Source organism: Lygodium microphyllum, chromosome 19 (assembly GCF_053477565.2).
Source record: "Lygodium microphyllum isolate KBCC chromosome 19, Lygodium_microphyllum_v1.1.10, whole genome shotgun sequence".
NCBI classification, from domain to species: domain Eukaryota; kingdom Viridiplantae; phylum Streptophyta; class Polypodiopsida; order Schizaeales; family Lygodiaceae; genus Lygodium; species Lygodium microphyllum.
The window spans coordinates 128,890,974-129,028,510 of NC_141153.1; the positions used below are offsets into that span (position 1 = coordinate 128,890,974).

Sequence of the window (137,537 nt, forward strand, 5' to 3'; positions counted from 1 at the left end):
CAACAAGCTCCATCCTCCATAGCCGCGTGAGACAAGAGAAGAATAGAGAAGAGAAGATGATGAAGAGAGGAGATGGGAAGCTTCTTCTCCTCGATCCCTCACTCTCACACACTCACTCCCTCTCTCAAGCACAAGCAAGAAGGAAAGAAGAAGAGAAGAAGAAGAAGAAGCTTTTTTCCACACACAAGAATGAGCTTCTCATTCACTTTTCAACTTTATATACATGCCCCACTTTCCACGAGTGGTTAACCTTGATTTTTATATGGCCAGCCATGGCCTAGGCCCTTTTTCTCCATTCCTTCACTTCCTAGTTGGGCGGCCCTAGCTGGTCCTACCGCCCTTTTAAGTTAAAAATTTGCACCGGAGGGAGGCTGGCACTCTTTTACAAGGATTTGAGGGCGCCTGCGCATTTAAGGGTGCGCTTTCTTGCTTTTAACTCTTGCAATCTTTACTGGCCAATTCTTTAAAAATCAGAATGGCCTTACCTTCATTCCATTTGCTAGTGTGACATTAAACCTGGTAGTCTCGACGGGAGGGTTTCCTAGGGCCTGCAAGACTGTGTGACTCAAGACACTAACCCCTGCGCATGTGTCTACGATTCCTTTCGCGTCATGTCTCCTAAGGCCAGGATAGGTAGCACCACATGCATCTCGGTGCCCTCCCAAAAAGCATTTACATGTAGAGATTTAGGTACCGAGTGCAACGTCAAGCTTGGTATCTGTGGGACTGCATCGTGCTCATGTAGGTCAACCACAATCTGCTCCGTTGGCTCCTCCACCCAGTGCTTCAGTTCTAGCCAAAGAATCAGATGCTCCCTAAGCAGGTCTCCTAGGCTCAGGGTTACTAGGGTGGTTACTAATGTCATGAGGAGTTTACTCATTGTTTGCCTCCCCTCCATTCCCACACCTCTAGGCCATTGGCTTGGGATGTCTTACTGGCCAGTGGCTCCCAAGGGTGGTGCTACCCATGGCGTGGGTGCATTTGTTGATCTTGGTCGAGAGGGTGAGATTGGGGTGCTCACACTAGAAAAATCCTCAATTCCATTTTCTATGATGGCCTCGGCATCCTTCAGGTTCTCTTGGGCTTCCTTTACCCACTCCTTGACCTTTTCAATCGCTTCTAATTGGCACTTTGGGTGGGGGTACTCCCCTACCTTGGCACTCCCTTTCTCTACTATTTTTGGAGAAGTGGTCTCAGCCTCAACATCAGTTACCTTCCTACCACTCACTAGAGTCGTCTCTCTGTCAGTCTTGAAAGTGATCTTAGTGTCAGTTTTCTTCTTACTCTGCCTACGACTCTTCTTCCCTATCGAGGCAATGTCCGGGTTACTAGACCTAGACAGTGATATGCCAGTTCGTCGCGTTTGTGCACATGTCATGACATGCAGCGGGATGGGTGTATCCTCACTGTCGAATGTCTCAAAGCCAAACAGCTCCAAAGGTACTGATGGTACATTGCATAAGCTTGAGGATGGCTTTTGCCTAGGGCATTCTCTGAAGAGGTGGGTGATGCCACACTCGGCGCACCTAAGGTCAGCTCTCTCCCTATTAGCCCGCTCTTTTTCTGGGCATCATGTCGATATGTGACCAGGGTGGCCACAAGTCCAACACGCGACTGGATCTTGGATTGTGGCCTTGAAAAACCTCTGCCTCTTTCCCTTCCTAACGCCATCACTAGCACTGGCCGATAGTCCATGAGGACTAGATTACCCTCTTCATCATTTGAGATGTAAGGGTTCACATATGACTCCTCGCTATTGGGCTCATCCACGTAGTGGATGGGAGCGTCACTTGACGGATGTGTCACGAAGGGCCCAGGCAGTCTGGGTATGCCAGTGGGATTGATCTCTAATCTAGGAACGGCCGGCTTCACATCATTAGGTGATGGAAGGGCCAATGGGGCTCCTCTTTCGAAGAAATTAGGCGGCCTATTCCCGTAGTACGGTGAGTTATATTGCTATGCGTAAGGAAGCCTTCTTGGCAATCGACAATGCATTGCGTCATGACAAACCTTCCACAATTTGCGCAAGGCCTGGATCTTGGATCCTGGCACTTGGCGGGGATGTGGGTGCCTCCACAGTGCACACACTGGGCATGCGGTCTAATGGGTCTCTTTACTAACTCTTGTAATCGTGCTACCTCCATCCTGACTTCGGCTAGCTCTTGGTCTTGTGTCGTGCTCTTGCCCTTATCCTGCATGTCAAGGGCTGATCTCTCGCTATAGGTTGTGGCTCTCTCTGTGGTTCTTTGGCTAGAGCCATCTCGATTCAAGCTTTTAGTGCTTCTCTCCCTAAGCTAGTCATCTACCCTTATTGCCTCATCAAAAACCCTAGCGAGCACATCTCTCTACAAGCTTGAGTTGCTTGCCAATGCCTTGTAAAGTTCCTCGCTATGGATTCCATTTATAAAGACAGTAGAGACCACTCTCTTGTTTAGTCATTCGGCAGGGATTCTCTTAAACAGGCTACGTATATGAGTGGCGTAGTCTCTAATGTCCTCTTTGTCCTTCTAACTGACGTTCATCAGTCGAACCATGAGGTTGTCCGAGTATCCCGTCTCTGAAAATCTTTTGATGAAGAGATCCTTCAGGCAATTGAAGTATGTTTGCTCTGCTGCTTCTAGACTGCTATACCATCTCCTTCCCTTATCACCCAAGTAGAGCCGGAAAGCATGCGAGCATTGGGCGAGGCCCGTGAAAACATTGGCTTTGTAAACCTGCTCGAACTGCTCCACGAAGCTATAGGGGTCGTTGCTAGGCTAGTACTTGTCCAGCTGCTTGGCCACTACAGGGATTTTGCTGTGGCTTCTTGCCCCTTGTGTGACTCCTAAGCATGTGAGTAAAGAGGTGGCTAGTGTTGTTGCACTCTGTTCTGCAACTGTGTTGTCTATGAGCCGCTTGGTGACAAGCTCGCTCAGCATCAGGTCTGCCTCTAGCTCCCTCTCCCTCTCTGCTTTCGGCCCTATCATGGCCTTACTAGCTAAGGCTAGAATGTGTCGTGTCTTGTGCACCTCTAAGTCTTGCTGCAATTTTCTCATCCTTTCCTCGTAGTTATACATCGTGATACTCTGCAGCGCCTTCCTAGCTACCCTCCTCTCTTCCTCAAGACTGGTAACTACTTCCTCTATCGGTTTGTCGTGGATCACGGTCCTTGTTAGTCGGTCGTATTGATCGACCATATGCTGCAATTCGAGTGGGAATTCTCCCAAGTCCAGTTGGTCATCCTCTTGGTCTGCGTCTGCTTGTGACATTCCTGCAGCCTCTCACTCCACCAAGTTGTCGATCAGTCCAATCAGTTGGGGTAGTGACTTGCCCTCAATCCTGTCATCTTCGAGCTCTTCGGGGGCTCTGTGCCACCTAGCTATGCCTCAGGGTCTGCTCCTACTGGTGGGTTCTTTATATTATTATGATTCTATGTGAGTTCCTTGTTATTGAAAGCAGTTGTTAATTTGATTCATACTTGTGCTTAGTGCTTTCTTGTGCACAGTGCCAGATCACGCTTTCTCCCTTTCAGTGCACTTTAAATGGTGAAATTAGCATGGGGTGTGAATGCAAAGTGACCAATGTAGTTCCCGCTCTTCCCCCTTTTGTTCGTAGCCTAATATGGCTCTAAGTGAATTTCTTGGCTATCCTCTCATATTGTCTAGTTTCTATGTTGCACACTCTACACTCCATCAAGGCCTGATTGGAATTTGAGGGTCACTTTCAGCTCTAAGTCTCACCTATTCTATGGCCCGCTTCTAGAGATTGACTCTACACTGCCCAGGTGTGGTTCCTCCAATCTTTGGCTTCTGAGAGCTGGGTCTAATACTCAAGAATATTTGGGGATGGGTTCAGAGCGGCCTTGGCCTGAGGAGGTGGCTCACTTACTAGTCTACAATGTTCTGCCATGGTGGTCCGACTCTAGGAGTCAGGCCATCCGACTGGAATTGATCCTAGTTCGACTGGCGGATTCGGGCTATCTAGTCGGACCGAGTGGTCCAGGCCTCAAAATGGGTCCTACTCAAAATATGTCTACTACCACGTGGCAAGATCCGAATGGTAGGGTCAGATAGTCATATCGTGTAGTTGGTCCAATCGGACCGGGTGGTCTGACTCTAAGGTGGTGCATCCGAGTCGGAATCCAACTGGTAGATGGTCCGACTCCGAGAGTCGGACAGTCCAAGTGTCCGATAGGGGTCCTAGCACAAGCTCCAACTTTCTAGATCCAACAAGCACAACTCAAAGAAGGTCATGGAATACATGGGATGGCTGGGCAACAACGAAATGACCGGATCAAATCCCTTCTGCACCTGCACTCACAGTCTCTCTCTCACGCTCTCCTTAATCTCTCAAATGTGAAGTGAGGTCTTCCTTGCCACTCCTGGCCTCTTATTGCTCTGCCCAGGTCTGCATTCACCTTAACCTTGCTCTTGTTACCATCATTTAATCCCAGATTTCATTTTTTGCCCTTCTTTTTCATATTTCAGCCTGTTATACAACAACAGAAAATCCTTTTGTTTTTCCATGTTTCCTTGGTCCTAATCCTATCCTAATGCAACAAAAATCAAAAACAATGGCTGAGGTTGATTTACCTACTTGCCTACTCAACAACAAACCAAAATAATTACTTGTTTCAAAAATCAAACCACCTAAATCTCCTATCTATCTCAAGCATTGGTTCGAGCTAAAAACCCTACTTCTATGCCCGATTCAAAGCGGGCGGCACTCAAGGCTCGATTCTGTCTATCCCTACAACGGAACCAAAATGAAGGGAGCTTCAAGCTCAACCCCCAAGACCTACGGACCGCTTATTGGTCAAGCGTTTCAAGCCGAGCAGCCATGGCTACCTCTCACATAGCCAACGCATCCTCCCTACCTATCGGGTGTAGTGAGCTTACCTTAATGCCCGATCAAGTACCCTCCTCTTGCGTGCACGCCAGTAGCTCCACGATCCTTGAGGCAAGCTCAAGCAACCTCAATCCCTCTCCAACAAGCTCCATCCTCCATAGCCACACGAGACAAGAGAAGAATAGAGAAGAGAAGAAGATGAAGAGAGAAGATGGGGAGCTTCTTCTCCTCGATCCCTCACTCTCACACACTCACTCCCTTTCTCAAGCACAAGCAAGAAGGCAAGAAGAAGAGAAGAAGAAGAAGAAGCTTTTTGCCACACACAAGAATGAGCTTCTCATTCACTTTTCAACTTTATATACATGCCCCACTTTCCACAGGTGGTCAACCTTGATTTTTACATGGCCGGCCATGGCCTAGGCCCTTTTTCTCTATTCCTTCACTTCCTAGCTGATCCTACTGCCCTTCTAAGTTCACAATTTGCACAGGAGGGAGCCTAGCACTCTTTTATAAGGATTTGAGGGCGCTTGCACATTTAAGGGTGTGCTTTCTTGCTTTTAACTCCTCTAGGCTTCGGTGGTTGTTCCCTTGCTTTTGTATTTTTCTGAACTTATTATTCTTTTGGGCGCCTTCTCCATGTCTGCCCTACGCCTTTTCCTACTTCTCAAATTTTTCTATTTTCTTGCTTTTTACTGTACTGGTAACAACCATATCTCCTTCTTTGAAGATCCATTCTTGTCTTCTTAGATCAACATATGCTTTTTTTTAATCCTTGACAGCCTGGATATCTTGTCTAGTAGCCTTAACTTCTTCATCCATCTCTTCCAACATCTTCTTGGAAGCTTCTACTTTTAGAATAGAATCAGAAAAGTTTAGTGGGGTTAGGCATTCTTGTCCATCTAAAGCTTAGAATGGGATCATTTGGATGCTTTGATGGTAGGATACATTGTAAGCAAACTCCACCAAAGGTAGGTATTGTATGTACCTCTTAGGTTCCATGCAGTAGTAAGCTCTAAGTGTGTCTACTATGACTTGGTTGACTCATTCAGTTTTCCCATCAGTTTGAGGATAATAGCTCGATAATAGACAGTGTTAAAACAAAGTAAGGTACCAATGGCCTCAGATACACTCTTCCAGAAGATTGAGAAGTGAAAAGAGAACCACAATTGTAGTGGGAGCTCACACTCAACCGCCAAGTCCCACGAACCGCTTATTGCTTCAAGTGTTTCACGATTGTAGTGGGAGCTCACACTCAACCGCCAAGACCCACGAACCGCTTATTGCTTCAAGTGTTTCAAGTGAGCTCTAATGGCTATCTCTCACCTAGCCGACGCGCCGTCGATCCTATGAGTGTAGTGAGCTTACCTTGATGCCGATACAAGTTGCCTCCTCTCTGGCACACCCCGATAGCTCTACGATCCTAGATGCGAGCTCAAGTATCCTCAAGCCTCCTCTCTCGCACACCCCGATAGCTCTACGATCCTAGATGCGAGTTGCCTCCTCTCTCGCACACCCCGATAGCTCTATGATCCTAGATGCGAGCTCAAGCATCCTCAAGCCTCCTCTCTCGCACACCCCGATAGCTCTACGATCCTAGATGTGAGCTCAAGCATCCTCAAGCCTCCTCCATCTCCAAGCTCCATCCTCCATAGCCGCGCACGCGAGAAAAGAGAAGAGAAGAGAAGAAGAGAATAGGAGATAGTGAAGAGCTTCATCCTCTTGATCCCTCACTGTCACACACTCACTCCCTCACACTCTCACACTCCCTCTCTCAAGAGCACACACAAGCAAGAAGATGAGGAGAAGAGAAGAAGAAGAGAGCTCTTGTTAGCCACACACCAAAGAATGAGCTTCCATTCACTTTTTGAACTTTATATATACAAACCCTAAAACCCCATGGGCGCCCATCCCTTTTTTACATGACCGACCATTGTGGCAAGGTCCTTTTTCCATTTTCCTCTTCTAGCCTTATGCCTCTAGCCTACACTCGTCTAATATTTTACAATTGGCACAGGAGGGAGCCTGGCGCTCTTTTACAAGAGTTTTCCAAGTTTTTTGAGGCGCCTTTCGTTTAAAATTGCACTTTTTTCCCCGACTTAGTTTTAGAGGTTACCTGCGTGTCTTTGCTCTTTTTCCATGTTTTTTTCTGCTTTTTCCTTCCTTTTTCCACCATCTCAACTTGGGGTTAATATTACCCCCTCCTAGACAGGTGCCAGTCCCATGGCACTTCATTGTTGTTGTAGGTTGACAAGCAATTGGCCAAGTGGTGTAAAGGTGAGGGCCACTTGGAGACTCAGGTGCTTGTGGAAGCTGTGAAATGATTTTTGTCGAAGAGGCCAAATGGATATTGCGGGGTTGATGGGGGCCTCCGAAGTTGGTGGTTTGTTGCTTTTTGTGATGCCTAAAAGGAGAAGGTGCGGTGATGTTCCTAAGGGGAGTGCCTATCTCATTGTGTTAGTGCATTGTGCTTGTGCTAGTGGAATGGGGAGGTGGGTCTAACCGCAGGCAAGCCTAGGTGATGTCCCACACTTGAGGACCCCATTTGTGCCAAGGGAGGTGCGGTGCAAGTGGCTTAGGGTGATAGGTCTAACCATAGGCGAGTGTTACCTCCCTAGGTATGTCCTGCCCTTGATGTGCCCTAAGCGTGAAGTGGGAGAGCAAAAGGGCTAGGGGGTTAGGAGTGGAGCCGGCCAACCGAAGCCACCGAGCATGCCTAACTTGAGAACCCCTAGGTGCAGTGATCGTGCTTTATGTGGTGGTAAGTGCTTCTGCAAGTGGGCTATGTTGTCCAGTCAGTGGAGAGTGTTTTTCGTGCTTTTCTTTTCATGATGTTCTTTTCTTCGCTTTTACTTTTCTTTTCTTTACTTTTTTTTTTGAAGTTACAGTAGTGGAATGACAGCCAGGGCCTAATTCTCTTCATCTGAATGAGGAGGGGAAGGGGGTTAGATGGACTTGCTCAAAAATTGGTAGCTTTGCATGTATCATTTCAAATTCATGCGGACGTGGAGAGAGGTGGTGGAGAGAAAAGGGTGATTGCATCTAGTAAACTGGCTGTCATTCATGTCTTCTAGGAGGGCTAGGCAAAAAGAGGGGAGGAGACTAGCCCTCATCATTAGACGAGCCATGGCACAGCTATCAATGGCGTTAGGGTCGAAGAAGAGGGGAGGCAGGCTGCACTCTTGTGGAGTCGAGTCTTGCTTAAGTAATAGCTTAAATAATCTAAGGTAGTTACATGTAGTTACAAAGCTGGATCGGGGCATGAAGAGAAATCTGTGAGGAAGCGTATCATAGAGTCATCTAGGCTTTCTGAGTTAAAGAGGAGGGCATGTTCGAAGGATACTACATTGGAGTTATAGATAATGGGAAAGCCGTAATGCCCGTGGAGGGTGGCATCAAAATCCACACCTACCCTTCGAGGGTATGCCATGTATGTGGGGTTGTTCCTCTCGAAGGGCAGCGTGTTACAAAACACCATCCAGGAGAGCATACTAATGTCTCATACTCGCTTCCTCCACAGGGGTTGGCTTTTATAGCCCTGTACTGTATGTGGAACTTCAAAAACTTTGTTTTACCAGTAGTCGGCCTCTTCAGTTCCCCAAGAGGTGGGGGTCTTCTCTCTCTCTTCTAGCCACTTTTGCCCTAGTCGACCACCAATCGCGATCACCTCCTCCGTCACCTTAAGCGGCAAGACCCTCCGCAGGCTGTTGGGCAAGAGAAAGCTAAAGGTGAATGGATCCTTTTCTTTTTCTTGTCTATACCAAACCACTAGCTCTACGTGGAATCCAGCTGGGATGTCATCAGGGCAAGGTGGGAGGGGTGCGGACGGCTGCACAGCTGGCTTGGCCCTTAACTGATTCTTGGCTTCTTCGACTAACTTCCTGTGTCTCTCTTTAAGTGCGGCTTGTCTCTTCACAGATGGGTCCTCCTGTTGTTGCTCTTGAGACTACGGCGAGGGGGGTTGTGGGATCACATCCTCTCTGAATCTGCCCATGTCGAATTCAAGTTTTGCTTCCTCCCCCTACTGGTCTCCTGGTTGTGCTCCCTCTTCAAATCCTATGGCATCTATTTCCTGGGGGGTTAGACCGGCCAGCATTAGGTATTTCCTTTGCTCTTCCAGGCTCAGTTTAACCTCCGCAGGTTGGGGTGGCATCTGCACTCCTGCATGCACGGCTATACGTGCAATGTTAAGCTTCTTTTGTGCCACCTCCAACGATTCTCCCTCCTCTGGGCGAGTGGTGTCCATGATTGTGTTGAGGAAGGCCTTTTGTTGGGTACTGAAGGCCACTTGGGCGGCTTTTGCCTTGTTCTCTGCGCTGATCTTCTCTTTTTCCACCAGAGCAAGGCATCGTGCCAATGTCTTCACCCTTCTTTCATTTTGTGTGGCCCACTCCTCTGCTCTCTTGTTCATCTCTTCTAGGCTCTCTCCTTGCCTTAGAGCCAGGGTCGTGAGCCTTTGTTCTTAGTCTTCCCGTTCTCTGACCAATTTCTCCTGTTCTTCTTTTTTGAAGTTCAACTAATCAATCAGGGACTCGATCTCATTCTACTACTGCTCCATGTTTTGTTTTCTTTCCTCGTCCCTGGCATTGAGCTCAGCCCCATAAGCACTTCGACTTTGGCGATTTTTGCAATGAGCTCCTCATACTGCATGATCAAGAGCTTGTGTTCTCTCTGCATTTTCACAAGTTCCTGTGTTTCATTGTCTAGTAGCTGCCTCCATTGCTCTTCCCTATCGTCCTTAGCCTTCACTTCTTGCTTGAGATCCGAGATCTCCCTTTGCTGCATGGCTATCATTCTAGTTTTGTCGAGTTGGAAGGCAGCTACTGACTCCTTTTCAGCCGCCAACTCAGCCACAGCTATCTTTCGTTCCTCCTTAGCTTTCTCCAATTGGGAGAATAGCTCGGCGACATACTCGCCGCAGTTAGCTTATGGAGTCATCATTGTGTGGATTGGTGATGTCGAGGCTTCCATCTTCTATCGTTTAGGGTCTTGCCTTGATTCTGCATCGACTGCTTAGGGTGCCATTGAAATCTAGGCTATTGGGCGTTAGGTTTTGCTATTGTGGGCTATGATTCATGAAATTTGGGAGGTGGCGGCCGCGCACTACCCCCCTCCTTGAACTTGGTTACAGATATTTCTACCGATGGTGTTGCGGATAGTGATGAGGTCACGCAGCCCTTGCTGAAAGTTGTGACAATGCAAACGTTGCCTATTGCGAGGCGGATGCGCTGCGACTCATAATCAACATTGCAGTGAGTCTGCTTTTTGAAAGTTCGCCCCAGCAGCGACTCCGTGCTTGCATTTTTAGCATTTGCCAACACGTAAAAAATCATTGGGACAGTCTCAGACTCGATAGAAACAGCGGCTCTGCACTTGTTGAGAAGTGCATAGGAATGGGGCCCATATGGGCTTAATTTTGCATTAGTGGGTTGAAGTGGTGGTCTGCCAAGTTGAGTCCAATGATCGTGAGTTAAGACATTGAAGTCTGCTCCCTCGTGGATCAAAGTGTTGAAAGCGCATGTTTGTTTTACAGTGACCGTGATATGGAGGTATGCAAGCTCTACGGTTTCCTCATCCTCATCATCAATCTCAGTGATTGTGGCCACTCGTATCTTGACAGGCGGTTCTAACATCGGGGGCTCGTGCAAAGGATGGGTGGGAGGGTAGTACTTCTTGACATGACTGCCATTGAAGAAGCCTATGCCGTCACCGTCTAAGGTCTCGAGCTCGACATTGCCTATGCGGCTGATCGCACGAACTTTGAAAGGTCCAAGACCTCTAAATTTCATTTTCTGCTTATGCCCCTTAACTGAGTAGAGGAGCACTAAGTCGCCCGGTTCAAAGTCGCGCTGCTTGACATGCTTGTCAAACCAACTCTTGCGTCGGGCCTTCTCACATATAAGCGCATGGGTAGCTAGAAGGCGAGTCTCTAAGAGGCATTTGAGTTCGACCAGGCGTTGCGTCTATGCCTCCTTCCCTTCCCATTGTTCTTGAAGTGCTATTCTCAGGCTAGGAATGAAGAATTCTAATGGTAGAACCGCTTCAGTTCCATAGGTCAGCCTGAAGGGGGTTTGACTGATAACCGTTTTATAAGTTGTGCGGTAAGCCCACAAAGCTGCCATCAGCTTGTTGTCCCAGTTGCTACGTGAGGCTGAGATCACCTTGGTCATGACATTGACAAGCATCTTATTCGTGGATTCTGCCTGACTGTTTGCCTGAGGGTAGTATGGCGAGGATTTGTGATGGATGATGAGAAAGGTGGACAGGAGATGCACTATCACTTCGTTGATGAAGTGCGTGCCTTGGTCACTGACCAGTTCGATGGGGCAGCCGAATCGTGAGATCACTTGCTCCCATAAGAACTTGGCACTCGTCCTAGCGTCATTTTTTCGTGTCGCTCTTGCCTCTGCCCATTTTGTGAGGTAGTCCGGCCACAATGATGTACTTGGCCTGTGAATACTGTGCCACAGGACTGATGGGTCCTATGAAGTCAATTTTCCATTTTTCAAAGGGTTGTCGTGCAATAACTGGAGTCAACTCCATCTGATCCTTGCAAATCGGGACTTTTGTCCATTGGCACTTGTCACAATGCTTGACAAATCGCACTGCATCGCAAAAAAGCGTGGGCCACCACAGTTGAGATTACAACACCTTTCATGATGTCGTATCTCCGCTAAAGTGCCCTCCAACAATGCCGTTGTGTGCCTCTGAGAGCACATCGTGCATCTCATGTTTGCATACGCATCTGCGCAGCAATCCGTCTTGCCCCAGCCTATAGAGTTGGCCTGCGATCAGCTGATAGGGCTGGATCTTAAGGATTAATCGCCTAAGTCGGGCTTTTTCTATCGATCGATCAAGCAGTCCGTGTTCAAGCACTTGGACTATGTCATCCGCCCAATATGGCATTAGATCAACCTTGAATAAATCTCTCTCGCTGGACAGGTTAAATAGATGGGTGTCGAGTAATTCGTCAATAATGCCTTGTCCAGTGGCTTCTCCCGTGGGAATGCGTGACATATGGTCAGCCATGTAGTGTTGTTTTCCTTTTCGTACAACCATGGAGAAGTCGAATTCCAAGAGCAGAAGGAGCCACTGAGCTATGCGTCCTGTAGCGCAAGGTTTGTTTACTAGATAGAGTAGAACTTGATGGTCCACAAAAAAGGTAAAAGGTGTGGCCAATAGATAGTGTCGGAATTTCTTCACAGTAAACACCATGGCTAATCCTTCTCTTTTTGTCGTCGAGTAGTTCATTTCCGTCTCAGTGAGTTGTCTACTAGCAAAGCTCACTGGATAGTCTAAGTTGTGTTCACCAGGTTGGCACAACACTACACCCACGGCAAACTTAGAAGCATCGATATGCACGTAAAGTAGTGGTCCAATCTGGGGCTCGTAGAATTGGTGCTATGGTTAGAGCCTTTTTCAACTCTTCATATGCTCGTTGGCATGCCTCGGTCCATTTGAAGACTATCAACAGCTTGTACAAAGGTCTGGCGATCAAAGCATAGCTCAATACAAACCGCCGATAGTACCCCGTATGGCCTAGGAAGCATTGAACTCCCTTGTAGTCAATTAGGGGTGGAAGGTCAACAATAACCTTGACTTTCGAGAAGTCAGTGGCAATGCCATTCTTTGACACCACGTGCCCTAAGATGCATCCATGCTTTACCCAAAACTGGAACTTTAAGGGGTTCAAGGAGAGACAATATAAGCGACACCACTCAAAGACTACGCGGAGTTTGTCTAAGTGTTCGATCTAGGTCAAGCGGACACAGAGGTCATCGACAAAGACTTCCAACTCCTTGCGAAGCATGTCTTTAAAGATGGTGCACATGAGGTGTTGGAAGGTGGCAGGGGCATTAGTCAACCCGAAGGGCATGACTATGTAAGCAAAGACGCCCCACTCAGTGGCAAAGGCAATCTTGTGCTTGTCCGCAGAATGCACTTGCACCTGGTTGTACCCTGAGAAGCCGTCCAGAAAATTGTAGGCTTCCTTTCCTTCCACTCTCTCAGGCATGTGCTCGGTGTACGGCAATGGATAGTTGTCCCTCTTAGTAGCAGCGTTCACCTTCTTGTAATTGATGCACACTCGGATTTTTCGATTCTTCTTCATCAGGATGACTATGGGCGATACCCAGTCTGTGTGTTCAATTTCATAAATGAATCCCGCTTTCATCAGCTTATCAATCTCCTCTTTGACAGCATGAGCGTGTTTTGGATTCATAGGGTACGATCGCTGCTTGACCGGTGTTGCGTCTGGCGTCATGGGTATGATGTGAGTCACGACACTCGGATCTACCTCCTTAAGCTCTTCTAAGGACCAGGCGAGCACATCTATGTACTCTCGCAAGAGAACGACAAGACTCATTTCTTCTTCCTCAGTCAAGTCATCGGCAATGAAGACTAGTCGGGGTGTTTCTCCTTCCTAGGCTAGGTTCACCTCCTTGACCTTGGCTGGTCCCTCAATCGGTTCGCTCGTTTGCCCTTGATGCTTGGCACCTAACAGAACTACTACCCTATCCTCTTTTTTGAATTTCGTAAATCGTTTAGGGAGGTCATGCGGTTTTCACTATTCTTCCGTTTGTGTATCCCTGGGTTGTTTTGCATTTTTCTACCTTAATCGTCTGCGCCTCAGGTGGACGGGTAGATCCCCCTTGGTGTGTCTGGCCATGGGTGGCCTAGGGATTTCTGGATCACTATCCGAACTAACCTCTGACTCAGAGTCGACCTCCCCGTCCTCGCTAGAAGAGGTGGTCTCCCCTGATGGGCGCAGTTCGGATGGCGACTCTGTCCTAAGCACTAATATCGTTCCTGGCTAGGCTAGGCCTGCTTGCTCAAGGTCTATGGCTCCTACGTGTTCCAACCAGGAACGATCACATTCCATGCGCATGACTCCTCGCTCTATCCTGAAGATACTCTTTTTCTGCGGCTTGGAGTCTGCTCGTATTTGCTCTATTTCTTGTCCTTCAGTGTCGTATTCCACGGTATCTACCTCACCCTCACTTTCGTCACTGAAGGATTGGCAGTCTTCGTATTCATCGTTAGAATCCTCTTTGTCAGACTGCTTGTCATCTCCTAGGGCTTGGTATATCTCTTATCGTTGGTCAAGAACTAGGGCCCAGTTATACATGAGGTTTAAGTCATGCACTCTAGTCCATTGCCATTTGGATTCATCCGAGAGATCCTGGAGTGGTTTGAAGTTTGCAGCTGGATTGCCAACTAGTTTGTCCGTTAAGTATTCCAGTATCTCCTGCAGTTCTTTTTTGTTGGTTGGGACTTGGAAGTTGACAGGCTTAGGTTTCCCACAAAGGGTTCCTGCCATCATGCAGACTAGTACGGAGGGTGTGTCATTAGATTTGCCTATTGTCTTGATGGCTTGCTTATACACCTCATGATCTGAGAATGACAGGTCGATTGTAGCAAGGATGTGCATCCAATCCCGCTCGTCCTCTGGGCATGGGATATACTTGGTCAAGGGTCCATAGGACTTCTTGACCTCGGTGTTGCCCTTGAGCATAGCAGAGATGGCATCTAAGTTGATTGGTGAGGTCTTCCAAGTGTCCATATCTATTCTCATGGCATCCGTTCTATTGCCAAGGAAGATCAAGCCATTACCCCAATCTTCAATGACTCTAGTGTTGCGCATCCAGGGTCGGCCTAATAGGATATCGTAGTCTAGTCCCTTCATGACTATAAAGTCCACAGAGAATTGGACACTTGCGATCTTCACTGGCCAATTCTTAAGTACCCCGAATGGCTTGACTCTCATACTGTTTGCTAATGTGACATTGAACCTAGCAGTTTCGACAGGCGAGTTTCCCCAAGTCTGAAGCACCGCGTGGCTAAGCACACTAACCCCAGCTCCCATGTCCACGATTCCCTTTCTTGTTGATTCCCTTTCTCGTTGTATCACCTAGGGCTAGAACCGATAAGACCGCATGCATCTCGGAACCTTCCTAGAAGGCATTGACGTGTAAGGATTTAGGCATAGGGTGCAGTGTCAAACTCAGTATTTGCGTCTCTGCATCATGGTCATGAGGGTCTGCTGTGACCTACTCTCGTGACCCTTCAACTCACTGCTTAAGATATTGCCATAGGGTGGGATACTACCTAAGCAGATCTCCCAGACTAAGTGTTACAAAGGTAGTCACCAATGTGGATCATGAGATCATTGGGTGCTCGTCTTTCTCCTAACCTAGATTGTCCTAACCAATGGCCGTGAGACTGATCTGTGGCCTTGTAGCATCAAGGCTTGGCCTTAGCGGCACTGCTTGTGGTGCAGTTGCTTCTCCCGACTTTGGTTGAGGAGATGAGATTGGCGTGCTTATGCAAGAGAGATCATCGATCTCGTCCTCTATGATGAGCTCAGTGTCTTTTAGATGCTCTTGAGCCTCCTTCACCCATTCCTTCACTTTTTCTATGGCCTCTAACTGTCGCTTCAAATGTAAGTATTCCGCTACCTTAGCACTTCCCTTTTCGGTTGTCTTAGGGGCCGAAGTCTCTGCCTCTGCGTTAGAGACCTTCTTTCCAGCAGGCAGAGTTGTAGCACTCTCCGTTTTTAGTGCGATTTTAGCTTCCAACCTCTCCTTCTTCCGCGTGCGACTTTTCTTTTCTATCGAAGCTACGTCAAGGTTGCTAGGTCCTGGCAATGATATGCCAGCCTGCTTTGTCTGGGAACGGGTCATGACCTGCAATGGGATAGGTGTAGCCTTCCCATCAAGGTTCTCGACACCAAACAGCTCCAATGGGACAGATGGTATGTTGGCTGAGCTAGAAGATAGCTTTCGCTTTGAGCAATCGACGAAGAGATGAGTGATTCCACACTCAGCACACCTTTGGTCAGCCTTGTCTCTGTTTTGCTACTCCCTTTCTGGGCAGTGTGATGAGACATGACCTGGGTGACCATAAGTCCAACAGGTGATTGGATCTTGCATCTGCCCTCCTAGGCCTCTATCTCGTCCTCTTCCTAACGCCATCACCGGCACGGGGTGATAATCCATGAGGACAGCGTTGCCCTCATCATCATGCGAGACGTAAGGGCGTATGTAAGTTTCTTCCTCATTTGGTTCTTCCACGTAGTGGACTGGAGCATCGCTCGGTGGATGGGTCACATAAGGACCAAGTGGTCTGGGTATGCCAGTAGGGTTTATGTCCATCCTAGAAATAGCTGGCTAAATGTCATTAGGCGCAAGAAGGGCCAATGGGGCTCCCCTTCTGAAGAATGGTTGCAGCCTATTCGCTAGGTAAGGCTGGCCATAGGGTTGCAAGTACGGAAGTCTTCTCTGTAATCTACAATGCGCGACGTCATGACCGAACCTACCGCAGTTAGCACAAGGTCTCAACCTAGGGTCTTGACACTCGGCTGGCAAGTGGTTTCCACCACATTACACGCATTGGACGTGTGGGCACGTTGGTCGTCTCAACATGTCTTGCAACTTCGCTAACTCCATCTTTACATGAGCCAAGTCTTGGTTCGCGTCTTGGTGGCCTTCCCCTTATCTTGGGATGATGGGACTGATCGCTCACTAGAGGCTGACGCTCTCTCTGAGCTTCGTGAGTTGGTCTCTTCTAGGTTCGAGCTCCTGGAGCTCCTCTCTTTCAGTTGATCATCGACTCTGATGGCTTCCTCAAACACTCTAGCTAGTGCATCTCACTGCAAGCTCGAATTGCCTGCCAAAGCCTTATATAACTCCTCGTCTTAAATTGGGCTGATGAATACAGTCGAAACTACTCTTTCAGTCTGTCGCTCACCCATAGGGATTCTCTTGAAGAGACTCCTCACATAGGTTACGTAGTCGCGAATGTCCTCCTTCTCTTTCTACTTGATGTTCATCAAGCATACTAGCAGATTATCGGAGTATCCAGGCTCGGCAAATCTCTTAATGAAGAGATCCTTGACGCCATTGAAGTTGGCTCACTCTGCGGCATCTAGGCTTGTATACCAAGTCCTTCCCTTGTCACCTAACCAGAGCCCGAACGCTTGAGAGCGTTGAGTCAAGTCGTTGAGGTCGTTGGCTTCGCAGACTTGCTCGAACTGCTCTACAAAGCTATATGGATCATCATGGGGTTGGTATTTGTCGAGTTGCTTGGCAACAATAGCGATTTTAGACTGGCTCCTTGAGCCTTGGTTCACTCCTAATCCTGCGAGTAGCAATGTCGCTAGTGCCACGGCACTTTGCTCTGATGTCATGTTATCTAGCAGTTGCTTCATGAGAAGCTCGCTTAACGTCAAGTCTCCTTCTAGGGCTCTCTCGTGATCTGTTCGGTTTCTACCTGCTAAGTTCAGTACTCGCTGTACCTCACGCAACTTCGTGCTTTGCCTTTGGCTCTGAGCCTGTTGGTCCCTATTGTATTCGACTATGCTTTGCAAGGCCTTGTGGGCTAGTTTTCTCTCTTCCTCTAGGTCTGTGATGATAGCGTCTGCTATCCTGCCGTGGTGCTCATACCGGGCGTGTGCATTGTAGCTGCTGACCAGCTGCTGAGTAGCCTCCGGGAAGACGTTCAAGTCGAGTTTCTCATTAGACCTATGGTCTGAACCTCCTTCTGCCATAGTCATATTTTCGTGCTTCACCAAGCTGTCGATCAGGTCTAGTAGATTTGTCAAATCCATGTCGTTGGCGCCACCTGCTTGGTCCTACTTCGCGCGTTGATGGTTTGTCTACGTCTTGGGTCCTCTCCTACTGGTGGGTTCCTTGAGTGGTTTATCTGAGTGAGTTCCTTCAGTTATTGAATACAATCCTCAATTTATGGTCACTCAGTGTGCGTGTCGCTTCTCGTGCACTTGTGCTCAATCAGGCTTTCAACTTTCTTAAGTGCATTCAAGTGCGGAAATTTAAGGTGAGTGCAACAAACAATCTCGAAGCGTCTTACGCACTCTCGCTTTGTTTCGGGCCTGATAGGCTTGTTGGTCAATTTTCTGGCCGCCTTGACAGGGTTCAAGGTTTTTCTAATATGTTGCCTCGTTTGTTTTTGGCCAATCAGGTTTTAACTGCTCAGCACTTTGCGTCTAGGTCTCTGGGTCTCGCTACTGCCTACTTCAAGCTGTTAAGCGGCTGCTCCCTACGATTTCGTATATTCTGTGTGCCAGAATCAAGTTCTAAGCATCAAAAGGACTTTTGACAGTTTGCGCTGCTGAGCTCTAGCCGAGTCAGGTCAAATTTCTGAGAATTTGATAAAAATTTACACTCAGCCCAACTGGTCCGAATTGCAGGGTCCAAGTGGGTCACTCGAACGAGCTGAGGTACATGGGCCGAGGGCCGATGATTTTTCTACTTTTTCCTTCCTTTTTTCTCCATCTCGACTTGGGGTTAACAACGATCATTGATGATCCCTTTAGACAATCCATGCACCCTAAAGATCTCATTCATAAAGGATTTTGCAATATTAGAAGCCTTGTAGTTGGTTTTAACTAGCATAAGGTGGGCAACCTTAGTTAGCATATCCACAATGACTAGGATTGAATTGTATCCCCCTTGGATACTAGGTAATCCCACTACAAAATCTATGCTTATAAATTTCCAATTCATTTATCGAATGTCAAGTGGTTAGAGTGTTCCTAGCATCTTAATGCACTCACATTGGTAGCTCAGGAATTCAATGGCATATTTAAGCACATCTCCTTTAAGCTTTTCCAATGAAAGCTTCTTCTTACAGTGGAGAGTCTTTGCATAGCCCGGATGTCCTAAGAAAGGAGGACCATGGGCTTCCCAAAGCATCTTCTTTTTGAGATCTTGACTTCTTGGGATGCACAACCTCATCTTAAAGTAGACAAGTCCTCCTTTTGTAGAGAAGTTCAAATACTTGAACTTGAACTTAGGGGTCTATCTCCTTGGATAGGACTTCATTCATCATTTGTTGATACCTTGGGTCTTTACTTGCTTCCTCCTCAACCATTTCTATAATTGGATTACTAGGCATTGACACCATTTTTGTTAGAGATCTTGCCTTGGAGGGTTCTTCTAAGATAAGGGCGTTGAGAAATGCTTTGCGGCTTAGGGCATCCATAACGACATTTTCCTTACCTGCTTGATCTTGAAGTCATACTCTTGCAAGACTTCAATCCATTGTCATTGGCTCATGTTTAGGTCTTGTTGAGTAAATATCCATTTAAGACCCATCTCAAGACTAGCTGTGGGCCCTATACAGTCTAACCCCTCTATCCAACATCTTGATCTTACATAACAAGTGAATCTTGGACCATTACATCAGTAGTAGACCTCAACAGAGTTGTCTAATTAGGGCTACATATACTATAACAGGAAGCTCCTCTTGAAAGATCACTTACGTATCTTGATGACATACTCTAGTCTCATATTCATCTTTTTCTCAAGAAATACGACATCATGGCTACGAATAAACTTCTAAGCTTGTGGATCCCAAAGGCAATAGCCCATCTCACTTACATCACCATATCCAAGAAAGATGCCTTTGACAGACTTTGAATCTAGCTTATTGTATTTGTCTTTGGGAATATGGCAAAAAGCCTCATATCCAAAGACACGCAAGTGTGCATGTGAGGGAGGTTTACCAAACCATACCTCCTCTGCAACTCTATTACCAAGAATGGTGCATGGAAATCTATTAATCAAATAAACTACAATAGTAAATACTCAGCCCAAAAGTATTGTGATAAGTCTACCTAACTAACGAACTCTTTCTTGAATAGTCCTATCCATGTACTCTACAATACCATTTTGGGGTGGGGTGTACAGGGCAGTCAATTAATGCTTAATACCCGTCTCAAAATTGCTTAAATCCCTTAAAGACATAGTCATCCCCATTGTTAGATCATAGGCATTTCAACCTATACCTAAATTGGTTCTCAACCATAGCAAGAAAACATTGAAATTGCTTAATAGGATAGCCTCATACCTTATACAAATAATCATCAACAAACGTCACAAAGTACTGAGCACCACCTAATGATTAACAGGGCATGGGACCACAAACACTTGAATGCAAAAGAGCCAGACTTTTTATGCGAGTTGCATGTCTACCTATCATATAAACAATGATCACAAGAGTCAAAACATGAGTAGTCAAGAGGCAAAAAATACTTTAACTGAATGAATACTTTTATTTCTTTAAGGGACATATACCCAAGACTACAATGTCAAAGAGATACATGAGGAAGATCAATCATGGCCAAAACATGATCAATAGAGGCATATATTGTTGGGGGTAAAGGCGCCTCTGCCTAGCCGCACGTTGTCCTACCGCTATACGCACACCGTGTAAAAAAATCTAGAGTGTGGCTTTCTTTTAGATTTAGAGAGCCAATGCCACTTTAGGCATTAGTATTAGTGTCCATGGTTCAAAATATTAGATTTTTTTGGATAAATTTTTAGTCAATTTTTGATATTCTAAATATTATCTCTTGTAAAAATCCATAAAACTATAGACAACTTCTAGATTAGGATTACATGTAAAAGAAAGCATATAGCTTTCAGTCAATTTGAGAGGATTTAATGTAAAAAGAGAGATTGACGAAATCACTCGACGTGCAGTCATCACTGTTTTAGGCAGTGAACAGCACTCCGAAGTGGGAGATGAAGAAGGAGTGATCTGGCTGAATTTTGGCCATGTATCATGGTATTTAATCCCCCTTTCGGAGCTAATGGAGTCATTAGATTGGCAATCTGAGCAGCATAGAGGAAGGTATTATTTTGTACATATTTTTGTCTATTAGAGTTATATCTTCTCATAATGCTGAGAGAAACTAACAGGCTTCATCTCTGCTAGTATTCTTCTACATTTTCTAATTCTTTTTGGGAGTATTCTTCTACGTCTTCAATTTCTTCGAACCCCTTCTCTTCCATCTACTCCTCTCCCTAAATCTACCTTCACCCTGATGTCTCTTATCTTCAAGAACTTGGCTTGAAACCTTAAACCCTTCTCTTATTTGTACCATCTCCGAAGTCTAAGCTGTTGAAACCCCATACATTCTTCTCTTGCCAAACCCCTGAGGTGACCTTCAACCCTATGCATTGTGACATTGGTGAACTCAACGTGAAGGTCGATGTAAGAGAACTCCAAGATGGGGGATTCTTCAAGAGATACTCTACAACAATTGGTGCGCATACTGCAGCAGACTCAGCAACAACAAATCCAAATGTTACAACAACAACAACAACAAAGGCAAGACGAAGAGAAGATTTATTCCATAGCTATGAAGGCCCTAGAGGAAGTTGGGTGGGAATTAAAACAATTTAATGGTCAAAATGTCTCTATTTTTATTTGCTTGTATGTTGAAAAAATGCTCTTCTTTGGTATACCACAATATGCATGGAGTCGCTATTTTGCCAGACTAGCCAAGCATGGTCTTCAAGAGAGAATCAATGGTCTTTTTCAGCAAGATGCGGATTGGGCTGCATTCAAAAAAGTCCTATGTGAAGAATTCTTCTTAGAAGACTCTGGTTTTATGACGAAGAAAAGTTTCACTGAATGGGTTGAAAACCCCAACAAAGGTTTAGCTGCAATAGCTCTATACCATGAGTTTGAAAGTCAATTTGGACAACTTGACGCTGAAGACCAACAAAGTATGGAAGGTTAGAGGATTAAATTATTCCTTAAGGCTGCAGATCCCATTCTACAAGAAAAGCTTACTGATCGGCTAGAAGATGCTACCTCCGAATCAGGAGTCAAGACTGCATGGACAGATGTTACTAATGCAGTTAACATGATTTCTAAAAGAGAGAGGATGTGACTAAGATTGGGCTCTACTTCAACTTCAACAACTCCATTAATGGAGCTTGTTTCACCTTCAAAATCCCCTATTCCTTTGACTAATCAACCAACTCTTTCTTCTTCTGTTCCTTCTAAAAATGATGTAATGGATGAACTCATTAAAAGCATGCGTGACCTTCATCTGAATCTTACAGAAATTAGCTCCAAGGTGGAGAAGTTGGATGTCAAAGTTGAAGAACGAGGACGATCATCAACTCAAAGACCCATGAGAGAAGGCTTTAAGAGGTGTTGTATTTGGTGCGACAACCAATAACATGACAAGAGGGAGTGTTCTGCCTTCTGTGAGGCTGAAGCATAGAAGCTCGTTTTTTGGAAAGATAGAAAAATTCATGCAACTGAAACTGGTCTTCCACTGGAGCCAAATTTCGACAATGGTGGAATGAAGAAAAGATTAGAAGATTTAGATGTAATGAATGCCTACGCAACAATTGATACAACTACCTATGGGCTGCAAATTGAGCCAACTAAATCAAGTTTGAAAGCATATAAAGCTAATGTGCAATCTAAAGTATGGATGCAGGCACTAGATTAAATAGAACGTGGTAAAGCAGCCAAAGAAGATTTGGCTAATGCCAGTCAGTGCATTCAAGGAATACCTGGTTGGAAAGAACCGGTAGATTCTTTTTCCGCCTTTGCACATTTGGCTGACATCAATCATAAAGATGTCTTGATTGAAGAAAATAGAAAAAGAGAAGATGAACTAGCACCTTCCTCTTCTGGCCCTCCAAAACGGGTAACTAGAAGAACGCCTGAACAACCAAAGCTTGCTGAAAATATAACCCCAGATCGAGAGATGGAAGATGCGCCACAAACAAAGAAGACCGAAGGAAAGAAGAAAGGCAAGCAGCCATGCTACAAATTGCAATCTAACATGGAATCTGCAACCGATCTCAAACGAGTCCTAGAAGAACGAATTCTAAGAAGCAAAATTGAATTCACCTTAGGCGAAATTCTTGGAATTGCCAAACGTGACTTCTATGATGTAATTATTAATGTAATCAAAAGGAAAAGACAATATGTTGGTGATGAAGCTGAAGAAACAATGCATGCTTTTTTGCAAGTTTTTCGAGTTTTTGTGCAGAATGAAGAGAAGCTGACTTCATAAGGAATTCATCTTGAAGAAGTTAAAGAATTAATTACTGTAATTGAAGCTGAAGATAAAGAAAGCATGAATGCAAAAATTAAAGAAGTGAAAGCTGAAAATGTAATTGTCGGCTGGTCCAAACCAGTTGGGCAGTCCACCTTCCAAAAAGAAGACCGTCTACAACACATGCATGAGGAGGAAGAGGCTCGATTCATTCCAAGCCGTCACTACTCTTGTATGCATTGGGCAAGAGCAACAACAAAGACAGTCGTCAAAATTGGAGAAAAAGAAACACCATACCATGTATTGCACTCTTAGACCATGGCTCGGAGATAAACGTCATGGCAAGGAGTCTCTATGAAAGTGGCGGATGGTCCATAGATGTTGATCCAGGATGGCAAATGAGAGCTGTAAACAACTCTTCTAAAGAGTTATATGCTGCATGTCCTAATGTGAAGGTAACTATTGGAGACATAAAATACAATTTTCACTTTTTTGTTGTAGTAAACCTATCATTCTTGGGCAACCTTACATTTTTTAAGCCCGCTTGGAAACAAAATCTCTCGATGATGGTTCTTCCTATGCTCGAATCTGAAGCAAGGATAATGAATGAGCTATCCAATTTCTTACTCTATGTGTTAACCATGATCGAAATAGAGATCGATTGCATGATTATGTTGTGCATTCTAATGCTCGAGAATTCAAGGGTTTTCAGACTACACTGCTATAAAAGGAGGCTATGGTAGTGCGTCATGTAAAAAGATTGAACCTCCTTATACTACAGAAATTGTCTCTCTAGCAAATCTGTATGTATGTATAGCCAATAGTATGGGTTGTTATAAGTCTCTTCCAGCCATGACTAAAGTTGAAAGAAAGTACTTATGTCATGTAAAAAGGGAGCTAAAAACTTATGACATGATGGCTGAAAATGAAGATATTTCGAGGTTTTTTTTTGGACTGATTACTACTGACACATTGGCTGAAATATATGCAGCTGCTCATACAAAAAACCAGGTTGAAAATCAGTCCATAGAAGTATATACATTGGATTTTTATCAAAAAATTCAAGAATTTGTTGAGCAGGAAGACATTGGTTTACTCAACAAGGTTGAAGCTCAACTGGAGACAAAATACAAGACGGTGGATAAGAAAGTCAAGCCTGTGGCAGTCTCCCTGCCTCCTAAAAGTGAAGGGTTGGCTGATAGGGTAGCAAATCAGCCAAGTCTTCGTGATCCTTCCAACATTGATCACAAGTTCACATCTGAAAGTATAAAAGAGCTCAAAATAGGTGAAGATTCTTTCCTTTCGCTGGTTGAAAAACACTATTTTATGCAAATGCTAATGAAACATGAAAAAGCTTTTGCATTTTAGCCAAGTGAAATAGGCTGTGTGGATCCAAATATTGTGGCTCCTATGGTCATTTTTACAGTTCCACATGTACCTTGGAACCTCAAATCTATTCATGTTCCAAGGGCACATTTGCCCAAATTACTGGAACTTCTAAATGAAAAGATTAGAATGAAGATTTTGAAACCTTCTTCAGCACCTTACTCAAACCAATGGTTTATTGTGTCTAAGAAAAATGGATCTTTACGATTCATTTAAGATCTACAGCCTGTCAATCGTGTCACAATCTGAAATGTTGATTCGGGTCCAATTGTTGATGGGTTTGCTGAAGCTTTTGCAAATAGAGCAATTTATTCTATGGGTGACCTATATTCAAGATATGACCAATTTCAGATTTTATTAGAAAGCTGAGACATTACCACAATGAAGACACCTCTTGGATTGGTTCGCATGTGCACTCTACCACAAGGTGCAACAAACCCTATAGCCCATATGATGAATGCTATGCACAAAGTCTTAAGGGACTTTATTCCACAACTTACTCTTCCATTTCTTGATGATGTACCTATCAAGGGATGTGAAGTCAATGAAAAGAATGAGGAGCTTGACAAAGATAATTGCAGAACATTTGTAGTTAACCATATTCATGATTGTGACAGGATTTTGACAAGGCTAGAAGAGATACATCTTACTCTTTTTGGAGCTAAGTTGATTTTTGGAGTAGAGAAGTCCTAGTGGTCGGTCATCTATGTGGGCCCTATGGATGCAAACATTTGCCAATCAAGATAGATGCCATCAGCAAAATGCAAGAAAAATGCACAAATACTTTAGAATTAAGAAGATTTCTTGGCGCATGCGTATTCTATCTCATATGGATACCACATTTTGCTCATATATCCGAAAATCTTTATCAATTATTAAGAAAATGCCAAAGATTCTCTTAGGGTAATGAGCATACTCTCACTATGCATAAATTAAATAAGCTGTTAATTTCAGCCCCCACTCTCAAAAGGTCTGATTATTCAAATGGTCAATCCATCATCCTTACTATGGATACAAGTCCCATTGGGATAGGATGGGCTGTTGGCCAAGAGGATCTTAAAGGTAACAGGTATGCAATTCGTTTTGGAGCAAAAGTTCTCAATGAACATCAAAGAAGGTATGCACAAGTAAAAAGGGAATTATGGGGAGTTGTAACAGTATTAAAGTGTGATCCTGGATACTTTATAGGTGCTTCCATAGCAGTAGAAACTGATTGTCTTCCACTCTTGGGCATGATTACTAACTACTCTACACCCAACATTGCTATGCTAAGATGGTTTGCATATATTAAATCTCTCAACCCCGAATTAAAGCATATTGCAAGAAAGGCGAATCCAGTTTGCTGACATGCTATCATGTGTAAGATATGACAATGAAGAAGAGCCGATGGAAGAAGATGAAGCCAAAGAATCTATACTTATTGAATTTCAATTCCATGGCTATTGAAAATACATTTTCGGTTATAGCATATACTGGTCCAAAGCTGAAAACAACAGGGTGGTCAACTAGAAGCTAGCATGCACATTGCATTGCTCAAGTTCTAGTTCATTTCCTTGAAGAGGATTATGAAAAAGATTGGCTAAAGATCGGCCAATATTTGAGCACAATGAAGAAGAATGAGACTTGGACTAATGAGGAGTTCAACATATCAAGAGGAAAGCTTATGGTTTTTTTTCTTAAAGAAGGACATCTATGGAAGCATGCAAAGAATAAGAAAGGAGCACCTGTCCGAGTTGTAGGTAACAAAAGGTTGCAACAACAAATAATGAAGGAATTTCATGAAAGCTTGTGGGCAGGACATAGAGCTATATGGGGAACCTTTATTAAAGTCAAAGAAAAATATTGGTGGCAAAACATGTATTAGGACATAGCACATTTTGTTGAAACATGTTAAGTGTGTCAATGCCTTAACAACCAAATCCACTCAAGCTATTTGTCATTTTTTGCTTCAGGAAGTGTTTTGTAGATATGGTTGTGTGGGTAAAGTAACTGCAGATAGAGGAGAGTTGGATGTTGATGATGCACGCAACTTCTTTGCTCAATTGGGTATTAAGTTGGCTTTAACATCAGCCTACAACCCTGAAGGCAATGGGAAAAGTGAGACATGGCACCATCCTATTCTCAAAGCTCTAGCAAATTCTTGTAGAGGAAAGATCAAAGAATGGCCTAAAATGCTACCTTTTGCATTATGGACTGACCGGACTACTCACAGTACAGTGACTAGCTATATTCCAGCTAAACTTATGCATGGACAATAACCAATTATGCCAATTGAAGAATCTATTCTCACATGGAGTCTTCTACCTTGGGAGGAAGGCATTAGTAGAGAAGAGTTCTTAACTTTGTGCATATGGCAACTAGAAAGAAGGCCTAAAGATGTTCAAGCAACTATTGAGAAGCTAAAGATAGCAAGACTAAAGAACAAAAGAAGATTTGATATGCGACATCAACTTCGGCCAAGAGCAATTCAAGAAAATGACTGGGTGCTTGTCTATGACAACAGCCTAGACAATCGATAGAGTGCTTCTAGGAAGATGGTAAAGCATTGGTTTGGCCCGTATATGGTAAAGGTCATTCATGACAATGCCACATATTCATTGGCTGAATTGGATGGGACCGGCATAAAGATACCCGTAGCTGGAAAAAGAATCAAGCTCTTCAAACGAAGAGAAAGTTCAACATATGAGTTAGAAGACTTGAATATAATTCAAGAGCATGAAGACATAGAGGAAGAAGAATAAGCAAAAGATAAAGACATTGACATGGCAGAAGATACTTCTTCTGACACTGCAAATCTGTAAGACTTTGGCACATGCCAAAGGATGTGCAGGTTAAGAGGGGGTGGATGTCATGCCACTACGTGCACACTATGTAAAAAAATTTAGAGTGTGGCTTCCTTTTAGATTTAGAGAGCCAATTCCACTTTAGGCATTAGTGTTAGTATCCATGGTTCAAAATATTAGATTTTTTTGGACAAGTTTTTAGTCAATTTTTGATATTCTAGATATTATCTCTTGTAAAAATCCATAAAACTATAGACAACTTCTAGATTAGGATTATATGTAAAAGAAAACATGTAGCTTTTAGCCAATTTGAGAGGATTTTATGTAAAAAGAGAGATTGACAAAATTGCACGACGCGCGATCGCTATTTTCAGGCAGTGAACAATACTCCGAAGTGGGAGATCAAGAAGGAGTGATTTGGCTGAATTTTGGCCAGGTGTCCTTGTATTTAACCCCCCTTTCAGAGCCAATGGAAGTATCAGATTGGCAATCTGAGCACCATAGAGGAAGGTATTATTTTGTACACGTTTTTGTCTATTAGAGTTATTTTCTCATAATGTTGAAAGAAACTAACAGGCTTCATCTCTGTTAGTATTCTTCCATATTTTCTATTTCTTTTTGGGAATATTCTTCTACGTCTTGAATCTCTTCGAACCCCTTCTCTTCCGTCTACTCCTCTCCCTAAATCTACCTTCACCCTGCTGTCTCTTATCTTCAAGAACTTGGCTTGAAACCTTCGACCCTTCTCTTATCTCTACCATCTCCGGAGTCTAAGATGTTGAAACCCCATACATTCTTCTCTTGCCAAACCCCTGAGGTGACCTTCAACCCTATGCACTATGACACCATGTATTACTACACTGATAGTACCCGCCACTGCACACTGCAGATGGCGGATGCCCGTCACCATCACTTTATTCTTTATTTTTTTAGTGACAGTTTGAATAAAGGAAGGCTTGGTCACACATTGTGACTATTAAAGTTCCCATTTGTGTCTCTCTCTCTTCTTGCTCTTGCTCTTGCTCTCCGCCATAGCTCACTTCCAAGCAAGCTTTGATCATTCTCACCTTTCAACTAGTATCAAAGCTTTGGATTAGAGCTTAATCATGGAGCTTGGCTTGGCATTACTTCAGCCCGGATTGAAGACCTAGAGCTTGGAGCTTCAATGCCAGCCATGGCTTCTTCCCCACAAGGTAAGATTTCATCTCTTGCCTCTCCTCGACTCTCATAGGCTCTTTACAGGTGTTCCTTGGCTTCATTGGGCACCTTGTATACCCCCATTTACCCCCATCCTTAGCATAACCAGCAGGCCCCATAGTTAGCTCATGTTTTTTTTTTTGCGTCTATTTCAAAATTTGGCTCAAAAATCCCATTTTTTCTCATATCTCCGGCATCTGAAACCTGATTTAGGCAAGGTAAGAGTCTAACTTGAAATTTTGGCACACTCCGGATGCGATGGCCATATCAGATCTGCCAAATTCTGATCACAGCATTTTCTACAATAGATCTGAGTTGATTTACAACAAGAAAATGTCATGTTCTTAGCTTATGTGATGCTCCCGAGGCTTGGTATTTGATGCCCAGATACTTTGGGGATGTTTGCCCAATGTTTTGAGATGCTTTGGGACTTTTTTGAAGATTCCATAGCTTGATTTATGCAAGGATTTATTGCTATACATTGTTTGGGCAGTAAGGTTTTATCAGGGATGGCTTATGCATAATGCTCTTTGTTGACATTCGAGTGTCCTATTGGATGTATTGATGCTTGGTCATCATGGTTTATGCCTAGATATGCTATTTGAGATCTATTGAGCCTTGATTTGGATGCGGACACTTCATTGTTGGTTAGGATTTATGCTACCTTGGTTGATAGGTTATTTTACCTCCAGTTTGGTTATGCCTATTGGTTTTGGGCTATGTCTTTGGGATATGCAATGAAGTATTGACCTTTGGGGTACAACATCGAGCTTGTCTTTAGTTCCGGATCTTCATTTGAGCTTGAGATCGGCTTTGGAATCCATTTGATGCTTCGTCTTGGATATACATATAACATGTATGTTACCTATGTCTGACCGGTCTTGACATGCTTGGCCTATGCCACTACTACATGCTACTTATATTGTTTGGAGCCGATTGCTACTAGTGCCTTGTCTTGGCTTGCATCTGGCTTCCGGGAACTTACTTGGGATATTTATTGGCTTACCAAAGTTGTATTTGGGATAGAGTTGAAGTCTATGGATGCTCTAATTAGAGGCTACAGAGCCCATATGCTCATGATGTCTTATTGATGTCTGGTCTTGGATCTTTCATCACTGGTGCTCTCATATGCCCTTCTTGAGCTTCTTGGCTTGATTCATATGGCTTTTGTACTAGTGGGAGCATCGTTGGATGTTTGACAGACATTGAGCAGGTGGTTTATGCTATTGAGCTTTGAGTCTTCTAAGACTAGGATCTTCTTCACTTGGATGTTGCAGGGTTGATATGGCGTGGTCCGCATACATGTACTTGGGTTGATTTGGGCTTCACACTCCTTGAGCATACACCTCTTTGTGTTAGGTCTTGCTAGTGTTGTGTACACTTTGCCCTATTACACAAGGGGTGTGTCGGCTTACTGACGGATTTGTTTGACATGCTTGGGTGTTTGCTCGATGTTCGTATGACTTTCATATGATGATTTATGCTCGCTTGATGTTGGTTATGCTTTGACAAATCAGTGGTTGACTTGGTGCATTGATTTTGCCTACAGTTTGCTCTCATTGTACCTGGTTGTAATTTATTACAGCAAGTAGTTATGTATGGATTAATGTGGAAATTTCATGCTGAATCATCCTGATTTTATGTACTTTTGATGGTACTTGGTAGACAGCATCATTAAGTATCATTTCGTGGTCATTTTGCCTTGGTTTTGGTGGTATTTTTTGACTGTTTACAATAAAAAACAACAAGCAGTTTTGAACTATCTGCACTGTTTTGGACTGCATTATGGATTCTTCTTCCACTGATAGTACTATCTTCAACATCATTAAGCTTGATGGTACGAATTATGCCTATTGGAAGAGCCAAGTTTGGTAGGTATTGGTGCAGAAATCGCAAATAAAGCCACTAAGGATGCATGGCGAGCATTCTGAAACTATGACTGATGATGAATGGGATGAGCTTGATGAGTTATGCAAGTCCACCCTCATATTGTCTCTCATTGAACAGGTGCATTACAATGTGGTTGAGGAAGCACAGAGTGCTTGGCAGCTTTAGGATAAAATTAAGAACCTCTATGATAAGAAAAGTCCAGCAAGTCAAATATATTGGCTGAAGCAGCTTATGGACCTGCGTATGAAGGAGAATATGACAATGTCTACTCATTTGAGCCAGTTCCATGGTATTCTCAAGAACTTGACTTCACAGGGTATCATCTTTAATGATGAGGTTACTCCATTGTCTTTGCTTGGGACTCTAAGTGAGTCATGGGATGTATTTTGCACTGCCTTATGTGCTGCTGCTACTATTTTGAACTTGCGTGATGTAGAGAGTACTCTTCTGCAAGAGGGCTATGCAGTCTAAGATAGACTCCCTGCACAAGAAAATGACTTGGGATTTGGTTGCACTACCTCGGGGCAAAAAGGCTTTGCCATGCAAATGGGTGTACAAGCTAAATACCCCTGGAAACCCCAAGCTGGCTTATAAGGCAAGACTTGTCGCTAAGGGTTTTAAATAGGAGCATGGAGTTAACTTTGATGAAGTCTTTTCTCATGTGGTCAAGATGGCCACCCTATGCTTGGTTTTGGCCTTAGTCACGCAGCTTGACTTGGACTTGTACCAAATGGATGTCAAGATTGCATTCTTGCATGGGGATTTGCATGATGAGATATACATGGAGCAGGCTAAGGGCTTTGTAGAACCTGGCAGGGAGCACCTAGTGTGCAAGTTGAAGAAAAGTCTTTATGGCTTGAAGCAGGTACCTAGGGAGTGGTACCATAAGTTTGATGCCTTTATGCAGTCACAAGACTACAACAGAAGTGCTATGGATCCGTGTCTTTACACGAAGAAAGCCTGTGATGGCTCATTGCTTATTTTGGTACTTTATGTGGATGATATGTTGATAACAAAGAAAGCTCATGATGAGCTGGATGCTCTTAAATATCAGTTGAAGAAGAGCTTTGAGATGAAGGATTTGGGACAGGCCTCTCACATTCTTAGTATGCGCATTAAGCGCAACAGGCATTAGGGACTACCCTACCTCTCACAAAGGGAGTACATTCATAAAGTCCTTGAGCGTTTCCGCATGCAGGACATAAAGCCTATTGGCTATCCATTACCTTCTTATGTGACGGTTTCACAAGCCGATTGTCCGCAGACGAATGAGCAGAGAGCCGAGATGGTCAAGATCCCTTATGCATCAGCCATGGGCAGTTTAATGTATACCATGATAGCCACTCATCCAAATATTGCCTTTGCAGTTGGTGTTGTGGCACACTATATGGCTACACCTAGCAAAAAGCATTGGGATGTTGTAAAGGGTATCATGAGATACCTGAAGGGCACATCAGATATGTGTATTTACTATGGCAGCCAGGATACAAGAGTTGTGGGCTACATAAACTCCGATTATGCAAGACATGCAGATAGTAAGAAGTCCACTTCCAGTTATGTATTTACCTATGCTGGAGGTGTTGTTTCTTAGATGTCCAGGGTTCAAAAGTGTATGGCTCTCTCTACCACTGAGGCCGAGTATGTTGCGGCCAATGAGGCTTGCAAGGAGACCATATGGTTGGGCCGTTTGGTTCATGACCTTGGGATTGATACTATACCTACACTGCATTCAGATTCTATGGGTGCTATTCAGCTAGCCAAGAATCCGGTCTTCCATGTGAAGACGAAACACATTGAGGTGAGGTATCACTTCATACGTGGGGTTGCAGAGGACAAGTCTATTGACCTTGTCAAGATCTCCACTGACGAAAATCTTGTAGATCTACTCACGAAAAGCCTCACTACTGAGCACTTTGCCTTCCTCAGGAGATTGATGGGCATTGGATGAGATGACGTTTTTCCTCAACCTGTTGTACACATGTACATTGTACTGTCTTTTCTTTTTCTTTTCACTCCTCAATGGGGCAGATTCACCTTTAAGTGGGAGGTTGTTGGGGGTAAAGACGCCTCTACCTAGCCGCCTGTGTATTACTACACTGACAGTATCCGCCATTGCACACTGCAGGTGGTGGGTGCCTGTCACCATCACTTTATTCTTTATTCTTTTAGTGACAGTTTGAATAAAGGAAGGCCCGGTCACACATTGTGATTGTTGGAGTTTCCATTTGTGTCTCTCTCTCTTCTTGCTCTTGCTCTCTGCCATAGCTCACTTTCAAGCAAGCTTCGATCCTTCTCACCTTTCATATACAAGGATTAGAGATTGTCAACCTTCACCTCTAGCAAAAACAAGGCTACCATGAGTAATCTTCCATGAAAAATCACCAAAAGAGATATGGTACCTATTATCATCCAACTATCTAGTGGAAATAAGGCTTTTACTCAAAGTTAGCAGGACATAACATACATCATGCAATGTCATCTCCCGATCTCATTGAATTTGTAATAGTATGGTAGATATAAAACTAATGAACCATGTGAAGCAACATGAAATGAAGCCCTCAAATCAAGAAGCCAACAATGAGAGTAAGAAGATGGAGCATTAATCAACTGAGTAGCATCAAGTGATGAAGCAATAAGTATGTGATCATCTAAGGCATTTATCTCTTCTACCTTAACACTAGATTTAGGAACAATGATGTGATAATCAAAAGATCTGGCATTATCTTACACTTCCTATTCGTGCCTATCATTGTGCATCTTATGGCAATATAGCCATTTATGACCCTTCTATCCACAATAATGACAAGTAAGAGAGGACTTAGGACCATAGGACTTACTGAATGATTCCCCATGAAACTTAGACATGCTCTTGTTGGGGGCTGTGAGTCTCTATCACAATTATTATTCCCATAATCACTAGGTTTGCCTCTCATTGTAAGTGCATAAGAAGTACAAGGTACATGAACATTCTTCTTGTTGACTTCTTCTATTTTTAGATCATCCTCTATATCCTTGAGCTGAAAGCCACCTTTAAGAGGGCTTGCACTCATAGCAATGTGGAATGTATCTAAGGCTCAAGCAATGAAACGAGAAAGAAAAGAGACTTGACATTCTCCTCAAACTTAAGACCCTAAAAAGTAAGTTGACTGAAAATTGAATGAAACTCATTTAAGTGAGAAGACATAGACACCCCTTCATACAAAGATCCATGAGTTTCTTAGACAGTTGTAGGACCTCTGTAGGACTCTACTTATCATAGAGATCACAAATATTTTTCAATAATGCATACTACACTTCTCTCAGTCTCACAATGACACTGAAATATACAGACTTTGATAATGAAAAGTAAGAATAGACTTGCATAGATTGTCAAGCTCTTCCTAATCCTTTGCATTATAAAATTCTAGCTTTATACCCTCTACTTTCAATGGCTTGACTTGCTTCTTTTGCACCAATACCTACAAAATTTAAGTCTTTCAATATTAGAAGTTAATCCTATCCAACTTCTCTATAGTAAAGACAACACTTTCATTGGAAGCATTTGAAGTACTTTCCATTATGTCTGCCCAATAGAGAGTATGGGTTGTTGTAATAATAATAAATCATCCCCAAAACCAAGCCAAAAAAGAGTATAGCAAAGGAAGACTGAGCCAATACATTGTTGCCCACAAGGAGGAAGCACAAGAGTGTTGAATACAAGTGTCTGCTCTCAAAAGAATTGCTAAAAACTAATTTTCAGCATGACTTTCCATTAATAGTAAATCAACATGTAACTATAGGCAAACATGCAAAAGAATAAGCTCCCATAGCTAGGGAAATCCTGGTAGCAACCAAGATATACAATGCAACTAGCAATGTAAAGACAAAGCATGGACCATTGAGTACCAAAGATTGTCAAGACATCCAAGATGTTAGGTACATAGATGTATACACAATGCATGCCAAGCATGTATCCACCATTGACAACCCACTTACAATAAGCAATACAAGGTGTCCAAATCAAAGGCAAATCATCCCATAATTACAAACCTCTATAATGATAATATATGCATAAACCAATAAGGTATAAGAGAGTCTTCCACTGACTCAAAGGAACCAATCTCCACATTGAAAATATTGAGTACTCTGAGTAATTGAAGTATCCAAAGTAGCAAAGGAAGCTCAATGCATAGAGCTCATTAGCATCCAGGTGCCCAAAATACAAGCCTCCAAGTGGAAATCACTAAGGCAAATAGTCACTACCCAAATATAACCAATCGAGCTCAAATCTAAAATGTAGAGCTCAACATAAGCATATCTAGGCATAAATATCAATGCCAAGCATCAACATAACCATATAGCATATCAAAATAGCATGTGGGCATTCAATACATAGACATCCACTATGAATGCTTGTTGTCCAAACTTTGCTACATTAATAAACCTTCAAATGCTGAGCTATTTGAGCTCTAATTGATCCAATAATGTTTTCCAAGCATGAAACCAACATTTGAGAGTTACAAACTTACCCCATATGCATTATGTGAACTAGAGATATTCGAATACATGCTACCACGGTGTATTACAACAAACCTACCCTATTCACACAGTTAATGGATGAGTATATGCACTTGAAATGGTGCTCAAAACCAAGCCTCCAATGCTAGGAGCAATGCCAAATAGTTGAAGCAACACCCAAGAGCCAAAGCATGAGCCAGAGAAGAGGATTGATGTTAAGAACATGGGCAACCAACAAGCGCAATTCACGTTGGTTTGCTGTTGAGAGTTCTACTATTGTCACTGAGCTTAAAGCTCACTAGAGAAGGCTTGTACCAATGTTTTGGAGATCTTTGGCAAGCTTAGAAGGTGTGGAGCTAATCAGAGAAGCAACAAGAATGATGCATACCTCGGTGTGTGGCTGCCATAAAACCTTCAAGTTAATCTCTCTTAAAGAACTCCTCTCCAAGCTATGAAACTCAAGCACTAAAATTTTGGGAAAGGGAATGTCATAATAGAAAATTTTTCATTTTAAATCTCTTAAAGAACTCCTCTCCAAGCTATGAAACCTTGTTAGTACCTTGAAGAAAATCCTAGACCTCACCTTATAGAAGTTAACATCTCTCTCAAGGAGATGGAAGAGAGTCATTAATGTATATTAAGCGAGCACAAAGAAGAAATGAAAAAATAAAGGGCAAACTTTCTACCTTATTATGAGCATATTACGAGGGAAGATTGGACACCTAAAAAGAGGACTGCATATTCAATATGGAGAGTACCTTTTCTATGGAAGAGTATGCCATGTAGAGTAGTACTAATTTTAGAAAATCAGCAAGCAAAAGTGGGAGAAGATATAAAAGAAATATTGTCACCATCACCATTGATAAGCGATTGGGTTGACCAAATCTCTTTTTTTAAAGGTTGGGTCAAATCATATTTGAGTTCACCGAGAATGATGATGATGTGGTTAATAGTCAAGGGAGCAAAACATAGTCCTCTAAGTAGCACAATGTTGATGTAGACTCTAGATAGGAAATGCAAGGGTTGCAAGTTGAAAATGCAATCAAGTTTGGCACTAATGACGACGAAGATCATAACCTCACCTCTTCATCCTTGGTTGTGGTAAGACATTGGCCACATTAGTTTTGATTTGATGATTAAAGCTCCATTTGATGGCGATAACTCTTGATGAAAGTAAATAGATTGAGAAACACTTCCAACAATAGGCAACAACTTTTGGATATGGGCGATAGCTCTTGGTAGTAGGTGTGGTTGGTAGGAGAAGAGAAAGATGACTTATGGATGAGAATAGAAGATGATAATGATGGAATGAGGATGGATGCCCACAAAATGTCCTTATAAGGGGATTTTATTCATTTGTAATACTATTGCAAAATAAACAGCCATTCTAATGGATATCTCTTTTTGGAGCTATTTTTGCGGAGTTAAATTAGGTTGAAATGCATAGAAATTAAGCACTAGTTCATGCATTTAATTTTACTTACTTAGCAAGTGGAGTATGTTGTGATCATATTACTTGTAGTAATAAATGAGAATTATCTAAAATGATTGAAAATGGAGCCTGGGATGTTAGGTGAAAAGTCCCAAATTGATCCCCTTATTCTGATTTGCTTGTTGAATGTAATGGGCTTCAATCCATGATTAAATCAACATTCTTGCTTATATCCTCTCTTTGCTCATGTGTTGAATCATTCTTACATTATGGTTTAACTAGCCAAGTTAACTGATAATTTGAGTTTCTTTATATTGTGAAAGATTTTCTCTCATCATTATCTTCTTCTTGCTTGTTGATTTGTTATGAACTATTCTTTTGACAATTACTTCATCACGAGTTTCATTGAGCTTGTTGAATCAGACTTTTGTTCTAATTAAATGCTTTTCTCTTGTTGTCATTATTCTTCTTATTGTTCATTGCTTTGCCACAAATTGGTGTATTCCTTATGGCCATATGGACATGCATCATTGATGAAAAACCTAGACTTTCTATTCTCCCTTTAATATTGACTAGTGTTCCACATGCACTTTGCATACACAGAACACTAGGCTGTTTCACGGTAGCTTTACCACAAAGCGGCAAGCAAAGTTACCATGTGGTAGCTCGACAATCTATTTCTAATCTTTCTCCCTCCTCTTTTTTTATCTTTGTTTCTAAGTTTTTCATTTTCTCCCTCCCTTCCTCCTTCTCTCTCCCCAATTCCCTATATCTATTTCTCTCTCTCTCTCTCTCTACCTTTTGTTTGAGTTTGTTTTCTCTCATCTGCTTCTCTCTCTCTCTCTCTCTCATCAAACATAAAATTAAAAGTAATTTATAAAATTTGTAATATAAAATGCCATATATACATACAATCTCTTTTATGCATTAAACTTATAAAATTTTATCTATACACAAACTTGGTCTTAATTGGACCTCATAAAGTTTGAAGTTCAAGTCAAACCTTCTTCTCTATCTCTCTCTCTTTCTCTCTCCTCACTTCGCTCTCTATTCTCACCCTTGATTTTTTCCTCTCCCTCCTAATTTTTTCCTCTCTTTCCCTTGATTTTTTTATTTCCTCTCCCTTTTCATGTTTTTTCCACTTTCCTCTCTCTCCCTCGATTTTTTTCTTTTCTCTCCCTTTTCATATTTTTCTCTCTTACACTCTCTTTCTCAAGTCTTTTTCTCTTGCTCTCTCTCTTCTCATCTCTCTCTCATCTTTTTTCCCCTCTTTCCTCCTTTTTCTCTCTCCTCTTTTCCCTCCCCCTCCCCCTCTCTTTTTTCTTTTCTCTCTCCTACTATTTCCTTCTCTCTTTGCTATCTCTCTCTCTCTCCTCTTTTTTCGTCTCTCTTTCCTTTTTTCTCTCCTCTTTTCCCTCCTCCCTCTCATCTTTTTTCTCCCTCTTTCTCTTCTCTCTCCTCTTTTCATCTCTCCTTTTTTTCTTTTCTTCACGTGTTTGTGTCTCTCTCTCCCCTCTTTTTTCTTTTCTTCTTCTTTTTTCTTCTCTATCATACTCACACACGCGCGCGCACACACATTTTTTCTTATTTCTTTTGCCTCCTCTCTCTCTCTCTCTCTCTCTCTCTCTCTCTTCTTTTCCTTCTCTCTCTCCCTCTCTTTCCTCTTTCTCTCAATCTTTTTTCTCCTCCCTCTCCCTCTCTCTTTCTCTCTCTCTCTCTTCCCTCTTTTCTCTCTCCTCTTTTTTCTTCTCTCTTTCTCTCTCTCTCTCTCTTCCCTCTTTTTTCTCTCTCCTCTTCCCCCCTCTCTCTCCTCGTTTTTCTTTTCTTCTTCTTTCTCTCTCTCTCTCACTCTCTCTCCTTTTCTTTTCTTATCTCTCCCCCTATTTTTTAAATTTCTCTCTCCTCTTTTTTCTTCTCATATTTCATCGTTGCTTTTCCATTTCTTCTCTTTTCCTTCTCTCTCCCTCTCATCTTTTCTCTTTTTTCTCTCTTTCTCTCAATAAATTTTCTCCCCCTCCTTTCCTCTTTTCCTTCTCCCTCTCTTTTAAATTTTATATTCTCTTTCTTTCTCTCTCTCTCTCTCTCTCTCTCTCTCTCTCCTCCTCCTCCTTGTTATTGTTCTTCTCTCTCTCTCTCTCAAAGTATGTGAAAAACTATGTTAAAAAATTTTAAATTAATTTTTTTAAAAATGTTTAAATAGAAAATTTAAATTATTTAATGAAAAGAGGAGGAAAAAGAGAAAAAAGAAGGGAAGTTTAAATTAAAAAGTTTAATCTAACTCAGAGAGAGAGAGAGAGAGAGAGAGAGAGAGAGAGAGATACACGTGAGAGAGAGGGGGTTTTAATTAAAAAGGGGAGGTTTGGGAAGGAGGCAAGTTCGAGATTTTTGGGCTTCTTGAACCTACAACAAAAATAATATATTTTCTTTTTCTCTCCCTCTCCTTTTTTTTGTCTCTTTCCCTTGATTAGTCCCTTTCTTTGCTTATCTCTCTCCTCTTTTTGGCTCTCTCACTTCTCTCCCCCTCTATCCTTACCTTTTATAGTTTTTTCTCTTTGTGTTCATATTCTCTCTCTTCTCCTCTCTCCTTCTCTTTTCTTCTCCCCCTCTCTCCTCTCTTTTTTACTCTCTCTTCTTCTCTCCCCCTCTCTCCTTGCCTTTTATAAATTTCTTTTTGTATTTATATTCTCTCTCTTCTTATCTCTATCTCCTTTTCTTCTCTCTCTCTCTCTCTTTCTCTCTCTCTCTCTCCCCCTCTCTCCTGTCTTTTCCTTCTTCCTCGTTCTCTCCTCTTTTTTTATTTTTTTCTTCTCTCTCTCTTTTAAATTTCATATTTTTTCTCTCTTACTCTTCCCCCTTCACTCTTCTTCTTCTTCTTCTTCTTCTTCTTCTTCTCACTCTCCCTCTCTCTCTCAAAGTATGTGAAAAACTATGTCAAATTTTTAAATTAAAAAATATTTTAAAAAATATTTAATTAAAAGAGGAAGGAAGTTTTAAAATATTTCATTAAAATAGAAAAAAATTATATTAAAATTTTTAATTTAATTTAACAAAGAGAGTTTTAATTTGAAACGGGGAAGAAATAGACGTTTGTGAAAAAGTTTAATGTGAGAGAGAGAGAGAGAGAGAGAGAGAGAGAGAGAGAGAGAGAGAGAGAGAGAGAAAGTTATATTAACGTCTTCTAAAGACCAAAACTGGCCTATGAGACAAACTATGATACAACTGATGAGGTCCAGCTATCCAAAATAAAAGTGCTGAATGAAAAGCTAAAAACTGGAAACTGAAAATACGGTGCTGTGAGTGTGATAAGTGCCGTGTATGTGTATGTGCGTATGTAGCTCTGGTACTCCAGATAATGGCTACAAAGGGGGAACAAATGTCGGCTGTGATAAAGTGGTGCGATGTGTATATGTAACAGATGCAGGGAGATATACTATCCTGGGATGTAGTAGCAGTCGTCAAAGTCGCTAATAGCAGGTGATCCCTCCTGGATACAGGATGTGGTACATCGGCGGTGGAGAAAGAGCAAACTGGAGAGAGAGAGAGAGAGAGAGAGAGAGAGAGAGAGAGAGAGAGATTAAAAATGGGAGAGGGAAGAGAGAGGGAGAGATACATGTGAGAGAGAATGGGTTTGAATTAAAAACGAGAGGTTTGGGAAGCCCTCTGGAGGTTTGGGTCTTCTTGAACCTACAACGAAAATAATATAGTAGTATGAATATGAATGAAAAATATGGCAATGATGTATTAAGTGGTTAGACTACACCTTGAGCTCTTGTGCCCAAAAGTTAAGTATTATTAGAAGATAAGAGACTATAGAGTCACTTGATCAAAGAATCGAGTCCATGAACTTGGCACTAAACCAAGCTCCCTCACAAACCCCGCATTCCCCTCCCCCCCAAAAGAAAAACACACACACACACAAAACATGCATATTTACCCCCTTTCATTGTGCTTATTGATTTCATTACAATACTTTCATTTTGTTAGATTAGGTCAATATTATAAAATGTCATGTTTTGTGACAACTTTTCTAGCTATGGGCAAGATTTCAACTATAGGGAGGAGTCCATACCATGTTCTTCTTTTGCTTGGCTTCCTAAAAGCACACGTGCTTATGATTAGAAGTCAACATTGGTGCTATAAGGAAAACAAAACATGATCAAGAAGTTGGCTACATAGAAAGATAAGATACATAAATATAAATATTCAAGAAGAGGATGATGGAACATGACGTATGACTCTTAATGCCTTGGTAAACCATACTTCTAGATAAAGGTTGTTGATATCAACACATCTATAATCCAACAACTAAAGAACTTAAGATGAATATAATCAAATTGCTTTTCTGATCAAAGTTTCCAATCCATACACACATCAACATATCTTTTTGAAGACATCTTAATAATTGCCTAAGATTAGCTTTGTTTATAATTGAAAGTAAGGAATTCCAAGTTTGGGGAATCAATATTACTAAAGTGATAATGTTACCTAGTTTTAGTCCCGCTATTCATCGATTTGGAGGAGTGAGTTCAATGCAACATGACAATTGATAACACATTTTCTGTTCTTTTGTCAAGTCGACTTAGGAGGTAGGGGCAATGTGACTAGACAACCTTAAACGTACCTTCTTTCCTAGAGTTTACTTTATAGAGGTATTTAACAAGCATACACTTAACTTAAAGATTGAGAACTAGTACCAGTGTGCTATTTGAAAATAGAGGTTCCATTAACCTATTACGCATGTCATAACAACATGAGAAGTGTGATGCCAAAGGCATTCATATGCATACCCCCTAAGTTCATGGTGTCATTGTCACCTATTTATGATATGACACTCACATACGTAAACACAAGTTTTAGAATATTCTTCCAAAAAAATTGTGCAAAAATTTATGGTTCAATAATATTTGTCCAAGCAATCCACCATATGAATGGCGGATTTACAAGCTAGAACTTTCGAAGGTTGTGACTATGAAGGAAGTATTTGGTGCTCTTGCCTTGAGCACAGATGCTAAAACAATAATGCACAACAAGTTTCTCAATATCTTTTTGGTCAAGTTGTAGATCGCACTGTTTGTGGGGTTCTACCATTAGTCTCTTTGAGCAATGTGTAGAACAAGGCATGGCGATAAAGAATGTTGAAAATACTCCACATCAAAGATATGATAATTAGCTATACACAGACAACTGTGTGCACATAGATCTTGAGAAACCATAAGCTAACCAAGAACCCTATTTTAAAAATTGGGATCACTTGTTATTTTGTCATGTCATGGGATCATTAGGGATGATGCGAGAGGGTGATTGTTTGATTAAGGATACCACCTTTAGAAAAGGGAGGCGAACTACCTTTAGAAAAGGGAGGCGAGTTTGAACGCTCACTCGTCAACAGTCAAAAGGGCGATATGTCTATTAGAGTACTTCGGAATCTGGGAGACTGGTCTTCTGGTCGATCGAGTGGATCAAACTTGAGAGAGAGAGAGAGAGAGAGCGAGAGAGCGCATGGATATGGAAGCTCTATCCTGAGTCGTCAGCTTTGAATGTGGCATCCCCTTCCATGCAGCATTGGTCCTGCACACTCGGATCTCCACGATGAAGTCCTCGCTGAAGAAGTTTCGGTCCTTCACCCTCGGCAGGAAGCATGGCTCCAATAAAGATAAGCCACCTGTCGATCATGGTCTCAGCCTCGCAGAAGAGCCCGAGGAATTAACTAAAGGAATGAAGGTATGATATCCTCCGTTATTGTCTTGACATCCTCCTCCTCCTCCTACTCCTCCTCAGACCAACATAGGCTTCCGGAGTGCCGGTCCCTTCTGCACCAGAGCCTTCTCAGTTGGCCCTGTGGTGATTTATTGCGCAGCTGCAATAGCTTGATTACTCGATAGGGCCAGGCAAAGGCAAGTTAAAGCAATCAGTCTTATATCTTTATCCGCATCTACGCAAATTGGATCTTTTGTAACGTAGCAGATACTACTGCGACAAAGAGGACTTCACACTATGCAGCTTATAGCTGTCCAAACCCTTTATAGTAATGGCATATGTATCTTCTCCTTGGTAATGGGAAGGAGTCCTCCTGTCTTTTCCGTAGAGGCAACAACACAGATTCCGTCTTGCAAATGCTAGAATCCTGTAATTAGTAGAATAAACTGATCTTTTTACTTTTTCCAGCACCTGCTTTTGATCATAGTCAGTCATCTATCAACATCAGGAATCCAGATAGTTTGATGCTGGGGATACAAAGACAACCTTAGAGCTCTGCTTTTAATGGTTGGTAACCTCAGGTTATGTGGGCTGATATCTGTCATGACTGGCTGTAAGATGCATCGTCAATTTTGTATCTCAACTAGATTGCTGTTGTACACCATTGTAAAGTGGAATTATGTTCCAAGACAAAGGATTTAAATCCCACCCAACAACAAGTCCAAGATGTTGCTATGTGTGCTACATTTTTGGGTAGATGTAGTCTCCTCTCAAGGTTAGCCAATGTGAGCCAGTAAGCTAAAATTGACATGGGTTTGTGACCAATGGGTCATTTTTCCTGTTTTTAGGCATCTTTATCCTAGCAGTTAGCCAACACTTAGCCTTTAGCCATTACCTATAATATTTGCCATTATGCAGTTTTTTTTCCAAAGAAAAGAAAATATTATTGGTGACACCTCAAATAAATCGCCCTTGACGTAATAAACAAAGGACAGAGGAGGCCTTCTAAATTTGAGAACATCATAAATACAATAAAGTTAGCTGACATGGGATGGCCGTGATGCCCAGGTACAGGTATTGATTGCACTATCATTGAAGAGATAGGTCATTATGCATATGTGGTTGTGCACTATGGCCAACGATGCTTGGGAAAAACTTGACTCTTTGTATCAAGTGTGTGATGAGGGAAGTGTTGCCTATTTGCATGAGCAGCTCAAGATAGAGCATACATCACTTGTGATTTAGTAGATGTACACCTCACTTGTGAAGGACCTTTGAGAGTAGCTTGCTAACATTGATGAGATTATCCTAGATGCATCTCTTGTTTCTACTGTTTTGGCTAGCTTACCTCAGTCATATCATAGTTTTGCCACTACATTCTGCTTGCTTGCCAAAGGGAATGCTAATGCATACTCATTTGATGAGTTGGTTGCACTGCTATTGCAAGAGGAGCAGCCATGGGTTATTTGCTCCAACATGACTATGGATAATCAAGCATTTGCAACCATCCATGAAAACAAGGGAAAATTATGGCAATAAACTCACTCCAAGGGCAAAGGCAAATCATGTTCTTCTTTAGACTCTCAAAATACTAGGGATGTGTTAGTAGTCATGTGTGTCATGCACTGTCATCTTCTGCTTGTGAGCCTCAGTTTGAGTCAGAGACGAGGGCATTAGGAGCTCCGATACTTAGTCTATCATGTCTTTTGATAGATGAGGTAGCTTTGTTTAAAGCATGCATTACAATGCATTTCTTTTTCGGTTGGTTTTAGGTGTATTCACATTGGCTGGTTAGTTTCAAGCTTGTGCATTTCTTTTCAAGTGGATCTGGACTACGTTCACAGGCGACCAACATTTATAATGGCGACTGCATTTCTTGCATTATTTAATGTAGGTCAACAAGCTTTCATCTCATGTCTTGATGCAGGTTGGCCAAATTTTAGCTTTTTTTCTATACATAGCAGTCTTGTTATTAGTTGCTATCATTTTGCTTTTCGGGTTTTAGAACACTCTAACATTCAAGGACTCCCCTCTATCTTTTGGTGCTTCCATTTGTCATTAGTTCGATCTTGATGCCCTCATTGATGCCTTGGCTTGCATGTAGGGATTGATCAATCCTCATTATATTGAGCTTTCATTCAATTTTCAGTGTAGGTTTCTTTTCTTTCCTTGCAGTCTTTCTTTCCCCTTCTCTCTCTATTCTTTTGTTGTGCACTCTCACATGGTATCATTGCCAAAGTGAGAACTTCGAGGCTCTACAAACAGAAGACCACATTGAGCTTGCTGTTTGGAGCAGATTTGTTGCAAAGAGCACAAATTTTTTGCCTTGTTCAGGCCTTCTACGAAGTGTGCAGAGCATTTATAACTTCTCTTTATAGGGTATAGCTGATTTTCCCTACATTTAGGCAACTTGACACCAAAAGGCAGCATATTTTGAAGAGTTATTGATTACCTGTGTGACAGGTTTGATGATCCAACGAGGAGACCATTCAGTTTTCCTCTACTTGACGATTCCATCAGTAAAATTGTCGTGAAGAGCGACGTAAATATCGACATTTAGAACCATGTTATTGCTTTGATAGATCTGTGAGAATGCACAAGGACAGAACCTTGTAAACTCATAAGGAGAAAGAATTGGGTTCAAAAGTTGAGCTGATCCCACAAGGCTGCTTGGTCCATAGAAGTCCCATCTATTGGATCCTCCTTAGGACAGGGGATTGATAGAAATAAGGGCCCAAATATCGAAGGTGTCGAGTATGCAATCCACCTTACACGACCACAACGAATAGTTGGAACCATCGAGTTTGTCTTCTTTGGATAATGAAGGTAAGATAGGCACTTGTATCGAGGGTATCAAGGACGGCATCTTTGTGAGAGTGCGCAACGGAAGAAGAACACGAACACAGAGGAGGAGAGAGAGAGCAGAAAATGAAGGAAGAAAATCTGCACTGACTGAAATGAATGGTGAATACACAACTGTGGACTGATCAGCCCCTGCACGCAGCCCGAAGCGTCAGTGAGGGCACCAGATCAGGCTGATGATGACGGCAGTACTGAAGACGGAGGAAGATGACGGAGTCGGAGTGTGCACCTGCCAAAGAGGGAGGGAAGATGATAATACAACTGACTGCCAAGTGGGAAATGGCTATAAATAGCCAAAAAACCCAAAAACTGGCCGACCTGAAATTTGAGGCCATAAATATGTCCGACCAGCATTTAATGCTGATCCGACCAGCATTTAATGCTGGTAAAAATGCCAGGAATGCTCAGAAAAATCCTGGAAAGGGTGGACAATGTCTGGCAGGTGAGGCAGGCTGAAGAATGCAGAAACTGCCCCGGGAAATGCACATAAAATCCCGACTGGAGGAGAAAATGCACTGACATGCAATAAATTGAGTGCTCTAGAATGAGCTACCTCCTCCGTCAAAACAAGTGATAGACAAGTCAGAGCTCCTAAAGTCCTCGTCTGACTCAGACTGAGGCTCACAGGCAGGAGATGACAAGGCATGACAAACATGACTACTAACACCCCCTCAGATCCTGGATGTGGCTGAAGGCCAAGGGAGAAACGGATCCTGGGGTGGCAAGAGGAATGCCAAGGTCGATGAAGTCCGTCGATGTAGACTGCTGCTGAAGGAACTCCTCGCGATCCTGGGAAGCCCCCTCTAAAACACTAGGGGCTAGGGAATCCACAGCTGCATCACTGAGATCGTCCCCCTCTGAAAGGGATGGGGGGTACGAGGGAACCACCGGAGGAGAAGGTGGGGATGGGAAGAAATCTGTGGAATAGAAGGTGCATAAGCAGGAACGGGTGTAGCAATAGACTGCCTCGGAGAACCATGCATCAAAGAAGGGGAATGGAGCCTGTAAAGCCCGCGCTCCTGCCAACCTGTAGATAAGACAGCTCCTGTAAGAGAATCCTCAATAACAACGGCATGCTCGGTGAAGATCACTCATGTGCCAAGCCTCGTAAGACCAGAAACTGAGAGGAGGGGAAGGCCCAAATCCGGAACATGTAGGGCCTGTGAAAAGGAGCTCGAAGGTCGGTCGGTAAACAAAGGCAATGTGCCAACACCACTAATAGGCACCGATAAAATGTCACCAACAGTGACTGAACCCTCTGATGGACGGAGATCCTGTAACAAATCACCTCGGGGAGTCATATGACTCGAAGCACCACTGTCCACTAACCAAGGCTGCGCAGAAGACATTGCAGCCACGGAAGAAGGATCCTCCTCCAAAGCATGGATATGAAGGAACACTGACTCATGGGTAACAGCTGGTGTAGAGGTAGAAGAAGGCTCCGATGGAGATCCACCCTTCGCTCCCGGATGAAGGTGAGGGTACTTTTTCCAGCATTTCTCCTTGGGATGTGTCCCTTTCCCACAATGTGGGCACTTCACTCTCTCTGAATCTGAGTCAGAGCCTGAAGAACTGTCCTTCTTCTTAGCCTTTGACTTCGTCTTCTTCTTCTTCTGTCCTCCCGAACCTGCAACAAAGGCTCTAGTGGAGTCGGATCCACTAGCACTGACCTCTCTGAGTCGCTTGTCATGCTCCAAGACAAGCGGGGATAGCTCCTCCTATAGAAGCTTCTCACGGGTCCTCGATGTAAGAAGGCTGGTGTAGAAGACATCAAACCGAGGCGATGGCAACTGAGTCAAAAGAATCATAGCCATGTCTTCAGAAGATATCGTCCGACTGAGGGATGCAAGCTAATATATTCCTCATATCTTGTAATCTGTTGATGTGGTCCTTCATGGAAGGACTATCATCAATAGCGAGCATCCGCAACTTCTTTTCGAGAGATATCTGGTGGGCAAACGTCTTCTGTTGATAGAGAGACGCGAGCTTTCTCCACACGTCTGCTGCAGTCTTCAACCTGTGAACATGAACAAGGACAGAATCCTGCAAACTCAGAAAGAGGAAAGATCTGGCTCTAGAATTAAGCTGATCCCATAAGGCTGCACGATCCATAGATGTCCCATCTGCGAGATCCACCTTAGGCCGGGGAATAGGAACAGAAACAAGCTCCCAAAGATCGAAGGAGTCCAAGATACACTCCACCTTGCAGGACCATAGAGAAAAGTTGGAGTCATCCAACCGGTCCTCTTTGGGCAGCTGAGGAAGTACGGGTACCTGTACAGGGGGTACCAAAGGTTGCATCGTCGGCCTACTGGAAGGGGCTCGCCGAGATACATGAATAGAAGGGGGACGGGAAAGAGGAATAGACTCCGGACGACGGTCCTCGTGATAGAAATCACGTCTCCGTTCAGATGAGTGTCGAGACAAAAGCTCGTCATCTGAGTCATCAAAGCCTGTAAATAGATGAGAAGACATCTTCCAATCTGCAAAACACCAAACACCAAAGAAAACTGTGCCGAAGCCGAAGTAGGACCAACAGTAGGGTCACCAACCACCAAGACGCAAGCTGTGATAGCCTACAAACACTTGGAGCTGCAAAACGCAAGGGTATCTGACGAAGATCACCAGAACAGAAACCGCCAGCACCAAAACGCAGCCTGGGAGTGGGTTGCCAGCAGGAGATGAGCCGCCAAGAGTGGAAACGACCACCAGATCAAGAAAACGCAGCCTGATGATGCGTCGCCCAGCTGAAGGAGGGGCCGCCTGATGGTAAACGCAAGCAGGAGGGATCGTTTGATGACGTGGCAGCCTCGGGAGTAGTCGTCTGCAGCAAACGCAAGAAGAATGGCCACCTGGAGGGGCCGCCTGGGCAGTTTTATATGAGGCGACAGCAGCAGAAGAGGGGTGAGGTATCTCTCCACAAGGTTAGGTCCTCCGTACTCTCAGTCAGGCGATGATACCATGTGAGAGTGCGCAACGGAAGAAGAACACGAACACAAAGGAGGAGAGAGAGAGAGAGCAGAAAATGAAGGAAGAAAATCTGCACTGACTGAAATGAATGCTGAATACACAACTGTGGATTGATCAGCCCCTGCACGCAGCCCGAAGCGTCAGTGAGGGCACCAGATCAGGCTGATGATGACGGCAGCACCGAAGACGGAGGAAGATGACGGAGTCGGAGTGTGCACCTACCAAAGAAGGAGGGAAGATGATAATACAACTGACTGCCAAGTGGGAAATGGCTATAAATAGCCAAAAAACCCAAAAACTGGCCGACCTGAAATTTGAGGCCATAAATATGTCCGACCAGCATTTAATGCTGATCCGACCAGCATTTAATGCTGGTAAAAATGCCAGGAATGCTCAGAAAAATCCTGGAAAGGGTGGACAATGTCTGGCAGGTGAGGCAGGCTGAAGAATGCAGAAACTGCCCCGGGAAATGCACATAAAATCCCGACTGGAGGAGAAAATGCACTGACATGCAATAAACTGAGTGCTCTAGAATGAGCTACCTCCTCCGTCAAAACAAGTGATAGACAAGTCAGAGCTTCTAAAGTCCTCGTCTGACTCAGACTGAGGCTCACAGGCAGGAGATGACAAGGCATGACAAACATGACTGCTAACAATCTTTACCGAGGATGGAGCCTTTTGTGATAGATGAATAGAAGGGGGACAGGTGCTAACGGGGGACTCCTCTCACCGATTATAATTGCAATAATTGTGTCTTCGTTCAGAAGAGTGTCTGGAAAGAAGCTCCTCCTCTGAGTCTTCAAAGTGTGTGAATTGGCAAGACATCTTTGATCTTGCAATCATCCAAAAAGCTGCATTTGTCAAAGAAAGGCTGTTGCTTGCCACTAGAAGGGGGTTGCTTGCACCAAGAAGCTATTGCCTATGTCAGAAAGCTGTCGCCTGGACTAGGAATTTGTCGCCTACAAAACATAAATTTGTGTTTGCTGCAAAATATAGAAAATAGGTACTGCATGATGCTTGGATATTACCTCTCCAAATGTTGTTAGATTTAACTACACATGCCTTTAGGAGGTGAACTCTTAATGGAGTACTTTCGGGGTAAGGCTTCGACCTCTTTCAAAGTCTCTTCATTTTCAACCTGCAATCCCCTCCTACTTTGATCAGATTTGCAACTTGCATTGGAGAATGATCTGACTTTATGCAACTCTGGCAAGTCCATTATTAGGTCAAAGAATATGGTTGAATCACCTGATATTGGTTGAGACACACTGACATCTTTCTGTGGCTGATTGTCATGTGTTGTGATGGCAGCAAAAGCATTTGAAACTGTCTCCATATGTACATTCTACTATCTGCCCCACACACCATTTTGTGTTTGGTTACTTAGAGACCCCTCTCCAAATGTTGTTAGGTTTAAGTACATGTGCCTTTAGGAGGCAAAGTGTGAAGTACTTCCGAGGTGAGGCTTCCTATTCTTTCAAAGCTTCTTTATTTCAACCTGCAATCCCCTCCTTCCTCAGATTGCAACATGCATTGAAGAAATTTCACTTCATGAACCCTAGGTCACCCAGTATGTTTGAGAAGTTGCTTGGCTGCTAGGAAGGTCAAACGGGTAGTGGGCCACCTATATCGGCTGTAAACGTAGGCTGGAAATATGTGTTTGATGAATTTAGGCTACTCCTTCATAATGAAAACTTGCTTTTCCTGCAAGAAATCTCTAGACTTTGTCCTCATTTAGGTGATGATACTAGGTGAGAGTGCACAACGAAAGAGAAACATGAACACAGAGAAGCAAAAAGAGAGGAAGTAGAAGATGAAGGAAGAATATTGCACCTAAATTGCTAGAGCTTCTTTGTTTCCATCAAACTCTGATAGGAGCTCACAACCAGGAGATGATAGATTGACATGACATAGGCAGGCTAACAAGAGTGAATAGATCAGAGTTCTCTTTTCCCCCTCATGCTTTTCTCCCATACTTCAGGTCCTCGCATAGCCATTATGGCACCTTCTATTCAAGTGTGTGTGTATATATATCGATTGGATGGTGCAAACTACTCCCTTTTGGTTATGCAAAGTGGAGTGTATACTTGACACCTTCGACTTATGGAACTTTGTTATACTACCCCAATCCCCCATTCAATAGAAGATCCCCACATTAGTTCTACAATGGATCAAGTTCCCTTCGGGATTGGCTTAACTCTAGAGCCCAATCCTTTTTCTCTTTACCATAAGAAGACATGTGCTCATTGCATCACCATATATAAGAAACTCCGGATTCTTTTTGTTATACTATGTAGGACCGCATTAACAAAATGGAGGATATGCAAGATGAGCTTGCATCTCTTGGCAAGACGATTTCATCAGAGTACATGGTGATGATTCTGATTACTCATCTACCATCTCCCAAGTAAGACGTCTTCTATATTAGTTTGCTTACCTGTAGGACTCAGGAGACTATTCTATGGTAGTAGTTAGCTCCTCTTGTTTTGGAGCACGAAGGGCAACTCACGGAGACAGGAGCTAGTAGATCCAGCTTGACTAAAGCTTTTATTGTAGGTTCAGGAGCAAGCAACAAAAAGGATAGCAAGAAGGTCATGGACAAAAAGTAGAAGTATCTTAAACACTTAAGAGCCTTCTTTCGGCTATGACAAAGATTCAAAGGGGAAGTGTAAATGCCCACATTGTGGAAAGGGCACCCATCTTGAGGAGAAGTGTTGGAAGAAATACCCTCACCTTTGTTTGGGAGAGAATAATGACGCTAAGTCATTTGAGTCTTCCTCTACCTCTTCTCTAGTCCATGTTCCTTCACATCCATCAGATGGAGGAGCCTTCTTCATTGGTTGTCTTGCATAGTTATCAGGCACCGGGAACGGGAACGGGACCCCCCCGAAAGAGGGGGAATGCCCAAAGTTAGGGAATGGCATTATATATATATATATATATATATAGATAGATAGATAGATAGAGAGAGAGAGAGAGAGAGAGAGAGAGAGAGAGAGAGAGAGAGAGAGAGAGAGAGAGAGAGAGAGAGAGAGAGAGAGAGAGAGAGAGAGAGAGAGAGAGAGAGAGAGGCCTGCGTCGTTTCTGCCTCCCGTGAGCTCTTGGCTCTGCATCTGACCTGCATAAGTGGTGATACAACATGGCTGGTCTGGATATGGCTTTTATCGACCAAACGGTGGCAGCCCTTGGTCCGGATTTTGATACAGAGGAACCAGAGGATATGGTTCCTTGCACAGAGGAGATGCCTCTTGGTCTTGACTTCCAGCTTGCAGGCAAACGCACCAAGCATACTTCGGAAGAGACAATGGATCATCAGGAACGTTCCTATGCTTAGGTTGCCTCTGATTCTGTGGATTCTCAGGATGTTGACTGGGAGCATTTGTTGGAGTTTGCCAACACTCTGCTTGGCGATTATGTCAAACATAATCATGAAGCTTTTTCTGACTCGGGAAGTGAAGATGTTCTGGAAGCCACTATGGACCCGAAAAATGTCTTGCACTCATTTTCGGTGTTTTATGACCGTGTTGTTATACTCTTCTTCACTGGCAGGATCCCAGTGCTTTCCCATATTCGCCAGTGGCTGCACAATCTACTACAAGGGGAGTGTGTTGAGGAGATTTTTGTTGGGCCGCGAGGCTTCTATGAGGTGCTGTTGAAATTTGAGAAGCATCGTGTTGATCTCCTATCTAAACTGCCATTGTTCTTTGATTGCCGTTTGGTCCATGTTGTGCCATGGCGCCCAATGGCAGATTTTCAGCGCCTGCTTCAACGTGAATGCCCGGTGTGGGTTGAAGTGGAAAATTGTCCGGTTGTTTATCGGCCACTGTTAAAGGATGCAATGGCCGTTGTGGGCACTGTTCTGGTCCCCCCAAGCCTAAGGGCCATGAATCGTAACCGTTTGTGTATGTTATGGGACACTGCTAGGAAAAGGCCTACTTGGTTACGTCTTAATTGCTCTGGCATGCATCCTTTGCACTTTTGTTTGAAATGGGGCAACTTTGCAAGGCATTGCTTTTCGTGTGGAAAATTGGGGCATTTTATGGCCGAATGCCTAGAGAAGCAACCGACTTCAGATGCTGAGCATGTTGTGCTGCCCAGGGAAGATATGGTGCTTGATGCTCCGTTGCAAGATGCAACCCAGCCACCTAAAGTTTTGGATAAAGATAAACAATATGTTTCAGGTTTGGATTCCTGTGGCAATGACTGGGTAGATGTACGTGCCAAAAAAGGTAAAAGGTTTGATGCTGGCCTGGCGGATACTGGGCCTAATGCTTCACAAGATTCCATGCGCACTTATATGCGCAGGAAAGAAATGTTGTCTTCAGAGCACAATGCTCATACTACGGTTTCTTCTGCTCCCCATAATCAGTCTACTAGGAAAGTATATACGGACGGTCCAAAGGGCCCACCTGCTAAGTTGGGTTTTGATACTAGAGGTAATGTGATTACCCCATGGGATCGTTGTTACCTCCGTTCCATTCCCAAGACAGTGGATATACCGTCTACCTCTAAAGCTGGCCGTCAGAACTCTTTTGCCGTGTTAGCTGATTTTTTGGATGAGGGAGTCCTTGACATTCTAGCAGAAAAGGTTAAATCGAGGCAAGCTGTGCCTCGTTCCTGATTTTCTTTTTTGAATATACATGAAGATAGCCACGTGGAATGTGCGAGGCATTTGTTCTTGCCATAAGCAACATGCCATGTGGACTGTATTGCATGAGAATCAGTGGGATGTCTTGTGTGTTGTCGAGCACAAGAGTCATGGTGAAGCAAGAAAAGTTGTGGATTGCCATGGGTTTCGCTTGTTTTATACAGGGACACATGCCATGCATTATTCTGGTGTGCTTATGATTGTACATGAGAAATATCAGCCTGTTCTTATTAAAAATGATGTACATGGCCGTTTTGTGGTGATTGAAGTTTTATTTGAAGGAGAGATCTTATGGTTGTTGGGACTCTATGCTCCGAATGACCCTTTATCCCGCCGGGATCTTTGGAAAACTTTGCAGACTTCCTTGTTACTTGGCAGACGGGGTTTTTTGATGGGGGATTTTAATATGTGTGTTGATTCTTCACAGTCCGCATCAAAGCATTCGGTGATGGACGCTCCGGAAAGTCGTGTGTGGAATGCGTTTGCTCTTGCTGTACTTGAGCAAGATCTCTAGTCTTGGCTACACTCTTCTTCTACAGGGTTTACTTTCCATTCTGTGCAGTATGCAACTACATGGTCGCGGTTGGACCGCATGTACATCATGCGGGGATGATGATTTTCTTCTTGAGATGCTGGAAATGAAAGTGTTGCAGCAATATGCCTTGTCGGACCATTTCCCTCTACAGCTTGAGATGCTTGCACAACCCATTGCACCGTTTAAGCAATTTTTGGATAGACTCCCTCTGCGTCTCAACTCGTCTTATTTGAAGCATTCAATCTTTCAAGGCTATATGCAGTAATTGATTGATAAATTTTTATTGGGCTTCCCCTTTGAGGGCAATGGTTCTTTTGAACGATTGCTCTCTAATGTGCAGCGGGTTGTTCGGCAGTATGGGATCCATCATGCCTCTTTGTCGAGGGCGTCGACAAGCAGCGGAGGACTTATTGGCTTTGGTTCGTTCTCTGCTGGTGGACACTCCAGATGATGTATTTCTGCTACCACTGGTGATACGTTTGGTTGATCTTATTAAAGAGTTTCAGTTGAAATCCTATCAGTAGGCCAAATTGCAAAATTTGATTGAGAATTTGCAAGATAGTGCTTGTCAGACTCATAAGTTCTTTCGAGCTCTACTTGCATCTCCTGCTCGAGAAAATATGACTAGACTCCAGGATCTAGCAGGTCGAATGGTCATTGATCCTCAGACTATTGTGAATATGTGCAGGAATTATTTCTAGACCTTCTTGGTTCTTTTCCTTCACCTTCTGACCAAGCTACTCATGCACGCTCAGTTTTCTATGATCTGGTCCGCAATCAGGTTCCACTTGATATGCAAACTACTTTGGAGACAGATATTTGTGAGGCGGAGGTTATGGATGTTTTGTTACACCTACCCAAGGATAAAAGTCCCGGTTGGGATGGTCTCACCAATGAATTCTTTGAGGTTTTTGCTACTCAACTGGTGAAACCATTGACGACTATGTTTCAGCAGGTTTGGGAAACGGGGTTCATGCCTTCCTCATGGAAAGAAGATCTTATTAAACTGCTTTCAAAAGTTCCTTTGCCGTTAATGTTGAAACATTGGAGACCAATTTCTTTGATGGGTTCGATGTATAAAATCTTTTCCAAAGTGATGGCGAATTGGCTCCACAAGCATCTTCCGGCCATTGTGCAGCCTCTTCAATATGGTTTCATTAAGGGCCGAAACATTCTGCATAATATCTTAAATGTGCAAATGGCTATTGACTATGCAAGGCACTCTAATCAGGAAGTGGTATTGATTCAATTGGATCTGGAAAAGGCTTTTGATTATTTAGACTGGTCTTTCATTGCAGAACTTATGTCTACTATGGGCTTTGGTACTCGGATGTCCCGCTTGATCTACAGCATTAGTGCTGCGGCTTCTTCGCGAGTTATGCTAAATGGTGGTGTTACCGAGCCATTTGTCCTTGCACGCTCTGTGCGACAGGGTTGTCCTTTGAGTCCTCTCTTCTTTGCCCTTGTGACTGATCCGGTTCTTTCGATGTTATCTTATATGGCAGCTTCTTCTCAGTTGGCTGGATTGTCTCTTCCTTTGGGACAACACTTCATTAGTCAATCTTTGGCTGATGACACCTTTATGATTTTGTGTGCGGACAAGGACAATCTTCGCAAAGCATTAGATGTTTGGACGCTTTTTGGTCATGCTTCTGGTCTAATCCAACATTCCATGTAGAGTTAGTGGCAATAAGAGACTAACTCTTTTTGCATGGCTTGAATCCAATGTACATCTTGCTAAGCCTTGTCCAAGGAAGTAGGCTAATCATCATCTAGCAGTGAGCTCATAAACACATGCTCATCACAATCATCTACTTCCATAAAATTAGCCAAATGGGTCCCCCCTTGCATCATGTGTTGCATGCCTAGTAGCCGTGCTAGTGTGCTGAGCTAAGGGAGCATACATTCTACTCTCCTGGAGAGTGTATAACAACCATCTAGGGACTGTTTTGGCAACATTTATAGCAGCTCTTTCATGTTGGAATGCATCTTCCATTACATGAGGCAAATCATCTGTAGTTTGTGGAGCAACAACTTATTGTATTATGTCTATCTAGCTATTTACAGCAAGCACGAACTTCAAATAAAGTGGCAAAAGACCCTCAAAGACATCACCAATATCATGGGTGATTGGCATCTCAAACTGATCATGTGAAAATGTAGCATTTTCAGCAAATATGACATCCCAATTGACAAAAATTTTCTTTGTGCGTGGATTATATAAGCGATAGCCCTTGCTCTCTGAACTATAGCCAATAAATATACATTTTACAACCTTGTCATCAAGCTTTCCTCCACGAAGCTCTTTCGGAACATGTGCATAGGCTATGCATCCAAAAATCCGAAAGTAGTCAACTTTGGGTTTCTTGTCATAGCAAGCTTCAAATGGTGCGATCATCTTTAGTACTTTGGTGGATGCATGATTTAATACATGATTCACACACTAAAGGCCTTCTAGCCAAAATTTATGTGGTAGCCCTTTTCTTTTTAGCATACAATGAGTCATCTCCATAAGTGTTTGATTTTTCCTTTCAGTAACACCATTTTGCTAAAGTGCCATTCTTACTGTGGCTTGATGTGCAATGCCATTTTTAAGCAAATATGTCTCAAAAGCATGAGACATGTACTCCGCCTCTCTATTTGTGCAAAGTATCTACAAAAGCTAGTTTCTGTCTCAAGCTTTGTAACAAGATGTTTAAAATGCATAAACACATCAGATTTTGTATTCAGCCCAAACATCCATGTATATTGAGGGTAGTCATCAATAATGGTGACAAAATAAAAATCACCCCTAAGTGTACGTGTCCTCATAGGACTATAAACATTAGAGTGAATAAGCTATATTTTTTGACAGCATGCACTACATCATCCTTCTTGAAAGCCAACTTGTGTATTTTGCCTAAAATACATCCCTCATATGCATGGGGAGTTGGGGTCTCCACTAGAAGCAATGTATCTACCGTGTGACATCGCTAAAGGATATCAAAGTACCAGAACTCATATGTCCATAGCAGGTATACTCTCGCTTTGCATTTTGCATTGGGGACAAAAGAGTACTAATTGCCAGAGCATCATGAGATTGTCTATCATACATATCCAACAAAAAGAGACCCTTATATAGGGTGCCAGATAGCTTGAGTGCATAATCCATCTCTTTGTCTGTAACAATGCATTTGTCATCTTCAAAGACGAACTGAAAGCCATGCTTATCAAAAGCAAATATAGACAATAGATTCTTTGTAATGCCAGGCACAAGGAAAACATCCAGAAGCATGAAATCGGAACCATCTGCAGCAGTAATCATGATTGAACCAATGCCATATACATCATAATTGCTGTTGTTTGCAGATGTAACGCGCTTCCTAGTAGTGGATGAATACAAAGAGGTAAAGAGACACTTCCTGGAAGTGATATGCTTTGACGCCCCATTGTCAAAATACCATGTATGTTGCATTTCAGTAGTAGTAAATGCTGAGTCAGCCATCGAAGAATCAAAAGTGCATGTAAGAAATGCATAGTTCTCCTCCATGAAGTTGGCTAAAGTATCACCATAAGTATATTTGTTGGCTGATGTTTCGTGGACAGCCAAACTAGAGTCTTTTTCTCTTTGGCCGATTGCTTCTTGCATTCATCAAAATAATGATGGGGTTTCTTGTAATAATGTCATTTCTCATTTTCCTTAGAATTTTCAATGTCTTGGGCAGCCTTATTTGATGACTGTCTAGGCTTTCCAACTCCATAAATGTAAGGGGTTGTTGCCCCCTCTCAAAGGCAACATCAAAGAGGTGTCGAAATTAAGATATAACGTAGGATAAGTGTTCAGTGTGATTTTTACCACTTTTGCATCGTGAATGATCTCATCAACATTAAGCAATTGCTCATGTAAATCCTGTATATGTGTAAGGTGATTTGTCATACTGTCACCCTCATCCATGTTCACATTAGCTAGCTCTTTGTGGAGATAAGTTATCCTTGCCCCATTACGTGCTGCAAATATGCGCTCAAGTACATCCAAGTAGCTTTTGAGGTCTTGCAAGACCGAATGTGCAGACTAACAACCTTTTTAACGGACAAGGCAATTAAAGATAGTGTCTGTGCATACTTTGAGTCCTATCTCTGCTGATCCTTGGTAGGAGGGGCAGCAATAGCAACACTAGTAACTTGTCTTTGAGCATTATGTTGAGGTGTTTGAGGTGCAAGATCTCTTGGTTGCTACAGATCACCAGTGATATAGTCCCACAAGTCCTTTGCCACTAGAAGGTTGTGCACCATGAAACTCCACAATGGGGAGTTTGTGCCATCAAGTGTGTCCTCCTGAGTAAGGACACCAAGGATGGTGCTTTGATCATTATGCCCCCTGATGTGCCATGCTATCGATGATGCATAAAAATCAGTAGGCAAATACTTCGATGGTAAAGTATGGAATATACTCTTTTGAGTATCAAAATCCCCACGGGATTAGAATACCAATACCAAATTGCCACAAATCTTGCCAAATGTGCCCAATGCCACACAAATCATCATTTAGCCTGCAGATTACAGCAATGCACTGCTGTACTGCACTTGCCTTGAAATGCGAGCCCAAAAGAAAATAGTTTACAGCAATTAAATACAGACTCTCACCAAATTTTATTGAAAATCCCCAAAATTTGCTGCTGAATCTAACTCTCACAGCAAATTAACACTGTTGTATCACTTGTTATCTACTTTGGAATGCACATTGGGAATTTCAAAGAAATTAAAGAAATTCATACTTGACAATTCAAATTTTGTAGAAATGCTACCTTGGGACACGTGCCAAGAGCAACTAGTAGTTGGAATTTGTCTTGTGATGTGTGTTGAAGCTAAAAAATTGAAAAGCCCCAAATTTCTCATACCAATGTCGAAGAAGTTGCACAAAGTTGGAAATTTTGGTGGAGATTCATGCATAGGAACTCGAATCAAGCAAAAGCCTCAAATTCCTCGAAGAAATTTCAAGAAATTTTAGAAATTGGAAAAGTTGTTAAAAACCCCGAAATTTCTTGTCATGGAGTGTGAGAAATTGAAAATATCTTGGAAATTGGGTATGAGACGAGCAAGATTGATGAGAAATTGCAGAAATTTTCGAAAATCCCTAAATTCAAAAAATTAGGGTTCTTGTTTTTTTTCTCAGATCTGTAGAAAATGAGAGGCAGGGCTAAGAGAATGATGAGCAATGCTGAAGGGTAGGGTTGAGAATATCATGAGCTGGGCTGAGAGAGGCTGTGTGTGTTGGGTTGCATGCAAGATTGCATACGGGACTACGTGCAGGCTGAAAACAGCAGCAACACCTTTTACAAAATAATAACTTCTCTTCCAAAACAACAGCTCCTCCCTTCAAAATAACTTCTCTTCCTTTGTCAGTTGAGTGGACTTTGCATAGGGGTATTGGTTAAGTGGTAGAGAGACAAAACCCACGTGTCTAGCTCTGATACCAAATGTTAGAAATGGAGGAAGAGAGAGAAAGAGAGTGAATACAAGATAATGAGCAAGAGTGGGCAGCAATTCCACACTCAAAAGATTCAAGTGCTAGAATGATAGAATGAAAGTATAATAGGTCTTAAGTAAGTTAGACCTATTCCCAACTCAACTAAAGTTAATTTAACTCTAGAACTAACTCTAGAAGTGGTGACACACTACAAACCAACTAACTAAAACATTAGGCATTGTCCCACTATGCTAGATTTTTTCATAGATAGTATGGACGCAAGGACATTGTCATAGATAGAGCTCACAACTAGCATCATTACTTGGTATATATTATATTTTTCAGATATATTCGTTGTATATTTACATCTTATATATAAGATGCAGTTTACTAGATTGCATAATTTACATTCTCTTTAGGCCTACAGCAGAAGAAGACTAATTCATTTGCAGTCTGCGGTGATGGATTGGTTCCAAAAAAACCATAGAAAAGAGCAATAGTTTGTTTGCCTCATGCACAATTGATAACTAATTGAAGATAACAACCTTTTGGGCACTGAAGTTAACTGCTCCCTTGTGTGATGTGTTGCTTGAGAGGGGCCTGAGTTAAGTCTTTTTTCCACAGGATCTGGAGGAAATGCGTCAAGAATATGATGGTCTTTTAGCTGTTGCCCAAAGCACATCAGGCTCTGCTTATGGTAAAGTTTGTCTGTGCTATTACTAAATATGTTCTGTTGCAGTGTAGCCACTTTGCTAATCTTATGGACTGACATAAACATGAGAGCTCTAGTAGATTGCTCCTATATCATGTTGAACAAATTTTGCACAAAAGAACTTTTCAAGAACAATGAAACTGCAAAGGTTCACTCATTGAAAAATGCACTATTTACTGAATATTAAAGCAATATTACTAATTCTAAATGATATATTTTTGTAGATAGATAGCTTGCATCTGTCCTTTATTTCATTACAAGAGGAACTAATTCTGAACAGATTTTGCAAGGTCCATTCAAGAAATGGCTTCATTTATGCTTAAGAAGTTTGGGAAGATTGGTGATAGAGAAAATGGTATGTCTAGCATACTTTTGACGTTGAAGGTTGTGTATTGTTAAGTTGTTACATTGCCAAAGGTCATTCTGTCATCTTCTCAATTCAGAGAACATATTCAGCTTGCTGGGAAAAGTTCAGTACGAGATCTCCAAACTTCTTGACTTATATGTATGTCACCTCTAGTTTTGACATTCTCTTAAGGTCAGAGAGAAATGCCATAAGCATATAAGATGTTACAAACTTGGTTTAATCAGTTGTTGAGAGCAAATAAATGATTTAGTGTTGGAATGGACAGGCAGCTCATGTCTCACAGACAATTGTCAAACCTACGCAGAATCTATTGAAAGAGCTCCAGGCGGTTGAGGTGAATTTAGTACCTTTTATATGTGCTGGTGCTTTGTATGTTCCAAAGTCAAGAGTCTTTGCATTTTTGAATGCCTTTTCAGCTGATGCAAATATCATCTACTGTTTCAGGTTTTGAAGGGGTCGTATGAAGAGAAACGGTTCGTTCATACTCTCATTCCTTAGTGTTGTGTTCAATTTGAAAACTGGAATCTTGCATTTGTCCATGGCCTTCTGAAAGTGATTTTATCATTTCCCAAAAAAGTCACCAGTTACACTTGTCTTACCATACATCTTTCCATGGATTATTTTTTACCAGTTGACTCTTTTGTCAGGTCTGCTACGTATAAAAGTTTCCAAAGGGCAAACTAAGAGAGAATTTGTCTGTTATTGTCTTGTTCTTTTTGTAGCCATAACATTGAGAATTTTCTGGTTATTCTCTGGTTCTGGTTGTAGCCATAGTATTGAGATGTGGTTTTGAGACACCAGTTGAACTAGTGTAATTATGTATCTTGGGATTTTTGGTAGTACTTGACTGTATTCAGGCCTTGTAATGAGAATCTCCTTGTCAGTTCTTAATTTGGCAAAGGTTTCTTCAATGCACATTCTTTGGGCACCAATAACCACTTCTGTTATTTGATGAGACCTGTTTTGGTCAGAAGGAGTCAAAGCAGAGGATGATAGAGTTTATGCTGGAGCAATGATGGTAGCACATAAAAAGCATGTAAGAAAGAGATGTTAGGACAACATGCTTCATGTTCAAGAAGGTGCCTTTTATAGGAAAATATTAGTATAGATGGACTACAAGGTGCACCCTAGACATATAGGCAAGAATGTTGCACAAGAATAGAGACAAAGGTGGTTATAAGCTTAGTAGTTAAGCACAGATGTAGATAAGTGTACAAAATAAAGGGAAACAATCTAAGGATGGCATCCGATGCTGCAAATCTGAACACATTTTAATCAGTTCCTGATGTGCTATTAACTGCATCTCCAATTTCTGCACAGTAACATGGGACGAGTTTTGGGGACGGGGACGAAGGCAGGAATTGTCATCCCCTGTTACCATGAGAAGGGGTTCTAACATGCAGATGGGACCGGGACGGGGATGGGAAGCTAGAAAATGGCCATCCCTTGTCCTCTAATCTCCTTTTGAGGCCTTGGATTTGAGTATATCTGGCGAAGAAAATGACAAGCCTAGTTAACCAAAACAAGATCGGATTGCAATAACTAACTTGATTTTAAAAAGCAACATAGATGAGAAGTTAGCGCATTATCAATAAAGACACCACCTCTTATCTCTAGGGATAGAATTAACATGTATGCTGCTGCAGAACACCCAAACCTATTTAAAATGGCAAATACTTGGAGTTGGTTGGGGAAATGCTGGTGGGAGTCATGCAGAAGGATTAGAAGACAACAAATGAAATCATTTGCAATGGTGGTACTTGGAGCTAGTTCGGAAAAAGATAGTTGAGAATTACCTTAGTGTCACATGGGGAAGCTTGATAGGCAATCCAAATATCCTCAACGTGTCAAAAAGTGTGGAACAAAGGAAGCAAAGAGATCGTGCTGATAAATTTTCTGTAAACACAATGAGCAGAAAAGAATAGCAAGGATATAAAAGAACTCAAAGAGAACAGACTTGAGAAATGGAATCCATACCATAGTAGAGCCTAAGTGGAAGCACACAAGCAGAAGCAAGAGGAAAGCAAGAGCTATGGCAGATGGAGCAAGAGAGTAAGAGAGAGAGACACTAGACATTGTATGTGGAAACTCCAATAGTCACAATGTGTGATCGGCCTTCCCTTATTCAATAGTTACTAAAAAATTAAAGAATAAAGTGTGGTGATGAGTATCCACCACGTGCAATGTATATGTGTGTGGTCATGGTAATAACATGGCTCGGTTAGTTAGTTTTATACATGCCCCCATGTGTGAACCCACCTTAGGTGTGTCATTGTGTGTTATAGGTGTGAACACCTTTCACACCTCCCAATATTAAATAATAGTCAAAGGTTTGGGGGAAAACCTAGGCCTATAATGATGCCGTAAGCATTGTACTTTCATCAATATCTATCACAGGAATCTATTAAGCTTGTTGTGTACTTGCTCTCTTTTTTTTTTTCCGTAAATACTTGCTCTCTCTCTCTCTAGCTTCTGCAGCAACAAAATTGGCAAAAAGAGGGGAATGGCAGGGTCATCCCCTGACATCCCTTGCCCAGGGTGGGAGAAATACAAGAAATGTAGTATGGAGCTAGTCTCGTGATTGAATCGAATATGCAAAATTGCATAAATGCACTTTGTGAGATTCACAAAATGCGTAGGATAGTAAGCTAAAAATAGTATTGATGCTTGTATATTGTCAGGTACAAAAAATACGGTACTAAATGGTACCTTATGATTTTATAAGGTAAGATATGACATTAGTATGAAAAAAATTTAACTTGATTTAATTTTTTTAAAAATTAAATGATAGAATACATGTTTAAACTAAAAATAGCCATTTCATTACAAAATAAGATGAATACAAGAGGGTGGCCCTTGTGGTCACATGCACTATGCACAACATGCGATACAACTAGAGTCTAGTACATACATGGATGATGGATCATAGTGGATACAATGATAAATAGATACAAAAAAGAAAGAGGTCTATGAATTTATAATGAGGCATCACTATGATCATTATCATTGTGATCATTAGAACCATTTGACTGCTTATCAAGAGAGTTTCAAGATGACTTCTTAGCATCGGATGATGAGACAGTCTCATACTCATCCTCATTGATGAGGCTACCATCATTATTAAATGTTGGATCCTTAGGCGCCAGCTATGTAGAGAGAGGGTAGATGTCATCATGAGACACGGGATGGGAGCTACTAGAGCTTCTCTTCACATGTGTGCAAGGCACTCGAATGACTCCTTGATATTGGAGGGTGCCAAAAGACCATGCCCCTATTGCCACCTACTCGAACTCCTCGCCCACGAGCACGTTGATTGTGAGTGTCACAAGTATCTGCTATTATAAGCTCTCTATAGAACTATGTAAAAATCATCTTCTCCTCATCCACCTCTTGATGTACACTTAGAAGAGTGTTGTTCGTCAACTTGAATGTATCAACATTCACCTATATAATATACATAAAATTGTAAATGCTAAAGTCTAAATTTTAAAGTATAAACTCTAAAGTTAAAATTAACAAATTTTAAATTTTATGGTTAAGTGTTTACTTGCTTTGGACTATCCATGGTTATCGTAGCCCTCATCATGCATAAGTTAGTGTGGCAATAGACAAAGCTGATTGCGAATCTTCGTATGAATGAGAGAATAAGCACTCCAGTTTCTCTCACATGCATATGAAGAGCAATCCTAAGCAAGGAGTCTCATGGCTAAGGGCTGAAGGGTCTCCATCGTGCATCCAAAGTTTTACACCAAAATAGAGACTTTAGAAGTGACTTTCTTCTCCAATAAGTGGGAGAAGCAAAAGCCACATGTCCTCTCTGATGTGCATAGCATCCTAGCTCCTCTAGCATTGCATGGTTATCCACAAGAACCACATGAGTTAGATATGCAAGTTGGTGTGGACGGAGCTCTCTATCATGTATGACCACTAGCGACTTGTAGGCCAGATGTACCAATGCTGCAAAACCATGAATGGGCTACCATCTTCTCTCTGCTATCTCTAGAATATGTTCACGTTGTGCCTTTGTGATCATTGCGCAAGCATGTGTCTCCACCAATCCTTCTTTAAAGAAGTGAACGAAAAGGCCCATTGTGAACCCCTCACAATCACTCTTATATAACACCCTATGAAAGGGAGTCACGATAATGACAATGTCATGGACTTTTTGCCAAAATTGCTCATTGAGGCACAAGTGCTACATGGCTTTGGCCTCCTTTGTCTCATGCTCATCTCACTCATTCCATAGAGTGGATACCACTATCTAGACCACACCTCATATAGGTGCTCGAGCAACAGCCACATGTAAGCAAACCAAGTTGAAGAAGGCTTCTTCCAACTTGAGTGTGTTACGCTCATGATGCATTGCTAGCACCTTTACCTTTACCATGAATAAGGTGACAATTGATGTAGCTTTTTGGACCATCCTCTTTACCCACTTGAGCTTCATGATGTCCTCCATGAGCAAGTCCAAAGTTATCCAAACAATGACTTGCATATGGAGTCCACACAATCGTGGGGAATTCGGCCTCATGCAAATGGCCCATGAGCTGACAATTTGATGCATTGTCGGTAACACCTTGCATCACATTGGAGGGGCCCACCTATCACTACAAATTGAGAGAGAGAGAGAGAGAGAGAGAGAGAGAGATAGAGAGAGAGAGGTCTCGAAATATTCAACATTCAAGAATGAAGAGAGATAGCAAGTTGGGGGAAAGAGAGAATCGAGATAGGTATTGGAGAGAATAGGGAGATAGATAATTATGAATAATGAAAGAAAGTGAAAAAAATTTAAAAGACAATGTATACGTTGCCAGTGTATATGGCCCACAAAAAGTAAGTGCTGAGTGGACATGAGAGGAGTATATTGATGATACCTTGTTTCGTATGATCACTCCATTTGTTGTTGGTGAGAATGAAGCAATGGTCAACTGTATTTTATCCATGCTTCTCGAATAGGATCAAGGGTTCTATCAATCCTCTCCTTCTCTTCATCAATCTCTTTTGTCCTCATGTCATTGTATGTGACATTAGTCCATCCTTCACATGAACTCACATTGGCAATGGCTTTTACCATTTTCTTCAATTGCTCTTGTTTTATGGCATTGAATGCATGATTGCTCTCAATCACTGTGCATGCAATTTCAATATCAGAAAGTTGTTGCCTTTCTTTAAGAAAGGCAAACGATCCACACACATGATTAGGAGCTAAAGTGAGAGAGGGTTGCCTCTTCGGTGCCGCATGAGTCTCCACTCTGTCTTTTGCTAAAGTTGGATGCGGATGTGGAGCTTCTGCTACCAATGGTAGAGGCCTCATCTGCATGGGTTGAAGATATGTCCATGTTCAATACTTCCTCATTAGTAGGCACAGGTGTTGGTGCCAGTATGCCACTTCCTCCTCTAGTGGATTCCCCTCTTATCTTGGTGAGAATCTTGTTTGCAATGTTTTCAGGAATTTCCTTGCACGGAGCAACTTGCCCCTGTCTTGGAAATATGTTGGAGCAGTTAAGTCACACCACTTGTGTAGTGCTTCTTGCAATACTTGCACGTCCAATGGTGGGAGTTAGACTTCTTTGTGTCATGGATGGCATGCAAATTGAAGGTCTCATGCTTCTCACGAGTCATGATGCTAATGGAGAGGCAAAGTCACAAGTGAGAGAGAGGCTTGAGAGAGAGAGGCCTAAGGGATAGTGAGTTTTGAGCCTTGAGCCTTGAGAAGGAGAGGGAGAGTGAGAGGCTTGAAAGTTCAAGAAAGAAGGAGTGGGATAGACTTGAAAGTTAGAGAGAGAGGGGGTGAGAATTGGAACGTGCTTGAATCTTGAGAGATACATAGCTTGCTTAAAGAGAGAGAGGCTTGAGCAATGAGAATGCTTGTTGATTTGATGTGGAATGATGGAGGGGAGCAACACCTTTTATAGGCTAAAGAAGAGAGTGGAAGAAGAGAGGGATCCAAAGTGGAAGAAGAGAGAAGACTCAAGAGTGTGGAAAAGAGGATTTGAGGCTAGAGCATGGGATCCAAGGTGGCAATGGGCTCCAAAGTGTGGCACACAGACAGAAAGAGAAAAAAATATGTAGGATTTGACTTTGATTGGATGTAGAGCACGCTAGACGTGGTGGCCCAGAAATTGCAGAATTATTGTACGAATCTGTACGAATTTGTACTATACGGTTTATGCAGTACTAATCCTACCATATGACTTATGGAGAAAACTATGAATGCTTGGCACCATGCGGGCTGATATAAAACAGTTGCTATCGTAAGGCTGCAATGGAAGTGCAGTTCTATGCACAGTTTGTGTCATGGAAAGAGGATGTTGAACAGGGTATGCTTGAAAGAAATGTGGTCATCACAGAGTTAAGAGAAGAACTCATAGAATGCAAAAGACTGTTGGGTTTTCACTCACGCCTACGCTCACAGAGGAGTCTCAATGATCAGTAGGACACTGGGGCACTTTTTACTCTTGGTACGAGAGGTTTTTCCCCTAGACTTATTGTCTTCTTTTCTATGTGCTTATGTTACACACTTACAGGCACTTATCATGTTCGGGTGTAAACACCCCCTACAACTCCAAGGTTTAAAGGTTGTACCTTGTACTTTCAGATTACACTCTTTTCAGTCTATTGCTTTGGGCGTCGTGCTTCACTCAGCTGAGCTTCGATCCTCTCTCCATCTCACATTTGGTATCAGAGCCAGGTTCAGCTCAGTTCAGCTCTGCTCAGCCTCCAGGAGTCCCGGCTCAGTCCTGCTTTGCCTCACCAACAGTGCCTCAGTGGAAGACTGCTAGTGCCCCCTGCAACAGCTCGTTAGCAGTGCCCGATTGTCTCCAGTCCAACGCTGTGTGTGTCAACTCAGTCCCCCTCTCACCACTGCCCAGCAGGCGCCGCCTGCCTGCACCACCTGTGCAGCGCTGTCCTGAGCGCACCAATCTTCCTGGGAGCTCGCCTGTTTGCCTAGGAGAGCCACAACGCCCTGACCCATGCCCGCTAGTAGCGTTGCTTGTCCCTGTTGAGCGCTGTCTGTCTGCCAGCAGTCCGCCTCCGGCTCACATGTCTGCACCAACCCTGTGCCACCTGCCGCTTGCCGCTTGGTGTGTGCCACCTTCGCCTGGCTCCAGCAGCGTCCCTGGCCTGTTACCTGCCCCCACCACGCCTCAGCAGCGCCTGTGCCACCACGCCAGCTGCACAGGACTACAGCTGCGCCTATATCATGTGGCCAGCGCCGGCCACTTGACCAGCGCCGCGTGAGCCTCTGAACTTGTTGCCACCAGCTGGACTTGTTTCCAAGTTTTTTTAAAGAAGTTCTTTTTTATTTCAAATTCATCTCTGGAAAAAGAGCCTTCTTCATGAACAGACACAGAATTCTGAGTACGTGTCTGGGACACAGTTGATGCAAAATTTCTTGGCAAATTTATCAGAAATTTTGGGGCTTTTGCTCATACAATGTTGCTGAACATTGAATGCACCTTGGACTGCATGCATTACGGACAATTTTGACAGTGTACCACAATGTACTAATTGCAGCAAGCTATTTACTGTAATTTCTGGAAATTTTGGAGATTTCTAGGTTATTCCAGTTTGGACATTGCTCTTTTGCCTTCTTTTGGTATTGATTATCATGGCAAATCAGGGAGGAGATATATTTACCTATGTATCCAAAGAGGACAGATTGGATGGTAATAATTACTCACTTTGGTCCTTCATGATGACGAATGTACTTGTTGTGAAAAATATTTGGGACTACGTCAATGGAGAAGAAGTTAGGCCCGGAGTTGTGGCTCCTGCTACTCCTTCTCCAGGAGGACGTGGAAAACGGGCACCTCAGCCTATTCAGCTTGCTCCACTTCAACCACTTTCCCAAAGATCAGTAGCTCAAAAAGCATGGGACACACGGGATGCACAGGCTTCGTCACTGATTGCATTGGCAATTCAACGGTCCATCATCCCTCACATTCATTCTGTAGCTTCTTCATGAGAAGCTTGGCTAACTTTGGAGCAGATGTTTGTTGGTAAGAACGAGACCCGTATCTCTTTCTCAAAGAAAGAGCTTGAGACATTGAAAATGGATGAGGGTGATTCTATGCAGGATCACTTGAATAAAATTCACGACTTGCGTGAACAACTTATGAATGTCGATGAGTACTATTCAGATGCACAACTGATATCTACTACATTGAACTCATTACCTCCTTCCTATTTGGCTTTTCACACTGCCCTGAATCTCACAATGAGGATTGCCCCATAGTCTATTTCCTTTCTTCAGTTAGTCAGTTTGCTTCTAGAGGAGGAGCAAACAAGAAGAAATAGTGGTGTGGATGTCATAGTCTCTGAGCAGGCTTTTATGGCTAGATAGAAGGGAAAAGGTAGCCAAGTAAAGAATGCTACGCAGAGCTCTGGGACTTTAGGCACCTCACAGGGAAGTAAAAAACAAGGGGGCACGCAAGCCAAAAAGGAAAAATGCCATTATTGCAAGAAGCCAAGCCACTACATCACTAAGTGTAGAAAGCGCATCGCCAAGGAGAAGAAAAAGGAGTCAGGAATGTCTGTTTCTGATGCTCCTTCCACTGCTATTGAGTCCATGTTCTTTGTTGCTTACAGGGACTACAGCTTTTACACGTGCAGTTATGACACTCTTGGGCTGATCGAGCATTTAGCTCTACTGAGGATGCAAACACTTGGTTTTTTGATAGTGGTACTTCTAGGCACATCGCATTCTCAAAGATTTATTTGCTTCTGTTGATGTAGCTCCAGTTGGCAAGTCTATACAGTGTGATAACAATGCATCATACCCTGTTAGAGGTATTGGGGTCATTGTGCTCACAGCCATTGATGGCTCTATTCTTCGCCTACAGGATGCTTTGTTTGTGCTAGGTATAAATAAGAATCTACTCTCTATTTCTTCTTTGGCACATTGTGGATTGCAGGTCACATTTGATGATGATAGATACATGGTGGGAGACAAGGAACACATGACTTTGGTCTTGATTGGCGCTTTATGTCATGGATTATATGAGTTGGATGCTGTTTTAGTTGATCGGTCAACGTACTTGGCATCCACTCTTACTCTTGCTATGATACAGGCAGAGTTATGGCATGCTCAGATGGGGCATGTGAACTTTGGTAGCTTGATGCTCTTACAACGTACACAGATGCTAGATGGATTACCTCTTCTGGAGAGACCTCCTGAGCACTTGTGCGAATGATGTATTTTGGGAAAAATGCATCGGTTTTTGTTTCCCCGTGATGCTGCTTTTAGAGCCACAGCTAGGTTACAGTTAGTGCATTCAGATGTATGTGGGTCTATGTAGACAAAGTCATTGCGAGGATGTTGTCAGAGTGCAGGGATGCGGAAGTGTAGAATAAGACTGAGAGAGAGTGAACACAGAGAGAAGAGAGAGAAAATGAGACAATGTAAACGCAGAAAATCTGCGGTGTAGTATCCTGTATAAGAGTGTAGAAATACACAAGGAGGCAGAGGAAATATCTGCGTATATATCCGACTTGATGACCTCGATCTCCGTCAGCCCGAGCATAGTCTGTCTCAGCCAACAGATCTCAAGATCAGAATTTGAAATCACTGAATAATGTGTCAACAATGTGCTGGAGGACTGGTATATAAAGCAGAAATAAAAGGCATAAAAATAACCAGGTCTGTTGTATTAAATGCAGCCAATTGCAATAAAATAATGCCAAATAACTGTCGGACTGCACTGCAGGCTGCTACGTGGCACCTACGCAGTCTGCTGACGTGGCTGGCTGCTGATGTGGCACTGTACTCTGTCTGTTGCTGACGTGGCTCTGTACTTTGTCTGTTGTACCAAACCCTAACTGTGCAGAAACCTTAACACAGCCTGTCCAGGGGATGACTCTACCGCTAACACCCCATCTCAGATCCTGGACGAGGCATCAGATTGAGGGATTTGGAATGCTGCCGAAGAAGAGCCTGGGAAAGCGCCTTCGTGAACAAATCTGTAAGATTATCCTCCATCTTGCAGTACTCCACATCAATGGTCCCATCAAGAAGCTTCTTTTGAATGAAGTGATACTAGATTTCAATGTGCTTTGTCCGGGCATGGAATACAAGATCCTATACCAAGGCAATGCAACTCTCATTGTTGCACCGCAGAAGAGTAGGACGAGTCTGGGGGCAGCCAAGCTCCTCCAACAATCTGTGAAGCCACACAACCTCACATGTGGTGGAAGACGTAGCCTGATACTTTGCCTCAGTAGAAGAAAGGGCTACCGTGGGCTGCTTCTTGCTACTCCAAGAGATAACACCTATACCTAAGGTAAAACAATAGCCTGTAGTAGACCGTCGGTGGTCCACATCGCTAGCCCAATCCCAGTCATTCCAACCTGCAAGAACCAGATCTAAAGCATCTATACCTGTGGGATAAGAAATCCCTAAGTCAGAGGTCCTCCTCAAATACCGAAGAATCCTCAGGGCAGGCTACCAATGCGTCTGTTGGGGTTCAATCATGAACCCTGCCAAAAGACCCACAGCAAAACAAAGATCAACACGAGTGTTGAGAAGCCAAATTAAGGATCCAATCCATTGACGGCAGTGTGACGCATCCATCACGGGAAAATCTGAGTGTGAAGTGGCCTTCCAATTCGGATCCATAGGAGTAGTAATGGGCCGACAAGTCTCCATCTCAAAAGTCACCAAGAGCTCATGAATGTATCTCTGCTGAGAGATGAAAACCCCCCTCTGAGATTGATAAATCTTGTGACCCAAGAAGAAATGAAGAAGCCCCAAATCCGTCATCTCAAATGTCTGATGTAAAGCTGTCTTGGTCTCTCGGACCTTCTGTGCATGATCCCCTGTCAAAATCAAATCATCAACATATAACACAAACAACACACGACCAACCTCGGAAGTGTGAACATAAAGCTGCGGATCGACGGTAGAGCGCCAATATCCCAACTTCGACTGAAGAAACGAGTCAATCTTCTCGTTCCATATACGGGGAGCCTGCTTGAGGCCATACAAGGCTTTCTTCAACCTATAAACTTTCCCATCCGAGGATCCAAAGCCAGAAGGCTGCTCAACATAGATCTCTTCTTGCAAGTTACCATTCAGAAAGGCTGACTTCACATCCAACTGATAGATATGCCATCTCCTATGGCCAGCCAAGGCAAGAACAGCTCGAATAGTCGCCATACGAGTAGTGGGGGCAAAAGTATCATGGAAATCAATGCTTGGGCATTGAGCAAAACCTTTAGCAACAAGGTGAGCCTTTTGCTTGTCGAAAGAACCATCGCTAAGGTACTTGGACTTGAAGACCCACTTGACACCAATCATCTTCTTGTGAGAGGGACAAGGCACAAGAGACCAAGTGCCATTCCTCTCAATAGCCTCCAACTTGGCTTCCATGGCCTTCCGCCAATGATCAGACTGCAAAGCCTCCTTCATTGAAGTGGGCTCACGATCCTGCATAACACGGATCAGCAAATAATAGTTGGAGTAAACAAGCTCCGAAGAATGTGCCTGGTTCCTCCGTGACCTCCATGGTCCATCTTGCGCTTCCCACTCCTTAGGGACCCCCTCGATCCCTAAATCTGGGAGTGTGTCACGGGCCCAACGAGGAGAAGGCCGGCCCTCTTCCCATCGCTCTCTATCTGCTGAAGATTCAGGAACATCCACCGGCGGAAACTCCTCGGGGGTTTCCGGTGGAAGAAAAGACTCTGAATCAGAAGTAGAATCGCCATTAAGAGGCTCTGGCTCCAAAGGAACTGTCTTGGGAGCCCAACTCTCCTTTGGATCTCCAAGGATGGGGTGCTCCTCACCCCCCTCTGTGGCCGGTACTTCCACGAACCGCACATCTCGGCTCGTGTAGACATCTCGCTTGACGGGATCAAACAAACAATAACCTTGGGAGTGGGAGCTATAGCCAACAAAAACCTGTCATCGAGAAGCCGCCTCGAACTTATCATGCTGCGTCTTCGGAATGTGCACATAAGCATCACACCCAAAAATCTTGAAATAAGAGACATCAGGCTTAGTCCCGAAGTAAGCCTCAAAAGGTGTCATCTTGTCAACGGCCGAAGTGGGAGATTGATTGAGGATGTGAACTCTAGTAGCCACTGCCTCGGTCCACAGAAATTAAGGTGTCTGTCGGTGCTTCATCATGGTGTGTGCCATCTCGATCACACTTCGGTTCTTCCGCTCCAATATGCCATTCTCTCGGGGAGTGTTGGTGTTAGGAAACTCCTGGTGAATGCCCCTATCTGCACAAAAACGAGCAAACTCATTAGACATAAATTCACCTCCCTTGTCTCAATGCAAGGTCTTTAGTCGCTGGCCAGAACGGTTCTCTTCAAAGAGAAGCCAATCCTTGAAGTGAGAGAAAGCCTTTGACTTCAAAGTCAAGAAGTAGGCCCAATTCATCCTGCTGTAGTCATCTACGATCAACATGAAGTATAAGCTTCCCTTCATGGACTCGGTTCTCATCGGGCCACAAAGATTCGTAGATACAAGCTTCATGGGTAAAGTAGACCGCCTAGAAGCTTTGTTGGAAATCTCATCCCAATGCAATTTTCCACGAATGCAGGAGACACATGGCTGATGGTTCACTGCTATGTCGGGCAATTCTCGGACAAACGACCCTCACGAGGCCTTCCGAAGGTACTCGTAGTTCAGGTGGCCAAACCGAGCATGCCATAACTCGGACTGTGTCTGAGAAGTAAGAAGAAGAGAAGCAAGAGCTGAAGAAGACTTCAATTTGTAGACGCCATTCTCCTCATACCCTACAGAGAGAACCTTTCTCAATCCACGATCAAGGACTCGAACAGTATTACTGCCAAATTCCACCAAGAGGCTAAGAGCACAAATCTTATGGACCGAAAGTAAATGATACCCCAAACTTGGCACATGCAACACCTCAGAAGTGTGGGTACCACCACGTCCATATGGAATAAGCTGCATCTCACTCCACGCAGCAATAGACATAGAAGAGCTGTCTCCAATGAGAATTTGCCCACGCGAAGGTCGCAAATGGGCAACACCAATGGAAGGAGGAGTCATGTGCCGTGAGGCACCATTATCCACAATCCACTCTCGAGCGTGGGGAGCTGTCATCGCAGTATCAGAAGTCTTCGATGTAGAGTTCTCAATGACTGCTAAGTGTAGAAAAGCAGCTGATGAGGGTGCAGTCACCACTCCAGAATCCTTCGTGTCCTTCTTGTCTTTGTCGGAGCAATCCTTCTTCCAGTGACTGGTCTTTCCACAAATATGGCAAGTTGATTTCTTCTCCTTGTCCTTCTTGGATTTGTTGTCCTCCTTCTTTTTCTTTTGGTCCTTCCCCTCTTCTGAGAGGATTGACCAACCAATGCCTCCGATTTGGAAGCATTTTGTCCCCTCAATTGTTCCTCCTGATCCAAGACCATAGGAACCAACTCTTCCCACTGAAGAGTGGACTCCCGCCCTGATGCAATAAGAGCGGAATAAAAGATACCGAATCGTGGCGGCAACTGGGACAGTAAAGTGATCGCCATGTCTTCGGAGGAAATAGGCTTAATCGCATTTTGAACCTGCATCTGAAGCTGCTGAAGCTTGTTGATGTGTTTCCGAAGCGAAGAAGACTTATTCACGGACAAGGTCCGCATTTGCACCTCCAAAGAAACCCTCTTCATTAGGGTCATCCAATTGTACATTTGATCGAGCTCTAGCCATATCTCTCGAGCCACTGTCAAGTGCTTGATGTGAGCTATCACGATTGTGGTGCAAGACAGAAACAAAAAAGATTGAATCCTGGCATTCAGTTTGTCCCAATGAGACTAGGCCGTGGTCAACTCCGCACGAGCACTGGAAGAGAGTTTGGACTCATCTCTCACCGAGGGCCTGTTAATCTCCTCCATCACTAGTTCCACCAAATCATAAAACTCTAAAATGGCCAACATCATCACCCACCAAGATGCGGTAATTGTCACCATCAAGCTTTTGTTTCAATGGAAGAGCTGGTAGGACAAGCACCTTCCTGTCCATGATCTCATGGAACTCCAAATCAGTCTCTGTAGACATGTTAACCTGCAATACCTGCACAAACACAAAATCAGTCCCCCTCTAATTGTGAAAACGCAGCCTTCTAGGGCTGGTTTTTCCACTACCCAAACCTTCTTCACCCATCGGAGGCGATGAAAAGGTAAAATCTGCAATCGACGGCCTCAAACACAGCCTTCCTCTTCTTTGAACAGCAATAACCTGTAGCAAATTCACCGATTAGACTCCTTTCCCGCACGCCCATGCTTGCTTCAGCCTTGATTCGATGCCCAGCCTGCTTGCCCGCCCTCGAATCTTGGAAACGCAGCCTTGTGTCGCGTTGAAATCTCCTCTTCAGATAGGTTCAGCCCTTAGTTAGTCCATCTTCACCGCTCTGATACCATGTTAGAGTGCAGCGATGCGGAAGCGTAGGACAAAGATTGAGAGAGAGTGAACACAGAGAGAAGAGAGAGAGAGAAAAGGAGAGTGTAAATGCAGAAAAACTGCGGTGTAGTATGTTGTATAAGAGTGCAGAAATACACAAGGGGGTAGAGGAAATATCTGCGTATGTATCCAATTTGATGATCTCGATCTCCGTTAGCTTTAGCATAGTCTGTCGCAACCAACAAATCTCAAGATCAGAATCTGAAATCACTGAATAATGTGTCAACAATGTGCTAGAGGACTGGTATATAAAGCAGAAATAGAAGGCATAAAAATAACTAGGTCATTTGCGTTAAATGCAACCAACTGCAATAAAATAATGCCAAATAACTGTCGGATTGCACTGCCGGCTGCTACGTGGCACCTGCGCAGTCTGTTGACGTGGCTGACTGTTGACGTGGCAGTGTACTCTGTCTGCTATTGATGTGGCTCTGTACTCTGTCTGCTGTACCAAACCCTAACTTTGCAGAAACCCTAACATAGCCTGTCCAGGGGATGACTCTACCGCTAACAAATGTTACTATTTTTGACTTTTATTGATGACTTTGCTTGATTCTGTTGGGTCTATTCTTTGGTGAAAAAGTTAGAAGTGTATGATGCATTCTTGGCTTTTGTTGCACTTGTTGAGAACCAATCTAGCTGTAAAATAAAGACTCTCCGTTCGGACCGAGGAGGGGAATATATGTCCTCTATGCTGAATTCTTTTTTGAAGCAGAAGGGCATTGTTCATCAGTTCACTACTGCTTATACTCCACAGCAAAATGGGGTTGTAGAGAGGAAGAATCGGTCACTCATGGAGATGGCCAGATGTATGTTGAAAGCAAAGAACTTGCCACACAGTTTTTGGATGGAAGCCGTTATGTGTGCTTGCCATGTTTTGAATAGATGCCCCACCAAAGCATTAAAGAAAATTACACCTTTTGAGGCTTGGAACAACCGGAAACCTTCTGTTGGACACTTTCGTACCTTCGGGTGTCTTGCATATGTACACATTCCCTAGGTACTTAGAAAAAAGTTGGATATCAAGTGCATTTTTGTGGGATATAGTAGTGAGAGCAAAGGCTATAGATTCTATGATCCAGTCTCTAAAAAGGTGTTTGTCAGTACGGATGTACTCTTTCATGAAAAATCAGAATTTTCCCTTGTTGGTTTTGACACATATCAGGCTGCCCGTGATGTATTTGAAGGGCTTCTGGCCATTTCATTTGGTGATTTAGTTGAAGTTTTAGCAATTGAACTTAATGTTCAACGAGCTGGTGCATTGGAAAATGCAGAAAATCAGCCATTGGCTGATCTGAATATTCAGCAAAGTGCTGAAACTGAAATTCAGCAAAAGCTTGTGCAGAGTCAGGAGGCAAGAGAAATACCTAGATGGTATTTACAGACTATGAAAGGTAGTCATTTGGATGCACCCATGGCTGGTTGTACTAGAAGGCAAGCTCGTATGCATGATGTTAGAAATCAAGCTCACCGTCAGTGTGTCTTCATCTATGACCGACATCTATGACAGCTAGTGTGTACAGCTGTCTACATGTGACTACATTAAATAAGTCGGGTTAGTAGTCAGTCAGTGACCTGACTAGAGTTAGTCAGTCTAGTCTACATTTACAGTAGGTCACTTTATCTTGTAGTGTGTGTGTGTTTTTCAGTATAGTGTGTGGAAATGAAGGAATGAGCTAGAGAGCCTGAAGGCTCATGGATATGGAGTCTTTCCCTTTTTCTCTCTCTACTCTTTGAACATGGTATCAGAGCTTCATCCATGAGGCTGTGGGAGAATGGGCATGACAACTTGCAAATGAAGCCATAGTCAAAGGAAGGAATCAGCGTGGACTGCCTTCTGGAAATCGTGGACTGCCTCCTGAAAATCAGCAACCTGTGTCTGAAAATCGTGGACTGCCTCTTGAAAATCAGCAACCTGTATCTGAAAATCTGCGCCTGCTGATCTGAATGGACAGCAACCTGTATCTGAAAATCCGCGCCTGCTGATCTGAGTGGACAGCAACCTGTCAATCTTTAGTGGGGCACCTGGACAAGGTTCATAGAGCATGTATGCTCACTATTGAAGGTATTTGAAGTGTGCAAGGAGTAAATGCTTGTGTGGGAGCTCTGTTATGAGCTGGAGTGACAGACACAGACCTGTAATCATTTTTGAACTGTTGTAAACATGAATGGACATCTCTTGCTCAGAATACTCAGATCTGAAAATCAATGACAGGCTGAAAACTGTCATACACAGTCAATGTCAGAATACTCAGATCTGAAAATCAATGACAGGCTGAAAACTGCCATACACAGTCAATGTCAGAATACTCAGATCTGAAAATCAATGACAGGCTGAAAACTGTCATACACAGTCAATGACAGAATACTCAGATTTGAAAATCAATGACAGGCTGAAAACTGTCATATACAGTCAATGACAAGTACTGTGCATTACTGAAGCAATACAGGTCATCTTGGGGGTTCCATCATCTATATGAAGTGTGCCTGCACACAATCCAACAAATGAACAGAAAAGAGCCTACAGGCTATGGAATGAAAGAGCATGCAAGGTGTTGCATTGGTTTTCCTTATGTATATCTGATGCTATGGTAATTCAAATCACTGGATGTGAGACTCCGAAGGATGCTTGGGACATACTGATGAAAAATTATGGAACCATGACACATGCAAGAAAGATCCAGTTGAAACAGCAGTTCAATAACATGTCTAGGAATGGCAAGAGCATCCAGACATATACCACGGAGATTAAGATCATAGCTGATCAACTTGCTACTATTGGCTCAAGTGTATCAGAAGATGATATGATTGCTGTTGCTTTGAATGGCTTAGGCAAAGAGTACAAAGCTTTTGATACTTCCATTTCTGTCAGAGAAGAGTCCCCTAGCTGGGAAGAGCTAGTTGCTTTGTTGCTGCATGAGGAAGTCAAACTTGGTTTGAATACAGGTTTTAGTGCATCTCAGAGTAGAGACACTGTGTTGTACTCTAGCCAGCGTGGCAGAGGATCTAGAGGTCGTGGTTCATTTTGAGGTCGTGGTGACACTCCTGATACTTATGGACAGCAACAGCAGCAGAGTAATTGGCATGGTGCAAATACACAAGGCCAGTGTGGATCTGGTGGGTTTAGAGGCAGGGGGAGATCACCCCGAGGTAGAGGTGGTAGTTATGGTTCATGGCAGTCGTCTGATCAGTCCAACAGGGAGAAGGACTGTCATTATTGTGGCTGGTATGGGCATATTGCAAAGGATTGTTACAAGAAGCAAGGAGATATGAAGGCAAAGGGCAGACAGCATGGGCACTATGCATCTTCTAGTGGTGCTCATGATGAGTCAGTTGATAGACTCTTTGCTATGCAGCATGTATCTAAAAATGCATCTAGACATGATAGAGATGACAGATGGTACATTGACTCTAGAGCGTCAAACCACATGACTCCGCGTGGAGAGTGGTTTGATGAGATGGTTGCAGGTACACATGGTCATGTATGTACTGGGGATGATACCCAACATGACATAAAGCATAAAGGGATTGTTCCATTGATGATGCCTGATGGCAAGAAGAAAGGCCTGCATGATGTCTTACATGTACCGACCATAACAAAGAATTTGTTGTCTGTGGGTCAAATGGCAGAACAGAATCTGCAAGTGAGGTTTAACAAGGATGGATGTTTCATTGAGGAGTATGGAAATGGCTGCAAGCTAATTGCCAAGGGCAGAAGGGATGGCAGGATGTTTACTTTGGAAGCGACCATTCCTGAACTTAAAGCAGCCATGTTTGCACATGATGAGAGTGCCATTCGGGATGTAGAGATTTGGCACAAGCGGATTGGACATGTCAATGTACAAAAGCTGAAATCTATGCAGCAGAAAGAAGTAGTACTTGGATTACCTAAATTCAAGTATAATGATTTTGGTCATGTATGCTCTGCATGTCAGTTTGGGAAGCAGGCACGGTTTCCTTTCATGAGACATGTAAAAAACAGCACTAGGCCTTTACAGTTGGTACACTCTGATGTCTGGGGTTCTTCACATAATACTTCCTTTGGCGGGGCACGATATTATGTCTCATTTATTGATGATTTCAGCAGGTACACTTGGCTTTATATCTTGAAACATAAGGATGACGTGTTTGATGCATTCAAAGACTTCAAGAAACATGCTGAAAATGAATTGGGCTGTTACATATTATGTTTGAGATCAGATGGAGGAGGTGAATATGTCTCAAACTACTTTGACAGGTATCTTGCTAAACATGGGATCAGAAGACAACTCACATGCAGTTATACACCGCAGCAAAACGGTGTTGCAGAGAGGAAAAACAGGGTTTTGATGGAGTCAGCTAGAGCTATGCTGAATGAAAAATGTCTGCCAAATGGTTATTGGGCTGAAGCAGTGGTGACTGCTGTATATGTGCTGAATCGAACCCCTACAGCAGGGATTCATGATGTCACTCCGTATGAACGGCTGTATGGTCATAAACTTGATATTTCACACTTGAAGGTATTTGGCAGCATTGCATATGTGCATATACCGGATGAGAAGAGGAAGAAATTGGATCCTAAGGCAGTGAAAAGTGTGTTTATCGGATATGCACAGGAACGGAAAGCTTATAAGTGTTATGTACCTTCTATGCATGAGACACTCATAAGCAGAGATGTGGTATTTGATGAGTTAGCATCTTGGTATGGGAATCTTGTTGCAGTGCCTACTGATGGCTCACCCAGTATGAGTCATGCTGAAAATACTCCTACAGAGAGTACTTCCATGACTGGTCAGACAGGTGATGTATCATCTACAGTGAGTCCTTGGACAGGTCGATTACGGAGTCGCACTACTGCATCCACTGACATGGATATGTCATTGAGGGGGAGAACAGCTAAGGGAAAAGAAAAGGTTTTTGAAGATGTAACAGGTCCACTCACTGCAGGTTATGATTCATCTAGCAGTGATAGCTTAGATAGTGAATTGGGGATTCCGTCTGTTATGACGCCAGGTGCTAGACAAAGCCGTTATGTGCCGCCTCATGAGAGGCAAGCTCACAGTGAGCCACAGCTCAGGAGATCAGAGAGGGTCAGACGACCTGTTGACAGGTATACTTACACTGGATATTCAGTCCATCATTATGCTTATATGACGAAAGTAACAGGTTTTAGAGAACCAAGTAAGTTTGATGAGGCAGTTTCAGATGAGAATTGGCGTGCTGCTATGGATGAAGAATATTCAGCTTTGGCTGAAAATTGTACATGGGATTTGATACAGTTGCCTGAGGGCAAAACACCTATTGGATGCAAGTGGGTGTATAAGGTAAAATGTAAATCAGATGGATCATTGGAAAGATATAAGGCCAGGCTGGTTGCAAAAGGGTATGCGCAGCAGTATGGTCTTGATTATGTGGAGACTTTCAGTCCTGTAGCAAAGATGGCTACAGTTAGAACTGTGATTGCTTTGGCAGCAGCTAGAGGCTGGAAACTATGGCAGATGGATGTAAAGAATGCTTTTCTCAATGGAGAATTACAGGAAGAGGTTTACATGGAACAGCCTGAAGGCTATGTACATCTAGAATTTCCAGCACATGTATGTCGGTTGAAAAAGGCATTATATGGGTTGAAACAGGCACCCAGAGCATGGAATACTTGCATCAACAGTTATTTACAGCAACATGGTTTCCGATTGGGAGATGCTGATCATAGTCTGTTTGCGAAGAAGACAGATAGTGGCTATGTTTTTCTACTTGTCTATGTTGATGACTTAATCATTACAGGAGATGATGAAAATGGGATTGCAGAAATAAAGATATGTTTACAGGCTGAGTTTAAGGTCAAGGATCTTGGAGAGCTGAAATATTTTTTGGGGATTGAGGTTGTCTCTACACCTCGAGGCATATGGCTGCTACAGAAGCAGTATGCTCATGACATGTTACAGAAATATGGTATGGCTGATTGCAAGCCTATGGATACGCCTTTGGAGCAGAATGTCAAGCTGCAGATTGATGTTGGGACAGAGATTGAGAATGTTACTATGTACAGACAGATGGTAGGCAGCTTGATCTATCTCACGATCACTAGACCTGACTTGAGTTATACTGTGGGGTTGATAAGCCAGTTCATGCAGAAGCCTCACAAACCACACTTGGATGCAGTCATAAGAATTCTGAGATATGTAAAGGGTACCACAGATCATGGGCTGCTTTATGCATATGGGAAAACCCTTGACTTGATGGGGTACATTGATGCTGACTGGGCTGGTTGCACGTATGACAGGAGGTCAACCAGTGGCTATGCATTTGGATTGGGTAGTAGCATGATCAGTTGGCAGAGTAAGAAACAGCCTACAGTTGCATTGTCAAGTACGGAAGTAGAGTATCGTGGTGCGGCCTTAGCGGCCTGTGAAGCTAAGTGGTTACAAAAGTTACTGAATGACTTGGGAGTACACTTGGACAGCAAAGTCAAGTGACAACTTGAGCAGTGTTATGTTAGCAAGAAATCCTGTTTATCATGCAAGATCAAAACACATTGAGGTTCACTACCATTTCATCAGGGAAATGGTTTTAGCAGATCAGATTGACTTGGAGCATGTAAAGACTGAAGACCAGGTAGCAGACATCTTTTCCAAATCACTTGGTAAAGATAAGTTCATTCACTTTAGACAGCTACTTGGAGTGATGCAGATGATTTGAGTTTTGTTTTTGAGCTTGAGGGGGAGTGTTAGAAATCAAGCTCACCGTCAGTGTGTCTTCATCTATGACCGACATCTATGACAGCTAGTGTGTACAACTGTCTACATGTGACTACATTAAATAAGTCGGGTTAGTAGTCAGTCAGTTACCTGACTAGAGTTAGTCAGTCTAGTCTACATTTACACTAGGTCACTTTATCTTGTAGTGTGTGTGTGTTTTTCAGTATAGTGTGTGGAAATGAAGGAATGAGCTTGAGAGCCTGAAGGCTCATGGATATGGAGTCTTTCCCTTTCTCTCTCTCTACTCTTTGAACACATGATACTGCACATACCATGGAGTTTGTTATGGCAGCAAGTACAGTCGATGATGAGGAGCCTGAATGTTTTGAGGATGCACAACAAAGTGTGCATTGGATGGCAGCAATGCAAGCTGAATTGGTTTCTATCACTAAGAATCAAACATGGGATTTAGTGTCTTTGCCCTTTGGGAAGAAAGCCATTAGAACAAAATGGGTCTATAAGCTGAAACGGAATGCAGATGGATCCATTGACATTTATAAGGCAAGGATTATAGCTAAAGGCTATGCATAGAAGAAAGGCATTGACTATGAGGAGACATTTGCTCATACCTTCGGAATGACAACCATCAGGTCTATGATTGCTTTGCTTGTCCATATGTTATGGATGGACTGTGCATCAATTAGATATTAAAACTGCATTCTTGCATGGGGAACTTCATGAGGAAGTATATGTACAGCAACCCATTGGTTTTGCAGTTGAGGGATCTGAACACTTGGTTTGCAAGCTTAAAAAGGCTTTATATGGTTGAAATAAGCTCCTAGAGCTTGGTATGCAAAGATAGATGCCTTTTTGCTTAGCCAAGGGTTTATAAACAGCTCATTTGAGTCTACCCTTTACGTATGTAAAGAGGGGGGATCCATGCTGATCATTTGTATATATGTTGATGATCTTTTGCTTACAGGGACACATGCTGATCATATTTCAGCATTCAAACAAAATTTGCAGCAAACTTTTGAAATGTCAGACTTGGGGTCTTTGCATTATTACTTGGGCATTCAGTTCATACATGATGCTAGAGGTATCGATTTATCATAGTTAAGATACATTGGTAAACTTGTTGAGTAGTTTGGCTTATAGGATTGCAAGCCAGTTTGTACATTATTGAAACCTGGACTAAAGCTGTCATTACATGATGACAGTGATTTGTTTGATATACACACATATGCTCCAGCAGTTGGATGTCTTATTTACCTATGCAACACTAGACCAGACATATAATTTGGTGTTTCAGCCCTGAGCAAATACATGCATCAGCCATGCATGTTATATTGGGAAGCTGTTAAGCGTGTCTTTCGTAGGGTACTAGATCTCTTGGATTGCTTTATGCCAATGGGGGACCACTGCAGTTACATGCTTATAGTGATTCTGATTGGGCTGGTGATTATGATTCACGTCACTCCACTAGTGGCAATTGTTTCTTTCTTGGCTCATCTTGTATATCTTGGATTAGTAAGAAACAATCCGCTGTTGCCACATTGTCATGTGAAGCTGAATACAAGGCAGCTTTCACTACCATAGTTGAATGCGTATGGATTAGATGCTTGCTAGCTGATGTGGATGTTGTTCATTGACATTCAGAGTGCCATTGCAATGGTACGGAAACCAGCGTTTCATGCACGCACAAAACACATTGAGATACATTATCACTTTGTCAAAGAGAGGCTACATGTAGGTGATATTAGTATCTATTGTCCTGCCACCAGTAATGTGGTTGACATCTTCACCAAAGCTCTTCCCCGTGACAAATTTGAAGCATTTTGCAATGCTTTAAATTCGATCTCCTTTGGTAGCGGACGATCCTTGTACTTTTGATCACTCTTCACTCAAGGCGGGTTTGTTGGGTTTTCACTCACACCTATGCTCACAGAGGAGTGTTGGTGATTAGCAGGACACTGGGGCACTTTTTACTCTCGGTACGAGAGGTTTTTTCCCGCAGACTTAATTGTCTTCTTTCGTATGTGCTTATGTTACACACTTACAGGCACTTATCTTGTTCGGATGTGAACACATCCTACAACCCTAAGGTTTAAGGGTTGTACTTTGTACTTTCAGATTACACTCTTTTCAATCCATTGCATTGGGCGTCGTAATTCACTCTCCACACTGTCTACTACACTCTCAGCTGAGCTTTGATCCTCTCTTCATCTCACAAAGACAATTGAAAATAGTAAAGCAGGACATGTTTGAAAATCGTATTGTGGAGGAACACCAAGAATGGCTGAAAGAATGTAAAAGGCATATGGAATTATATGTATGAGCGGAAGGGAGATTACATCAAAGATATAATATGAGATTAAGGAGATCCATGTCCATGTGGTAAAAAAATTTAATTCATGGGCCGAAGCGATGGAACAAATACAAGTGCAAGTGAAGGAAACAATGGCAATGGATTGATGTGGTTAGGAAACAAAAAACGTCACCCATCCATAAAGTGGAGGTAGTTGCTACTCTTGAGGAAGCGGCAAATTGTAGAGTGTGCGCCTTAATGAGTACGTGTAATGGGGTGGGTCGAGAAGGGCAGCCCCCAAGAAGATGCAAAAGCATTTCAAGGAAAAATATGTGTAAATTACATGCCAATTATGGATGCATGGCATGTGGGTACACTAAAGGTCTTAATTCTTAGGTTTGAGGATATGGAAAAAAAGAGGGCTTTCTTGTCCAAGAGGGGAGCCTTAAAAGGGGAGAATGCTACCATCCTTCCTTCTTGGATAGGGTGGTAATAACCTGATTTAACAATAATTACAAGAACCATAAAATTCAGATAAATTGAAAATGCACACTTTATCACTTTAATCTTGGATAATGGACAACTTATTGGCCCCAAAGCTAGTGTCCCTGTAATATTTCTTTACCTTCAATTGCAAATGAATGGAGTACAATTGAGATTCTCTAATCTCATTCGCTAATCCAAATGCCTCTTGCTGTCATAAATGACCAACAAGCCTTCAACCCAATTTTCCCCTTGGTTTTTGCCTTACAAGAAATGGGAAATAATGAATGCAAGTGCTAGGGCTTCTTTCGCAATTGGATGTAGGAACATTTTACTCTTGAGATTACTAATTGAGTATTCAAGTAGTCTCTTTGAGATTCTTTAATTTCACCTCTTGGAATTCAAGTCCTAGGTCCTCAATTTTGAGCATGCATCCCGAGATGGTTATCAAACCCTAATTTTTGTCATAAAATTAGGATTTACATCAGAGTTTTTTCAATATCTCCACCTGTGATGACTCAAATGGCTAGATTTTACTGAGATAATTTGAGAGATGGCAGGTGGATGAGAGAGAATGCTATAGAGAGAGAAAATTTAGAGTTTCATTGTGAGAGAGGCTGAAAAACTTTTGTTGCCTTGCCCAAACAGCCATGGAAGATGTCATCTAGAGGTTAGGACCACCAAAAAGGTTGCTGCCCCTTCCTCTGTGCATTCACTTGCACCAAAAGGACCTTGGGCTACTGTCATTTGCACCTAGAGGGCTCCAAATTGCTGTCACTTACTATAGGGCTGGTCCCTAGTGGTTGTAAATCACATCACCAGCATCTCCTTGCTCTCTAACAGTCCCATTCTCTCTTACAATGCTTGGAATAGACTTTCACCAGCCCCCAAAATTGTTTTTTCCACTTGCATGGGCAAGTTTTGCCAAGACGCAGCCTTCTAATTCCATTTTTCAGCATTATCCAACTTACTAAATTAATTTTTAGGATATTAATTTTGAAAATTAATTTAATAATTACTATAGTGCCTAGGAAAATGATTCCACTGGCCAATAATTAAATTGGCTAGGCCAATTTATCCTCCAATTATTATTAAGTAGTTATTGAACCTTAGATTGGCATTAATTAATTAATTAATACCTAGTCTCTAACGTTACCATTGACATTAGTGGCCAATAAATTGGTCTAGGCTAAAATTCGACTCTTGGTATCACCTAGTACATGTCAAAGATAACTTTACAACTTTTGCCTTTGGCATCAATTGATATCTCAGGGTGATGCCAGGATGCATATTCCACGGTGGATTCCGTGAGGTTTTATGGTGGATTCCGTAAACTTAGATGACCGGGGCTCATACACAAAGAGGATTCTTTGTGCGAGAAGTTGATGGGGACGCCTGTCCTTTTCGGGCGTTTCATTAATTTAGTGTGTACATGGGTGATTCCATAGCGGGTGATTCCGCAAAATGCATATTAAATTAATAAACGTTTATGAGTTTAGAGTGCGCACTCGTAATAAATTAAGGTTAGGATTTATTTCTAACCAGTTGATTTATTTATGTAGCTGAAGACTGCTAGATATTCACTTTTGTCGGTTTAATTGTATTATTTTACTAACGATTGTGAATGCTTCAGTTGATGTGTAGAGATAGCAGCAGTGGCGGAGAAAAGCATTGAAGTCTAGCGGGTATTTGACATTTGGACTATATTTTGATAGGCGCCACGCCTATATTTTGATAGGCGCCACGCCTATATTTTGTTATGTCTATTGAGACATTGATTATTGATTATTATTTTGTATGCGCCTATGCGCCCGGATATGTTATTTCTATTTGGACATTGAGATTGGGCGTGCCAGACTCTATGGGCACCGTCCATTAGCTTTATTTTCCTATTTTTGTAGGAAGCAAACTCAAAAGCTAAAAGCTTGTCATATTTTTGTAAATTGGGCTATTATTGAGCATGAAGATTGGAAATATACATAAAATACATGCTTTGTGAAGCGCTCACACAAGGCATGGGGGAGATTGAACCCAATTTGTCTCTTGCCTCTTGTCGTGCATGCTTTTACATTGTTTTTTGTGCAAAAAGGTAGAGTTCATTGTTCTTGGGGACCTTCAGGGATTCACCACGTGAGCTATCTGCGACCGATCTGCACACCACAGGGGCTCGGGTTCCAAGCTGTAAAATAATTGATATGCACCTTATATAGGCAAGTCACATTCGCACAGTTGATATATCTTTTAATCAAATGCTATGCCATGTCCTCGTGATAGAGAAGATATACTTGGATGAAGACCTCACTTTGGCCTAAGTGGCATATAGGAAAGAGAACATGCCTCGAGTCCTCAAAGCTTGTAAGGAAGGAAAATTTGCAATGTATTGTGATGGATAGGTAATTATTACGAGTCATTGGTTCAAACGATGGTGCGCAGTCCATGAGATATTGAGATTTATGGTATGGAATTATAATGGAGCTCTTTGAATAGATGCTGGTTATTTTGAGGACACTTTCAAAAATGTAGCTACTGCTATGTATATTGAGACACACCAATATAGTGGTAGGTATTTACCAAAGGTACAAGGATATAGATGGGATTTAGTTTTTCATCCTCAATCACGCACAATGGGGGGACTAAAGGATCTAGAGGAGTAGCTGTAGTATTCAGGGAGGAGCTTTGTGAGTCAGTATGTTGTTTATAAAGATACTAAGGCATGATACCTATGGATTGCAGTATGTAGAGATTGACTTAGAGAGTTATATATAGCACTTTGCTACTTTTCACCACTCGGTTTTAGGTATGCATCTTTAGGAGATGCATCAAAAAGGAGTCCCCTTACATGCCACTATATGAGGATGTTTTATGGTTTGCCAGCATGCGAGACATAATACTAGCCGAAGACTTTAATGCACACACAAGTACTCCTTAGACAATGATATATAACAAACACGATGCCATGTGTCGAGAGATTGCCCTAGAGGATACAAATATGCAAAGATCATCATGTGACATTGGGGAGATAACAGAGTGTGGTAGACATTTCATTGTATTGGGGAGTGCACATAGGATGGTCATCTTTAATGGCATGCCATGATGGCGAGGTTTAGGAGGGCTCACATGTTGGAGTTCCAAGGGGGGTTTGAGTACAATAGACCATTTGATAGGGCCACCCTCTTTGTTGCCAGATATCATCGACTTTACCCTTTCAAGATGACAGGAGGTGGCACCAAGAGCTCACTTGTCACTCCAGTTTCTAGATATCCTATATACTAGTTTCTACAAGAGATGGCTCATGTATATAGAATTGCAGTATATAATGGATTATTTTCTATGGACCCATATTGCTCTTTGGAGGAAATCACAAGAAGGTTGGGAGAAGTTTTGCATGCATAAATGACACATGCATTTCCTTGGACAATAGCTTCCTCCGCCCCGCCACAAAGTACCATAGTTCACTCCACAAAACAGTTGGTATGATGATGAGTGTCATGAGGTACAGCCAAAGATAAGTGTGAGATAGCAGTTGAAGATATTACACATAGGCAAGCTTGATTGATCTTTTGACACCTAGGACGAAGAAAGAAACAAGTAGTATTTGGCTAAACTGGAGGCACAGATATATCAATTGTTTTTGGGGTGAAACAGCATTAGGGCATGGAAGATGTTTCAAGAAAGACAACCATGCACCTTGATCACAATATCAAAGGCATGGAACATGTATGCAAAGAACCTCTATGATGTAGAAGGCTAGCCCCCTATGTCCCCCTTGCAAGGGTCCTGTCCATATTGCAGGTCATACTTTACTATAGGGATAGTGATAGATGCGATTTGTATATTGTAGAATGGAAAGGCACAAGATCATGATGTCCTTGTTGGGGAACACTTTACATATGCAAGTGAAGTTCTTGCTCCCTTGTTGATACAAATTTTCAATGGACCTGTGTTTGAGGGCTTTTTTACAAGTTGGATAGAGCATACCATTGTATCACTCTTTAAGAGCGGGGACCCTATGGTACTGAAGAATTACAGGACAATGATGATTGGTCACTACTTGGCCAATATATATGGCTGCATTTTAGAGCATGAGCTTATTACATGGGTAGAGAGACATGGGTATAGAGCACGAGGCAGGCATGCTCCAAGAGAGGGTTCTCGACACTTGATCATATATTGACCATCATAGTTATTATAGAGGAAGGTAGGGCACATGGAAAGAGGATTTATTACTGTGTTGTGGATTCTCGCAAAGCATTTGACACTATGTCCTGAACCAGGCTCATTCAGTGACTACAAGATATTGGCACCCCATAATACCTATAGTGGGGATTTATGTCTTGTGTGAGCTAGTGACAAGGCTCCAAGAGGGCTTTCTGATATGTGGTGCAGTACTATTGGGGTGAAGTAGGGATGCCCACTTTCACCTACTCTCTTTGGTGTTTATGTTGATGAGCTCTCAGATTATGTGGATAGATTAGGAGGACTAGGCTGTTTTATGCAGATGATGTGGTATTGATTGGAGATTTTTCTAAGGGCTTGTAGAGACACATGGATGCACTGCAAGCATTTTGCATAGATAGAGGACTAACAGTGAACCTTTGGAAGACCAAGGTGATGATCTTTAATACCACACAAGCTTGGGTGACTGAGCAGGACATTAGTTTACCATTGGCAGGGATATGGTTTAGTACGCTAGACCCTATGTACATTTGGGAGTTACATTTACACGACCTACATTTTCATTGTGGGATGCCAGCAAACAACTGCTAGGTTGGATAGATGTTATGCAGTACTTTAGTACTTGAGGGAAAATGTGCATATGCTCAATTCGAGGAATCCCGAACTAAATTATGGCTATCTCATACTACCACTGCCTTGCTCTAGGGATCCCCAATATGGGGACCAAGTCTTTGCAAAACGACTTGGAAGAGTATTGAGAGGCCACTAGTGATGATGATTGCTTACAAGATATGAAGCAAAACCATTGGTACCTAATGAGATTATTAGAGTAGAGATTGGAGCAGCACCTGTGGCCATGGAGGCATTATTTTAGGCTGTAACTTGCTTACAGAGACTAGAGCTCCTTAGATATAGATATTCGCGATCGACATTGATTTCCTCTAAACAGCTAGTTGAGAGTGGGGATGCACATTGCTGGTATGCAGAGATGCAGTCATGGTTTAGGACACACGGATCAGAGATGGATGCACTCTCACCACTCTAGTACAATTTGGATCTCACACATACTTAAATCTCATGCATATAGAGCAGAATCAAGTTATTAGGGCAGATATTGTGAAGATTGATACAGATCGTATATGGGTGCATCCCCTAGATCCCTTGCTATGAAGATGACACATATTATCATCATTTTCTAGATCTGTTGATAGAGGGATTCATTGTAAAGCCAGTGTACACGAATGGGATATGCAACGCTATTGGATAGATCCAAACATCATCACAATAACTCAGCATTGAGACAGGATGGCATACACACATGTTCGAGGATGCACACACTTGCTAGTAATGCCAAAAGAGTTTGAGTTTGAGGAGCACTTTATTTGTAGATGTATTGTATATTATGAGATCAAAGGGAGATTTCATTGCCTTTTTCAAGAGGAGTTTGGGCTTCTCTATAGGGTGATGGAATATGAGGACCAGAGATGCCTGGGACTATTCTTATTGGAGTTTGGACTTCTCTATAGGGTGATGGAGTATGTGGACTAGAGATACTTGGGATTGTTCTTATTGGAGATCCGGGCATACAAAGAGAATTTTCTAAGGAGTAAGGAAAAAACAAGGGTAGAGTTAGCAAGCCAATGGGTTCTTATAGAGTTTTTTAGTACTACCTCTAGAGCTAGCTCACTACATGCTACTATTACAGATGCTGGGACTACAACAAAGCCAACACACCATCCATGAGTCAAAGGGATCACAGTAGACTAGACAGCTCCACTTCATAGAGCGCGATGCCCACCACCCCATCATCATGCTCGACATCCTTACCTCAAGTAGGTTTGAGCCATCATCGCTTGCCATCGGAGACTAGTATCTCGCCTTAGTGAACTCGATGTCTTGGACCACCCCATGACAGATATTCTTGCCTCTAGAAGGGTACATAGTTTCTAGAGAGTCATATTGATCAAGGTGGGATCCTACAGGTTAGCTGAAGGATTATTGAAAGATCATTTTGTATGTGATGGTAGCCTATACTTGCATCATAGTTAGTCGTTTTCAGTTTCATTGTTGTTCTCTAGTTGAGACGACATGGTTAGATGCACTCATTTGTTTGTCTCATAGGCCATTTTGGCTTTTAGGAGACGTAAATATCTCTCTTTTTTTTTTTTCGTAAAAGGTAATTGTATTAATTACGAAAAAAATACAAGATTACAAGAGACATGACGACAATCCAAGCCATCATGTGAAGAGGTGCTAAGTACTACAAGTTACAATTTCATGGCAAGGATGCGGAGGAAATAGCCATATGCCAAGGACGGAAGTCCTCCGTAGAGAGCAAATCGGAACGATGGAGAAGAGCTAATTGCCAATACAAGAGGCCCTTAAGCCTCACAATATGCCGCTGAACATTATGGGCGGAATCAAACAGAAAAGCATTCCGAATGGTCCAGTTATGCCAACAGCCCCAGTATCGAAGAAAGTGATACATGAGCTTCATATGTGGCTGTGCGGGAGTAGGGTATTTGGGCCGGCCCAAAACCCAATCAAAGGGGCGCAGTGTGATACCAACCACCCCTTGCCAAACGGCCGACAAAAATAACCAGACTTTCTTAGCGACGGGGCAAGAAATAAATCGGTGGCGGGCGGATTCCATAGTAGTGGTGTAGAAGAAACAGGTGCCATTGGAGATTCGTCGCTTGGAAAGAGCCGAAGTAAGCGGAAGACCCCCAATTATCACTCTCCAAAGAAAGACTTTGTATTTAAAGGGTGTCTTGTTGACCTAGCCCTCCATCACAGTTGCCCTCCACCATGACCGGGATTTGCGCAATCCCCATAAAGCATTCGCTTTAGTAACTAGCCATTGATTATCTTTAATCAGAAGATGATACACTTGGTTGGCAGAAGCTTTGTTCAAATGCAGCCGGCCTTGTAGGTCCCAATCCTGCCAGAGATGATCCGAAGCAAGAGCAGGAAAGGGTTGTCTGCTCTGGGTCACCGTCAATAGCTGTTCCCATAAAGGCCTATATCCACGAGGGATCCTGAAAAGGCGCCTAGCAGTATGAAACGATATAAGCACGTTGCGACTGGCAAGGGTGGCATCCGCAACTGAAGACAAGCCCAAACGTGCCATTTGGTTGAATTGTGGTCTAAGCTCATGTTTACCTTCCCACGAAAGTAAACGCGAGACTGCCAGTAATTCCAATTGAAAAGAGTTAGTAGCCAAGCGATCCTCCGGTGGGTGCCACTGAGCCTTTTGAAGGACGTGTTTCCAGGAAGACACCAAATGAGTAAGTAGCGGTGAAGAAGAACTGGAAAACCGCGAATCAGCATTCAGAACGTGCCACCAAGAACTCCGGAGTTGGGTATTGCCATGCCGAAGCCCATGGCTCTCGAGGAAATACCGGGCGATAGCGACCCACGGATGATGATCATCCGAGCACATGGCGCGGAAAAGGGACCAACGAAGTGCCTGCATGTGAGTTTGGGCATCTAAAATAGCTCCGCCACCCATGCGTTTGGGGGTGCACGCATGCAACCAGGAAACCTAGGAAATACCTGCATGCAATGAGTCCTTCTTCCATAGCATGAAGCGAATAGACTGAGTGAGAGCATTCAGAGTCGTAGGAGTCCAGGGCAATAATGGCAAGAAATATGTGATCATTGGCAACATAATGATCTGGGCTACTTTGAGGCGAACATGAAAAGGCCAGGCCTGAGACTTCCAATACATAAACTTGGCCACCATTTTCTGAGAAATCCACCGCAGAAGCTGCTTTGGGGGAACATCAACACCCAAAGGGTATCCAAGATGCCTGACAATGGAACCTCGAGGAACAACCAGACCCTGCCAGTCCAAGGACTGCAAATCCGACTCCGTGCAGCTTAGAATGGCTGATTTGAGCGCATTGAAACGAAGGCCTGACGCCTAACCAAAGAGACCCCAAACATCCAATGCTTTTCGAAGGTTATCCTTGTCCGCACGCAAAATCATAAAAGTATCATCCGCCAGTGATTGGCTAATGAAGTGTTGTCCTGTAGGAAGCGACAGTCCGGCCAACTGGGAGGAGGCGGCCATATGTGATAACATGGAAAGAACTGGATGTGTCGCAAGGGCAAAGAATAAAGGGCTCAAAGGGCACCCCTGTCGGACAGAACGGGCAAGGACAAATGGCTCAGTAACACCTCCGTTCAGCATGACTCTCGAAGACGCCGCAGCACTAATGGTGTAGATCAGACGAGACATTTGAGCACCAAAGCCCATAGCAGACATAAGGTCAGCAACGAAAGACCAGTCCAGATAGTCGAAAGCCTTTTCCAGGTCCAGTTGAATCAGTACCACCTCCTGATTAGAATGCCGGGCATAATCAATGGCCAATTGGGCATTGAAAACATTGTGTAGAATATTTCGGCCCTTAATGAAACCATACTGGAGAGGGTGCACAAGGGCAGGGAGATGCTTATGGAGTCGATTCGCCATTACTTTGGAAAAGATTTTGTACATTGAACCCATCAAAGAAATGGGGCGCCACTGTGTCAACTTAGATGGCGAAGGAACTTTTGGAAGCAGTTTAATAAGTCCTTGTTTCCATGAGGGAGGCATGATCCCCGTTTCCCACACCTGCTGAAACAAGGCCCGCAATGGTTTTGCCAGTTGGGTAGCGAAAGCTTCAAAGAACTCATTGGTGAGACCATCCCAACCCGGACTTTTATCTTTGGGCAAGTGTAACAAGACATCCATAACCTCTGCTTCACCAATATCCGACTCCAGAGTAGCTTGCATGTCCTGCGGAAGCTGATGGCAGACCAGGTCATAAAAAACTGAACGGGCCTGAGTAATTTGGGCGGAAGGTGGAGAGGCGGAACCGAGAAGGTCACGGAAATAATTCCTGCACATATGCACAATAGTCTGTGGATCCAGGATAAGGTGGCCTTGTGCATCCTCGAGTCTGGTCATATTCTCTCGAGCAGGAGAGGCATGGAGAGCTCGAAAGAACTTATGGGTCTGACATGCACTATCTTGCAAAGTCTCTATCAGATGTTGCAATTTGGCTTGCTGATACGATTTTAACTGGAATTCTTTAATAAGATCGGCCACCCGCATGGCCAGTGCAAGCAGAAATGCATCATCTGGAGTGTCCATCAGCAGGGAGTGAACCAAAACCAGTAGGTCCTCCGCTGCCTGTCGACGGCGCCGACAAAGAGAGGCATGATAGATCCCATATTGCTGAGCAACCCGCTGCACATTAGAGAGCAATCTTTCAAATGACGCAGTGCCCTGAGAGGAAAAGTCCAAGAAGAATCTGTCAAGCAATTGCTGCATATAGCCCTGGAAAATTGTATGCTTTAAGTAGGATGAGTTGAAACGCAAAGGGAGTCGCTCCAGAAATTGCTTGAAAGGGGCAATGGGTTGTGCAAGCAACTCGAACTGCAGAGGGAAATGGTTCGACAAGACATATTGCTGCAACACTTTTATTTCGAGCATCTCAGGCAGAAAATCATCATTCTGCATGATATATATACGGTCCAACCGCGACCATGTTGTGGCATACTGGGCCGAATGGAAAGTAAAGCCTGGAGAAGACGGGTGTAGCCAGGACCAAAGATCTTGCTTAAGAACAGCAAGAGCCAACTCTTGCCACATACGACTTTCCGGCGCATCCATGACCGAGTGTTCCGATGTAGACTGGGAAGAATCAACACACATATTGAAATCCCCCATGAAGAAGCCCCGTCTGCCAAGCGACAAGGAAGTCTGTAAAGTCTGCCAAAGCTCCCGGCGAGATAACGAATCATTCGGAGCATAGAGGCCAAGTAACCATAGGATTTCCCCTTCGAATAAGATTTCAATCACCAAAAAGCGGCCATGAACATCATTTTTAATAAGAACAGGCTGATATTTGGCATGTACAATCATGAGCACACCCGAGTAATGCATGGCCTGTGTTCCTGCATAGAATAAACGAAAGCCATGGCAATCCACAACTTTACCGGCATCACCGTGACTCTTGTGCTCAACAGCGCACAGGACATCCCACTGATTCTCATACAATGCAGCCCACATGGCATGTTGCTTGTGGCGAGAACAAATTCCTCGCACATTCCACGTGGCTGTTTTCATGTGTCTACAAAACACAATCAGGTACGAGGCACAGCTTGCCTCGATTTGACTTTGTCGGCGAGAATGTCCAGGACTTTCTCATCCAAGAAATCCGCCAACACCGCAAAAGAGTTCTGAGGACCAGATTTGAAAGTAGACGGCATATCTGCTTGCTTGGGGTTGGAATGTGGGTAACGACGGTCCCACGGAGTAATGACGTTGCCTCTGGTATCAAAAGCCAGCTGGGCAGGTGGACCCTTTAGACGATCCGAATACATTTTCCTGGCGGGCTGATGACAGGGAGCTGAAGAAACCATAACAAGAGTAGGGTGCTCGGAAGACATCATTTCCTTTCTGCGCATATAGGTTCGCATGGAATCTTGTGAGGTAGTAGGCACAGTACTCTCCATGCTAGCACCAATCCTGTTGCCTTTTTTGGGACGAACTTCAACCCAATCAGTGGCACGGGAATCCAGACCCGAAACCTGTTGTTTGCCTTTGGCCCGAACTTGGGGCGGGTGGATAGTATCCAACGACGGAGCATCACATACCATATCTTCCATGGGCGGAGCAACATGACCCGCATCTGAAACGTGTTGTTGCTCTGGGCATTCAGCCATAAAGTGCCCCAACTGTCCACAGGAAAAGCAATGGCCTGCAAAATTGGCCCATTTCAAACGAAAGTGTAATGGATGCATACCAGAGCAATTGAGGCGTAGCCACGCAGGCCGTTTCCTTGCAGTATCCCATAACATGCACAAGCGGTTGCGATTCACAGCCCTGAGACTGGGAGGGACCAGAACCGTGCCCACAGCGGCCATAGCATCCTTCAATAGCGGCCAATAAACAGCCGGATAATTTTCCACTTCTACCCACCCAGGGCATTCACGTTGCAGGAGGTGCTGGAAATCTGCCATCGGGCGCCAAGGAACCACATGAACCAACCGACGATAAAAAAACAAAGGCAGTTTAGACAGGAGAGCAGCACGGTGCGTCTCTGTTTTCAAGAGGACCTCAAAAAAACCTCGGGATCTAACAAAAATCTCTTCAACACATTCCCCTTGTAGCAGACTCTGCAGCCATTGGCGAATACGGGAAAGCAGCGGGATGCGACCAGTGAAGAAGAGTATCACTGCGCGATCATAAAATACCGAAAAGGAGCGTAGGACAGTTTTTGGGTCAACGGTAGCTTCCAGAACATCGTCTGGAGCAGAGTCAGAGAAGGCTTCCTGATTATGTTGAACATATTCACCAAGCAGAGTGTTGGCAAATTCCAACAGATGTTCCCAGTCCACCTCCTGAGAGTCCACAGAATCCGAAGCAACCTGCGCATAGGTGTCAGAGTGCAGCGGTGCGGAAGCGTAGGACTGAGAGAGAGAGAACGCAAAGAGAAAAGGGAGAGAAAGAGACAGTGTACAATGAAGATCTGCTGTATAAAGAATGCTGAATACAAAGATATACACGGGCGCAGTGCGCTGGACTGCGTGTCTCCACCTCGACGATGCGACCTGCTGTCCACCTCGAAGTCTGCTGCAGTCTGCACTGTCTGCTGTCTGAAATCTGTGAACAGAGACAGAAATCTGCACGGCACCGGTCTGTAATCTGCGACAGAGAAGAGTGTATAGACTGCTGGAAACGTCGGCAATAAATAGGCGAAAAACCACCTAGAACGGGGCGCCAAAATAGGGCGCAGCCTGGAATAAATCCGCTGCAGGCAGTCGGACTGCCACGTGGCAGTCCGACTGCTGCAGGTCCGACTGGATTGCACCAGGCTGAAACCTGCCTGGCTGTGATCTCTCTAACACCCCCTCTCAGAGCCTGGGCAGGGCAGAAGCCTGAGGGATCTGGAATGTTGCCGAAGTAGAGCCTGAGGAAGCGCCTTCGTAAACAAATCCGCAAGATTGTCCTCCGTCTTGCAATACTCCACAGTGATGGTCTCATCCAGAAGCTTTTCTCGGATGAAGTGGTACTGGATCTCAATGTGCTTCGTCCGGGCATGAAAAACAGGATTTCTTGCCAAGGCAATGCAACTCTCATTGTCACATCGCAGCAATGTAGGACGAGTCTGGGGGCACCCAAGCTCCTCCAACAATCTCCGAAGCCACACAACCTCGTATGTGGTGGAAGATGCGGCCCGATACTCCGCCTCAGTAGACGAAAGGGCTACCGTGGGCTGCTTCTTGCTACTCCATGAAATAACACCTGCACCCAAAGTAAAGCAGTAACCTGTTGTAGACCGCCTGTGGTCCACGTCACCGGCCCAATCCGAGTCGCTCCAACCTGCAAGTACAAGATCTGACCCATCTGTCCCTGCGGGGTAATGAATCCCCAAATCAGACGTCCCCCTCAGATACCGAAGTATCCTCTGAGCAGCTTGCTAATGCACCGTCTTAGGTTCACTCATGAACCCTGCCAAGAGCCCAACAGCAAAACATAGATCAACCCTCGTGTTGAGAAGCCAAATCAAGGACCCTATCAACTGTCGATAGCGGGAAGCATCCGCCAAAGGAGAAGCTGAGTGGGAAGTGGCCTTCCAGTTCGGATCCATAGGAGTAGAGAGGGCCCGACAATTCTCCATCTCAAAAGTCACCAAGAGCTCCTTTACATATCTCTGTTGGGAGAGAAAGATCCCCCTCTGAGACTGATAAATCTCATGGCCTAAAAAGAAATGGAGTAGCCCCAAATCCGTCATCTCGAACGTCCGATGTAAAGCTGACTTTGTCTCCTGGACCTGCTGTGTATCATCACCTGTGACAATCAAATCATCAACATATAATACAAACAGCACACAACCATCCTCGGAAGTGTGAACATACGGCTGCGGATCGGCCTTGGACCGCCGATATCCCAACTGAGTCTGGAGGAACGAATCAATCTTCTCGTTCCAAGCTCGCGGGGCCTGCTTGAGACCATACAGGGCCTTCTTCAACCTGTAGACTTTCCCATCTGAAGAACCAAAGCCAGGAGGCTGCTCAACGTAGATCTCCTCCTTCAAATCACCATTCAGGAAGGCCGACTTCACATCCAGCTGATAAACAGGCCATCTCCTATGGCTAGCCAAAGCAAGAACAGCTCTAATGGTTGCCATACGAGCTGTAGGGGCAAAGGTGTCATGACAGTCAATCCCTGGGCGCTGGGCAAAACCCTTAGCAACAAGGCGAGCCTTGTGCTTATCCAAAGTACCATCACTGAGATATTTGGTCTTGAAGACCCACTTGACTCCAATCACCTTCTTCTTCGGGGGGCGTGGCACAAGTGACCAATTGCCATCCCTCTCAATAGCCTCCAACTCAGCTTCCATAGCTTTCTTCCATGGGGCGGACTGTAAAGCCTCCTTCACGGAGGTGGGCTCTCGATCCTGCATAACTCGGGACATCAAACAATAATTGGAGCAAACAAGCTCCGAAGAATGCGCCTGGTGCCTCCGTGACCGCCGCGGACCATCCTGCGGTCCCCACTCCTCAGGAACCCCCTCGATCCCTGAATCATGGAGTGTGTCACGGGCCTAGCGAGGAGGAGGCTGAACCTCTCCTCGTCGTTCTCCATTAGTAGAAGACTCTGGAATGTCCACCGGTGGTAACTCCGCAGAAGGATCCGGTGGAACAGTAGTGTAACGTGTCCACTAGAATCATCCCGGACACGTCTTAGCAGTCCATCGGAAAGGCTGTCTAGAAAGCTCCGCCCGGCACTCCCATGGAATGTTACGGGACTTGCGATCTAGGTCTTCCCGCGTCTGCCACGTAGCGGAAGTATCCTGGCCGTTTCCACTTAGGATCGACCTGAATTTGGGTTTTCTTGTTTGGTCATTAGCCAGCAACAACTAGCGTCAGACCCGAGCGAACTTCTTTACGCAGAAACGCCAGGTCCGAAGCGGATTCACGCTGCACTTGGTTCAAGGAGAATGGGAAACGAGAGGGATGCAAAACTCAACCTCTCAGCCATAAGGCATAGTCCCATTCCGTTCCCCTAAAACAACGTAAATTGGGTAAGATGTAACTCTAGGTCATCGTTCTCGTTATTCGTTTTGATGATGATGATCATTCCGCTGTTCTTCGAGATTTTTGAGAAAAGTTCCCGGCTAACCGGGACCACCCATCCGTAGGACGGACCCATGGTCCATCCTCCGCACTTTCCTCGGTTTGTTTTAGTTATGTAATTACCTAACACATTAATTTGACATATAACAAACAGCTTCTTTGATTACCCCTGTTAAGCACTGGTTCCTTCACGTAATCTTATCACGTGACATAGAAAAACAATGTCAAACAACTTCTTTATTATCATTTTATTCTTTTATCTTTGAAATACAAGGAGTTCCGCCCGTAGGCTTGTTCATAATCCGCCCGAAGGCTATCCAGTAATCCGCTAGGGATCACTATTCCAAGCTTCTGCCCGTAGACTAGTATGCGGGCCTCGAGATCCAATCCCGAGTCACGTTAGCCTCTTGTGCAGGACCCGGAAGGCGAGGGATTTACGGCCAGAGCCCCCCCTGGCACCCAAGCGTCCTCCTGCTCCAAGTAGAGCTCAACGGAAAGACCTCTCGCGGCGGGTTCGGTCCACGTTCCCGGCGCGGTCAACAACCCCCTTTGGTTAGGGTCAGGCAGGCAGTCGGGGGTAACTGAAGCTGCCTCTCCCTTCAGGCCTTCAACCTGAAGCTTTTAGATATCTTTTCATCCTTTAGTTCCTTGAGCAAACAATGCAAACAGTGCTTTCTAAACTATTACAAGCACAATCAATTTCCGTGGTCGTTTATTTGGCCAACTGTTAAAAAGTGAATCTTTCTCTCCGAATGCATCCAGCATTCGATCTGGGATCAAATTGCGACTTGGCAAGATCCCCAAGGGTTTGTTTGTTCACCTTTTGTCCTTGGGTTAGGGCCATACCCTGTTAACCCAACTTAACCAATACCTTAGGTTTTATTAATAGTAAATCCTGGCGACCATGTCGCTTCAATTTATTGATTGGTCATTTGCTTCCAGGCAAATACCTAACTCTCCTTTTTCTTGGCAATTATTCCCCAAGAAAGGTGATGTAACAGGATGACTACTCATCCTTTTGCAAGTTAAACTTGCGCAAGAACCTGCCAACCTCATTCCAAGGAATGGCAAAACTTTCTTGTGGACAAATCACAAGTCTATGCGATGTTGCAACTTTTTGCACATGTGTTGCATCTATTCCACGAGATCATTTCACCCATTGAATGGCGTTTTCTGGTCACGGAATTACCTTCAGCCGAGTAGCAGGGTTTAAGGCGTCTTCTTACCCCACCCATTCCTAATTATATTGGCCACGATCCTAGGAATTTCCAACTCAGTCGGAGTTTCATCATTTGAACGAGTGATCCTTAGGATAGAAACCTCAGATCGTTTTATGCATGAGCATCCAATTGACTCAACATTTCGTGAATGTGGGTATGATCTTAGGGTTTGAGGGTTTTGACTTGGCAACAAGTGTAAAACTAGGTCGAATCCTTATCGTGCTACCCTAGTTAGCACTTGGGATAATTATCATATCGACTGAACCATGCCTATATGAATCCCTTGTGGGTTAGATGATTTAGACAATTCAATATACTTGTCTTGCGACAAGGATGAGCCTTTCCTAGAGCTAATAAACTAGATCTAAAGGGAAAAATAGTTACAACTACACCAATACATGTAAACATGCGATTCATTGCTTCTACGCATCACATGGTTCACAATAACCCTATCTTTCCTTGGTAAAGTAAAAATGCCTGATAATCTGGACACTAACTTTCCTAGGTCCTACCAGGACTTACATCAAATAATCATGCCTACTACCCTTTGTTTAATGCAACTGAATTTTAGGCTTTAATATGATATGCAACCTTTTCTAGATACAACTTCGATGAATGAAATTCATGCATGACGAATATGTAACATGCAACCTTTTCTAGATAAAACTTCGATGAATGAAATTCATGCATGACGAATATAATAAGGCTAATGTTGACTTAATCCATTCTACAAGCATCTTCGCATGCAACATGCAAGTCCATGGTTTCATTTTCATGCCTTGCAGTTCTTTAGACAATATCTACGGATGTTAACGACTTTCTCATGCGAATCACAACAAGAAAGTTATTGCCTAAATGCAATATACGCTTGTTCTTTCCGCGGCCAATCAAAGATGCATTTAAAAAAATTCATCTTTTAACCCTAAGCAATATGCACTTAGGAATTTCAACTTGGAAATGCAAGCAACCCTACTTGCATGGCATGCACTAACCCTTGTAAATCGTTCAAGGAGATAATTTTCCAAATGTATTTTAGCTAGACTATGTGAAATCGAAATATGCGTAAATGCATTCTTCCCATGAAATTTAACGTGCCTAATGCATCGCTTAAATGTGGAATCATCCTTTTAAGAACCTGGGCTTGAGGGCTCGTAGGGATGTCCATGTGTATGCTTGGGGAAGAAACTTCCGCGCTTGCGCCTTGCATCTTTTGTTTTGGAGCCATTGTTGATGCTGCGGAATTTGGACTCCGCTGTTTGTCCTTACCTTTATGTGATCTCTGAACTCCTTCCAAGCTTGGAAAGACAACCTTAAAATCTATCTAGTTCTTCCTTGCGCAGGAATGCCCCTTTACAGGGTGTGGGTTTAAGAACCCGGGGGAAAAATCGTGTGCACAAGGCTCATGGAAGCCTTATCCTTAGAAACTTCTAAGGAAGATTCCAAGAAGCTTCTGCTTCTGGACAGAACGACGTGGAGGGGGGAGTAATGATGGAAGGAGAGGAATTGATGATGATGGCGGTGGGATGGGCGGCGGCAACAGGCGGCAGCTCCCCAGCGGACAGCGACTCCCCCCCCTTCTATTTCCCACGCCGCTCTGGTCTATGGCGATGGCAGCACGTCCGTTTCCTCTCCCGCACGGCGACCAGTCTCCTCGGGGTCCTCCTCAGCACGGCGACTAGTAACCTCTCTCCCCCCAACAACGGTCGTCGTTTCTCTCACCCCCCTCTTCCTGATCGTGCCTTTGTTCCCCAGTGTGGCAGCCACCTCCCTTCGTTCCTCTAGCACGCAGCCTCTTTTTTTTTCCCCTCCCCCCCTTTGTCCACAGGGGGGGTTCATATAGCCTTAGGGGAGGGAAGGGAAGCTCCACCACGTGGAGGATTCATGCCATTCCCTCCTCATGCATTCCCTACATCACTCTTCCTTAGGCCATTCCTCCCCACACTCCCTCTCCTCCAGCCATGCATCGGCTGGGGGAAGGAATAATAAAAAAATTTGCCTAAAATTTATCCAATTGCCCCTTCAAAAAGGGTGTTTCCTCGCGGCTTTTACGGACTTCAACCCCAGCCTCTAATTCACAATGTGGAGGCCTCATTTTTGAGCATGCATGGTATGGATTAAGCTACCAATAATTACGATGTAGGGGATAACCTTGCACAGGATTTACGCAGTGTGCGGGAAGTCAATATTCACGAGTGGGAATATTACAAGTAGACTCTGTGTCAGAAACAGAATCATAATCAAACGGCACAGGCTCCAGTGGAACTGTAGAAGGAGCCAAACTCTCCCCTGGATCTCCAAGAACGGGATGCTCCTCACCCGTTGAAGAAGCCGGAACCTCCACAAACCGCACATCACGGCTAGTATATACATCCCGCTTGACGGGATCATACAGTCGGTAGCCTTGGGACTGGGAGCTGTAGCCAACAAATACTTGTTTTCGGGAAGCCGCTTCAAATTTGTTACGGTGAGCCTTGGGAATGTGAACATAGGCATCACACCCAAAGACCCGAAAGTAAGAAACATCTGGCTTCGTTCCAAAATAAGCCTCAAATGGAGTCATCCCTTCCACGGCCGAAGTAGGGGATCGATTAAGGATGTGGACTGCAGTAGCCACAGCCTCGGCCCACAGAACCTGAGGGGTCTGTCGGTGCTCCATCATGGTGCGCGCCATCTCGATCACACTGCGGTTCTTCCGTTCTAGAATACCATTTTCTTGAGGAGTATTGGTATTGGCAAACTCCTGGTGAATTCCTCTATCTGCACAGAACCGAGCAAATTCATTAGACACAAATTCACCTCCCTTGTCGGATCGCAAGGTCTTCAACTTCCGGCCTGATCGGTTCTCCTCAAAGAGAAGCCAATCCTTGAAGTGCGAGAAAGCTTCTGATTTTAGTGCCAAAAAGTAGGCCCATGTCATCCTGCTGTAGTCATCCACGATCAGCATGAAGTATGGGCTCCCACGCAGGGACTCATTCCTCATAGGGCCACATAGATCCGTAGATACTAGCTCCATCGGTGAAGTAGACCGCCGCGAAGCTGTGTGGGGAATGGCATCCCTATGCTGCTTCCCCCGTATGCAGGAGACACATGGCTGCTGGCTCACCACTATATCCGGCAACCCTCGAACAAGCTGTCCACGTGACGCCTTCCGAAGATAGTCATAGTTCAGGTGACCAAACCGAGCATGCCATAATTCAGACTGTGACTGTGAGGTAAGAAGAAGAGAAGAGAGGGCAGTGGAAGACTTCAGTTTGTAAATGCCGTTCTCCTCATATCCAGATGATAGAACCTTCCTCGATTCACGATCAAGGACTCGCACAGTAGAACTGTCAAATTCCACCAAAAGACCAAGGGAGCAAATCTTATGGACTGAAAGGAGATGGTACCCCAATCCTGGTACATGCAAGACCTCTGAAGTATGGGTGCCACCTCATCCATCCGGAATAAGCTGCATCTTACCCCGACCTGCAATAGAAACTGAAGAGTTGTCTCCAATGAGAACCTGCCCACGCGAAGGTCGCAGCTGGGCAACACCATCTGATGAAGGAGTCATGTGCCGTGAGGCACCACTATCAATAATCCATTCTCGAGATTGGGGAGCCGCCATCGCAGCATCAGAAGCATTCGGTGAAGCGTCCTCAATGACAACTAAATGTAGAAATGCAGCTGATGAGGGTGCAGCCACCACTCCAGAATCCTTGGTTTCCTTCTTCTTGGTGTCCTTCGAGTCTTTGTCAGGGCAATCCTTCTTCCAATGGCCAGTCTTTCCACAAATATGGCATGTGGAGTCTTTGTCCTTGTCCTTGTCCTTGTCCTTCTTGGACTTGTTATCCCCCTTCTTCTTCTTTTGGTCCTTCCCCTTCTTCTGAGAGGCTTGACCTGTCAACGCCTCCGTCTTGGAAGCATTCTGTCCCTTTAACTGTTCCTCTTGGTCCAGGACCATAGAAACCAACTCTTCCCACCGAAGAGTAGACTCTCGCCCCGAAGCAATAAGGGCAGAGTAAAATGTACCGAATCGTGGCGGCAACTGGGACAAGAGTGTAATCGCCATGTCTTCGGAGGAAATTGGCTTCCCCGCATTCTGAACCTGCATCTGTAGCTTCCTTAGCTTGTTAATGTGTTCCCTTAGCGAAGAAGACTTATTGACGGACAAGGTCCGCATCTGTACCTCCAAAGAAACCCTCTTCATCAGGCTCATCCGATTGTACATTTGATCAAGCTCCAGCCATATCTCACGAGCCACCGTCAAGTGCTCGATGTGAGCGATCACGGTTGTAGTGCATGATAGAAAGAGAAAGGATCGAATCCTGGCATTCAGCTTGTCCCAATGAGACTGGGCCCTGGCCAACTCCGCACGAGCATCGGAAGAGAGTTTGGACTCATCTCTTACCGAAGGCTGGTCAATATCTTCCTGTACCAACTCCGCGAAATCATAGGACTCAAGAATAGCCAACATCATAACGCGCCAAATGCGGTAGTTGTCGCCGTCGAGCTTCTGATCTGTAGGAAGAGCCGGTAAGACAGGCACCTTCCGGTCCATAATCGCCTGGAACTCCAAGTCCATCTCTGTAGACATCTTCACCTGCAATGCCTTCTCAAACGCAAAAGCAGCCCCCTGTGACTGAGTAAACTCAGCCTGCTAAGGCTCTTCCGCGTCCCGAAGCTTCTTCACCTGCCGGAGGCGATGAAAAAGCAAAACCTGCACTTTTAGGTTAAAAACTCAAACTTCCTCCGCGTCAAACAGCAGTAAACAGCAGCAAATCCACCACCTGTACTCCTTTCCTGTGCGCCCACACTCGTTTCAGCCTTGTTCCAAGGCGCAGCCCTCCTGTCTGCCCTTAAACGCAAAAAACGCAAATTTATGTCGTGATGGAAACTCCTTTTCAGGTTGATTCTGCGCTCAGTCAGCCCTCAAACACTGCTTTGATACCATGTCAGAGTGCAGCGGTGCGGAAGCGTAGGACTGAGAGAGAGAGAACGCAGAGAGAAAAGGGAGAGAAAGAGACAGTGTACAATGAAGATCTGCTGTATAAAGAATGCTGAATACAAAGATATACACGGGCGCAGTGCGCTGGACTGCGTGTCTCCACCTCGACGATGCGACCTGCTGTCCACCTCGAAGTCTGCTGCAGTCTGCACTGTCTGCTGTCTGAAATCTGTGAACAGAGACAGAAATCTGCACGGCACCGGTCTGTAATCTGCGACAGAGAAGAGTGTATAGACTGCTGGAAACGTCGGCAATGAATAGGCGAAAAACCACCTAGAACGGGGCGCCAAAATAGGGCGCAGCCTAGAACAAATCCGCTGCAGGCAGTCGGACTGCCACGTGGCAGTCCGACTGCTGCAGGTCCGACTGCAGCAGTCCGACTGGACTGCACCAGGCTGAAACCTGCCTGGCTGTGATCTCTCTAACAATAGGAACGATCCGGAATAACATCTATCTCTTCCGGGGTATACTTGGGACGTTTACCCGCAGGCTGGATGTCAGGACCCAGGGGCAATTCTTCAGGGCACGGAACCATATCCTCCGGTTCCTCAGCATCAGAGTCCGGGCCAAGTGCTGCCACTGTTTGGTCGATGAAATCCAGATCCAAACCAGCCATCGTGTACGACGAGCTGATCTCAAAGAAGGACTGACCGACAGTGCAGATCAGTGTCAGCTGCGTTAGAAAGCTGCACCCCTATAAGCTGTTTGTGCACACGGCGGAGGACGACCCGCAGGACGTCACACGGACAGGTTGCCAGCTTTAAAAGTCTGGGACGACCACCTCGGTGGCTGACGGGCGAGGGCAGCGTCTCTCTTTCTCTCGCTCTCTCTCTCTCGCGCCTTCTCAGGCAAAACAGGACAGGCACTGGAGAAGCGGCTTCAGGCGAAGCCTGTCCTAATATCGCGAGTGACAGGGCACAATCCTGACAGTGCACGTGCAAGAGGGCGAACCACAGGGGGGGTAGAGGACGGCAGGGCTGGAGAGGCGACGAACGAAGGCAGGGGCGGCGACTGTCAACAGGGCCCAGGTCCGACTGCAGGACGGGCGAGGCAGCAACGGCGCAGGGCAGGGGTCGGGCGCGGGCAGAACCGCTGATGTGCAGAGCCAGACGGACGCAGGGCCAGACGGACGCAGGATGCAGGGCCAGACGGACGCAGGAGGGCCAGACGGACGCACAGGGCCAGTTGGGCGCAGGAGGAAGCGGAGGGCGGAACATGACAGGTCAGACGACCTTCTGCAAGGCGGCAGAAGCAGGCGGCGCCATCGCGATCCATCTCCCCGCCATCGCGATTCCCTTCTCTCTCAGATCCCGCCCACCTCTCTCTCTCTCTCTCTCTGTAAATATCTCTCTCTCTCTCTCTCTCTCGTAATGAGTGATTATATTATATCAAAAGACTAAAAAAGTACAAAAGTCACACGAGAAAAGAACACAAAGGAGTACAAAAATCAAGACAGGGTCACTGAAGAGACCGCTTGACACCAAGGTACTAAATCCTTTGCAGACAAAGTATCAGCATGTTGAATAAGATCAAGCTGCCAGTGAAGAAGTACTTCAAGCAACAAGATTTTGGATGCTCGAGGCAGCATTACAAATGAATGCATTGTGATGATCCCAATATGCCAGCAACCCTAAAATTTGAGAAAGTGAAATAGGATCTTCATGTGGACTTGAACCATGATGCATAGGCTTACCAAAAACCCAATCAAAAGGATGTATCGGTGAATGGGAAGACTCCATTGCAGTAGTATAGAAGAAACAATTCCCATTGGAAATAGCATGGCGGAAAAGAGGAGAAGACCACCCACCAATATGCGCCAAATGAACATCTTATATTCAAATGGCGTCTTGTTGTGCCATCCCTCCATCACTGTCAGTTTCCACTAGGCTTTAGATTTGCAGTCCCTAAAGTACATTAGCCTTGATGGTCAACCATGAATGATCTTTGATCATGAGGTGGTAAATCTGATTAGTTGAAGAAGATTGGATACTCAAGCGGCCTGTAAGGTTCCAATCTTGCTAGGGACACGCAAAATCTAGGACAGAAAAAGATTGGTGATCCTGCAAAAGTTTGGAGACTTTGCCCCAAAAGTCACAGTAGCCATGAGAAACTCAGAAGACTCGTCTGATAATGCGAAAAGGCATGAGTGTGCCTTGAGACAAGAGAGTGGCATCAACCACCAAGATCAATCCAAGGCGAGCCATACAATTAAACTTAGGTCTGTCCTCCAGTTTGTCCTCCCATGAGAGCAGATGAGATACTACCAAAATTTTCATTTGGGAAGAATTGGCAGCCAATCTGTCCTTGACTGTGTGCCATTGGACCTTGCAAAGCACCATTTTCCATGAACATACCAAGTGATTGAGAAGAATTGAAGCGAATGTTGATAATTGATCCTTAGCATTAATTACATGCCACCACGAACTCAAAATTTTTGTATTACCTTGTGAAAGACTGTGATCATCATGAAAAAAATAGGCGAAAAAAACAGGGAAGAACTATCTAAGTTTGTTGACAAGCACACATGGCCTGCAAAAGTGACCCATGAAGGGCTATCATATGGGTTTGCTTATCCAAAAGTGCCCCACCCTCCATGAATTTCGCTGTATAAATATGATTCCAAGATGTTCATGATATGCCAACATGCATAGTGTTTCTTCCACAGCATAAAATGAAAGTGGAGGGTGAGATCCTTCAAAGCAACATTACACCAAGGCATAGTTGCCTTCGTATGACGTATGACACCGTCTGTACGAATTCGTATGTTAAAAGGGCCTATTTGGGCCACCTGGCCTGCGCATCCTCAATCCCGCGTCTCGCGTTTCCTGCTCCCCGCGTCTCACGTTTCTTGCACTTTTTTGGGGGGGTGGGAAGCCTTGGATATCTCATCCCACCCCCTTTTCCAGACATACACTTCCCCCCAGCCCTCTTTGGATTCCTTCCAGCTGACAACCCTCTCTTTGACTGTTGACCCCTCTCTTTGACTGTTTGAACTTTGACTCTTCTCTCATCTACAAAAGATGCTCCTCTCCTCCATGCTTCCACACCAATTCAGCAAGCACTTACCATTCTCATCTTCCTCTCTTGGATCTTGATTCTTGAATGGACTTGCGATTTGTCATTCTCGAATCTCACCTCCCATCCCCTCTTTCCCACACCCTATCAAAGCATTTGCCATTCTCAAATCTCATCTCCCATCCCCTCTATCCCACACCCTATCAAAGCATTTGCCATTCTCATCTCCTATTCCCTCTCTCTCACTCTTGCTCTTTCAACTTTACCCCAATCCTCAGGCCTCTTGAGTCTCCCTCCCTTTCAACTTTCAAGACTTAAGTTTCAAGAGTTGAGACTCAAGCATCTCTCTCTCTCTCTCGGGCCTCTTTATCCGTCATTAGCACCATGACTCGTGAGAAGCATGAGGCCTTCAATTTGCATGCAATCCATGTGGAGAGGGACACAAAGAAGTCCAACTTCCACCATTGGACATGCAAGTATTGCGGGAAGGGCTATACAAGTGGTGCAACTCGGCTTCTCCAACATCTTTTCAAGACTGGGAGGCAAATTGCTCCATGCAAGGAGATCCCTCAAAACATCGCGGAGGAGATTCTCGCCAAGATGAGAGGGGGATCCACAAGAGGAGGAAGTGACTTATCGGCACCAACTTCTATGCCTACTAATGAGGAAGCATTAAATGTGGGTGTATCTTCAACCGATGCGGGAGAGATCTATACCATTGGTGGTGGGGACTCCATATCCGCATCCGGCTCCAGTAAAAGACAAAGAGTGGAGGCTCATGCGGTGCCGGAGAGACAATCTTCTCTCTCTCAAATTCTCGGTCATGTGCGTGGATCGGTTGCCTTTCTTAGAGAAAGGCAATGACTTGCGGACATTGAAATTGTACGCATGGTGATTGAGTGTAATCTTGCATTCAATGTCCCAAAGCAAGAGCAATGGAAGAAGATGGTAAAAGCCATTGCCAATGTGGGTTCATGCGAAGGATAGACCAGTGCTACATACAATGACATGAGAAAAAAAAAGATTGATGAAGAGAAGGAGAGGATTGATAGAGCCCTTGATCCTATTTGGGCAGCATGGATAAAATATGGTTGCTCCATTCTCATCGACGGATGGAGTAATCGTAAGAAATGTGGCAACATCAATATACTCGTCTCATGTTCACTCGACACTTACTTTTGCGGGGCCACAGATACTGGCAAGAGGGGGAGGAAAACGAGACGGGGGCATTCATCTACCGCCACATTATTCGACAACCTATCATTGAGGTATACATTGCAATTTGGCTTTTAAATTTGTTTCACTTTCTTTCGTTATGATAATATCATGATTCATAATTGGAATTTAATGTATGCATAACTATCTATCTCCCTATTCTAATGATTAATTTCTCTCTAGTATCTATGATCTATCTCGATTCTCTCTTTTTCCCCAGGCCACAAGGCCCCCAACCCTCGGGCCCCATCTCTCTTCATTCTTGAATCTTGAAAGTTGAAAGCTGAAAGTTGAAACTTGAAAGGTTCAAGTTTCAGCTCTCTCTAGACTCTTTCTCTCTCTAATCTCCAATTTCCAAGTATTGTTAGTAATAAGTATACTTGCTTGTAATTTGTAAATTGTGGTTGTAGGTGGGCCCCTCAAATATGGTGCAAGTTGTTACCGACAATGCTTCGAATTGTCAGCGCATGGGCCATTTGCTTGAGGCCGAGTTTCCTACGATTGTGTGGACTCTATGTGCAAGTCATTGTTTGGACTTGCTCATGGAGGACATTGGGAAGCTCAAGTGGGTGAAGAGGGTGGTTCACAAAGCTACATCCATTGTCTCATTCTTCACAGGTAAAGGTGCTTATGATATATCATGAGTATAGCACATTGGAGTTGAAGAAGTCTTCTTCAACTCGCTTTGCTTACATGTGGTTATTGCTAGAGTGCCTTTATGAGGTGCAGTCGGGCTTGCGCCAGATAGTGGTGTCCACTCTATGGAATGAGTAGGATGTGCATGTGATGCCGGGAGACATATTTCACGGTGGATTCCGTGCTATGGTGGATTCCGTGAGGTTTTACGGTGGATTCCGTAAACTTTGATGACCGGGGCTCATACACAAAGTGGATTCTTTGTGTGAGAAGTTGATGGGGACGCCTATCCTTTTCGGGCGTTTTATTAATTTAGTGTGTACATGGGTGATTCCATAGCGGGTGATTCCGCAAAATGCATATTAAATTAATAAACGTTTATGAGTTTAGAGTGCGCACTCGTAATAAATTAAGGTTAGGATTGATTTCTAACCAGTTGATTTATTTATGTAGCTGAAGACTGCTAGGTATTCACTTTTGTCGGTTTAATTGTATTATTTTACTAACGATTGTTAATGCTTCAGTTGATGTGTAGTGATAGCAGCAGTGGCGGAGAAAAGCATTGGAGGATAGCGAGTATTCGATTTATTACTTATATTTTGATGGGCGCATACCTTAGGCATGACGCCTATATTTTGTCGCACCTATTTATTGAGGCATTGGATATTTGTTTATTATTTTGGTATGCGCATGGGCGCACGATTATGTTATTTGTACTTGGACATTGTATTAGGTACGCCTGACTCTTTGGGCACTGCCCATTAGCTTTATTTCTATTTTGTGCTAAAGCAAACTCAAAAGCTAAAAGCTTGTTATTTTGTAATTTGGGCTATTATTTGAGCTTGAAGATGATTAATACATAAAATACATGCTTTGTGGAGCGCTCACACAAGGCATGGGGGGAGATTGCATCCAATTGGTCTCTTGTTCATGCCGTGCATGCTTTTTACCTTGAGTTTTGTGCAAAAAGTAGAGTTCTTTTGTTCTTGGGGACCTTCTGGCATTCACTACGCAAGCATACGGCATCCGATCTGCGCACTAGCATGAGAAGAGGAGGCCAAAGCTATGCACTGCTTGTGCCTTAATGAGCAGCTTTGGTAAAAAGTCTGTGTCGTTGTCATTGTTGTGACTCCCTTTTATAGGGTGTTACGTATGAGTGATTGCGAGGGGTCCACTATGGGCCTTCTCGTTCACTTCTTTAGAGCGGCATTGATGGAGACACTTGCTTGTATAGTGATCACAGAGACACAACATACACATGCTTTAGAGATAGCAGAGAGGAGATAGACATGGATGTATAAGCCCATCCATGGTTTTGTCGCATTGGTATATCCGGCCTACAAGTCACCGGTGGTCATGGATGATAAAGAGTTCTGTTCGGACCAGGTTGCTTATTTAACTTGTGTGGTCCTTGTGGATGACCACAATGCAGTGCTGGAGGAGCTAGGATACTATGCAGATCAGAGAGGGCATGTGGCTTTTGCTTCTCCCACTTGTTAGAGGAGAAAGTCACTTGTAAAGCCTTTATTTTGGTGGCAAAACTTTGGATACACACTGGAGACCCTTCAGCCCTTAGCCATGAGGGTCCTTGCCCAAGATTGCTCTTTGGGTGCATGTGAGAGAAACTAGAGTGCCTATTTTCTCGTTCACACAAAGATTCACAATCTGTTTAGCACAGGATAGTTAGAGCGGCTAGTCTATTGCCGCACTAACTTACGCATGATGAGGGCTATGATGAGCATGGGTAGTCCGAAGCAGATAAAGTTTAAACACTTAACCATAACATTTAAAATTTGTTGTTTTAACTTTTAAACTCTGAACTTTGAAGTTTATACTTAACAATTTAGATTTTAGTATTTACAATTATCAATCTTACGTACATCACTACATTGTGTATGTGAATGTTGATACATTCAAGTTGACGGGTGACACTCTTTTGAGTATACATAAGGAGGTGAAGGAGGAGGAGGAGATGATTTTTGCAGAGCTCTATAGAGAGCTTATAGCTATGGATACTCTTGACACTCGCAGTCAGCGTGCTCGTGGGTGAGGAGTTTGAGTAGGTGATAGCAGGGAGCTCACATCCTGTGCCTCATGATGACATCCCTCCCTTGCCTACACAGCCGCCACCTAGGGAGCTATCATTTGATGATGATGGTAACCTCATTAGTGAGGGTGAGTATGAGTGTGTCTCATCATCGGATGTCGAGGGGTCATCTTAAGACTCTCTTGATGAGGACTCAGATGGTTCTGATGATGATGATGATAGTGATGTCTCATTATAGATCCATAGGTCTCTTTTTTTTTTGTATCAGATATACTAGACTGTAGTTGTATCGCATGTTTTGCGCAACCCATGCGACCATGATGGTCACCCTCATGTATTCATCTTGTTCTGTAATGAAATGGCTATTTCCACTTTAAACATGTATTCTATGATCTATCATTTAATGATTTATGGTTTTTGATATTTAAAAAATCATCTTAATTTTTTTTCGTACTAATATCGTACCGTACCTTATAAAATCATAAGGTACCATTTAGTACCGTACTGTAGCGTACCTTTCGTACCTGACAACTATGCACGAAGGCAGCAATAGCAAAAAAGTAAGTAAGCATGGGGAGCATAATGGTGTGCACTACTTTAAGGCATACATGAAAGGGGCAAGCTTGAGATTTCCAATATTGGCTTTTAATTTTTGCAAGATCCATTTCAGCAAGTGTTAAAAGGTATGCTGCCCGAGTCCCACACTTGCCGACACATGGCTGTGAGTGGCTTGGCCAAAAGGGATGCATGAGTTTCAAAGAATTCATTGGTGATACCACCCCAACTAGGGCTTTTATCATGAGACAAATGCAACAAAACATCCATAACTTTCACCCTTCTGAATATTAGCCTCCAAGGTATCTTGCATATCTTGTGGAACCTAATCTTTGAGACCAAGGTACAAAAGACTGCATGGGCAGAAGAAACTTGAGGAGAGAATGCCTCTTGAGAGCCTAAAAGATTTGTAAAGTAGTCTTAGCACAGACATACGATAGATTGGGGGTTTGTAACCATACGACCCTATGCTTTTTGCAATCTCACCATATTTTCTAGTGCAGGGGAAGCATGCAAAGCTCGAAAAAATCTATGAGTTTGTTAAGAACTATCTGTCAAAAGTGGATGTGACAATGGAAGCATAAATATATGCTGTAATAAACTATTGAACACAAGGATAGAAGAGAACACAAAAGAACACTACAAAGAAGAGAACACAGAAGAATGCTTGAAAAATGGAATCCATATACTAAACACAAGAATGTTGTATACAATAGCGAGTCACTAGCTCGTAGGCACTAGCAGTGATTCCCTTTCTCCACAAAATGTGTATGTGATGATGTGACTGAAGGAGGAGAGAGCCCAATATAAATGGGAGAAAATAATGCCAAAATAGCAGCAAGTTGGCCAGCATAAAATGCCTCAAATAAGTATCATAGATGCCACGATAAAATCCTTAAAACACCTAGCCATGCCTGGCATAACTTAGACTCACATATGAGCTGTCTAGATTGCTAACACCCTCTCTCAGATCATGGGTGATCTGATACAATACAATGATACGATAAGAAAGTCTAATCATAGGCCATACAATAAAGAATCACTAAAATAGAACCATGGATATCCAAGCAGTGGGCAATCAGGCCACCACCAAAGTGCCTTGAAGAGAACTTGATGTTGATGTTGATTGTACTAGCTCTTGAAAAATAAAGAGGAGTCATAATAGATCTCTGTGTCTATCAACAATGTCTCGCAGTAGCATGCAAGATCATTGTGTTGAAAATCCCTTTGAACATACATGACTATGGATTCTGTGCGTTCAGCCAAGCTCACCAAAGTATCCCTCATGTGAGCTCGGACTAAGAGCCAATCCCGCTCTTTCTCAAGTAACAGTCCATTATGAACTTGGATGTCAACCCAACTCCATGATGTGAACTTGCCAAGACTTCAATCAATGTGGTAGGGACATTTCTCTTCTGGACTTGTGCACCTGTATACTTGTATTGATGAGGCTCACTTGCCCCATCTCACCTCCTCTCACACTCCCTCTCTGGTAGAGAGTTGTGGGGGATGACCGCATCACCAGTACTAGAAAGCAGGAGTGGCTGCCAAGCCCTTCCCATGGTTTGAAGAAGATGACCTTGTCTATACCTTGGCCTTGGCCGGAGGATTAGAGTCGGAGCCTAAGGAAGAAGATGACTTAGTAGAGGAGTCCGAATCCTGCTTTTTCTACTTCTCCTTCTTCCTCCAAGCCACTAACTCTTTGCAATCCTTGCGCAAATGTCCCTTCTTACCACAATGATAACATCGGGCCTTTGACTTCTTCTTGTCACCCCTCTTTGAAATTGTGAAGGCCTCAGTGGAACCATCAAATTGTGATGGAAGCCTCCCTTGTAAATGCAAAGACATCTCATGCTTAAGCAGCATCAAGGACACCTATAGAAAATTGACTAGTGTCGATGCGTTTGAGCTCGTAAAGCATTGACCACTCCATCAAACTCTAGAGGGAGCTTGCAGAGCATAGTGCCCACAAGATGAGCCTCTGGAAAGGCCATTTGCATGTATCGAAGCTAGTCCTATACCTATGTGACATGAAGTAAGAAAGACTGAATCATACCCTTTGGCTCGAACTTCATTTGTTAGAGCTGTCCATAAATGGTGATGGCACGCATAGGTGAGGGAGCCTCATACAACATCTGAAGTTTCACCTAAATTGTGGGAGAAGTTCTATAGGCGGTGATTGTTGGAAGAACATCTTTGGAGATGCAGCGAAGAAGGGCTTTGGATACCACATACCATAACTGCTTTTGCACAAGCTAAGCTTTCATAAGAGCACTCCGGGTTACGTAATCAAGGCTATGTAATTTGTCATCAGTAGAACAGTAGGGGGAGGGGCCATCTGGAGAGGATAGGAAACAAATAGAAAACAACAACAGGAACCATGATCCTGAAATCTAATACCATATCAGAAGTGGTTGCAGCAATGGAAGCATAAAGAGATGCTGTAATAAATTGCTAAACACAAGGACAGAAGAGAAAAACATAGAAGAACACTGTAGAGAAGAGAACTCAGAAGAATGCTTAGGAAATGGAATCCACATACCAAACACGAGAATGACGCATAGAACAGTGAGTCACTAGCTTACAGGCACTGGCATTGGCTCCCTCTCTCCACAGAACGTGTAGGTGATGATGTGACTGAATGAGGAGGGAGCCCAACATAAATAGGAGAAAACAATGCAAAAATAGCAGCAAGTCGGCCAGCATTTAATGCTGGTCAGCCTGCATAAAATGCCCCAAATAAGCATCATACATGCCACACTAAAATCCATAAAATGCCTAGCCATGCTCAGCATAACTCAGAGACTCACATGTGAGCTGTCTAGACTGCTAACACTATCCCAAAGGCCGTCACTCAAATCCCTAAGCTTAGCCTGCCATAGCAACATAGAATGGTCAGTTTTGGGTCCCTTGTGCCCATTCCCTGTCCCTATTCCACATTCCATGCCTATTCCATGTGACTATAGCCACATGGAATGGCAAATCATGGCATTCCCTGTTTCCTGTTCCATGTTGCCATGTAACCTGCTGATAAGACCACAGCTGAAAATATTGTATGAGTTTGGCCAGCTTTGCCAAGAACGAGACCAAGAAAGTATCATGCGGAGAATCAAGCAGTAGTAGACAAACCAAGCCTAGAATGTTCTCCATGGCATGCAAACACTGCCTTGTAAGCGAAGCATGGTAAATCCCATATTGTCTTGCCACCTTGTGCACATAAAGCAGCAGTCTATCAAACGAGGCCAAGCCTTCCAATGGAAAGTCTCATAGAAACCTTTCCAACAGTTGGCTCATATATCCTTTGAAGACAGCATTGCTTGGGAAGGATGAGTTAAAGCATAAGCTTGCCCAGAGGACCCTGAAAAGCATTCGCAGGCTGCTCAATCATATCAAACTGTGAAGGAAAATGATTTGGTCTTTCAAGGTGCATGGTAAGCAATACTCTCAGGCAAGAAAGGTCACTTTAGATAGGCTAGAGTGGATGAACGCACAGGACAGATAAGGCAATGGGCTGTAAGTGCCCTCTTGGACAGGCCCACAGGCTCTGACAGTGGCAGTTGTGCAGCTTAGAAAGCAGGTGCCAGGAGCAAGTGCTCAGTCAGTGCTCTCTCTCTCTCTCTCTCTCTCTTTTCGTGAAGATAATTGAATTAGATAGTGAATATTTACATCAGACCGTCAGGTCAACATTCTCTTTGTATCTCTTACTTTCTATTACATCAGACCATCAGGTCAACATACTCCGTCTTTCTCACTCTCTGTGTAACAAATATTTACATGAGGCTTGCAGGCTCTCAGAACAACTAGAACAACCTATTACATGAACAGTACTAACAGACCACATAGAAGGAACAGCTGAAGTGAAGCGAACAATTGCCAGCCAGGGAGCAGCAATATCCGGAAGAACCAGGTCCGCTAACATCATAGAGGAGACTTGCCATAACACTATTCCTTGCACATGGGCCACATGCCCATGGATGCCCGATGCTGAATTAAAAATAAAGGCATTGCGAGTATGCCATATATGCCACAGGGCTATCCATCTAAGGAAATGAAATAGGCAGGAATAGTTTGAACTCAAAGAGGGCATGGAGGACATATCTCCCATAATTCACGAATGTACTTATATGCGGTGCTGAGTCACCGAGGACGACACACGAGAAATGAAATTCCACATCTGTCGCACAACAGGGCAGGAGACAAAGAGGTGAAGCAATGTCTCATTACACGTAGTGCAGAAAACACAACGCCCAGGAGAGATCTTACGGGCACGGAGCACTTCTCCTGTTGGAAGACCCCCAATGAGCACTTTTCTCTGATATGGGACCTTAGACTTCCAAAGCTAGATAAATCTTTTCCGCCACTTCTTTTTACTATCCCTATGATGCCATAACCTATTCACTTTCCCCATGACCTATCTCTTGGCTTCCATCATCTGATGATATAAATGATTGACTGACCTTTTCTCAAAATCATCAGGAAGCACAAACATCCAGTCATGCCAAGGATCCAATGGCTGAAATGTAGGGAAAGGCGAGAACCTGTGAAGACTGTCCTGTATGGACAACCAAATGTCTCTATATCCATGAGGCACCCTAAAGTACCGACGAATATGCCTAAAAGAATAAAGACAGGGCTGTGCAGGAATAATACCATCACGGACTGTCTTTAACCCCAACCTAGCCATCTGATTAAACTTGTCTCGATGCAAATCTTTTTCTGGCCAATCCAACAACCTTGAGGAAACCGGTATCTCTCCTTGCAGCTAATTTTCCTCCTTACGAATATCTGGAGGACGCCAAATTGCAAAACGAAGCATCTCCTGCCAGGAAGCTATCAAATGAGAAAGGAGAAAAGACTGGGAGACCTTTATAGGCCTCTTAGAGTTAAGCGCATGCCACCAGGAAGCATGAATAACCGTGCTACCATGAGAGATGCCAGTCTTTTCTATGAAGAATTTGGCAATATTTGACCAAGGATGACAATGAATACATAGGCTCTGCAATAGGGATAGCCTCAAAGCGGCCATATGCAAATGAACATCTAGCAAAGCTGCACCCCCCATCCTTTTCGGAGTGGTCACATGTTGTTAGAAGATCCATACCTGCCCCAAACGATTGCCTTTCTTTTTCCAGAGCATAAATCTGATAGGCTGAATCAAATCCAAAATGAACTTCTTAGTCCAAGGAAGCAAAGGTAGAAAGAACAAGAACATACTGATCATAATACTTTGAGCCACATTTAGTCTAACATGTGGAGGCCAACTCTAGGATTTCCAGTACATGAAGCTGTCATGAATTCGGGAGGCCATCCAATCCAGCAAGGCATGCGGAGCAACCTCCACACCAATAGGATATCCCAAGTGTCTGGTTATAGTGTCCCTTGTTATCACAATTCCATTCCAGTCCAAGGCGTGCAGATCATTCTCCGTACAGGAGAGAAGGGTGGATTTCTGAGTATTAATGTGAAGACCCAATGCCAAAGCAAAAAGATTCCAAGCCACTATTGCCTGATTAACATTAATACGATCCGCCTTAAGGAACATAAAAGAATCATCTGCCAAAGATTGACCCACAAGCTGGTCATATCCAGAAAGAGTTAAGCCAACTATCTCACCTTGAGCTGCAAACTTATCCAATAATGAGAGCATGGGGTGAGTTACCAAAGCAAATACCAAGGGCTGAGAGGATAGCCTTACCGAAGGGATCGGGATAAGGCAATTTCCTCCGTAATCCCTCCATTAAGAGCAATACAGGCCACCACACCTTGACTGATGGTATCAACTAGAGAAATCATACGGGGCCCAAAACCCATTGTAGACATTGATTGCCACAAAAATGACCAGCTAACATGATCAAATGCCTTCTCAATATCCAGTTGAAGCATAACAACCTACTGGCTAGAAGCTTTGGCATAATCAATTCCCAGCTGAACATGCAAAATGCTGTGCATTATATTCCGACCTTTAATAAAAACCGTATTGACATGGATGAATGAGGTGTGGAAATACTTTTTGCAATCTATTGGCAATAATTTTGGAGAAGACTTTATATAACGATCCCATAACTGAAATGGGTCTCCATTGTTTCAAAGAGGTCGGAGAGGAAACCTTGGGCAACAACCTGATAACAACAATCTTCCAATCTGAAGGCATAATACCAAAACTCCACACCTGTTGACACAAGCGAGTTAATGGGTCCTTAAGCAGTTGCACATGGGCTGAAAACAGCTCATTAGGAAACCCATCCCAACCTGGACTTTTCCTTGGAGGCAAGTGAGATAGCACTTTTTCCACTTCATCTTCAGAAATATCAGCCTCCATTAAATTTACCCATTTTGGTTCGGCTCGATTACTAACCAAATCACAAATATATGTTCGAGGAGAAAGAACAATACCAGCAAGAATCTCTTGCAGTCCCAACAAGGCCCTATAAAAGTCAATAGTCATCCGAATAATGGAGGCAGGATTAGTCACCATATCACCTTGCCCATCCTTTAAGCACACAATGTTTTCCCGGGCATATTTTTGATGTAGACAAGCAAAAAATTGATGAGTTTGACAATTGTTATCATGTAAAGCTTCAGCTTTGGCCAACAGTTTGTATTTTGCATATTCCTCTTCCTGAAGAGATTGGACCCTGCCTTTTAGCCATTCAATGCATGTGAGCAAGTCATCATTTGAATCCTGAGACTGACACAGAGACAAGGAATGAGCTAATAAGGATTGAGCATGCTGCAATTTAGCTCGAAACAAGGAAGCATGCTGAATACCATATTGTTGGGATAACGCTCGCGCATTATCCTTAAAAACCGCCCATGCTTCCATCCCTATAGATAGGACCCTGGAGCGAAAAGAGGCTATCAGTTGCTGAAGACCTTCCAAAAACTGATCTTGCTGCAAAAAAGATTGATTAAACAGAAGAGGCAAATGGGCAAGGAGAGCCTTAAATGCCTGAGCAAGTCTGTGGCTCATTTCCAGGATCAAAGGGTAATGATCTGACAAAACATGTTGTCTTTCCACCCGCATATCGATGACTGCAGGAAGAAAAGAGTCACTTTGGCAGATGTAGATCCTATTCAGTCTGGCCCAAGTGTTTGGATGCTGAAGAGAACGATAAGTGTAGGTGCTCTCTCTCTCTCTCTCTCTCTCTCTCTCTCTCTGTGTACCTGTTCCTGTTCCTGTGTGCTGCAGGGATTCTAGGACACGCAGCAGACAGGCTGCAGGGGCTGGCAGGTTAGGATGCAGATCTGCAGGTCCAAGCTTCAGTTCATACCCCCTCTCCCTTTCTGTTTGCCTCAGATGCTGCCTAGTGCTACACAAAGCAGGCATAGGGCAGCAGTGGGACGTGCAGGGAATTGGAAGGCAGGAACACCCAAGCAAAGGGGTGCACAGGCAGGGCACGGATCAGGTTGGCAGGGTCAGGGACCAGTGCACAGGCGTCATTGTGATTCTCTCTCTCCATTAATCCTCTCTCTCTCTCTCTCTATATATATATATATATATATATGTATGTATGTATGTATGTATGTATGTATGTATGTATGTATGTCATAGAGTTGCATCCACCTAGCCCACGGAGCTGGCTATTTGATACATTGGTCACACCAGCCATGATTTATGATGCAGGGGAGTCTGGTTTGGACCCCTGGTTTCTCTTATGGATGATCCACAACATGCCATCATTTCCACATGAGATCATCAGAGCAGAGTTTGTCGCACCCCCCATGATACTAGATGCCATTTTCTAGACCATCAGTTTTGTCCACAGAGTGCGTGCGGTGCACCTGGAAAGGCTATCTAAGAGAGCATCTGAGGCCTCCCAGTAGCTGGATCAGGCAGGACAGGAGATTGTCTGGCACGCACAGGTTGAGAAGTGGCTCATAGGATATGGGATTGGTATAGACCTCCTCCCCCCCTTCCAACAGGACAAGAACTCCCGCTCCATGTACCTCTCCCATTGAGAGAGGAAATTGGTCATGCGATAGGATCTATCAGCTACACATCCAGCACACATGGATCTCACCTCCACAGCCCCTTCCCACGAGGTTGTCCTACTATAGAGACCATCTCATGAGGACCACAATAGACGGCTTTATTGTGAGAAATGGATACTTGGATGTCTACATGCCACATGAGATACAGGTAGCTATTGGCCAGCTCACGGTTTCATCTCATCAGCTCGAGAGATCGAGGCAGGGAGAGCAGCTCATTTTCCCAAATGGAGTCGATCTGCAGAGACTTTAGGAGATGGAGAGTGAGGAGCACTATGTATGCAGATGCAGAAGCTATGGGAATGTTCAGCCTTGAGTGGCCGTCTGCTGTGCAGCAATGTATATGAGTAGCCTTCCCAGAAAATTACACGAGTTTACTGGCTCTTTTTTGACACTGCTCGTCTCCTTCACGTCTTTTCTGCATGCTTGTCTTTCATTCTGCTGCACAAACACGTGAATGTAAGGGTAGGGCCTCATTTTTAGAAGGGGGATGACAATAAGAATTTCACGTGGAGGTTGCTGCAACTTTATTTTGTCTTGTTATTTCCAATCATGTAAATCAAAAGTGACAGAAGAAGGGCATGACTTTGCAGGCAAGCTTATAATGAAGTCACAGTTCAAAAGTCGAAAGTCAAAATCAAAGAAAGAGGGCATGCGTTTGATCACCAACTTTTGTCATTAAAAGATGATCTGAACAACCAAGCCATCTTACTTGGTCTTCGTTTTCAGTCCTTGAAGCTTGGACGAGAACTCAGCCTTGTTACACAGGCTATTCGGCACCACACAGCACAGGTTTACGTCTGGTATTACATCACGAATTAGTATGTTTATCTTTACCTTGTTTGACCGTGTCTGTGGCCTCTCTAATCAGGTGAATTTGTTCAGTAAGAGTCTTAACTCTCTCAATGCTGTGGAGCCATTCATAGCCCAGATATCTGGGGAGCACAACATCGATAGAACCTTGAGTGAAGATGATGTTGGATTTGGAAGCTTAGAAAGTTTAGGGTCAGATGGCAACACCTTGAATAATGGTGCTGCTGAGCAAAGCATACCGAATAGCACAAAATCGAGCCAGGTAAGCTTCCAATCATGGGTTCTGGTATTTATACCTATCATAAAAAAGCATTTTTAAAATACCTATCATAACAAACAAATATGCTGTTGGTTCTTGTGTCCAGAGCAAGAAGTGGTAGACAATTGAGAGAATTATGTTATTGATTTTTCTGTGATGGTTGGAAACTGTATCAGACAGGTGGGGCCTTGAATTATTGGGAGATGACTAGCAAGTCTACTCCTCTTTCTGCATCCTTGAGGTCAGCTACTCAACATACCAAAAGTTTTTCTTTTCAGGGAGGTGATCAAAGCCCTTTGACTACATATGCACTCCCCTATCCTGCTCATTCAAAAGGCAGATGGAATGAATGTGCTTCGTCTTCAAAGGAGCATGAAAAGATGGCTCAAGGTGAATATGCAGGATTACATTCAAGAAAAGGGATAGATGATTGTGCCATTGCAAGTAGCACCCCTGGATTACTGGGACAAACAGGGCATAGAGCATCTGAGGTTGATCAGAGAGCAAACATTTCAAGGCAATTTAGTTTGACAAATGTGAAGAGTCATGACTGGGATCAAGATCATATTCTCACCAGGACACGCCTTACCAGGAGTTCTAATCATTCACTTCGTGCTTACACAGAGGAGCCAGATGCTTCTGTTTGTCCAATTTACAGCTATTCAGGTCCCTTGGCGGCTTTGAAACAATCAATGTTCGAACAATCTGAAAGTTACTATGGCAATTCAGGTAGCTCTCATCAGGGTGAGCCTACACATCAATCAGGTCCTATAAGCAGATCATCTGGTTGGACCTTTGCATCGAAAATCTCACCTTGTGCCTCTCCACCACATGTATCTCCACCACTCATCAGTGAACTGCATAAACTTCCCACTCCACCAAAAGCTGGTATTGGCACAACCCACGTCACATTACATGCGATGGAAAACCAAGAGGCTAGTGAGAACAGAGTCTCAGTTTCACCTTCATTAAATCCAGCTGTAGCTGCTGTGACAAAGAGTAGGTCGGTTTCTGCATCAGTCAAATTTTCAAGGGACTTACATCACGTGAAGTTCATGGAACACCCTGCATCCTACTCTTCACAAGTAGTCCAAATTGTGGAGTTACCATAAACAAAACCGTTGCAAACATCTCTATATATACATCTCTAACAGAAAAAACCAGTCTTGTTGTGCTATGCGGCATGCTTTCTAGGCCTCATTTGTAAAAATATAAATAATGTAGAGTCTTTTTGTGCTATCCAGCATGGTTTCTAGGCCTCATTTCTAGAATTCTAAACAATGTACAAACAAGTAAAATTTGAAGGTGCAAGGGCCTTGGATTACTATATTTTGTCATCCATGCCAGTGTTCCAAGATTGTATTCATGAGCAAATTGATGTGTGCCCTTCTTGTCTTCATGAACATGGCATACTGCCATTGTCATGCACATGTCTTTATGCTCCTCATTTCACAGCGTACTTGTAGTGCCTAGAAGCTGCCGAAGTCAGTATGCTTATAACTAGTTTACTAGACTGTTTTCTAATGTCCAATTGCTTTTTCTAATATTTTTATTTTTGTGGAGACGTACTCTACTTGAGATGTAAGTATATTTGCTCACCTTGTTCTTCGCTACTATGATTATAGATCCAAAGCAGTCTAGCATGCTTGTATCAGTCTCCACCCTTTAGCTTTTACTCGGGTAACTTCTCATTTTTTCAGCTCAGGTGTTGTATGTTTCACAATCATGGCATTGTCATGGCTTTGCATTTGTTGGTCTCATAGGCCACTTAGGTCTCTCTGGTGATGTTAGTATAATCTTTTTTCCTTCTGCATATGCATGCATGCACAGAGACACAGACACGTGAACGTATGAATGAAGATGGCGGCACAAGCTATAATGGAGTACTACAAATGGATAAAAGGCTTTTTGAAAATACATTTTGATGGAAACAAGGCTGTTATTACAAGGACATGACATTATATTTTATATGGGCATACTCCATTGCCAAGGTAGCAGGCTAACTGAGATTTGGGGAATAAGCTATAATGGAGTACTACAAATGGATAAAAGGCTTTTTGAAAAGACATTTTGATGGAAACAAGGCTGTTTCAAGAGACATTACAAGGACATGACATTATATTTTATATGGGGATACTCCATTGCCAAGGTAGCAGGCTAATTTTATATGGGGATACTCCATTGCCAAGGTAGCAGGCTAACTGAGATTTGGGGTACAGATCATTCACCACGACAATGTTACAATAGGAGGCATGATGGGGTTTTGAGGAGTCGCATTACTATCTAGAGAGGAGCTAGAGCATGTAGTCTAGTTGATCAAATGAGATAAGGTGGCACATCTTATATGGACTTAAAACAAGGAGATTGAGGGGCATCGACTTGGCAGCATGCTCTTGTGTATCAGACACTTAATGGCACGTGATATAGAGGGATTCATTATAGATGCATCTTTAGGCAGGCATTGTTAGATTCTCAAGCCTTCAAGATCTTCTTCTAGGTAAGATTGCATTTAAAAGGAGCATGCATTCATTGCTCTACAAGGTGATTGTGACATTAGGGATATGGACTTTACGAGATGCGGTATACAGATGGATGCACCTCCCCCTTTCTAGTAGGCCATGGATGCCCCTGCCCCCTTTGATGCTGGTAACACAGAGTTGAATAGATTGGTTTGAGCCAAAAATCATCAAACCACATGGTCAAAGCACATAGAGCGCATTGGTTCAAACAGTTGGGATAAAATTGCCCTTGTATGGAGATCCAGTTTTTCCACCTCAACCATAATCACGGGTACACAACAGCCACAGGGTTTGAGGTTTATAGTGGGTTAAGTGCAACTAGTTGCACGTAGAGGACTAGATATGAAGCAAGAGCCACAACCGGAACAATAGATTGGGCATATCTCAATTGATGATGCACATTGTATTACGGGATTTTTGGGAGATTCCATTGGCGCCAGTATTTTGGTCCACTGGTGGATCACGAGTATTTAGATTGCATACATGCCTTGGCCTCTTTCTATCATCAGTGTCTTTGTAGTTAGTTAGTGGGAGCCTTTGAACATGGTCCCCTGTTGATGATTCACATCTTGTTAGAGGTTTATGGTAGGTCAGATCCACTGCTTATGCGACGAATTGCACGTAGACAAGAGATATGAGGCAGGAGCCTAGGCCATAACAATAGATTGGGCATACCGTAATTCATGATTCACATCAAATTATGGGATACTGGTTTTTCTAAGTTGTTTTTATTACAATTTTGGGTTCATATGAGTATTTAGATTGAAGGTGATTCGGCCTCTTCCTATCAATGTCTACGTAGACACCAGGAATCCAACCCATGGCGTTTTATTGAGATTATAGTGTCCACCCCATACATCATGGGTTTATAATTTCTCCGTATTAATGGATGCACGTGCACCTGTCTCATGGCTTGAGGTTTATGGTGGTTCAAACACACCTTATCCCACTATTCATATCTAGAGAACAAGATGAACCAAGAGCCACAACCCTAACAATAGCTTGCACATACTACAAATGATGATTCATATTTGGTCATGAGATTCATGGAATGTTTCATTAGCCTTTTTTGAGATATTTCTATCGACTTTTAGAACATTGAGAGTGATTGGCAAATGCCTTGGCCTCTTCCAAAGTGTCTCTTTGGAGTTCTTAATGAGGTTGTAGTAGCACAACCCATTTGGAACACTAGTTGGTATAGACTTCTTTAGTTTGTAATCATCCAAGTATCATTGGACACTCCCTCCTCCCATGCCCATGCCCTTGACTTGATAGCTCGTCACATAAGTGTTTGCCATAAGATCAAATATTGGATATCCACTACAAGTTTGAGAGTTTACCATGCCCTTGACCATGTTTGAGATACTATGTAGGATCCAAGCCATTATTATTGACCATGGGAGCTGTGTATACATAGTACACAATGAAGTCGACCTATTTTGGGTGGTCCAAATGGGGTTGATTCATGTTCACACCATCTTGATGCCTAAATAATTCGATAAAGACTCCATGCATATTTTGTTATACCTTGAAAATCTAAGCATTGACATACCTAAAAGATACAAGGACATGGGTAGGATTCCAAAAAGCAAGAAAAGTTCAATGTAGAATTGTAACTAAAGTCAACACGTGTTTAAACAAGATATGCAAAGACACTTTCACTACAAGGATACAAAATATATGGAGCTAGTTGAAATTGAACAATCTATGGTGAGTGACAATTTCGAAAAGCTATAACAAAAAAGAGCGTGACTTGGGTGGAATTCAAAGTAACAAGCAATTGGGTGCTACTTAGAGATCCTCAAGTGTTGTGACTAGTTGGAAAAATGCTTCTTACGAATCTCTTTTTTTCATCTTAAATATAGTAGGATGGGTATTGACACATTAAACCACCAAAGAATGGAAGTCATATTGGGGATATATACAAAGAACGGGAGAAAACATTTGGTTTTTGCATCAGACTTCATGTCGATAGAATAGAATTGATGGCATTGAGATATATCATGAAAGCTAGTATTTTTTCCAGCATGTTGTTGTTCTAGGATTACATCATTGCTGGGTCATTGCATTCAAGTATTTACAAAGAAATTGCTAGTTATGGAGTGTACATTGAATGAATCACACATACATGTGCTCTCTTCAAATACTTTGAAAATATTGAAAAACATGGGAATAACTAACACTTTAAGGTCATAAACTCAGCTTCACATTTCTTCAACATGTGCCCCATCTACCTTGTCTTTTGTAAAGTATATTCACAATATTTGTGAATGATGAAAGTGTAGGACCATTTGGATTTACCATATGGGAATTGTGAGGGTGCGCAACAGAAAGAGGAAAGTAAACGCAGAGAGGATACTGAGAGAATGCAGGAGAGAGATGGAACAATGTGATTGTAATGGCTAAAGGTACAAGGCTGCAATAGTCAGCCCCACCACGCAGCTCTATGTGTCAGTGTGGGTGCCAAAAGATAGCAGGGAGATGAGAGAATGAGAAGGGTTGACTAATCACTAAGGATCAATGATGGATAATGAAAGTGGGAGGGCAAGCCACCTATATATAGGTAAAAAGTGGCAAAAGCCTAAATATGGTCAAATCCCTAAAAAATAGGAAAAGTGCTAAAAAAGAAATACACTAATGTGCCATCCATTTATAGTATCTAACACATAAAAACGACAAATAAATACAATGTTAGAGCTCCTAATGTCCTTGTTTGACTAAGGCTAAGGCGGCTCACAAGCATGAGATGACTACACAAGACACACATGACTACAAGCACCTACTCTCAAATCTTGGATGTAGCAGAATGTGAAAGGAGATGTGAATCCGAGGGTGGCAAGAAGAGTGCAAATGCCAATGAAGTCCATTGATGAAGAAAGCCAACCAAGGAGCAAGACTCCCTCTCTATAGAAAAATCCAATCAAATAGGAGGCCGCCAAATGGCAATAGAATTGGACATGCCTTGAATAGATCACTCATGAAAACTCTAGTTGGGGATGGTTGAGCCAAGCCTCTAATCCATCTATGAGACGATAGCAAGGAATTATCGAATGCGCCATAAGCTATATAAAAACAAAAGGGACCAAGGGCCAAGGGACAGGGGATGGTGGCTTGATGACGAAGAAAAGAGGTGGCCACATTCAAAAAAATGCCCAAACTAGAGTGTAAATCTTGAAGAAACTCCTCATGATCCTAGAAAGTCCCCCTTTGAAACACAAAGGGATAGGAAATCCATACTTGCATCACCGATATCATTCCCCTTGGAAAGGGATGGAAAGTATGAGGAAACCACTAGAGGAAATGGTGAGGGATGTGATTGAACATGTGGGGTAAATGATACACAACAGAGAACAAGTGTGGCAATAGAAAGGTACCCTAGAGGACCTTGCACAATGAAAGGGGAATGGAACATAGATAGCCCCCTCTCTTACCAACTTATCACAAAAGTGGCTCTTGTAGAAGAATCCTTAACAAATATGGCTGGTTTGATGAAGACAACACATGTTTGGAGCCTAGGAAGGCCATGAATTGAGTTGAGAGGGAAGCCCAAGTGTGAAACATGTAGGGCCTATGAAACAAATCGTGAGGGACCAAATCAATATCACTAGCTAGAACTCGCTTCTAAATGAAATGGTAATGGACTTCTATGTGTTTTGGTCCATGTATGATACACTGGGTTCCTAGCCAATTGAATGCTACTAAGATTATCACAGTAAATGATAACCTTCTTGTCTACATGTATACCTAAATCACCAAGTAGCTTGTGTAACCAAGCTATCTCACATACCACAATTACAATACCTTCGTACTTTGCCTCTATACTAGATAAGGCAACTATTGGCTGTTTCTTGCTACTCCAAGTAATAACAACACTGCCAAAGGAAAACATAAAACCATTGGCAGATCTTCTGTCTAAAATAATACTAGCCAAATTTGCATTTGTGTAACCATGCAATTCCAATGGTACACTTGCACCAATGTGGACTTGACAGCGTAATGCGCACCGCATTGCATCCAAATGTGGCTTCCATGGAAGATACATAAATTGACTTTCCAAACCAACTGTGTAGTTTAGGTTTGGTCTAGTGATCGTTAAATAGATAAGGCTGCCCACAATCCTTAGATACATAGTGACATCCTCAATCAAGTCACCCTCAAGTGCATTGAGCTTAGCATTAATATCCAAAGGTATATAAATAAGTTTGCAATCACCCATACCATACTTCTTCAAGATATCCAGTGCATACTATCTCTTTGACAACCATATGCCCTCTAGAGTCTTGACTATCTCTATGCCGAGAAAATAGTGCATACTATCTCTTTGACAACCATATGCCCTCTAGAGTCTTGACTATCTCTATGCCGAGAAAATAGTGCATACTATCTCTTTGACAACCATATGCCCTCTAGAGTCTTGACTATCTCTATGCCGAGAAAATAGTGCAGCTCTCCCAAATCCTTCATCTCAAATTGAGTCTTGAGGAGACCCTTAACATGGTCAATCTTTGTCTCGCTATCACCCACAATGATTAAATCATCCATATATATAATAATAACCATCCCCAATCTCTAGAATCCCGAAAGGGATTGTTTGTGTTCGATTCTAATGCAACGTTTGATGATGTTTGTGCGCTGACTCGATGCGAGTTTTGTTCTTCTTTGATGACACCAATCATTCATTCGATTCTAAGCAATGCTTTGCTTTTGCGTTCGACCGTTTTGATGCTTTTAATTAGCATGGCCACTAGTCGTAGATTTTTGGCCTCGTACAATTCATTGGATGCCCCGAGCATTCATGCAATTGTGAACACAACATTCAATGCAATCGTAGCAACAAGGTGCTTCACGAGTCCATTCCAAGGTGGCATTCAATTCAATTCGATTGTAGCCTTCAATTCTATGCTCGAAGGCGAGATGCTTGATTTTGGCAAGGAGACCAAATTTTTCTTTTTGATGCTATCGGGGAGGTTCTAGTGTAAAAATTACAAATTAAGTCATTGAGACATGAGGGTGTAAAGCCCAAATGCATTGATACAAAGGATTGGGCAGAACTAGATGGATTATGTAAATCTACAATTGTTTGGTTACTCTCTAAGCAGGTCTATTATAATGTTGTCTCTGATAGGCAATCTACTTGTTGGCAATTACGAGATAAGATTTATAATGTTTATGATAAGCAAAGCCCTACCTTCCAAATGTATTGGCTTAAGCAACTCATAGATCTTCATAATATGAAGAATGAGACTTTCATGTCTGCCCACTTAAATGAGTTTCATTCTATTTTCAACCACTTATCTCGTAGAAAATAAATTTAAGGATAATTTTCCTCTCTTCTTGTTGTTGGTTATATTGTCCGAGTCATGGGATACATTCTGTACTACTAGGTGTGCAAATATGCCTGCTGATAGGTTGAAATTGTGAGATGTGGAGGGTGCTCTTTTGAATGAAGAAGTTAACATAAAGAATGTAGATGCTTCCCCTACCTCCCATGCTTTGATAATCAAAGGCAATAATAGTAGGAGTGGTAATGACTGTCGTGGGAGAGACTCTTAGAAGTCTCATTCTTAGTCACATGGACACTCACAATAAGTCCCATGGTTGTAAATCCTCATTGACTTGTCACTATTGTGGGAAGTAAGGTCACATTCGGCCACAATACCGTGAAATGCATGATGACAAGCACAAAGAAAAGAAAAATAATAATGTGTAAGAAAATAATGATGATCACAACATTGTCCCTAGCAAGTCCAGTGTCAAGATTGAATAGATTAATGAGAGAAAAGAGATAGGGGGAGATAGAAGGATTTAGGGAGAGTATAGGAAGAGAGAAAGAGGGAAGATTGAGGGAGAGAGAAGGGTTGAGAGAAGAGAGAGGAGAAAGAGAGAGAGATCCGACTAGAGCATTTGACACCCATAGTCAACACACCGTGGAAAACACAAGCACAAATTGACATTGAATTATGACAAGAAAATCCACCACAAAACAATAGTTATAATACTCGAGGTAGGATCTCAAAGTCTTACTGATTTCAATCTTTCTATTTCTACCTCTCTCACTTCTCTCCTCTTCTTCTCTAACTTTACTCTCTCCCTAACTCTTGTCTCTCTCTTTATCTCTATATAAATAGTCGTAGTCGTAGTCGTAGTCGTAGTCGTGGTCATGGTCGTGATCGTGGTGGTCATGATCATGGTCATGGTCGTGGTTGTGGTCGTCGTAGTCGTAGTCGTAGACGTGGTCGTGTAAATTGATTCTGATGATGATTACACACATGCAGCTTCTTCTCTTGATGCTTCACAGTTAGATGATACCTTATCTACCTATGCTCAGTGTTGGTTACTCGATTTAGGAGCTTCATTTCATATCACCCCTCATCAAGAGTGGTTCCACTCCTATCGCATCATGATAGGATTTGTCAAATTGGGTAATGACTTGGCATTGGATATTGTTGGTATCGGAGATGTCTAGCTATAGTTTCCTTCAAGGAGTATGTTTACTTTGCATTATGTATGCCATGTTCAGAGAGTTTGACCAAAAGCTACTTTTAGCTAGATAGTTGGATGATGGGGTCATTTGGTGATTCCTCATGGAATGTTATCTTAGCACAAGGTGCCAATTCTCGCACTCTTTACCCCTTACTTGTATTTGGGTCTATCAACCATGTTTTGACAGTGGTTATAGTACCACATGTATTACTATGGCATTTGCGCCTTAGTTACATGTCATTAAAGGGAATGAAAATACTTGCTCGTTTGCAATATCTTTTGCCCCTTGACTATAAGTATTTTAATTCTTGTGATCATTGTCTTTATGGCAAGCTGACCCGTAGTTCGCATAAGAAGTTTGGCAACATGCGCATGGTCGAGCCTCTAGCTCTTGTTTGTTTTGATGCTTGTGGACCAATGCCCTACAAGTTGTTTGGTGGTCTGAAGTATTTTTTAACTTTTATTGATGATTACTCACATAAGATCTGGGCACACCCCATAAAGCAGATATCAGAAGCCGGGGCTATCTTTTAGCATTGGCTTGCTTTTGTTGTGAGAACTAGTCTGGGTATGGGCTGAAATGCTTACATTTTGACAATGGGGGAGAGTATGTCTCTAAAAACTTTGAGCAGTTTTGTGATAAGAAAGTGTTAATTCACTGCCCCATATACTCCACTAAAAAATGGTATGGCTAAGCACGTGAATAGAACGATTTAGGAGTGAGTTCATGGTATGCTTAGCCAGGCAGGCTTACCGCAACACTTTTGGGTCAAGGCAATTAGTATTGCCATACATTTGATTAATTGATCCCCATGCAAAATGTATCTTTCTTGGTTATGGAGATGTAGGTGAGATGAGTTATCGCCTATGGGATCCACAGGATCCAAAGGTTATTCACAGCGATGATGTTGTTTTCCATGAAATCATTGAGGTATTAGTGCAATCTTTTAGAAGGAGCCTCCTATTACTACATAGCCAATTAGATAGCTTGCTAGCACATGATACTCTAATGGCACATGACCATGATGTTAGGTAGGAGGTACATGCCCCACAGCCTATTTTGTAGTGGTTTACTATAGATAGAGGTTAGATTAATCGATTTGTGCCCTCTATGGATTATGTTATAGTGACAAATGCTAGTGAGTCTCTTACCTATGATGAGGCCATGTGCTAAGGTGTAGTCACTGTTGGGAGAAAGCCATGCAGTCAGAGTATGCATCATTGTAGAAAAAATCATACATGGGATTTAGTTCCTTTGCCTAGTGAAAAACATGCTTTGCCATGCAAGTGGCCACACAAGTTGAAGAGTACCCCTAGATACCCAAGCCAGCCTATAAGGCCGGATTGGCTACTAAGGGTTTTAAGCAGGAATATAGTGTCGACTTTGATAAAGTATTTTCTCATGTCATCAAAATGACTATCCTACACTTGGTTTTGGCTTTGGTTACACAACTCGATTTGGACCTCTATCAGATGGATATCAAGATAGCTTTCTTACATGAGGACTTGTATGATGAGATTTATAAGCAGCAATCTAAGGGCTTTGAGAAAAAAGATAGGGAACACCTAGTGTGCAAGTTGAGAAAGAGCCTTTATGGAGTTAAGCAAGCATCTAGGGAATGGTACCACAAGTTTGAAACCTTTATACACTCACATGGATATACTTGCAATGATATGGCTCCATGTTTATACATGAAGAAGCCTCGTGATGGCAACCTTATGATTTTGGTACTCTATGATGAAATCTAAAATGGGCCTGCATTGGCTATGGCACTAACTAGACCTCATGCACACAACAAACAACCCTAACACACGGCCTCACGGTCTAGAAGCGTGTAAGATTCACTCTACACTAAATGCTAATGTTGATTCTCCTTTGTATTAGGTCATAGCCCAACGCTTACTATCCCTTCTCCTCAAAGGGATATCCCATAACATATAGGCATAATACTCCACCCGAAATGAAAAAACCATAATTTTTATCCTTATAAATCGCATTTCGGGTTTTACGGAATTTAAATAGCGCATGTAAACCATTATGAAATCAGAATTCTCTGATAGATAACAATTAAACATGATGCAACTAGCACTCAAACAATTTTTCATCGCATAAGAACATCATTTCCATCATAAAATATAAAAAAACATTTATTTTCTTCATAGAAAAGAGTCATACTGTGTTTCTACGAAACCCGAGACGCATTAAATGACAACGTGACCAATGGACGGAGCCTCCATTGCTCTCAATTCCATGTTACACATCAAGCTTTAGCATCTCCATCATCATTTGCTTCAATCTCCGTCCCAATTCTTCCTTCAAGGTAGTGCGCATGAATAGTCCATAGAGGGGAGAGAGAGGGAGGAGAGAGAAAGACTACTTTCTGATCTCCATATTCAGGCAGCCATTGGACGGGCGTAGAACGGTGATGAAGAGAGTAGGCATCAATCATTAGGCTGATGTAATCAGATTGTATGGGTATATGGAGTTGCCATAGTCCCCCCCTTCCTCAAAATTCGTTGCCTGCAGACGTCGCCTTCATATTCTTTTTCCTTCATGTGAAAACACACCTCCCTCCCCTCCCCCCCCCCCCCCCCCCCCCCCCCCAAATCTGACCCCCAAATCGTCAAATTTTGGGCTTCCAAGGGGAACCCCCAAGGGTCACACCCTCTTGGTTCTCATTTTGGGCCCCCTTCTCACCGAATTTGGCCGTTTGCCTGGGGCCTTTGGCCATTCGGCATCCAATTCGCACTCTAAAAAATCCTGCGCGTCCATCGATGCAACCTTCTGGTTGCCTTAGACTGTCATCAGCCATCCTAAGAAGTGTAGAGCCATCTTTTGGTTTTCTAAACCTAGCTTCTCCATCAAGTCTGAACTCATGATATTGAGGGAAGATCCAGTGTCCACGATAGTGTGCTCCACTAATATTCCATCCACGTACGCTAGAACCTTGGGACAATGCTTTTCAGCATGATCGAACCAATCTTCTCCCACTCGTGCTATGCCCAAGGGTTCTACAATATATCCAATACGCAGGATTTTCTTGAATTCCTTGCGTACTCTTGGAGACAATTTAATCAATTGCAAGAGATTCATGTCTAGTTTAACTTCGCAAAGAGAACTTGCTAGATCAAAGTCGTGGTAGTTAGCCAAAGTTGTCTTCTCTTGCCAAACCATTCTCTCCTTTGGTCTTTAGATCGACTTTGGTGCCTCTTTTAACTTTTACCTTCTTTCTTGGTAATCCTTTATCCTTCTTGGGATCGAATTTACTATCACTAGGCCTTAGAGGTCCACCTTCCATATCAGGATTCAGAACTTGCTTTTCACTAGCATCTTGCTTAGGGTTTCCCTCGACCGGTTTTTACAGTTCCTTTGTCACCCTCTTTAGTCTTTTGACCTCGTGTTACGGCTTGTAGATTAAAAGTTTCAGCGTCATTGACACATATGGCCTCAATGAGACTGACTCCACTGCCATGAGGCAACTCCTTTACAATAGCCTTTCCTCGTTGCAATATTTGTCTTGGTCCCTCATCTTATTGGAGATTATTCCCTTGTGCGCGATGATTAACTGGACCTGGTTGTTTACTTCCTGGTTGGAGGGAACTAATCATACTCCAATGCATAGTAGCTAAGTGACTAGAGTTTTCGCAAAATATCGCATTTGACATTTAGACAATTCGTGGGGAAATGTTGGCCACCACACCACTTACAGCTGAAACTTAAGGGGCCACCCTCTTCAGGGCGTCGACTCCCTATCAAATTCTACTACTTCTTAAGAAAATTGACATCCACAGCTATTTGTCTATATTGCTCAGAAATCATATCGGTGTAGTGCTTCTCATCATGTCCTTAACTTCGCCAACAAGGACATTAGAGGCACTTGACTCATAGCTGCGATCATCTGTTTGTTGTCCCATCGGCCTAACTACTTGATTAGGAATTGGCCGCTAACCTACAAGGACAACATTCAGGTTCATTGTTTGGCCTCCACCATTTAGTGGGCCCATCTGACTAGCCATAGGCATAGTCATGCTGGGAGGAGTTGGTAACATAGGCAAATTTGGCATCCCTCTTCCATTCGCATTCATCATGGGGTCCCCTTGAATCCCATTGGTTAGTGCCAAAATAATTACCATTCCAATTTATCCTTGCTGCATAAGCTGCTTACAAGCACGACTCTACTCCTTCTACTTGGGTAATAACAGTGTCAATGTCGGTCAAAGCGACACTAGGCAACTGCACTTGGATATTGAAATCTAATCCATGTAATAAATATTGCAACTGTGCAACCGGTGGAATGGGGATATAATTATTAAGTTTGCGAAGAACTTGCTTTAGTTTCTTAGCATAGGCCTAGACATTCTCATTTAGCTCTTGGCATATTACATTCAAGACACGCAAGCAATATTGCCCACCCCTCTCAGGGGCAAACTCTCTACGGAAGGCCGTGAAGAATTTGTCAATTCTAGTTATGGTTCCGACTTCTAGACCATGATACCCTTCCTTTTAATGTCATATTGAAGAACACCATTAAGTATCCTTCATCTTGGAATCGATAGTTGAACATGAGTGTTTGAAACTCCTTAATGTGGAGTTCTCCATCTTCTTCTGCTAATCCATGGAAGATGGGCAAAGGTGTCCTAATGGCCTTAAATCCGGTGTCCCTACTGGAATTGCGATGGGTTGTGCCATGGTTACAACCATATTGACAACATGAGCTTGTGTAGGTAAAACTACACCCCCACTTGAAGTGGGTTGATTGAGTGGAAGAGGGGAAGTATTAGGACTTCCGCTTGTACTCAAAGGGCTACTTGTGACACTTAGGTTATTGGAACCATTATTGCTTATGCGTAGTGGACTGCTCCTTTGAGGAGAATAGCGCGTTAGAATCTCCAACCGCCATCTAGCCCTCTCAGCACGTTCCGCTTTTTGTATTTCGACTTGACAGTTCTTGTCAGAGAACATAAACTGGACTATTTGGTCCCTAGAAACCCTAGATTTGGAGCCACCACTTATCCGTGGCTCCAAGTAAATACACAATTGATGGGACCTAAAATGGGTTGGCACTGGATATGGCACTAACCGGACCTCATGCACACAACAGACAACCCCACCACATGGCCTCGTGGTCCAGGAGCGTATAAGATTTGTATTAGGTCATAGCCCAACATTTACCATCCCTTCTCCTCAAAGGGAGATCCCATAACATATAGGCATAATACCTCGTAGCACGGAATCACCTCTCGACTAATTGTTGAGAGGTGGTTCCGTAACATATATGCATAATACCTCGTAGCACGGAACCACCTTGCGGCTCCATTGCGACTCTCCTACACCTTGGGGATTGGCCCCAAGATGCGTCACTTCAACATAAAGTACACACGATACAAGCTTCACTCTTTCATTTTGAACGTATTCCAAGAGATACCATGTGTCCATACAAACAATTCCCAAAACCAATTGACTAGTCTATAAATGAGGTTGTCTCACACACTCAAGTGTAGGTCATCACAATGAAAAATAAGTGCTACGCATGTAGTTCTTCATATTCCGATACCATGGCTAATATGCACATGCAAAAGTGGATGATCCTAATGTGCTTAAACATAGTTTTCAATCATAAATGTGTTGTGCACAACTAAGCTTTCCAATGCTCATTTACTAACTCATTACATTGATGTAAGGATGGCATCGAGACAACGCTCATGCTACTATCTTCTTAACTAAAATATTACGAACCCTATATCATGATATGCATAAGCAAAATCAACAATAAATAGCATCCAAAACGCATCATTCAAACACCCCACCCGCCACTTTTAGGTATTGCTTCCGTTACATAGGTATAGGGGTTCATTTTGTCATGTTTTGATGTATGAAAAGTGATAAATCACGAACTTTGACACAGAGATAGAGCAAACTGAGGCTAAACCTTATGCTTCGCTACTACCATACATTCGCAAACACTCGTTATATATTTTTTTTAATGAAGCGTATTTTATTTTTATTTTTTTTAAATTTTAAGCATTTATTTATCAATAATTAATATTATTTTTTGATTTTTTTAATACCAATCATTTCAACATACTAAAATTCAATTTTATTTTCCATTTTTTCTCATAGAAATACATTTCACCCACCCGAAATGACAAAACCATAATTTAATCCTTAAAAATCACATTTTGACTTTTGCGAGATTTAAATAGCGCATGTAAATCATTATGAAATTAGAATTTTTTGATAGATAGTAATTAAACATGATGCAACCAACACTCAAACAATTTTTCGCTGCATAAGAACATAATTTCCATCATAAAATATCAAAAAACCTTCATTTCCTTCATAAAAAAGAGTCATACTGTGTTTCTACAAAATCCAAGATGCTTTAAATGACTGTGTGACCAGTGGACGGAGCCTCCATTGCTCTCAATTCCATGTTGCACATCAAGTCTCAACATCTCCATTAATCTCCATCATCATTTGCTTCAATCTCCTTCCCAATTCTTCCTTCAAGATAGTGTGCATGAATAGCCCATAGAGGGGAGAGAGAGGGAGGAGAGAGAAAGACTAGTTTCTGATTCCCATGTCTAGGTAGCCATTGGATGGGCGGAGAATGGCGATGGAGAGCTTAGGCATCAAGCATCAGACTGATGTAATCAGATTGTATGGGTATATGGAGGTGCCATAGCCCCCCCTTCCTCAAAATTCGTTGCCTTGCGACGTGGCCTCCATCTTCTTTTTCCTTCACATGAAAAAACACCCCCTTTGTTGGACGTCTTCACCTTTGTTGGAGGTGTTGTTTCTTGGACGTCCAAGGTGCATAAATGTATGGCCCTTTCGGCTCTTTTGTTAGGCCATTTGGTCACATGCCTTGGTATTAGTAATGTAGTCTCTACATTGCATTTGGATTTTATGTGTGCCATTCAGTTGGCAAAGAATCCATTCTTCCATGCAAAGACAAAGCACATTGAGGTGAGCTATCACTTCATTAGTAGGGAGGTAGTAGGGGACAAGTCTATTGAGTTTATCAAGATCTCGATTGACGAGAATCCTGTAAATTTATTCACTAAAGGTCTCTCAGAAGAACATTTTGTATTCCTTAGGAAGATGATGGGTGTAGGATGAGATTATGTCTATTCCTCATCTTGTTGTACTTTATATACTTTTCGAGAAAGATCGAATAATCTGTGGGTTCCTCGTTCTTTGTAACTCTTTCTCATTCTCTCCTCACTAGGGGCACATTCATCTTTAAGTGGGAGGTTGTTGGAGATAAAGGCATATGTGCCTAACCACTCATGTATACATTACATTGACAATACATGCACACTTGTACAGTGCATGTGGTAGCCACTCATCATTGTTACTTCATTCTTTATTCTTTTAGTGACATTTGAATAAGAGAAGACCGGTCACACATTGTGACTATTAGAGTTTTCACACATGGTGTCTCTTTCCCTTGCTCTCTGTTGGGGGTAAAGGCGCCTCTGCCTAGCCGCCCGTGTGTTACTACACTGACAGTCACCGCCACTACACACTGCAGGTGGCGGACGCCCGTCACCGTCACTTTATTCTTTATTCTTTTAGTGACAGTTTGAATAAAGGAAGGCCCGGTCACACATTGTGACTGTTGGAGTTCCCATTTCTAGTCCCTTTCTTGCTCTTGCTCTCCCGCCATAGCTCTCGAGTCCAACCTTCGATCCGTTGCTCCCTTTCAACTGGTATCAGAGCTTTGCTTTCCGACTCTTGAGCTTGGTTCGTGGCGTTCTCAGCATCCCATTGACTCCCTACTTGCATTGGGTCTCCTTCCCGACAGCCATATCTGACTCCTTCAAGCTCCCGTCACTCCCCGGCTTCTGGAGCACCTTCGCATTGTTGGGCACCTTCAGGGCATTACATCACAGGTAGTTGATCATTTTCTTCAAGGTTTACTTCAGTTCTCAGGTCTCACAGGCTGTAAACAAGATTGGGGCAGCCACCATTGAAGCTCCCTTGCTTCATATCTCACTTGCCTTTGAACAAGACTTGCTGGAGCTTGTTTGAGGCCTTCCTTGGCTTTAACCGGACCCCTCCGAAGCTTGGCCACCATTTTTTGCAGCCCCAAGATCAGCATTACAATTGGCAGAATCACGCAGCCCTCCCATATGTGTCTTCAGCATTGATAGTCACAATAGCAGCTCTCCCTCTCCATTGGCACTTGGAAAGGTTCCATTTCGGGCATGTGAACATACTTTGATGCTTGGTTTTGATGGTTGATGTGTTGGCATAGCATTTGGACTAATTTAACACTATTTTGGGACTGTCATAACAGTCCACAGGCAGCTTATGACAGTGTTACACTAACACTTGATGCTACAGCTTGTTTGGCATTGCCGTTTGATGCCCGGTTGGTCCCGTTTGTTGATGCCCGGATGTTAGGGGAATGTATGCCTATTGGTTAGCAACCATTTGGAGCTGATTTTGGTATTGAAATTCTCAGTTTTGAACAATAAATCATTGCTATACACAGTTGGACTGAAGTCATTTTATTCATG

General features: G+C 43.3%; 1 protein-coding gene across 1 annotated transcript; it reads left to right on the plus strand.

The window, feature by feature from the left end:
* Positions 1 to 41,215: 41,215 nt before the first annotated feature.
* LOC148020373 (uncharacterized) lies at positions 41,216 to 121,333 on the plus strand. Its single transcript, XM_087700674.1, has 9 exons — positions 41,216 to 41,560; positions 58,622 to 58,694; positions 58,990 to 59,064; positions 59,153 to 59,214; positions 59,342 to 59,410; positions 59,521 to 59,549; positions 119,528 to 119,726; positions 119,806 to 120,009; positions 120,183 to 121,333. The coding sequence occupies exons 1-9, from the start codon at positions 41,429 to 41,431 to the stop codon at positions 121,116 to 121,118; spliced, it is 1,779 nt and encodes a 592-aa protein (XP_087556800.1). The 5' UTR covers positions 41,216 to 41,428; the 3' UTR covers positions 121,119 to 121,333.
* Positions 121,334 to 137,537: the final 16,204 nt, after the last annotated feature.

Excerpts from the sequence above, each read along its gene's own strand:
- LOC148020373 (XM_087700674.1), top strand. The coding sequence starts at position 41,429 with ATGAAGTCCTCGCTGAAGAAGTTTCGGTCCTTCACCCTCGGCAGGAAG. Across the intron at positions 59,550-119,527 it reads GGGTCGTATGAAGAGAAACG|GCAAGCTTATAATGAAGTCA; the intron begins GTTCGTTCATAC and ends ATGACTTTGCAG. Across the intron at positions 119,727-119,805 it reads TTCGGCACCACACAGCACAG|GTGAATTTGTTCAGTAAGAG; the intron begins GTTTACGTCTGG and ends CTCTCTAATCAG.